Source organism: Pseudopipra pipra, chromosome Z, assembly GCF_036250125.1.
Source record: "Pseudopipra pipra isolate bDixPip1 chromosome Z, bDixPip1.hap1, whole genome shotgun sequence".
NCBI lineage: Eukaryota > Metazoa > Chordata > Aves > Passeriformes > Pipridae > Pseudopipra > Pseudopipra pipra.
In genome coordinates, this window is record NC_087581.1 from 67537100 (window position 1) to 67681278 (window position 144179).

At 43.6% G+C, this 144179-nt stretch overlaps 2 protein-coding genes and 1 long non-coding RNA gene across 6 annotated transcripts; all 3 read left to right on the forward strand.

Moving 5' to 3' along the window:
• Window positions 1-14236: 14236 nt before the first annotated feature.
• SLC49A3 (solute carrier family 49 member 3) lies at window positions 14237-39170 on the forward strand. Of its 2 annotated transcripts, XM_064641569.1 has the most exons (10): window positions 14239-14407; window positions 22926-23084; window positions 23965-24184; window positions 30000-30076; window positions 30196-30333; window positions 30880-30996; window positions 32535-32687; window positions 34513-34670; window positions 35737-35849; window positions 37211-39170. In XM_064641569.1, exons 1-10 carry the CDS (start codon window positions 14279-14281, stop codon window positions 37363-37365), a joined length of 1419 nt encoding a protein of 472 aa, XP_064497639.1. In that variant the 5' UTR covers window positions 14239-14278; the 3' UTR covers window positions 37366-39170. The 2 variants fall into 2 exon arrangements, with proteins under 2 accessions (XP_064497640.1, XP_064497639.1); XM_064641570.1 differs by lacking the exon at window positions 32535-32687 and having other exon boundaries at window positions 14237-14407.
• A 3337-nt stretch (window positions 39171-42507) lies between these two features.
• Window positions 42508-44626, forward strand: LOC135407036 (uncharacterized). Its single transcript, XR_010426653.1, has 2 exons — window positions 42508-43817; window positions 44400-44626. It is a non-coding gene; the product is annotated as an uncharacterized LOC135407036 (long non-coding RNA).
• Window positions 44627-50556: 5930 nt separating this feature from the next.
• Window positions 50557-112405, forward strand: LOC135407276 (neuronal acetylcholine receptor subunit alpha-7-like). 3 transcript variants are annotated; one of them, XM_064642177.1, is made up of 10 exons: window positions 50557-54133; window positions 73092-73231; window positions 86165-86209; window positions 87832-87941; window positions 90305-90384; window positions 91516-91683; window positions 93410-93604; window positions 94905-94991; window positions 105826-105935; window positions 111358-112405. In XM_064642177.1, the coding sequence occupies exons 1-10, from the start codon at window positions 54007-54009 to the stop codon at window positions 111877-111879; spliced, it is 1584 nt and encodes a 527-aa protein (XP_064498247.1). In that variant the 5' UTR covers window positions 50557-54006; the 3' UTR covers window positions 111880-112405. The 3 variants fall into 3 exon arrangements, with proteins under 3 accessions (XP_064498247.1, XP_064498246.1, XP_064498245.1); XM_064642175.1 differs by lacking the exon at window positions 50557-54133 and adding an exon at window positions 54606-56496; XM_064642176.1 differs by lacking the exons at window positions 50557-54133; window positions 91516-91683 and adding an exon at window positions 54604-56496.
• Window positions 112406-144179: the final 31774 nt, after the last annotated feature.

The following is a 144179-nucleotide window of genomic DNA, read 5'->3' on the forward strand; positions in this document are numbered from 1 at the left end:
CTCAGAGAAGAGTCAATCTCTTTCCTTTTTGTTTCCCCACCACAAAGACGTTGAAGACATCCAAAAGAATCCTCCTTTCCCTTCTTGTCTCCAGATTGAATAAGAGTCTTTCTCTCCCTCTCTTTCCAGAGGGGCTGTGCTCCAGCACCCTTCCTATCTCTGTTGGCACCTGCTGAATTATTTCCATGGAGTCAGTGGCTGCCCTGCTCTGGGGAGGCCAGACTGGACATAGGTCCCCAGATGCAGTCAGGCTCAGTGATGCTGATGCAAGGATAAAGACACCTAAGACTGGGATGAAGTGGTACAGAAGCAAGTTTAGGCAGCTGAGTCTATCAGGGCTATCTGAAACAGTGGCCTTGTTTCTCTCCTGAACTTGACAAGAGAATTCTTGGGTCAGAAATTAGTGTGTACAAGATAATGATTTTTCCAGGAGGAGACATCCAAGTGTGAGTGGCACAGAATAAGGTGTATAGAGTAGTTCCTTGATACTGTGCCAGCCCTGCAGGGGAACAATGTTTAAAACTGTCCTTAAGGGATATCAGAGTAGATGTGTTCCTTTCCACTGTCCTTACCTTAAGTTCTTGTACCTGATTTTCTTTGGCCTCATAAGAGGGGACAAAAATGACAGGTTTAAGGTTGTAATCTATTTTGTGCCATGAGATTACCTCAGCTGGTTAGAGCATGGTGCTAATACCACCCAGGTTGTGGGTTCAATCCCTGTATGGGCCATTCATTTAAGAGTTGCACTTTGGTCCATTCCAACTCAGAATATTCTGTGAAATAATTGAACTTACTAATTTTGGTTTTCTTTTCTGACAGATGCTGATGTGTGAAACAGTGATCCAGAGTCTTGCATAATAAAATGAAAAATGTCTCACTGCCTGTCTGCCCAGGGTAGAAGGTTTTCTTGCCCAGCAGGAAATAACTGAAAGGCTCCCTAACCTTTACCTTGGGATATCTACACACACCATACTAATACTTAAACATTGATGAAAGTGTTTTATTTCAAATTTTTGTAGGTACCTTTCCAAAACTACACCACTGTCTTTGTACAATAAGCTAAAGGCTTTTCATTTCCACTGAAACTAATTATTTTCAGGAGGAAAGAATTAATCTAAAACTGTCTTTAAAAATTTTTTTATCAAAAAGACAGAATTAATTTTAGACAGAAAAATCTATGGAAATCATTTTAAGTTCTTTTAATAAACTATTGGATTTGGAGCTTGACTCCAAAGATGATCAGTTATAATCAGTAAGTAGCTTGAGTAAGATCTAAATCTGAAAAACTAAAATCAACTACTTTAGCAGAGTAAATATTTTGGTTCAAACTCAGTCCTACTGTAACCATTTTAGATGAAAAGTACTTACAAACAATCCTAGAGGAGCAGAAAATAAGAGCATCTCTTTCTTTTGAGTGGCAAGAACTTATTGTCACAAACCTACAGCGTCAGTTTTCAGATGAAGGGGAAGTAAGAAACCACATATAATTACTGTCTGCAGTCTGAGAGCCACTAGCTGCCTTTAATTGCAGGGAGTTTGCAGACTCTGTCTAGTATAAACTCCCTCAGCAATTAAATCCAGCTCACTCTCACATCTCACCGGGGCAACCAGCTCTCAGTGACCTTGCTGGAGCAGGGGTGTTGGACCAGACCAGGACCTCCAGAGGCCCCTTCCACTCTCCACTTTTGCAGCCCTGTGATGCAGTTTTCCCCACCATGGCAATATGGAGATGCTCTCAGCTGCCACCCTAAGACAGCCCTGCAACCCAGACAAACCCCAGGTTGGGAGGTCTCAGCTCCTTACTCCTGCTCTATACCAGAGCCCAGCAAGACCCCTACCAGCTGCAATGGCAGGGTGAGAGCAAGATTTCCTGCTGGGCTGAAGTCGCTTTGTAGGAGCTCACACTGAGAAGAAAGCTGAAGAGGGGTTGAAAATGCTGAGGCACTCAACTCATCACGGAGTGCAGAGCTGCAGAGCAGAGCTGCACCACTGGAGCTGAAGCCCTGTGCCCTGACCTGGGGGATCAAAGAGACCCCAAAGCTTAGAAGCCCAGAAAGCCCAGGCTCCCACAAGAGATGTGATAGAAGTTGCTTTCAGGTGACACAGGCTGCTTCTCTGGAGGCCAGTGCTGGTGGTGAAGGTGGCTTCACATTGTTATGGAAGAAGAGAAAAATGCTTGGTGCTGAAGGCACAGTTCTTGAGGAACTCACTGTTAGCTGCCACTGCATATGGGAGGGAGCCCTTTTTAGAGACTGAGTCTTTATGTGGCCTCAGTGTAATAGCTATGATCAGTACATGGGACATATTGGTGAGACAGAGAAAATAAAACCCCACAGGCTCCCAGGCAGCATGATTCAAGGGCCAGAGCTGTACTGTGATGGTAGGGTCATTGACAGAAGACACAAGTGCAGCCAATGTGATGAACACAAAAAACCCTACCACAGACTTTGAGAGCCCTTGCTTTTGGAGTCCTGACTCGCCTCTGTAATAACATTTCCATGCTCCAAACAGCCTCCCATACCCACGCACAGCAAGCCACCAGCAGGAAAAACAGGCTGCGCATGAGAGGTAGAACATTCATTGGAATAGGAGGAGCTGACGTGAGTTCATTTACCATACCCTTTAGGACACTGTTAATGTGAACAAATACATTCCTCCTCTGAAGTTACTTTAAAAAGCAATTTTACAGATTATATGCAGAAACGACCTGAGCATGGCTGATCTAATTTATTATGCTCTTTAATGTTCTTCCAACAAAAACAATCTTGTCATTCTGCTCTCTATTCAAACCCTGTTCAAAAGGATGCTAAAAAAAAATAGCCTAACAAGTCATTCTTGCTGGACATAAATTGAACAAACATAATTCAACTGCTGACTCAGATTAACTAGAAGGAAGAAACAAAATTCCCGAAAATGGAGTGATTTAGATATGTGGGTATGGCAAGAATACATTGTCAAATTTTATGCTAAGAATGAGTCTGGGTAAAAAGACCCACAATGGAAAACATACTGGACAATGCAGAGACTGCTGCAAATAAGGGTTGGGGGTACCATACCCTATTTTAGTCCAGATCTCACTGCAATTCGATCTAGTTCTCAAGGTACATGTGACTGTATGTGAATGAAAAATTTTCACTAAAAAGACCTCTTGAAAATATAGAAGAAGAATTCTAGTCTTCTGGAAATATTGTGGAAATCAAACAGGGGATCCTAAAAGCTTGATGATCAGGAGACAACTATGAAGTTCCCCTTTTATTTCTCTTAATGAGTGATTTAACATCTGGGTAGCATTGAGGAAAATGAAGCAGAGTAGGGATTATCTTTTCTTGATAAGTGAATGTTTATGTTAGGCAGATACAGGGCTGACCACTAGGCCAAAAAATGTTCATGTTTTGCTCTTATTACTTTGTCTGATAAAGGAAATTGTAAACCACATTGCCATACCAGATGTGCTACTGTCTGAAAGTTGTTCGTTTCCCAGTTTACTCAGGACATAGCAGAGTTTTATAATAGGCATTTTTCCACTTAGGCCAGGCTTGTAAATTATCTTGTTAGAAGTCTTTTTTTATGAGGATTTGTTGGAGATAGGTATTTGGCTGTACGAAAAGATTCATTACTATGATATGTATGCTTTTGATCCTGGTTTTAAATTGCAAGCCAGACCTTGCCACATGCTCTGCAGAGGGGATGGAACAACAGATTTTTTAAGCTTTTCTACCTGTTTCTCAAGCAGCAACCCTGAAGCAGGCTAGAGACCTTGGTTACCAAGTTAGTTTCCATCCATCCATCTACACAGATAGATAGAAACCAGTTCTGCAAAGAGGCAGGCAAATTTCAATAAGAACCCTCTATGGCTTAATTAAAACCAATATGCCTGTATCAAATGTTTCCATCTTGATAATTGGGCACATTACATCAAATTTTTTTTTCAGACATTTAACATCAGCAACATATGACAAACATGCTAAAATAGTACTTCTTTTCACACTGGGACTATAGAAAACTCCTACAATTTCATGCAAACTAGTTTTATCCTAACAGTTGCCCTCCACTGTGTGTGTGGTATGTGTTTTCGTTGTGTTAGTAATAAGATTAGTTAAATTATGGTATTTCTGATGTGCCCCTGAGCTACAGGTCAGAAGGGATTTGACTGCCAGTGTGTGACTGATTCTTAATCCACAGTAGTTGAACCATATTTCTAAGGCAGGCCATTTGTGTATTTGATGCTGTGATCCAGAACAATCCACAGCAGAAGGAAGCCTTCAAAAAGAAATACAAAGCATCACCAACATCACAGAGCATGAGAAGCTTTTTGGGTTTTTTGGTGTTTGTTGGTAGTGCCACATGCACATTCTCAGCAAGAGGAAGTCAGTGCTGTTATGGTTTATCTACCTTCCCCCATCAACAGTCTTCATTATAACAGGTATCTCCATTCGCAGTTTCTTCACTATTAACTTCAAAATAGTTACTCCAGTTAAAACATTTAACATTATTAGAACACCTACTGTTCAGTGATACTATTCTACCTAGCCTTTTATTTCCCCAATTACTTAATATGCTGTCACTTGAAATGGTGCCACTCCAACAACTTAGAACCAGATTAAAGAACAGAACATGAACTATTAATATAGGACCTAAATACATGCTTGAAAAGCTTGCTGAGATATTCGGTGATTATTTTACTATGGAGTCTTTTATATAAGTGAACCTAGATGTTGAACCTAAATAAAGGTAGAAAACTCATTTGGACTTTTTACTATAGAGTTAGCATAATAGGTTTACCTTTGAAGCTGCCCACTCTTCTATAAAACAGTCAGAGGCCAGAGAAGAAAATTAGTTGTTGGAATGTATGAATTCATATGGTTTTAAGAATGATATCAGTAAGACTTATACAAAATATCTCCCCTTAGGAAAATGAAAATATGAAAGAAAGGTTATATAACTAAGTTGCAGAGAGATGGATTTTTGCTTTCTCAAAGGTATTTGAAATATTTATAACAATAGAGAGGGAAGCCTTATCTTTTAAATAAAATGCAGACTGCTATAGATATAGCAGGGGTCAGAGGAGCAAACCTGGCCTACATGTTTTAGAAATAGATCTCAGAAGCAAGGGTCTTAACCCCATCCCAGGAATCTGGGTAAATCACACCAGTGTCAGAAGTGATGAGCATATAGCTGCTGACTGCAAGGAAGGCTTATGAGCACGCTGTGGTGAAGCACGAGTGCCAGGCAGCACTCTGAGCCTCTTGTAGTTTATAGCCCATTGCAAACACCATCCCTGCCCAAGAAATAAAGGAAGTCATGGAGGAGAAATTGAATTTTAAGATGCACCCTTCTCCACTCGACCTTTTTGTTGTTGTTGTTGTTGTTGTTTCTCTTTCTAGATTTCAGCACCAAATCAAAAGTGAGTAAAAATTCCTTGTGCCTTGTTGAGTGCTCAGTAACTGGGCAGACTTAACAGTTTTACTGTTGAACTCATGCTGGCTGTACTTGGAGGCAAAGCAGAGGAGAGCAGTTTGAGTTACTGTCAGCAGGAAGTCACCTCTTCCACTGTAGGAATCTGGTGTCTGAGTAGGCAATAGGATCTTCTGCTGCAATTACAGTACTCCTGGCATGAGAAAGTTATGGGCACATTTTTTTTTCTACAGTGTTATTCATTTTCTGAGTCCATAGGTGAAAAGTAAGCAAACTCACACAAAAGAGTGTGGACACCTCTCCATTTACATTAAAATTATAAGATCTTACTGGAAACCTTTCAGTCTACAAAGGAGCCATCTAAAAAGGCAATTCAGTTCAGCACTAACCGTTCAGAGTTTTCTACAAAACCCATGCATTTTTCATTAATTTTTGTCCAGTATCCACTCTGCCACATAAATCTCTTCTTTTGGTCTCTCTCTGAGACCTACAGTGCATCCAATGACCCTGAGCTGTTTTTGGTTAAGCTGGCAGGGGGTCAAGAGGCAGTGTGTGCCTTGGCTGGCTTGGAACAGGAGACAGGGTGCCAACAACCCAGCTTAAACCTGCTTCTGAGCTTTTGAGGAGCTCGCCAGAAGAGAGGACACCTGACCTACCTCTGCCTTCCCTTAAACACAGTACTGTGTCTTCCTTCTGGTCCTCCTAGATACCAAGTTTTACAAAACTTACAAGGCATCAAAGTCATTGGGATTTCCACCCTTCCATCCAGCATGACTGAAGCTGGTCAAGAGATACAAATAGTTACTGATACTGAACATACCGTGTGTTCTGTGTGTTCTCCTGCAGAGGGATTAAGAAGTCCCCTGCTGGGGATTTCTCCAATGCAGAGAGAGAGGCAAAACAGAAGAGAGGGAAATGTCCTTGTAGACCTTTGCACTGAGTTTTCTAAAATCCTCTGTCAGCTTATATACTCACCTATATACTCTAAAATCCTCACCCAGCCTGTATATTGTAGCTGCTCTCTACAGGCTTTTGAGAACTTCTCTGTAGTTATTAACAATCACAAATGATGGCATCATCTTTGGCGTTCTAAATTATGTTTGGGAAGGGAATTCCATTCCAGGTAAATGTCCAGCTGAAAGAAGATGCAATGGAATATGCATCCAATCACACAGTAAATTGCACTGAAGAGAAATTGAAACTACCACAAAAAGGTCTTCTAATCATTAGAAATTGAACTAAGATGACCAAACATGCAGGAAAGGCACAGATAAGTCACCCAACCTTTTTTTGTTGTCTTGCAGAGAGAGGCAAAATGAAAGAGGAATGGGAGAGAGAAAAAGAGAAAGGGAGAACAGGGAGCCAATGTCCCCAGGCATCACTGCTTTCTGGAAAGATGTGTTGAGGTGTGTAATAATGATAACCAGGTGGCCCTTGCACAGTATCCTTGCAAAGCCAATTTAACTGTGTCCCTTGTATGCTCTACCTGGGTAGCTCACTTCCAGCACTGACCACCTCTTCTCATCTCCCTCTTGGCTGCAGTGCACCTGGAATTGAAGCAGTTGCTTTCTGGGACCATCTAATCTTGTTCGCAATATGTGGATCCCTACTCTATCCATTAGCTCCCATTTAACATATTTTTTTGTGCAGAGAACAAAGGATAAATTTGTTTTTGGGAAAAAGCCTGTCTTTACTTGTCTGCTGTTGGGGGACAAGGGCCAGCCACTGCTGGCCCAGTGAGCCATGTTTGTCCTGCTAAAGGAATATTAAAAAACAAAAAAAAAACCAGAGACAATGCTGCCTCAGGAAAGCTAATTGTTAAAATTTCGTTTGCTTCAAAATGTAAATTGGGCATCTACTTTGCCTGGATTTTGCATTCACTTATTTTAAATGGAGCATGAAATATGGTCACGTATAATGATTCTAAAATAGTTTCAGCTATTCATGTTTGCAAAGCCATTAAAATTATTTTGTCTTTCCATGCAGAAAATAAAACAAATAAAATAGTAAACTAAAATAAAATATTATTTCCATTTCTGTCCTTGAAAAATTCATTCTACAAGGCACTAATGAAGCAGTCATTTCATAAAGGACTGATTTTTTTATGTAGACAAACAGATAATGCTACTCACTTGTCCTACATGAGTGGGAAACTTTGATATAAACACAAATGGCAAAAACCTGGCTCAAGGATGACTAAATAACAAAATAAGAAAATACTTTAAAATATTAGGTAACGTTTTAAGTCTTGCATTGAGTGATCTTGGGCGTCAGAAAAGATCGGCAAAGCAATTCTAATGTGTGTTTTACTTCACATTCACAGAGTCCACAAACAGAACTTTCTAAGGAACATATAACTTATTTTGGCCAGAAAAGACCTGTTGTGAGGTTGGGCTCCCCCGCCTGCAGGAGTGGTTACAGCTACAAAGACAAATCTGTGCTTGGCCTTGAGATAAGGAATGAGGAGGAGTGAGCCAAAGTGTAGACAAGTCTTTAAAACTGTATCCTGCAGAAAATTATTCAGAGATGAGACTGCATAAGGGTCTTTCACTGGTGTTTAGAGGAGCAGAGGTGACTTAGCTTTATGCACCTTTGGCAGCTGCTTGCAGTTCTCTTACAGTTTTCCAGCGTTACAACTGCCGGAGATGGGAACAAGAGGATCTGCTTCACTCTGAATAGATTCAGGCACCCAACAACTGCTTTGCTACCCAGAACTGTTCAACCTGCATTTTGCTGTCTTCTATGATATTTTTTCTGATTTGACTGGTCTGTTTTGCTCTGTTTGTTGAAGCAAGCAACTAATCTATCTCTGGAGGAAAACGTCTGGTTCGGCAGTCTGCAAACATGCCAGTGCAGTGACTTCTGCTCTCCTGTTTCCTCTCCATACCTGCCTGTAATGCAGAACTTGCATATGCAATAGTCTCTTGCAGTCTGGGAGATACTTTGTGCTGGTTTGCTCCCTCCTTTTTTAAATCTTTTATTGTTGTTGTTGTTGTTGTTTTTACTGTATGGTCTTCTGCTCTATGAAGGGTCTTAGACCTGCATCATGAGACTCTTGGAAATGAAGACTTTACTGGTTTCTTCCAGTTCACCTTCCAGTGTGCACTATGGAAACAAACAGTATGCTTGCTGACCTCCAGGTTTGCAGGATGAGTCTTCAGGGCCCTCTCTGCCACAAACCACTCAAACACAAACTTTAATTAGAATTAAGAGGTCCAGAATAAACAAAAATCCAGGATTCTCTTGGAAATGTCCTCACATTTCTAAGACTAGATCTAGTAAGAAAACAGCAGTGGACAGTGGATCCATTTATGCAACAACACACTTTTCACCATATTTTTTTGTAATGCAAATGAATTAAGACTTGCTAATTCAAACATTAAAACATTAGGAAATGCCAGAATAAAAATTGCTTGAGCAATCCTCATTCCACCTCCACCCCCATACACACACTCTGCCCTTAATGAGTCTGCATGGTCTTTAATTACACTTTCAGGCACCATTTTAATGTGTGCTCCTTAGAAGGTAAGGAATGCAATAAACTAGTACATTTGCCTATTTCCTTCCCCTTCCCCCTTTTTTTTTTTTAATGTTACCAAGTTTTAATGGAAATTGACAGAGGGACAGCATTCTCAACAGCAGCAAAGTCCCTACAGTTTAATGAAAACCTGTGGCTAAAGAGAGAGAAGAACCTATTAGTACCACAGCACAGAAAACCTGCAGTGTCAGCAGCAAGCAGATGATCCATGCAGCAGGAGGATATTACTAATGCCCCAATCATGGTGGAAGGTTGCAACTTAGTGCTAATCAACCCCCACTATCTGGCTTCTTGGTTCTACAGCTCAGGACATCTTGTTCCCTGCCTCTTTCAGTGCCCAGCAGGTGAAGGAGCTGCTTTTCACTCTGTCACTGTTTCCAGCAGTGATGACATCTCTGAAGCTTCAACCAAGCGCAAGAACAGGCCATCTCAGTTTTCAGAAAAAAGGGAAACACATAAGCAAACCAGCTTGGATAAGCAGGTAATTGTGGTAGAACTCGAGTGCTAAAGAATATACAGGAGATGGAAACAGGGATGGGCTACACAAGAGGAATTTAAAAACATTGCCCAGACATGTAGGGATAGTGTCAGGAAAGCCAAAGCTCAGTTTTGACTTGCATGTCAATAGTAACAAGAAGAGCTTCAACTGCTGAATAGTGGTAAAGGACTAAACAAGGAAAATGGCAGTCAGTCACTGAGTAGGGTGGGTGATTTATTGAAAGTGGACACAGTCAAACCTGAGGAACTCAATGCCTTCTTTACACAGCAAGGGCTCCCAAGCCTGAGGGCCTGGGATTCAAGGAGAGGAAAGATGACCATTAGTGAGTGAGTTAAGAATTGCTGGAGAAACCCTGCAAACAGAAGGCCTGTGTCCAAGGATGCTGACAGAGATGGCTAATGCCAGCACAAGATCACTTTCAATCATCTCTGAGGAGCCATGGATACCCCTGCCAACTGTAGAAATGTTGCACCTATATTTAAAAAGAACTTAAAGGACAGCCCAGGCAACTGCAGGCTGTTCAGTCTCACATCAGTCTCTGGGAAGAAAACATGAAACAAGTTCTCTTGGATATTTCTGAACACATGAAGAAGAAGTAGGCAATTGAGAATATTCAGCATGGGTCTACAAAGGATAAATCATACCTGTGAACCTGCCTGACTGCATTTACCACAAGTTTAGCAACATTTTCAACTCTGTCTCCCACTGTTCTTGTATTTAAGTTAGGACATTATGGTCTCAATGGGTAGCCAGCTGATCCAACTTCGAATTTGGTCAGAGGGTTGTGCTTAATGAGTTTTACTCTATCTGAAGGCTGTATTGTGGCTCTATCCTAGGACCAATCCAGTAGTAGAATCCACTGCCCAGAAAGATTGTGCAGTCTCCACTGTCAAAGGTTTTCAAGACCAGATTGAGTCACAAGCAAACTGGTCTGACTTCAGTGTTTTAGAAGCCTAGGAGATAAGGGGGGTGTGTCTCAAACACCAGTAGCCAAATAGCCATTGATCCAACCATGGATTGTTAGTAATAACAGCCAAGGATTGTTGGTGATAACACACTGTGAAAAATAACAGGATGTGGCTGGAGAAGGGGCCGTATGGAGGGAGGGCAGCACATTTCTGGGACAAACTTCCTTGTTCTGGCTCCTGGAGATAAACACAACACAGCACAGTGTGAGAGCAGGAATGAGGCTGAGAATGGGTAGGGGCTGTAGGAGGGGATCAAGACCACCAAAGATCCCTGAAGCCCTCCAACCCATTTCCAGGAAGGTCTAGGAGAATGGACTGTACAGGATAACTAATTTGGCCAGAAAGTGAAAAACTTGTCTCCAAGTTGGGGAAATTTATCTATAAAAGGCACCTCCACAAAACCTGGATGCACAGGCACAGCCAGAATCCTGGACATCCCATCCGCTGGAGCCAGGACTGCTGATCTCTCTTTCTCACTTTCTTCCTTTCTTTCTCCCTCCCCCTCTTCGATTCATCCCTCTGTTCCCTTTCACCCTACCCCCTTATCCAAAACCCATGGCCATGTACTTATATAGTAGGTCCAGGACTAACCAATTTCTAAGCCAAGTGTGTAATTTATAAATAAAACTTTGTAAGCTTTTGTGGACTCTCTGACTTTTGTAATTTATTTCAGCCATGAGTATCTACGAATTGTGGGTGCTTCCTTCCCCTTAAGGGTGGGACACCACAATTGCTGACTCTGCTTTGAACAGGAGGTTGGACTAGAGGTTTCTTACAACCTGGATGATCCTGTAATTGCTGTCACAGGGGCTCAATACTGGAAAAGTGCTATGGACACAGAACCCTCTCCCAAAACAAAGTTGTTTCACATCCATTTTTCCAACTACTCTATTGCTGAAAACTGTCTTTCCCACACCTATAAGTTTTTATCTCCTTGAGAGAAAATAAACTTTTTTGGGGGGGAGGGGGGTGGGGCATGAGTTTTTTATTTATATTTTTTTAGCAGGGACTTTTTAGTGTACAGGTTGCATGGCTGGGTGTGTTCAGTGTATTTTACATACGCTCACACATCAGAGACCACCAATACCTCAGTACAAGTACCTACAAAACAAGGAACTTCTTAGCTGAGAACCCCTTGTGACACCTGGCTTATGCTTCCAGTTTCTGTAAACAAGATCCAGGATGAAAATAGGTTATAGGATGTGCTGAGATGTGAGAAAGAGTAGGTGATGCTGGGGAGAAAGGGATTGACAGAGACATATCAGGAAGAAGCAGAGCATCAGGAAAGAATAAGAAGGTGCAGGGCAGATAGGGCCATTCTCCTTCAATACAAATCCTACTGCTGTCCTTGGTGTGCTGCCAGTAACAGGTGATGCCCCTGTTCCTGGGAGATATGGTATAGAGCAGAGGAACGAAGGCACACAGAGCTGCTCAGTGCTCTTACCTTCCTGCAACCCCAGACTAGTCGTCGTAGGGTACATACAGCAATACAACAACATCTAGGGAATATATGAGGGAAAAAAAAGATTTAATTTAGTCCCAGCTGTAGGAGTAAATTGTTCTGCTGATTGTTCTGCTCCAAACAGCAAAGCAGTTCTCTCCTGCTGCAGCTGTCTTTTTGCCTTTCTGTGGCCCTGTTTCACACTTGCCTTCTGATATCTGCACTCAAAGTGACAGAGCTCTCACAGAGAGCAACTTCTTCACTGTCCAGATACAACTCACTCTGGGACCCTATTTCAAGTAGAAAATAGCACACCATGTTATCCTGACATAAGAAATAATGCAGAAAGAGGATGAACAGGGCAGCCTTGATTCTGATCTGTCCTACAAATACGTGCAATTTGAGCTTTTAATGTACTTTACTAAAAAAATGAAGCAGTAAGGGTCTTTCACGTGGGATCTTGATTTCTGACAGAATTATTCAGACATCTTTATTGATAACGGAGATTTTAACCCGAAAAAGGAGTGAGCACAGTGGAGATCATATGCGGACAGAGCCTCAGTGAAGTTCATTTTCATACAGGCCTTGCCTGCCATCAGGAGTGACCAGACAGAGAAGGGAACGATGGTTCTCCTGATGAGCACTGGATGCTGTGTCTTTCTGCTGTCCCATACACCTCAGCCTCTTTCTAGCACGTTGCTGCACAAGTTTCTCCTCGTGTGTCAGCACTTCTGGGTCAGGAGGGCAGTTAGCTCGTGCACACAACCCAGGCCACAGCATGTCTTTTCAGAGCAGGGCAGAAGTTTCTGTGCATCAGCCTACAGCACACAAACAGCAGTGCTCGTTTATCAGCAGCTCAGGCAAACTGGGTCAGGCACTTGTAGACAGTGGAACATGTCAATCAGTAATATTACCTTAATATTCCCAATTTCTATTACAAAATGCCAACTGCTATTGTGAAATGTCAACCCCCAATTCAAGGTGAGGGAGACTAGAAGGCACAATCCACCAGTCAGTAAATTCTTGCTCACTAGCACAAACATCCCATGCTTCTCTCTACCCTGAGACAGCAGGCTTGACATGAGGTAAAATGGTTTCTTTCTCACTCCTTCCCCTCTCTCCACTCCCTGCTGCTCCCTCCACACCTCAGAAATTCTCAGCTAAAATTGTCCATGAGAGAATACTTGCATGCAGGATAACCTTCCCTATCCACTCTTCCAAGTATGCTCAAAGCAGTTGGAATAATGTCTTTCTTACAATAAGTGACCCCAGCCTCCGACTGAGAAGGTACTGTGCTCTTAGCAGGTTGTGACAAGGAATGGCAGAAGGATTTCAAGGATTTCAAACATTTCAACATTTTGGACCCAATTCTGGAATCCATCAGCCTGTTGGCTCAGTGCTTCTGAGGCTGAGCGGTGGGGGTATGGTGGATGTGGGAAGGTGATTAGATCTCAGAGTTGGGGGAAAGACATCCAGGCACTATCAATCTTTGACCAACTTGAAGCCACAGGAAGGAGGGTTTCCTTTGCACTGTTGGCTTTTGCCCTTGGTGAGTTTCTGAGGAGATAACATCTACTGTGGGTGTCTCTGCATTGGGGAAAGAAGATACTGCTGCCTGCAACAAACCAAGTCACATAAATTCATAGCCAAACTATATATCCCGTGGCTGATAGACCCCTGTGGGTCTTAACATTCTCCCTTTATTCTCCTCTAGTCCTTTTTCTACTCCAATGAGTGATCAACCCTCGGACAGTGCTGCTCTCACAAGGCTTCTCCCTCCTACTGCCACCACCTGCACCCTCAGCCGCTGAAGCTGCCGCTCCGGTGCTGCCCGGAGGCAAGACTAGCGGTGACTCCTACGGTAACGCGGAGCCGTCAACGGGCCTTAGGATGTTGGCGATGGTGTTGTTTTAAAGACACACGGGGCAGGGAGAGGCGTCTCCTGGCCAAGGCTCCCCACTTCCCGAGCACCTCAGCAGCCCCGTTTCGGAGCTCCGGGCTCTCCCCGGCTGCCGAGCGCGGTGGGGCATACCCAGCTCCGGGGCAGGGCGGCCGGACCCCGGGGAAGGGCTGGTGCCCAGCTCGAAGCAGCCCCGGGCCGGACTGTGCTATGCTGTGCCAGGCTGGGCCGTGCTGGGCCGTGCTGGGCTGTGCCGGGCCGTGCTGTGCCATGCTGTGCTGTGCCGGGCCGTGCTGTGCCATGCTGTGCTGTGCTGTGCTGTGCTGTGTCGTGCTGTGCTGTGCTGTCCCGGGCCGTGCTGTGCCATGCTGGGCTGGGCTGGGCTGTGCTGTGCTGTGCTGTGCCGGGCCGTGCTGGGCTGGGCGGTGGCGCGGCCGGGGCCGTCCCAGGGAGGCCGGCGAGGGCGGCGGGGCGGGGCTGGACGCGGCAGTGCCGAGCCGAGCTGAGCCGAGCCGCGATGGAGGGAGGCGAGGCGGCGAGCCTGCTGGGGGAGCGCAGCCTGGGGAGGGTGGCCGAGTTCAAGACGTACCGGCGGCGGTGGTTCCTGCTGGCCGCCGTGTGCCTGCTGAACTGCTCCAACGCCATGGTGAGTGCGGCGGCGGCGGCACCGCCCGCGCCGGGACCCGCTTCCCCCGCGCCGGGAGCCGCTCCCGCGGCGCCGCTGGAGCCCCCGCGGGCGGCCGGGGCGGGAGGGCGGCGGAGCGCTCCTCCGGGGGGGAGCGGGTGGTGGGGCAGGGGCGGCCGCCGGCAGCGCCGGCGCGCCCGAGCGGAGGCGCAGCGCAGGCAGCGCGCACCTCCCGCTGCCTCCTCCTTCCCTGCCGGGCGGCCCTGCCTCCCTCCCTCCCGTCTGTGCGGGGGCTCTGCAGGGCAGCTATGGCTTCTGCTGATGCTGCGGAGGGAGGACGGGCTGATATGGCTTTCTGGAGCCAAAACCACCTCCTGTTTCTTCCTAGAAGCAGCCAGGCAATCCTCAGGGCTCTGCCCCAGTGCCCTGTCTCAGATCCACCCCCTCATCCTCGGAGCACCGGGACTCGGTTGTACGCGCACAGCTCAGAGAAGCCTCAGCCTGGCCGCACCGTAGGGACCGAATAAGTGGCTTTTCCCTTTGATCTTTGTTTCCCTGGTTGCGACCTCGGCCTGCACGCTTCCCTTTCTGACCGGTGGGATCCGGGGCACGGAGGGGTGGTGACAGGGGAAGGGCAGGATGGGGCGGGAGGATGTGTGTGATCTCCAAGAGCATAGCAGGAAGTATCGCAGCGTCAAGTCAGACTGGGATGAAGCAAGATAAGTCCTGGAGCACAGCAAAAGTTGTTGCCGAGTCCACTTCGTAGGCCGTGGGGAGGCAGAGAAAGTATTCAGCGTCTGTGAGCGTCACATGTTTCAAGCCTAAGAATAGCAGAGCAGTGTTGAAATGCCGTGGGAGAGGAGCACGAGTTAGCTCGGCCTCATTGCCGGCCTAGGACAGCAGATTTATCTGGTCACAAAAAGGAGCAACTAGGTTTCCTTTCAGGGTCTGTTGCACAGACAGAACACTATGGGAGTGATTCTTCACTAAACAGAGGATTATGTGAACTTACTGCCTACTCTTACTGTCTTATTCTGAAAGACCAGGAAGAAATGGGATGCTTGATCCCATGCCACCTGTTGAACAGATTAAAATTAAGTTCAGTAATTACTGAGATAAACTTGTAAACTTAGCAAGGCTTACTACACAAGATAGAAGCCCAGATCTTTGCTCATCAAGTCACTGAGGACATTGTTGATAATTATCAGATTGATATAGAATTATTCATGTGCTTGAGGATTACCACGCTGTGAATGCAGACTGTCTGGCAGACAAGATCAGGCACTGTAACCTGAAAACATTTAAATGCTGGAAGGACGATTAGGTATTCCATGATGCAAGAGCGCTGGAGTAGAGAAATGGAAAATCATTGTGAGAATTTGGCTCTATATGAGAAAAAAAGAAAATGCACCTTCTCAATAGAAAATCAGTGCATCCTTTAAGAGTGTACAAAAAAATGCCCTACAGAAAAGCTCAACTGCTTGCTTGTGGTTACATTGGCACAGTGGAAGAACATTATGTGGCAAAAAAATCCCCCACCCCGCTAAAAGTGGACAGTGACAGCATGGGGTGGAGGAAGCTGTACAAAGCCTTTTCAGGATGTCTTGTCAGATTCTGACTTTGCTGAAACCTTAACAGTGAAACAAACTGGGGGGTTACTTAAAATGGTCCTTTCAGTGCATGTGCAAGTGTAACTGTATCTTGAGTCATGTTGCTGAAAACTTTGTAGCCCTGAGAGATTGACCTGTTGTCTGTTTCCTTGTTCTCTCGACAACTTCCTGACTATCTGCAGTATTATTTTTCCACAGTATGAAATTAGACCGGAACTTTATCCCTTCAAAACTGGGTGCCTAATCCTGAAGTGGAAATACTGTTTCTAAGCCATTGCAAAGGTCTGGAATGGCAAGTATGCTGATGTATAAAGTTGTAACCAAACATTTACCCATGCTAAAGTTTCTCTGAAATGTTCCTGATAAAAATCACATTAAAATGGAGGGAGTGGTTGAAAGTCCATGAAATCAAAGTGTTTGTTTGCTGTTTAAAAGTTCCAGATGAAAAGATTAATTTATCAGTTCTGTGGTGTGAAAATTTGCCATGCAAGTTAAGATGTGTTCTCGATTCCTGCGCATATGTTGCATGCAGCACTTTGTTCTCTGTAGTCCTTTGTCAGGCTATCTATGAATGCATATGATAAGAACATATGAGTTTTGAATTGTCTGACTTGGACCTCGTTTTCTGGACCAAGCTTCCAGGATGATGCCTTGCATTCCCCACTCTTGCACATATACAGGCAGTTTTCTATTAGTGGCCTTGAGTGTCACTAAAAGTGACAGTCAGGAGACAGTCCTGAGAGGGGGTCTCTGTCAGTGTCAGGAAGACAAGGTAGAAGCAACTTAACTGCAGGAAGGGACACTTGGTCATGCAGGAAGGGCAGGCTGAGAAAGGAGTATTTCTTAGTTCAGTCTGGTTTAGGGTATGATTGAGCAAAACCAGGACAGACCATCTGGTGATGAAAGGGGCGCTCTTTCCTATATCCCCCTGCTCTACATCACTGTGTGTAATTCCTTCATTAACCAGAGCACAGTGGGATTAATATTATAATAGAGGCCCTTATGATAAATGTTAAATAGCCCCTTACTGGTACCTCTATTACCTGAGGTTGAAAGCCTTTGTCTCTCCTTGCTGTACAAGGCAGGTACTGCCTTAGCAGGGTTTGGTTCTCATTTCCTAAATATGGCTATTCTGTGAATTCCTTGCTGACAATGTAGTGTAAGAAACAAACCCCCACCTTATCTTAAGAAGGCCATAAACACCATAGACATCAGCATAATTCATTGCTACCTGAAGTCCTGGGCAGAGAAGATGTTCTAGCCACAGCTAAGCTTAGATGATTTATCCCCAGCTGTCTCTTGCAGCTGGTGAGGTGTGACATAACTCTGCCTGAGGTTTCTCCCTGGGTTTGTTTTGCCAAACTGATGCAGTGTTTTAAGCGTGGGTTTTTTCATCCAAAGACTTAATGTTCAAGAGTATTCATGGTGTGCTCACAGCTGCCATAGTGGTAAACTGCTGAAGCAAATGACTCATTCCTTTTTGCCTCCTTCCTGTGAAGCCAAGCAGGTTGGAAATTTATGTTTCAGGGGAGGAACTTTTTCTTATTTTCTCACACTGGGGACACAGAAAAATACAGAAGAATGAAACCATGTGTTTACTGTCCTCTTCTGTGCTTGTCAGCTGGAGCAAGCTGGGGAGGAGCAGCGGTTTGGAGCTGGCTCATGCTCGGCCAAGTGGTTCCTGACTCACCAGCTGGAGGACTTACACCACCTCTAAGTGTACTTGGGAGAGGAAGGAGAGCTGCATAAGTGGAGACTGGCATGCTCCAGGGCAGGGTGCACACGCTCCTCACCCGCACCAGTCTGCTCCAGCAGTGCCTCTGTAGATACGCATGCACACACGGCTGCTGCCGCCTGGCAGCCTCTGTCCTGACTTCCCAGGTCCTGTGTCAGCACAGGTGCCTTCGTTTGAGGACAGGGCCTGTTTGCTTCCAGGCTACGTGGCCCTTTTAACCTTGAAGATGAGGACTGTGATGTAAGGGCTTCACAGCCAGGTCTCAGAGGGTGAGGGGGCAGCCTCCGTGCCGCAGAAAGACATCCTCCATCGCCCTGTAATCGGTGTCCATGTGCATGAGAGAAAGCATGCTGGGACTGGGAGAACTGCTGTAGGCAAAGCTGGGGACTGTGGGCTGCCTTGGAATTCATGGAGGGAAACTAGGTCCTGTGGGTGAAATAGTTCCTGGAGAGTCTGTATGGGTGTGGAAACAATGAGAGCAATATGGTGGAAGAACTGAACCAGGAGAAGATGGAGGTGGAAGGGGAATGAAAGCAGGAGGAAAATGAGAGGGTTTGGGCTGATTCTGGGAGGAAAAGGGCTGAAACCATATTTGAGAATCAGTTAAGGGTTTAAGAGGGTATCAGAAAATGTAACAGAAAACCAGGAATGGAATCAGGATGAGAACAGTTGTAACTTGTTCTTGGTTACAGGAATGCCCATGAAGGCTTGCAATTGTCATAGAATCATAAAATTGTTTGGGCTGTAAGGGGCCTTAGACATCATCTTTAGGTTCCAACCTCCCTGCCATGGGCAGGGACTTTCTACTAGACCAGATTGCTCAGAACCCCATCCAGGCCTGGTCTTGAACAACTCCAGAGTCCTCAACCTCGCCAGGCAACCTGTGCCAGTGCCTCACCAACCTTACTGTAAATTTCCTAATCTCTGATCTAAATCTACCCTTATTCAGTTTAGGGCCATTCCCCTTTGTTCTACCACTACGTGCCTTGTGAAAGTTCCTCTCCATCTTTCTTGTCAGCCCCCTTTAAAGGACATTAAGCCTCAGTTAATGGAGAAGGGACCAGGCAGTCCCTGGGAGGTGCCGGAGGATTAAATGCAAAAGCTAGAAGAAGAAGCTTAAAGCAAAGGGAGAGAGAGCTGAAAGTGGAGCCAGGACCCCTCCAATATCCATACCAATCAACTGTTTTGACTGTCAGTGCCCTTGCTTTCCCTGGTTGTCCTACATTGTTAAAGAAAGTGTGGAGGGCCCCCCCTGTAATTAGGGATGTAAGTAGACTCTAGGTGGAAAACGTTTCTGTCCTTTTCTTCTGGTGATGGGGCATGGCTCCCCAGTCAGCCAGCTGTGTGCCAATGGGAGCTGCATCTGTACTCCCTTGCAAGCCAGAACAGGCTTGCAGGTCTTCAGGGGACCTTCTGTCCACTTCCTCAGCTGCTGTGCCTTTGTGCAGAGCACAAGTTTTTATAGCAAAGAATGTGTGCTGAGGTAGGACTCCAGCCCACACTAGCATGCACTGAAGCTTTTGCTGTCCCTAAACCCAGAAATCGCAGTGAGATGAATCTGATTCTAAGGCTTGAACTCAGGAGAGGAGTGTGGGAACTTCAATTCGTGTATTTGGAGAAGAGATGGTGTGTGCTATTGCAGCAGCTATTCCAACATCCTGCTGGATGCATATCTGAAAGGAGGGAAAGGTCCATACGAAATGCTGAAGGAGCAAATACTGTGGTCTACAACACGAGTGAACATTACGAATGACATTGGACTGTACTACAGGAGAAGCTTCATTTGAGAACAACTAATGCAAAATCTGTGAGGTAATGCTGGGAAATGAGTTTTGCCAAATATTAAGGGATTGGGCTCGCAGACTCATTGTAGCTGTTTGGTCTTCAAAGGGAAGAGTTCCTGTGCTTTAGTAGCTCTGCATGGGCTTCTGTGTAAATCTCTTGACCTAACATGCCATGGCCCAAAATGTGAACTGCTGCTGACCTCCATCATCATCCGCTCCAACTTTTGCCAAGTTGGGAATTTTGTCGAAGTGTGATGAAAGGTTCTGGTTAATTGTAGCCCTGGCACGGCTCTGAAGGCACATGAGCTATAGTAGGTGAGTGAAAATTGCTTGTCACCATCGCAAACAGGAACTGACATTGTGACATCTGTTGAGCTGCCTCCAGAGAAGCACATGAGGACAGGGACGAAGCAGCACAGTGCATAACAGAGGCTCCTCTTGATGCCTTCTGCACCTCACACTGAGGCTCTAGTTCTGTGTGGCCTCTCAGACAATGGAGCTGAGCGTAGCTTGACCAGACCACAAGGGTGTATTTCCACAGAGGTATCTGTCTCTCTGTTTCTTTTTCACCTATCTGTCCCAGAAGCAACCAGATATTGGGAGCTGACATCCTGTGACCTCTTATGTTCTCTCTCCTCCTGCATCTGTCCCTGTGACCTGCAGTGGATATCAAAGCTCACCTGAGCTTTGATACAGGCTATTCATTCAGGAGTTGGACTCAATGATCCTTGTGGGTCCCTTCCAGCTCAGAATATCTGTCATTCTGTGATTCTGTGGCTTTGGTGGGCCAAAGCTGAGTTAAGACAATGGCCCTTGGAGAGTGAAGGAGCGTGGAACCTCCCTCTGCCTGTATTATGCATCTTTAGATGTTACAGGACTTTGACCTCGCCAAGAAAGAACTGCATCTTCTTTACCTGTTCTGCATGAGTGGACTTGAATCAGAGCAATCTCTGTGTAAGTACCAGCATTGGCAGTGCAGAGTTTCAGAAAAACATGCAGGATAAGGGCTCCAGCTCCTAGCAGAAGAGCTTACTAATTACTGTGGATGAAATTATCACACCTGGAAAAACCAAAAGCAGGAGGTGGCATACTCACTCACTATTTCCCTGTGCTGGACAAAACTCCACAGTGCCATCTCTTTGTTGCAGGGGCATTTGGTGGCCTCTTTCACTATAGTAACACCTTGAGCTCCATTGCCTAGTTCTGAATTTCTCTGTTACAGAGCAACACATGGTAAACAACGAAACATACTTTTTTCTCTCCAGACCCTTGAAACCCACTTCCTATTTTGAGGAACAAGCTCGGGCCTCAGGCTTGGACAGGAGGCAACTTTCCAGCTTCTGTGCTCTCACACACTTATGCTAGAACAGGAGTTCTTGTTCAGGATAGGAGTACAGCGCAGCCCACGTGCTTGGTTTTCAGCAGGGAATGGTTTTACTCGGTCTAATGGAAATGCGTCAGAATACTTAATCCTGGCTTGCGTAGACACATACACTGTACACAAAATGCTGTGCTCTGGCTTGTGCCGTGACTCTCCTAATGATGTCATGCATGGGTGGGCATCTTGTGTAGAGGAACAGGAGGGATGCAAATTTACCTGAAGCTGGCTTACAAAATGTATCATCTCTTTAATTACACTGTTTCCTGGTACAGTGTTTCATCACCACCACCCCCATCTGGAAGGCAGCGAGGAACTTAGAACTGCTATTGCTGGAAATACACAGCTGGGATTTGTTTAGCAGCAGTTTAGCATCCCATAATCAAACTAATGCTCATGCCTTAGTGATGCTAGTAGCATCTAAACAGTTACATTAGCATTAAATATTTAAATTCCTATCCCAGTCTGATGAAAGTCTGGGAAGTGATCTGGAATACCCTCCGTGTTGTCTAAGAGTACAATTTCCTTCAGCACCCAGCATCTTCATCCACCTGACTGAAGAAGCTGAGCAAATACCAAATCCATCCTCTGCCAGACCTCTGACTGATGTCACGTGTGTGTCTGAGCTCAGTGTGGTGATGTGAACTTTGAGTTGAATGCAGGAGACAGTAGTATGTCAGCTCCTTCCAGAGAAGACTGATGCTAGGCATCCTTGCAAGGACACTGATAATGCATTCAAAACTTCTCTTTTACTACCATTTACTCATTGCATCCCTACTGGGGGAAAAGCCTAGCTAAACAATGCTTTGCACATGGCTGTTCTCACACAGTGACACTAGGAAGAAAAGAAGTCCATCTCCCCTTCTGCTCCTGTCTAATGTGGTAGTTTTTATGGTCCCTAGTGCGTAAGAAAAGTACTAGAACACTGGAAATAACAAGTAGAGTGTAGGGACACACCTTTCTCTGAGGTTACCTGAGCCCTTTTTCAGTTACACATTAATGCTGCAGATGATCCTGCCTGCAGGATGCAGACTGGGGAGAGGAAGCTTGTGATGGCAGGGAGGAGTACCTGGAAAGCAACAGTGGCTGGAGTTCTTCTGTAGAAAGCTATAGCTGAAGTTTTTATTCACTTTTCTGCAAACTTTATTATCTTCAGTATTCAGCAGCAGCAAAATCATCTTCTAACACTGTAGTAGCTTAACATCCACATTATTGAAACTTGTTCTCAGGTTAGGCCAATCTTTTTGAAAAGCACCAGGAGGCGTCTTTGCAAAAAATCTACAGAAACATCCTTAAATTTGGGTTTAAATTTCTTTCTTGTGTGCATGATCTCAGGACCTGATTTTAGAATCAAGTCTTGTCATTCTTATAAGAAACCAGAAGCAGACAGGAACTGTGAAACCAGTGCCTAAAACAAGGTTTAGAGAGATATGGATAGTTATTAAAGTACTACTTTTGTGTGTACCTTCCATCTTACATGTCCTGATACATTGAATAATGCAAATTTCTAGGCCCTTTTTTATCAGCTGAGTATATAGAGGAAAGCATGGAATAATGTGTCTCTCTTGACTGACACATAACAAAGTTGTTCTTGCAACATGTCCAGGAGTTACCAGTGGAACTGTAAATAGCAGTCTGAGTTTAAGAGGCTCTTAGTTGCAGAGAGGACGCAGCAGCCTCTATTTTGTTTATGCTAGTATAGAAGCATTGCTTGTGTTTTACATCAGGTAAGTGCATGCATCGGGGCCAACATGTTCAACATAGCGACAGAAAAAGGTACTGACCTCTACTTTTGGCAGCCTCCAGCGTCAGGTCCAGGGGATTGGGGATGAGGCAGTGAAATGGATGGGGTGCTCTGGGCCGAGTAAGTAACTGCAGACACTGGAGGTTTGAATTTTTATTACCAGCCTTAAAATCCAAATTTCAAGGAGAGACTAAGATAGCGAGCCTCCTCGCAACTCAGTTTGAGGAGATGCTGAATTTCTGTTCTGGAGGTTTTTGCGCTTACGCATGTTTGGTCTCTACTCTGCAGCTGTGGCTGACGTTCGCTCCTGTGGCTGATAAGACAGCTGCCTACTTCCACATTTCCCTGGAGACGGTCAACTGGCTCTCAATAGTGTACCTCCTCATCTCCATCCCGTTTGGCCTGGTGGCAACGTGGGTTCTCGACAGCGTGGGGCTCCGGTGTGCTGTGAGTTGAAGTGTTCTGTTTCCCTGAGGAGGTTTCACCTAGAGACAGCAGATGCAGAAAGCACTAACATGCATGCTTTACATGGGAGCCTTGCCAAATGCTGCAGAGGATGAGCATGTTGAAAGCTGTTTCAGTAACAGCTGTCACATCACCTCTGAGGTGAAGAACAGTGGGAAAAGTCAGAATAAGGTTGCACCCCTACTTTCCTTTAGTTTTTGTTATCTTAGCCAAATGACAGGGATAGATGCTGTGAGCTGACTCTGTGAAGACAGAGCTGTAATTGGGTAGGATTTGCTGTGGAAAAGTATTAGCATAGCTATTTTATTTGCAGGATGAGTTTAAGGAGCAGCAGGACAGGATGCAAGCAAGAGACCCCTGTCAGCTCAGAGCTTGGTCTCTGCTAAGCCAGCTTGGGATCTCTACACAGTCTTCCCAAAACTGTGTTGTGGAATGTGGCACTGAAACACTAGCATGCTAGTGGTATAGAAGAGCATTTGCAGGATCCATATGCTGGATGATTCATTGCCATGATCTTTGGATTGTCACAGCAAAATATGGGTGATGGCACAAACTTGCCAATGGGGTGTAATTAGTGAACTTTATTTCTCATCCATTCCACGCCAGTGTCTGCTCCCTTGCGTAAGCTACACTGTGGTGTAGTTCTCATGCAGGGCCCAGACAACCACATTGCTCCCTAAGGAGACAAGTTGGATGAGGAGCATCTTGCAGTGGCCCAATGGGGTGGGGATGATCTGCAGGCATGTATTAATAACACCCAGTGTCTTCTGTGGTGCATATGAGACTCTGCTCATGCTAATCTATTTTATTAAGTTCTACCCTTCACACTTCAGCACACAAGCCCTGTTTCTGCTTGCTGCAGGTGATCCTGAGTGCATGGCTGAACATGATGGGTAGCATCACCCGGATGTTCAGCGTCCTGAAGTTCCTGAGCTTGGGTTCCCGGAGTTACTGGTACCTGTTTATTGGGCAATGCCTCTGTGCACTGGCACAGCCTCTTATCATCTTTTCACCAACAAAGCTGGCAGCACTGTGGTTCCCAGACCACCAGAGAGCGACAGCAAATATGATTGCATCAATGGGTAAGTGATAGCTTCGAAGCAGTATTGCTGTCTCCCAGAACTTGCTAGCATTTTTTTGCTTTTCAGAGGCAGCAGACAGAGGAAATGTTCTGTACTGCAGCCATTTGCCCTTGCAAATGCAGCTCCACCCAAGAGTCTTGTAGCCACGTGCAACAAAACACAGGAGCAAGAAGTGGGTCTAAGCCACATCTAGGTGCTATGTTCAGAGCAAGCCACCCGGCCTTCTAACCTTCTTCCTCTCTGCCATGAAGAGATTATCATCTTTGCCTAAATATCATAGAAGTTAGGGAGAGCCCTTAATGTTACTAAGTACGAAGTCTTCAGTGGCCTTAATTTTGCAGCTTCTTAGGAAGGTGTCCAAATTGCATGTAGAGCCAATGGTCACAGTTGCCAAATTCTGTAACTGGCTAGAGGTGGGACTGCTGTGGCAGTGATGTCCACCAGTTCATCCAGTAGCAAGACTGAGCATGTATTCCTAATTGGTGTGTATGTATACACAGATAAAATACCCTCAGCTGGCCACACAAACATGTTGGGGATGCTAAATGGTGGGACTACCCACACAGAAACCACACCTGCCTTGCTAAGTGCCTGGAAGGTGGGAAACTGGAGGAGAGGCACCAGATAAGCTTGCTCTAATCTCGTTCCTCTCTTGGCTCCTTTGGGCCCAGATAAAGACAGGATACTGCACTTGACAGACCTGTTTCCTCCCTTCATGTGGCTTTTTACCCAGCAGCCAAAGAAATATCTTCCTCTTTTCTCCAAGGACCTGAGGAATGCTTCAGAAACTGGGCTGGCTTGCTGGCTCCAGCTGGGAAATCTCACAGTACCTACTTGTGTGTTGGAGCCCCATATGTCCTTCTGTCAAAACAGCCAACAGCTGCTTTCCCTCCCCATTGTGTTGGAGTTGTGAAGAAGGGATAGGCATGGGCAAAAGGGCAGTACAGAAGCACCTCTATACAGCTTTCTGCAAGCCTAGAGCATGGGCTCTCTTGTTTACCAAGAATGGATTTATGGTGTCGGAACAAATAAAATCTTTCTGTGCTGCCTTTCCTAGAATAGGGTGGACTTGATGACTCACCTTGTTTCCCAGTGCTGAGACAGACCTTCATCTTCCCTGCTGGAGAAGGAGCTCTTTTGTCAGTGTGGCACCATACAATACCACCAAGGACCACTGGGCACTGAAATAAAGTTCATAGCCCTGAAGACCCCAGACTGCAGACAACTTGCCCTTTTTAAGTAAGAGAGCAGACAGAGCAGCCAAAGAACATTTCTTTCACATAGCTCCTTAGTCTTTTCAGGACCAAACAGATCTAACTATGGTAAGAATAAAACTGAAGAGCAAGAAACCGTAGATTCCTAAGACCTGAAGCTGTTCAGTCTCTGCCATGTTGGGACATCAGAGTGTGACGGAATGGGCTGTGATTATTGTCTGCAGCAACACCTGCAGATTGCTGCACAGAGGGCTTCTATTTATAATGCCTGATTACACCCATAATGTCTGCTGTACAAAATCAGGATTTCGTTTCAAGAAAATTTAAATATTGCCTAGAACGAGGATCCACCACAGCCCCAGTCGTTTATTCCAGTGGTTAATTACATCACTGGCAAATGTCAACCTGTTACTTCTCATCTCGATGCTCCTTATCCCCCAGCTATTCAGTCTTGTTGCACCTGTTTGTCAGGTAGTTATGGACAGAATCACCTCTTCTCTCTTTTGTCTAGGAAAAAGTAACTTTACAGCCACATTTCCCTGTGCTTCTTCCCACTTGTCTCCATGTCTTCCTGTTGCTCACTTGAGCTTTATCTCTCATCTTGCTCCAAATTATCAATACCCATTTCCTGTGTAATTGCCAGAGCAGCACTCAGCACTCCAGTATGTTTGATACCAGTGCTGCACACAGAAACTGACCCTACAGCCTCTTGCTATTAGTGGGTAGTCTTCCCCAGGCTTTTGTGACAAATATGGACCTTGCACCCAGGATCCTGCTGAGCAGCTGAAATCACTATGACTCAGCTGTCAGAGTGATTAATGGCTCAGCTCTGGAGTGTTTATTGTATTCTGGTCCTACCCATCACTTCTAGAGACTTACTCACAGAGAAGCAGTGCCAGATCTCCTGTGAACACCATGAGAAATTCTCCTGTGTCAAAAGTAGACAGTCTTGTCTGATTCCACTGAAGTGACCCCTGCTTCATCCATAGGATTCTTCATTTACTGTGGTCTGCACCCTGAGGAGTTTCAGTGCATCAGTATCACTGACCACAAAACACATAGCTCCACTGCAGAGTACTGTAACCTAATCCACCAGGACTCTTGGACCAGTTGATGTACAGTTGATTAACTGCAGTGATCTCCTTTCCATTCATAGAAGGTTTAGGCTCATAAAATTTCTTTTCCCAGGAAAAGAAGGCAGCTGAAACCTTGTAATTACTCAAGTAGTCTCAGTGTTTTAAATTAAAATTTAAATTTAAAATTTAAATTAAAATTTAGCCCAGTGCTCACATTTCCAACCCTCAGCCATACCTTCTGGAACTGCTTCAACATGTCTATAGTTCATGAAAACAGCTGACTACTTTGCAGGCTACAACCTGCAAATGTTCTCAACAATGCCCAGTTGCATTTTACCCCAACAGAGAAGATTTAATCCCTCTCCTTGGAAACTGTTGTTTAATTGAGTCCATGTACTTAGAAGCAGGTAACATTTCACCAGCATCATAAGCTAGTACTTTCTCAAGTACAGAGCAGAAAGACTACAGCTATAGCACTATTAATGACACCTCAGCAGAACCGTGGAACAGATAAGGTTGGAAGGCACCTCTTGGGATCATCTCGTCCAATGCCCTGCTCAGTCAGGCCTGGCTAGACCAGGTTGCCCAGGTTTATCTCTATTCAGGGTTTTGACTGTCTGCAAGGATGAAGGTATTGCAGCTTATCTGAGCATCTTGTTTCAGTGCTAAACCACTATCACAGTAAAGAAGTTTATGTTTGGGTAGAAATTCCTGTGTTATGCTTTGTTTGAGAAAAGTCTGGTTCCATCTTTGTAATTGCTGATCAAGGTTCTTTTCTCCAGACTAAACAGTCCCAGCTGTCTCAGCCTCCTTAGGTATGAGAGATGTTCCACTCCTTTATTCATGTCTTTGGCCCTTGTCTGGACTTGCTCCATTAATTGGTATCTTGTATTGAGGAACCCAGCACTGGACTCAACCTCCTCTATGTTTCTCACCAGGTCTTAGTAGAGAGTAAAGATCTTTCAGCTACTGGAAATGCTCTTCCTAATGCAGCCCAGCATGCTGTTGGACACCTTTCTTCAAGGGTGCATTGCTGGCTTGTGGTCAACTTGCAACCCATCTGGACCCCGTGTCCTTCTCTGCAAAACTGCTTTCCAGTAGCTTCTCCAGGCTGATCAGTCCTAGCTCTCTTAATGTCTCCTCCCATGACAGAAGCTCCAATCCCTTAATCATATTTTCTGTTTTCTGGACCAGTAAGTTCCTGTCTCCCTCACACTGGGGGCCCCAGAACTGGACACAATAATCCAGATGTGGACTCACAAGTGCTGAGTAGAGGGGAGGGAGCACCTCCCACTGACAACACCCTGCCTAGTGCAGACCCCGGGCTGCTGGTGGCCTTCTTTATCAGGAGGTTGTGTTGCTGCCTCATGGTCAAGTTGATGTCCACCCATCCCTCTGGTCCTTCTCTGCAGAGCTGCTTTCCTGTGGGTGAGCCTCAAGGGGCACTGGTGGATGGGGGAGGGGGTGTCATTTATCTTCCCCAGGTGCAGCACATTACATTTCCTCTAGCGGAGCTTCACAAGATTCCCCTTTACCCATTTCTTCAGTCTGTTGCAGTGCCTCTGAATGGCAGCATGGCCACCTCTTCTGTCAGCCACTCCTCCCAGGTTCACATCATCTGCAGACTGGCTGTGGGTGCAGTCTGTCCTGTCATCCAGGTTAAACTGTATTGGCCCCAGTATCAGCCCCTGGGGTGCATCACTAGTGACTGGCATCCAGCTGGTCTTCCTGTCAGTGAAGACAATCCTCTGGGCCTGGCCATTCAATTGGCTTTCAGTTCATCTCACTGTCCACTAGTCTAGCCAGTACTTTGTCAGTTTTTTTTGCAAGATTGTTATGGGGACAGTGTCAGCTGCCCTTTACTCATCCATCCAGCCAGTCATTTCACTGTGTAAAAGCTACTGGATTAGTTAGGCATTTTTCCTTTTCACTTTATTGTCCTTCCTGTGCCTGGAAATGGTGGAGAGCATTAGTTGTTTCATGACCTTCCCAGGGATCAAAGTGAAACTGAAAGGCCTGGAAAGTTCCCTGGATTCTCCTTCTTGTCCTTCTTGAAGATGGGAGTGACATATGTTTTCTTCCAGTCTTCAGGAGCCTCTTGGAATTACCATGGCCTTTTAAAGGTAAACCAAGAATGGCCTTGCAATGCAAACAATCTGCTCCTTCAGTACTGATGCATCCCATCAGTCTCATGGATCTGTGTGTGTCTGGGCTATACAATGTTCTCTAACCTAGTCCTCCCCCATTGAGGGTAAATCTTCATTACTCCTGACTTTCCTCTGTCTCAGGGCTGAAGACCAGTCTTACCAACAACAAATGAAGTGAAGAAGGCATTGAATACCTTGGCATTTTCTGTGTGCTTTGTCACCAAGTCTCCCACCCCATCCAGCAACAGCACCACATTTTCCCTAACTTTATTTTTGCTGCTAAAGTACTTGCAGATGCCCTCGTTGCCCTTCACCAGACTCAGTTCCAAGCTGGCTTTGGCTTTCCTAACCCCATCCCTCCACACTAGTAGAAAATCAACTCTACTTTGACTACTTGCAGAATGTTGCCTTAAAGTTCAAAAATCATCTCCTGCAATTTTAGGTGTTTCCAAGCTAAGTCTCAGGAGTCCTGCTTCACATGCTGCTCAACTCCAGCCCCACAACAATGCAACACCCCCTCGCAGTACAGTGTCCGAGGTTCTCTGCTGCCATGTGATTTTTGTAGTTGATAGCAAAGATCAACTTGTTAAGCCTGTTTGGGCTTTATGGAGGAAGTATAAAGGCTTGAAAAGTGTCAGGAATGACCTAGTGTCACTTTAGAGAGCTGTCATTTGGCTTATCTGCTGTTCATGCCCTTTCGACAAAGGAAACTAATGGCATCCTTGTGACTTAAAAAGAGCATTGCCAGCAGGTTGAGGAGGTCCCCTGTCCACATCTGATTCCTTCAATGTTAGAAGGGCATGGACATATTAGTGTAAGTGCAGTTAAGAGCCACTAAGACAGTTTAGGGAATGGAGCATCTGTGATGCCAGCTGAGGCTGAGCAAGCTGCCACTGTTCACCCTCCAGAAGCCTCAGGGGGTTCTTACACACAGTAGTGTATTCCCCCTAATGACATGGGGGAACAAAGAATGGAAAACATCTCTGTTTGTAACTCCTGCCATATAACACCAGGACAGATGACACGGATTCATCCACCTTAATTTTGTCCCTTTAGCTTGACATTTACTGAGGCAGGCTTCTGAGGGTGAGTACATCATAATTCACAGATGAAAAACAGTCTAGAGGGGTTAGGAGTTGTGGGGAAATGGTTTTATAGGATGGACTTCATGGGGGTGAGAGAACAGATGTGGCAACAGTAAGACCAAACAGTCAGCTTCTCCAAATGTTCCCCTACTAGTTTCTCCCTGTATATGCCTTGTTCTGTCCTTATTACTCTGCTGCACACAGCAGCTCTGATGCTGGCAGGCAATAGGGGCAGACACATAATTCTGACTACCTGCATGAAAAAAAAATGTCTCTCTTTTATTTCCTTCCAGCCAATCCCTTAGGCATTCTTATAGCAAACTTGTTGTCACCTGCACTAGTTCCTGAAGGAAAGCACATTCCACTGATGGTAAATGAAATCTGCTTTTATTAGTTTTAGCTGGGCTAATTTGAGTCCAGCTGATTTATTTGTTTGGGGGCAGTGGACCTGGAAAGACTGGTAACTTGTCTTGTCCTTTTGTTGTGTAGCTGGGTGTTTATGCTGTCCCAGCAGTAACTGCCTGTGCCTTGGCAACACTGGGGATTCACGAGAAGGTTCCTCCCACGCCTCCTTCAGCCAGTGCCACTAACTCCAACTCACAGCCATTCTTCACGGGGCTCAAAATGGTAAGTGCTATAGCACAGACAGTGCCACGTGGAGTGAGGGATTCAGCCCTGCCAGACAGGAATATGCTGGGGAATTCGCTTACAAAGCAGACTCAGAACGCCACTTCCCCAAACCTGCATGGAAAGCCCCCTGAAGGAGATCAGGATCCCTTCCTTCCTCTGGGAGTGGAGGCTTCTCACAGCAAAGCTGCAAGAGATGCTATCTGAGCATTTAGCTGTGGGCTGGCTGTCATTCAGATACCTCAAACAGGCACACCAGAGCTCACCCAAGAGGACCACACAACTTGAGCCCTCTGAACAGATGTGGTAAGGGGTAGGACAGCACATGGCAACACGAAGGAAGAACTTGGGCATTGAAGAGATCTTTCCTCCCTACATGGTCCCCATTTTAACTTGTCCTCTCGCTGAACTGACAGGACAGAGCCCTACTTTGTCAGTAATCACAGGGTTGCCCTGTCAGCATTTTCACCTGCTCACCCTCAAGTCTACTGTCACAGCCAGGCCCTTTTACCCCCTCCACTTATTTACATTAACTTTTTTTTTTAGCTCCTGAGAAACAAGCCATACATCATCCTGGCAGTGTGCTTTGGAGGAGGAATTGGGATGTTCACCTGCTTTTCAGCCCTGCTAGAACAGATCCTTTGTGAAAAGGGGTATTCAAATGTGAGTCTTCCTCCTTTTCTCCCCATTGTCCAAATCATCTATGATACAATCAAATTGATTTTCCCTGATAAGGAATTCAGAGCAAAATGAAGACAATTGAATATGCTGCAGTCTCATATCTTATTTGTTCATATTATCTAATATAGATTAAGCAGTACATTAATCCAGAGCACAGCCAACCTCTTAGCATAATGGATAACCTGCATTTTCATTACTGCCCATGACCAGGCTCCCATTTGCAAGTGAAAATTTTTTTAGGAAAAAAGAATATTGCAGTTTTCCTAAGCCCCTCCAGAGCATTGATGTCTGTGCAGCCTTCTGTCACCTATCCCAGAGTAGAATGGAGCCCAGGAAGGCCCTAAAGTGAAGCTGAAGGCAAGCAGCTTTTCCTCTTTGCACAGACTTACACAAAGCCAGGGCAGCAGAGGAAGTCCCAGGTAGTGTGACAGCTGTTTCCCCATCCTTGCTATGACACTGCCCAGGTGCTGCTTTTATGGTTCAGCACAGTGTGTGCACAGCTGGCTCCTCCTGCTCTCTCCCTGTAATAGCAGGAGGATGTCCCAGTTCATGTATTTCCCCTCAGCAGGCTGCACTTCAGTCCTGCTGCTTGTATTGCCATGGAGGTCCTCTTAAAACACCTCTCCAGATGTTATGTATGCACATTTACATATCTGGTCTCTGTCCACCCCCTCTTCAGCTCCCAGGTCTAATATCTGGCTCAGGGCTCCATAGCCAGGTCGTGTTTGCAAACACCATTGGCTTTTCACTGGAAACCCTTTAAACTTTTCAGCCTTGATTTCTGTCCCTCATGATGGTTTTGTCTGTGTGACTGGCTTGTCCCACCCCTTTAGCCCACAGAAACCATTCCATGTACCCTTTCCTTCCAGTCTGCCCCTGAGGCTCCCAAAAATGTTTACCCAAATTTGTTAAAAGCTGCTCTGCTTTCAGCATTGCTGTCTGCATTTGAATTCTTATGGAGCTGAAGAAGTAGTGCAAACAAAGCGTAATCACTGCAGGCAACAGAGCATGTACCCTATCCTAGCTACTGCTCACTGCCTCTCTAATTAGGCTTTGACACAGCCAGGTGATGTGTCCCATCTAACACGTGTTGGGTGTGCCAGTGCAGGTCCCTGGTAAGAAAAGGGCCAGGAGGATGATTATAAACAGCAGCAGGTCCCAAGGCAGCTGGACCTGTTAGCACCAGTGTGGACAAAGCACCTGATTGCCCCTGAAAGAGCCCAGTGGCTCCAGGCTGGAATTTTTAATGCCAAAAACTGCTGTTGCTCTGCACCCAGCCTCCCTTGACAAGTGTGCAGAGACTGGTCATCCCTTGGGAGTGCTGCCACACACTGATAGAAGCACCTGGCCCCTGTTACTTGTTACTCAGCACCTTGTGAATGCCTCAACTACTGCAGTGGGGAAGGACGCTTTTCCTACCTCAGTAAGGGATCCCCTGGCATTTGGCAAATGGGTCAGCGACATTAAAATCTCTTTTCTAACTGCTCTAGTTTCTCATTACTTGTTCTTCTGCCCTCCAGAATTTTGCTGGCCTGAATGGTGCCCTGTTCACAGTGTGTGGTTTGTTGGGTGCTTTCCTACTAGGCATGTATGTTGACCGGACAAGGAAGTTCATAGAGTCCACCAAGATCTGTTTCTGTCTGAGTGCACTTGCCAGCATTGTGTTTGCAGTGGTGAGTTCTCCCTTGCATTACACCCTATCCGTGGGCTTATTTCTGTTGCCATCTGATAAATCATCAGCTTAAACCAAGGTCATTTGATGTCATAGTATTTATCAAGCCATGTGTTACGCTTTGGAATTATCTCTCTGGGCTAGGAATGTTTTAAAGAAAAACCCTTTACTGAGAATTTCACAGTCACTGTGGAGCCCGAAAGAGACTGATTCAGGATATAAATAAATTGGCATAGTTTTACTGCCCTACACTGGATCACCATGTTTGCTTCCTGACTCCCAAGGCCATTTTTTCAGAAAGGAAAAAATGCTAAATATCCATCTTACAAAAATGAACAAGAATGCCCTGTTTTCCCAACGCCTGCCTTTAACAGGGGTGGGTGTCGGGAGTGTAACATTAGCAGAAAGGACCTAGTTACGTGCCTAGTTCTTCAGTAGTTCCTTGAGGAGGACAAGACAAGAGAGGCAAAAAAGTAGAGCACTTGGATTCAGTCAGGAGAGGAATGCAGAACCTGGAGACTTTATGCCCATGGGGCTAGAGTGCAAGTACTGCACTCAAGCATAACCATTGGCAGTGGGAGCCTTCATACAGCAAGAATCTGATCATGGCACAGGGAACTGCTAGCACTGCAGAGGACCCAAAATGGTGCAGCTTTCTGCTTTCCCTGCAGGCTTATGCTGTGCATTTCTCTTGTGTGTTGAAAAAATCAAGACTTTCAGTACACTGTGATCCCACCTTCCCCTGCGCCAAGATCCCAGTGATGGTAGCTCCATTTGGAAGAGACAGACAAATGGAATGCCTTTGTCACTGTAGGCCAAGGTGCCTCAAGCAAGCCTTGCATTTCCCCCTTTAGTACTCTAGCACTTTTTGGGGATGATCTGTATACAAGTCAGATTGCCTGGACTCAGATAAAGCACTGAGTAGGAAGGAGGGAGTGTTAGGAGCAACAAGCAAACCTTTCCCTCCTCCCCTTCCTTTCTTCACCTTCATCCCATACAGATGAACTGTTAGTTCAAAGTATTAGAACAAAAATAACCCATTCAAATCTGCTTCAAACTCAGATTTCAAACAGAGTTTTTCTTGACTTTACTAGTTTAGCTGGGCCAGGCCTGCAGCTACACCAGGACAGACACCTTGTGTTCCTCTCTGGGAATTAATTACATCAGTAAGGAAGGAGGTACCAGCAGTGTGGCTGCAAAGTACTTCATCTTTACCAGCATTGGCTGGACAAGGTCATGCTCTTTCCTCCAGAGTTAGGGACAAGGCTGTTCTAGACACTAAACTAATCTCTACGTTTTGTAAATATTTTGTGGGTTTTTGTTTGCTTTTTGGGTTGTGGGGTTTTGGGGTATTTTTGTTTATGTTAAAAGCCCAGTTTTACAAACATGAGTCTGACTAATTTTCCTTATCACTGAGCTGCAGCAATCCAGTGAATTCTCACATGTTACCCAATGCAAACAGCACCTCTGAAATATTCCTTTGCACTGGGAGGAAGGTGTGTGTTTCACTTGTGACTAGAGGTATGCTGAACACATTCCTGGTAAGTTACTATATAGGATGTCAAGTTAAAGTAGTACAACCACACCAATGCTTTTCAGGTAATTCTGCTGAATCCTCCCTCCCCTTGCTTCAATTCAACAAATAACTCTCCGCTGTGTAGCCATTAGTTGACTCTAGAGACCTGGAGGTAAAAAATTGATTTCAGGAACAGGTAGGGAAGGTAGTGGTGAGACAGTGAGGCCTTGGACCTTCCTGCAGGTTATGAGTTTAGAGACTTTCTGTGCAACAGTGCTGACACTGAGAGTATTGTGTCTTTTGCCTGCAGGCTTCTCGGTTCAGACATCAGGCCATCTTGTTGGCCATCACCAGCTCACTCTTTGGTTTCTTCGGTTTTGCCATCTACCCCATTGCCATGGAGCTGGCTGTGGAGTGCTCCTACCCTGTGGGAGAGGGCACATCTACAGGCCTGATTTTTGTTGCAAGGTAAGCAGGCAGCTTAAATCCAATTAACAGCTGAGCTTGTGTTCAAACACACACATACACACACACAGGGGTGTGGGTGCAGGTAGAGAAGAGAGCATGGACATCAGTGCTTGCCACCCTGCTGAACTTCTCTCTGGTGTCTGTGAACGTGACCATGGCAAGAGGGGAGCTGGCTGGCTGAGCGATAGAGCTGAAGAGCTAAATGTTTTAAAGCAAGGAGGATTATGTGGAAGTGGTACAAGAAAAGCAAGAAGGAAGATGGTCTCCCTTGCTTGGCACGAAGCGTGATTTAACCATGTCCAGCATCTTTTGGAGCACGTGAGGGCTGTGTGCCTGAGAGACACACCCATTCCCATCACAGTACAGGCACTTGTCAGGTCTCAGTGCTCTGCTGAGAGAGATGGGGCTCATCAGTCCCAGGGCACCTGGTCACAACAGATGGGACAGTGACTGTCCTTCCTGTTATCAGTTTACCTGCCTAGGGCTTGCTCTGGAATTCAGCAGGAATGACTTGTTGGAGCTCTAATCAGTGATACAAATAACCTGGTGCCACCTTTTGTGTCAGGTGGAGCTCCAGCAGCAAGAAACATCAGTGAGTGAGGGGCATTAGACACTGCCTTTGAAGGCTATTGTCTCTCACTGGTTGTGGACTTTGTTGCTGCTGCCAGCCAGCTATGAGTAAGGAGGAGGCTGAAGTCACAGCATGACTTTTTTCCATCCTCAGTCATGGAGTGAGAGGTGTTTCCAAGTCTCTGCCCAGTGAATAAGCCTCAGCTCTTTGAGAGATGTAGTTCAACACCTGCTTGCCTTCAGAGGGAGTATATAGTGATTCTGCCACACTGGCCCTGTGTCTGGAGATGTGCAGAAAGGCTGACCTGGACACCCTGTGAGCCAGGGCCAGTTAACCAAGTGCCTGGGCCAGTGGAATCCAGCAGTAGCTTTCTCTGCTAGAAGGAACCTGCTCCAGAAAGAAGCCTCACTCCCTTCCGATTGGGGAAGCTGGGATTGTCTGCAGCACTGATAAGTCAGGCAGGTACCATAACTGCATGTTGGCTTCTCCCCACAGCCAGGTTGAAGGTGTGATTTTGATGATTCTGCTACAAGCCCTCACTGTCCGTGTTTCTGAGGATCCCTTCTCCACCTGTGCCCTTGACCAGGATGGAGCCTTGGACTGGACAAGTAAGTACGTCCTTGGGAAATGATGCTGGACATTCAGTTGCATCCTGTGTAGCTCCCACCCTCCTCCAGGTCTCACTGTGAGGGACCCTGCAATGCTGATATAGTGCAATGCTGATTCCTGCTATAGTGTATTTCCTACACACCTTTCCAAATCTGATGGTGCACTCCTTGCTACCACGGAGTTCCTGCTAAACCAAGCCTACAAGATTGAAAACAGGAAAACTCTAAGGTGCCATGAATGCCACTGGGTTAAAATTACTCTTATGGTCACCCTGCAGAGAGTGGATCTTACCAAGCTAGAAAGCAGCTATTCTAAGAGGAAGACACAGTCCATGTAGCACAACCTGTGCTGCTTTGCAGTGTGGGAGGCCAAGAATACAACTGCATTGACTGAAAGTGACCTCTTGCTTCTGCACAAACACCTGCCTGTGTTTTTAACATACTGGTACAGCTTTGTTCTGACTTAATCCAGATTTCCCTTCCTTTCCTAGCTGGTCAGAAAAAGAGACAGCAACTGAGATGAGAGCAGAAATGTGTTTTCATTGCAGGCTAAACCCTGGCCTTGATCTCTCAGCTGGTTCATATTTATGTAATATTGACCCCAAGTCCTGGGGACACTGTAAACAAAGGCTGATCATCATCTTTTAAATATATGCTGCTTGGCTGAGCAGAAACCCCCCAGAACAAGCTCCACTAGCTGTCAAAGATCAAAGCTTCATAACAGGCACCCATTCCTACTCATTTTGTGATCTGATACATGCAGGAACGTCTGTGGAGAAAGGTGTGTGTTTGAAACACTGCTGGAATGAGAACTACTTTCAGGCCTTGTTCCATAGTCTTTTAGATATACTTTTTTTTTTTCTTCAGAAAAGTTTCTTTCGACACAAATTTTTCTTAGATAAGAGTTAGTGAACTTTTTCTACACCTGCTTTCAGATGATATAACAAGAAGCATGACCTTTGAGGACCTGTTCTCTTATGAAACTCAAGTGTTTCGATTCAGTCTTTTTTGTAATGTTTTTCACCACACACACAAACGTGTACATTCACACAGAAACACGCACTCCCACAAACACACTGTGTGCACTGGTGTGAGGACTCTAACTTGTGGGGTCACGCAGGATTTGGAGTCCTAGAAACCTTCCACATTCCTCCTAAATACTCCTCCTATGCCAGTGTTAGGCAAAGCAAGGTTTGCCTGTTACCAGAGTGATATTGCCTCCTGTGGTCTGCACCCTGTGCTCAGGGGTAGCCCTTGGGAGGCAGTCAGACAGACTGTGCAGTTTCTGGGAGCTGACCTCTAGGCTTCTGCACCCACGGGGAGTTGTGGATTCACTGTCTAAAAGTGTACCTTTCCTGCAGCTCCGGTGCTGGTGCTGGCTGGCCTCTGCAGTGCTATGGCTTGTTGCTACGTCATCTTCTTCCACACGGACTACAAGCGACTCCATGCTGAGACAATCGGTGATGATTTGGTCAAGGCAGAAGATACAGCAACAGCAGATGTTCCTGAATCCTAAGCAGGCCAAAAAGGGGATGCTGAGGACCAAGGGCTCGGACCTGTGGGCATGGACCAATGCTCATCTGGCACACTGGGATATCTGGGTCCTGCTGCACAACAAGCAAGACTAGAGCAAAGGGCACCTTTGCTGTGCACCCCTCAATCTTGCATTTATTTGGGGATCTGGACTGAAAGAAATGCTTTCCTGACAGAAAGGTCAAAGTGGGACTGGACAACTATGCATGTAACTGAAATTTTTATCTGACTTGATTCAAGCTAAAGAAATGTTGCAAGGAGGGGAGCATCATATTTCAGCCATTTTTTTGTTTTCATATACTTGGATCAAGGGTGAAGGTTTCAGAGGGATGGGAGCTGTGCCTACCACAAACCCAGTGGAAAACTTCTGTTTAAGGACTGTGGTTCTTGTGCAGCATAACAACTCTTCTACTCTGAGGTTGGATCTGATCGTGTCTCTTAGCTAAAAGGCAGTAGGAGCCAGAGCATCCTTTCATTTCAGCAGGGAAGTGAAAGTATGTGATCTGTAATACAAGTCTGTTACAATAAGCCACTTTGTCTTCTCCTACAGACAGGAGAAGAAAAGCCTTGCCTGCAGTGGTGCCTGTAAAAGAAAATACCAGCAAGCAGCAGGAGTTAAATATGGCAACATTCCTCACCCATCTGGTTCCCTGCCAGGTGCTGAGACATTCAGGTTAAGCTTGTTTCACTTGGGCTTCTGTTTCTCCTCCTCTCCTGCAATTTCAGTGGTTCAAGTTTTCCACAAGAAGACGAACCTACCTGCTGGTGTAATATTAGGGTAGTGTGATGCTGTCCTATGGAGGAAAACTGAGAGGGCAGCTCACTGTTAGGGCAATGACACAGCAGGGCCTGCTGTGGTGAAAACTGGCAGAAGAACTGGCAAAGGTGACCTCTTAGAGAGTGCAGGGACTTGTCATAAGTTTCTACAGGTATAAGGGGCTCTGGAGGGAAGACCAAGTGAGAAACAACATCAACAAACACCTTCCAGTTCTCTCTGCAACTGACAAGTGTTCATCAGTGTTATAAGAGATGGGGAGTAACACAAAAGATCCCATTTGGAGTTCAGTTACGCTAGCAATTACTCTGGGTAAAACTGGATTTTTCCTCTTACAGTACTTCCACTGCAGTCTGGTGTCCTGTTTTGGTGTTCAGGTCTACGTGTACAACCTGAGAAATTTTTTCCTTATAACATTTAGGTGGTAAAAAAATTTAGATAGTTGGGATTTCATAGTGCTTCATACCATGCGCATTGCAAAGGAATATCAGTACTTGCTGATTAAGGGATCTTGATGCAAAATGGATCTGTGACTAGCTTTGTTCAGTCCAGCTAAAGGATGATCCTGATGCCAAGGATGCACTTTCCCTGAGAAGCACTGTACAAAGGAGATGTCTCAGTGCCTGAATTCTCTTCCCCATTAGAAACTGGAAAGCTCTCCCTTTGTGAAACACCCATCTGCAATCTGCATCCTCCTAGGGAGCCTGCTCGTTCCTACAGCTCCAGCCTTGATCTCACCAGTAAGCACTGATGTTTTTCAAAAGGAGAAGGAAGGAATTCTGAAACCATAGTGAAACAAAATTGTTTAAACCTCTCAGAGGAATGAGATTAGCTGTCTTTTGCAAAACTAGCTGCACTCCTGCAACTAACACACCAAACACACTAACACCAAATTTACCTGCCACTTCTGAGTTCTACTGTACTGGGAAGCAAGAAGCACTTGGTACTTTATAATTTTATATATTTACAAATGTTTATGTTTTTTAATAAAGGGTGGTTTAAGAAAAGATTAACCTTTTCTCACTATATCAATCCCTAAAAAGCATGTTATAGATGCAAGGGTGCATCAGATCTGCTATGCAGCACAAGCTAAAAGCCTCTGTATCTGCCTGATGTGCAATAACTTGCGCTCAAACTGAGGATGTGTGAGGATCTTCAAAACGACAGTGTGAAATTAGCTCCATTTTGAATGACAGGTTAAGGGAGTAAAGAAATACTGCTAGCAAATGTCTCCAAAATCTATTGCCCTGGGCAGAGAGTCTTTGCACCAGCTAAGACACTTACCTTTATGGAAGCATATAAAAGAGATTTGAAAGGAGAGATTTTTCTCTCTACTAATCAGACATCAGACATTCAGGTGTGTGAGGCTATTTCAGAATTCCTAATGTGCACTGGAGCAGCTTGCTCCTTTGCTATATGGTCTGTCATACCCTGACAGCATCCCATAAAGGCATTATGGCACTGCTAACAGTGAGACCAGGTAGCTCATGCAGATTCCTGCCTTGCACCATCAGCTGTTCCTGCTGGCCCGGCTAACTTCATATTTTATGTTTAGAACAAAAGAGGCTCAAATGTCTGGGCTAGTCTGTAATTACCATATAGCAGAAATCAACTTTATTCTGTACAGTCCTCTCTTCAAGGCTGCACAACTCATCTGTCTCTCACGCCTCAGTTTTTGGTGTGTCTTTTCCTAGAAAGCCTACGGAAAATGTGAACCCAAAATCTTAGGAGAACAGAGGGATTTTGATTTTAAGGCATGGACCAGATGTGCTGGGGGATTGGACCTGTGTCCTCTCCCTGCCAAAGAAGTGGTCTATCTGCCTTAAGCCTTCTGTGACCCCAGTAACCCCAGCAGAGGCCTCTAGAACCTGTAGGGGTCACTGGAAAAGTGCAGAAAGCCTGCTGCAAAGGTGAATTGTCCTGGATGTGGTCTGGTCTCACCAGAGCCCTTCTGTTTCTGTAAAGTCGAAGGAGAGGGACATAAAGGTCAACTAGTCCCATCACAGCAGCGGATCAAAGAGGAGCCCTCTGAAACAGGTAGGGATGAACAATCTTTTTGTGCCTGAAGGGTCTGCACCATCTTCCCTGCTTCCTCCACCTAGACAGAACTGCTGTAGGGAGAGGCAGCAAACCTGCTTGAAAAATGTGTGTCCACGTGATGCACCTCCTGCAGCAGGTGGCTGAGCTGCATGGGGTGGTGAGAAGACTGCATAACATCAGGGAGACAGAGAAGGAGTTAGATAGCTGGTTGCAACTGCAGCCTGCAGTGGCCCCATAGCTGAGGTCAAACATCCAAAAATGGGGTTACAGCATTGTTTGATGAGGGAAGAGTGACTGACATCATCTACCTGTTTGTGCAAAGCATTTGACACTGTCCCAGATGCCAGCCTTGTATCCAAACCAGAGAGACATGGATCTGATGGATGGACCACTTGATGTATAAAGAATTGGCTGGACAGTCACACTCAAAGAGCTGCAGTCGATTGCTTGATGTTCACTTAGAAACCAGTGATCAGTGGTGACCCTCAGGGTTGGTGCTGGGACTGGTGCTGTTCCACACCTCTGTCAGTGACACAGACAGTGGCATTGAGGCCACCCTCAGCAAGTTTGCTGACACACCAAGCTGTGTGGGGCAGTCGACATGCTGGAGGGAAGGGATTCCATCCAGAGGGACCTTGATAGGCCGTAGAGGTGGGCCAATGCAAACCTCATGAAGTTCAACTAGGCCAAGTTCCCAGCAATCCCAGCACACCCACGGGTTGGACAGAGAAGTGACTGAGAGCAGCCCTGCGGAGAAGAACTTGGGGTGATGGTTGATGAAAAACTCAACACGAGCCAGGAATGCGCACTGGCAGCCCAGAAAGCCAATGGAATCCTGGGCTGCACCAAAAGCAGAGTGGCCAGCAGGTCGAGGGAGGGAATTCTCCCCCTCTGCTCAGCTCTTGTGAGACTACCCCTGAAGCACTGCTTCCAGCTTTGGGTTCCCCAGCTTAAGAATGATGTGGACCTGTTGGAGGGAGTCCAGAGGAAGGCCATCAGAAGGATGGAGCACCTCTGCTATGAGGAAAGGCTGAGAGAGTTGGGGCTGTGCAGCCTGGAGAAGAGAACATTCCAGGGAGACCTTAGACCACCATCCTGTACCTGAATGGAGCCTACAAGAGAGCTGGAGAGGGACTTCTTACAAGGGTATGTAGCAACAGGACAAGAGGGAATGACTTTAAACTGTAAGAGTGCAGGTTTAGAATAGATATTGGGTAGAAATTCCTTATTGTGAGGGTGGTGAGGCACTGGAATAGGTTGCATAGAGAATCTGTGGGTGCCCTGGAAGTATTCAAAGCCAAGTTTCATGGGGCTCTGAGTAACCTGGTCCCTTTGAAGGTGTCCCTGACTATGGTAGGGGGATATGGGCAGGAGCATTGGAATTAGATGATCTTTAAGGTCTTTTCTAAACCAAACAATTCAATGATTCTTGCCATCTGGCACGCAGTGGATGCCCAGACAATACTTCCATTGGAAGAAAGGTTGTTCCTCTTGCACAGCAGCTAGTTTTGAGGCCCCTGGAGCAGCACAATCCAAGAGCTTTCTGCAGGACACTTACACCACTTGACCCTAGAGCAACTCTGCTTGATAACACAGGGGTGTTGGCTTCCTGCATCCCCTTAGAACAGCCAGCTCTCTCTGCTCTCCTTCTGTAGCCTCCCCCAGGGACTGCATGGGGCTGGCTCAAGTTCACATGAGCCTGGGGGTGAGGTACGCTGCCTTCTGAAGACCAAGCAGTTCCTGTGCACCCTGTCTGGGCAGACTTGGCTGTTGGTGCTAGGATGGCAAAAGAGGCAGGACAAGGCCTGCTGTTGTACCAGAGAAAAGCAGCCCCAAGGATGCTCTTATGGGTACATCCACCTCATTAGAGACCTGCAGAGAGACTCAGGTGAGGTCCTTTGTTCTGCAATAGGATGAGTTGTCAGTGTCCAGTACTCCTCCCATGCTGCACCTCTCATAGAGGGACAGCGGATGTGCCAGCAAATTCCACATTACTTCCATGTGGGGTAAAGTCACAGCCCCACAAATGAAGTTTGAAGGATTTGGAGTGTTGCAAAGTGTTGGGCCATTTCCCATGAGAGCAGTGGAGCTATTAGATAGTTCCCATGGACACAGCCTTGAGCTGTGTAGCTAAGTGCAGGTGCTGCATTCCTGGATGTTGTTGTAAGAATATGTTTGTGTTGTGTATGGGAAAGTAGAGGTGGGAGAACTGAATGAAAAAGCTGCCTGCTGCGCTGAGCGGGCAGACATCCCTTTGTCTCACCATCCTTTTGTGTGTTGTGTGTCTTCTTCCCCCCTTGGACCGGGACCCCTTCGACAGATATCCAGCGACACCTCCACAGCTATTTACATACCAACACAGAAAGGTCTGCTTCTACAGGATTGGATCACCCTGGCTGGAGTTAGGATGGAGGCTGTCTACACTGTAAACTACCCCAAAACCAACAAAAGTAACATTGGTGCTCTCTTTTTAAGTAAGTAGAAGCAACTAAGTGCTTTAAAACTCCCTAAGGAATTCTTATCACACGTTTAAAACAAGTGGTCCTTCTCACAGCTGCAGTATTTTTACATTTGTGCCTGCTTTGCAGGTAGTTCCCTCAATAATTTTGAGTTGAGTCAGGTGGTGGATTGGGATGGAAGAAAATACATCCTGGAACCGCATGTGCTGCAGAACCAGAACAAAACTAGCTTTCTTGTGAGGCTTCATGGAAAAGGAGTCCAGAAGGAAAAGAGGAAAAATATTAACTAGCTGAAATATCTATTATAGTACTTTCTGTCTAGATATGTTTCCCTCATGTACACCTTCTGTGATGCTACATCAGAAACTCTAGGCTTTATTAACATATGATGGATTTAGGCATTATTTAGTTTGCTACATTATGCTCTTTTAATAGAAGAGAGTAATTTAATCAAGTGTATCACCCTGGAAAGAGAGGCAATAACAAAGCATGCCTGGAGGAAGAAACTGTAGAGTCTTGGCTCTGCTTCCTCCTCTCCATTCTGCCTTATCACTTTGTTTAAAAAGTGACTCTCTCTACTTTCTGCTCCCAACAAAAATCACCTCTCCCTGCTCCCTGCTTGAAAGCTACTCTTTTGAGCAAAAAATTCCCTTTGGAACTTTTGGTGTGCTTCCTTGTAAGGAGAAATCTAGGTAGACCCACTTTCAATCAGCAAAGTTCCACTTTACTACTACTACCACCTAGTACCACCACTAATGCTCCCCACTTTTCAAGATATTTTCTCTTTCTTTTTCTTTTCTTCTTTCTTCTTCCATTTCTTACTGAATCCAGGCTGTATGAATCACTGCCAAGGAACAATGGCATTGGCAAAGGCATGGTGACAGACCTACTGCTGGGGATGGCCCTGCTGTGAGAAGGAGACTGGACTGAAAATGCCCTGTCAGAAGCACATCTGTGAGTCCACACTCAGTTGAAGAAGATAAACGTGTGGTTAACTCACTGTGAGCCTGTACCTCAAATCCCCTCTGGTAACTCAAGCACTATGGGACTCAGACTTCTAGGATCTCTCTTCACAGCTTCCAAATGATGCCATGAGGTTCCAGCGGCTGACATACCACGTGGTCTGTGGAGGATATCTGGTTGCACCTTCCCCACCATGAGGTATGAAACTTTCTAGAACATCTTTAGATTGGTTGGAGTTGAGTTTTGGGTCTATAGTTGCATCCTGCAAGAGTCCTCATGCGTCACACTGTCCATGGCATCTCGAGGTTCACAGTGTAGCACAGTTAGGGAATTGTATAACCAAAGCAAAAGTTTGAGTTACCCATGAATTATAAATGCACTGAGCAGGATGTAACTAATATCATCGTTTCTTAAACACATGTATAAGCATACTCAACTACTGTACTGCAAACAGTATCCAGTAACTTTGTAATACTGTGATGGCACAGCCAGACACTCTTTGTGGTCAAGTATGTGAACCATGTAATCTACAAAGGGGCAAAGTTAGGTGCAGGTTCAGAATAAAGGCTTTCAAGTAGCTAAATCTTGCCACAAGACGAGCAAGCAAGAGACATCCTGAATACACGACACAGTAGCAAATGTAAAACCAAGATAAACAGCGTGAGGAACAGAGGAGCCCTCCACCCAATCTGGGGAGAGAGGCAGCATAAAAAAAATCAGGCACAATAGAGGAAAATCAGAAGACTTAAGACAAGCTTATTTTAACTTCTCTTTTCAAAGAGCTTTTGGATCTCATCACCATCACCTCTATGACTGTAAGCCACTAAGGACCATAGCCAGCTAAATAAGTGACATCTGTTTCCTGGTACTGGAAATTTATCGAGCTGCATACCCCCAGGGTGGGAAATGGAGATATGATGAGTATCATGCAAGAATGAATCATTAGCAAGAACTGTGTTGTTAATCTTCAGTTCCCCAACTGATAGATAAATAAACATGTATTCAGACATCAGTCCTGGTTTGGGTTGCTCCGCTGACTCCAAGCCTGCCTTCACAGGTCTCTGTGCCACTTCCCTGTGGAGGTTGCTGCAGGTCATGTTTTCAGAAAACTTTGAGAAAGCTGACAGCCTTCACTGAGCCTTGTCTGGCATTGAGAGGAAAAGAAGCCGTGAGAGGTGCCGCTGTACCCATTGTGCAAGCTCATCTTAGCCTGCTTTTTCCTTGTCAAACAAGCTGTGAGGGGAAAAGGGGAGGTCCCACTAAGAGGCTGCTGTTTCTGGAAGCATGCACTATACAAAGGAGAGACATGGAGGGGCTGAGGAAAGGTTGCTGTCGGGCACTACCTAGTGTCAGCACTGACAAGCCAAAAGCATTCAGGCTGGGGCTGCTTAAGTTGGCTGGACCTTGAGAGAGGCAGGCCTTGATCTCCCAGTGCCATCCATGGATGGGTGGGCTGCCCAGCCCGCAGCAGGGCAGAGAGCAAAGGGGCTCTGTTTCCTAAGGAGATCTTCATTCCTGAGATGGTGGCTTCACAGTATTGCAGGAGCTTGCAGGTGTCTTGAAGGTGTTTCCAGGGACTTTGGCTTCCTGACCAGTCTCACCAGCAAGCCTGCAAGGGAGCTGAGGAGGTAACCTAAAGCTGTTCATCTGCTGATGGTCCCCAGATCTTCCAGAGCTCCCCAGACCATGCCTCCACAGTGGTCAAGGCTCCTGTGGCCCAAGCAGCAGCCTTTCTATTTGGATGGGTAGCCCTTGCATGCACACTACTTTGTCTCTCCCCTTCCTGCCTTGCCCAGCACTCTTCATCACCATGGCCCCTCCTTGCCCACAGCAAAGGAAGGCAGCATTTTCATCATGTTCTGACTTGGTGCCTACTGTTTGCACCAAGAACAGAGATTATGCACCTCTGGCACAATCCCACTGATCCTCCAGATGTGGCAGAGATGGGGCATGCTAATGCAGCTCAGGGAGCTTATCCCTTGGCCTCCCCCAAAATGAGTGCTATACCACCTTGCTTGGAGGAGAAAGAAAAGACTTAAATAAAACTGAGCAACTTACACATTGGACAATCAAACAGTTGTAGCATAAGCATCCCTTGCCTAAGCCTATCATTTTATCACTCCACAGATCCTTTGGTAGTTGCACTTCCTGTGGGCCAGACAGAGCTTCCCAAAGGCTTTTATTAAGGAAAAAGCTTTGCTGCCACAGGCAGAAAGGAGTGTTGTGCAAGGCTGTTGTTTGTTTCTGGTGTCGTGCTCAGAGAGCTCGCTTGGTGCAGGTCTCCCTGCCCAGCCCCAGAGCCACTGGAGGTTTTCCCCAGTCAGGGCACCCAGGAGTCACTCTTGCAGCAGGAGAGGTGATCTGCGTGGGGACAATTCACCCTGGGAAGCTGGGATGGTTTCTTTCATGAGGGACCTGGGCATTTCTTCCACCCCTCTCAGGGCCAGACAACAATTGTGGCTTCTCTCCCTTTCCTAGTGTGACATTCACTGCTGCAGCACCAGTGACAGAGCAGCTCAACATCCCCAGCTGCCCCCAGCCCACTGCAGCACATGGAGAGCACGGCCACAGAGCCGGACAACTGCTGTCCCACTGCCTGGACAGCAGGGAGGAGGCCAGCTCCACACTGCCAGGCCTCCACTGCTTCTGCTCAGTGTGCACCCTGCAGTGGACTGAGAGCAAATATGAGTGCCCCTTCTGGAAGAGGAGGGTGACCTCCATACTGCACTCGGTGCAGGGGTATGACAACTTTTTGGAGCATGTCATTCCATCCTGTGGGGCACCACTGGATGTGTTCGTTCCACCTGAAAGCAGGAGCTCCAGGACACCCAGCTACCCCCAGTGTCCATAGCCTTGCAGCAGCCTGGCCATCAGTGGTAGGACAGCCACCTCCAGTGGCTGAAGGTGAGTACAGCTACCTGAACTCATCTCTCTGAAGCTGTACTCACTGGTGAATGCCTTCATTTTTAAAGGAATTTTGAAAAAAAAACCCCAAATCTAAAACAAAAACAGTGGCCAAAACTACAGTCCATGTTGAGTCAGAATTACAGAACAATCTGAGTTGGAAAGGACCCAGAAGGATCATCAAGTCCAACTCCTACATGAATGGCCCATATGTGTATGAGACCCACAACACAGGTGTTATTAGCAATATGCTCTAACCCACTGAGCTAATCTCAGTGTAGTTCTACTGTGGGGACGTGATGGGAGTAGAAAAGGAGGAGAAGATGTTTTGATACAGCTGCTCCCCAGTCAGCACAACTGACTGCAGGAACACGCATTGCTGCTATGGCCCGGTGGGCTCTGCCCAAGTAGTCTCCCCTGCAGGGAGATGTGAAAATGTATCATATTTATGGAAAATTTGATATATGATCTCGTAAGCACTCAGCTGCCCCCATCTCCATTGCCCTGCAACACTATCAGATGTGTTCCATTTGAGAGTAGGAACTCCTGCTGTCCCCAGTCTCCACAGCCCTGCAATAGCCCTGCCATCAGCCTTGGGCCACTGCCCTGGAGTCCAGTGTTTTGGGTGATACGGGGAGAGGTGCTGGGACAGGTTTTGGTGACCAGTGGCAGGGTTGGACATCTCTGGAGACATTTGGGCACTGTCCGGGATCTTTGCAGGGCCTGGGATATGATTTGGATGGGTTTGAGGGAAGTCTCCAGGGGGCATTAAGCAGGGTTGGGTGTTCTGGGGTTTAGGAACAGATTTGGGAGTATTTGGTGTTTCTTGGAAAAGGTTTTCCAGTATTTAGGGGGCCTGGAGAAGGGTTTGGACCCCACTGATGACAGTTGGGCAGAGTCTAGGGACTGATAACATGGAGTGTCCTGAAGCAAGTTATTGAGGTGTTTGGTATTTGGGCAATTTGTGTGGGCCTCTTTGGGAACACTGGGGCAGACTATGTGTCAGGTTGAAGGAGGGCTTTAAAGGACCTGAAGCAGGGTCTGGAAGTACTTGGGGCACTTGGACCAGTATTGTGGGGGCTTTGGAACTCTGGTGCAAAGTCTGGGAGTCTTGGGGGTAGGCAAGCTTAGAAGCAGGGCTTGTGTTGTTGCCTTGGGAGTAGGTTTTTGAGAGTTGTGGGGGCATGCCATTGGCAGTGTCTATGGTCCAGTGTCAGGTCTGAGACAGGGTTTCAGGTATTTGATTATCCTGAAGCAGGTTTTGGTGGTGATTTGGAGCTCTTGGGCAGGAGTGTGGGACACTGGGAATATTTGGGCACTGTGTGGAGCAAATGGGGTACTTGAAGCACAGTTTGGTCAGGTTTTGGAGAAGTCTTACAGTGACCTTAAGCAGGGTGCAGGGGTGTCTGTGAGATCTTGCACAAAGTCTTGGGGGACTGGGGATGCTGGGACAGAGTTCAGGGGTGTTTGGGGGAAATCTCAGTAGCTTGTGAAACCGGGGGTTTTCTGTTTTTCAGGGGGGGTGTTATTGTACATTGGATTTTTTCCCAGCACTGGGCAGGTTTTAGGTCCTTCGGGCATTTTGGCAGGCTTTGCAGGACCCTAGAACAGGATTTGGGGGTTGGAAAACATCTCTGAAGGACCTGAAACAGGCTTTCAGGCATTTGGGAGCCATAGGGCAGGTTTGGAGGGTCTTCAGTAAACCTCCTCATGGGTTTCAGGAGGAGGAGTGTCAACTGAAAGCATTTTCAGGTTCCTGGGACACACCACAGGGGTTTTGGAGCATGAAGCAGGTTTGGAGTCTTTAGTGTCACTGGGGATGGTGTGGTACTTCCATCATTTTTAGGAGATTTTGTGGCAGGATTCGGGGTCTTAGGTTAGGATTTTGAGGAGGTTTCTGACTGTCTTGAAGTATGTCAAGGTTTGCTTGAAGGTCATGGACAAATTTTAGGTTCTTTGAATAAAATCGGGCAGGATTTGAAATCTCTTCGAGCCAGCATGAACTATGGCATATTTGGGCATATTTGGGACTTGGGGGTTGGACCTACTTGGGGTTTGGACCCTTCGGCATGGCCTGGGAGAGGTCTGAGAAAGCCTGGGAGCAGGATTTAGGTTGTTGGGGCCATTTATATGAGTCTTTGGGAGCACTTGGATTTGATTTGATTTGATATGTATGCCTGGCCCAAGAACAAGGTGTTTGGTGGAAGCCTTTGGGGACCTGGAGGCAGAGTTTGGCAACTTTGGGGGACCATAGACAAGTTTGGGGTTGTTTGGTGGCTTGTAGGAGGGATTTGTGGATGTTTTGTGGCCTACAGAAAGGTTTGTGTGGTGTTCATGGAAAATTAGAGTTTGTGGCTCTTTGGATGAGGGCTTTCAGGGATTCAGAAACAGGGGTTGGAATTTCTGTGGGCTGTGGGACAGGCTCGGGGGCTTTCGGGGGTACTTGGGTAGGGTTTGTAAGTATTCGTGGCATCTTAGTGACACTCTCAGAGGACAATTTGGAGGTATTTGAGGCCTTGAAGCAGTGTACTGTGGCAGGATTGGAGCATACTGGGGATAACACTCAGGTAGGATGTGGAGATGAATGGGTGCACCCTGGAGCAGGACTTGGAGGGTTTTGGCTGCTGGCACAGGGATGGGGCTGTTTGGGGGTAATTAAGGAGGGTGTGGGGAGGTGAGGGGAAGCTGTTGAGAAAGGTTTGGGGTGGGGCCAAAGCAGCATTGGGGGTGTTTTGGGTCCATGGGGAAATCTGGGGGGCTTTAGGTTTAGTCAGGTAGGGAGTCGTGGCCCTGAAGCTTTTGCATTCAAGGGAGGCCTACGAAGATGGTGAAGGGCCTTGAGGGGAAGCCCTGTGAGGAGCAGCTGGGGGATGTTCAGCCTGGAGGAGACTGAGGAAAGACCTCATTGCAGTTACAACCACCACATGAGGGGAGGTGGCGATGTTACTGAACGAACCTCTGAATGGTTCTTCACCCAGAGGGTGGTTCGGCAGTGGAACAGGCTCCCCAGGGCAGTGGTCACAGCACCAAGCCTCAAGAAATGTTTGGACAATGCTCTCAGGCACATGGTGTGACTCTTGGGGTGTCCTGTGCAGGGCTAAGAGTGGGACTCCACGATCCTTGTGTGTCCCTTTCCAACTCAGAATATTCTGCGATTCTGTGAAGTTGAGTCTTCGGGGGTCTCAAACAGGCACTGAGACTGGTTCGGACTTCTCTGGAGGCAGCAGGACCTCAGTTTGCGTGCTCCCAGGGATCACCAAGCACCCCGAGCTAGTGTGGGGGAACCTTTTTTAAACCGAGCACTCAGGCCCAGGGCTGGGCTGGCTCACTGCTGCCGGGACATGCCCCGGGAGTGGCTGTGCCGCTCCCCCAGCTCCCGCCGGCAGAACGCATCCCGCCACCTTCCCTCAGCCCCTCAACCCGCTCCCGCTCCCGCTCCCGCCGCGGCACGGGCGGCCCCCCGCCGCCACCTCAGGCGGGCGCACCTCCCGCGGCGGGAGGCGTCGTCTCCGCCCGGCCCCGCTCGGCCCCGCCCGGCCCTGCCCGGCCCCGGGCGCTGGCGGACGGGCAGCGGTGGAGCGAGGGCGGCGCGGAGCGGCTCCGGGCGGCGCCGGCCTCGGGAGGGGCGCGCAGAGGCGGCCGCGGCCGGGCAGTGCCGGTGCTGCCGAGGCGCGGGGAGGCGGCGGCAGAGGCGAGGGCGGCCCCACTGGGCCGGGGCGGCGGGCACGGAGCGCAGGGCTGCGGCCGCGGCTCGGTGGGCGAACGGGCGGCCGGCGGTGCCCGCAGCGCTGCGGGCTCCAGGGGGCGGCGCAGGGCGGGATAAACAGCCCCGGCGGCTGTGAGGGACGGGGAGAGGGGCGGGGGGGGACGCGGCAGCGGGGACGCTGCGGCCGGGAGGGACCGGGAGAGGAAAAGGGTGAGGCAAAACTTGGTGCAGAGGGAACGAAATAGGGAAAAGGAAGGGAGGAGGAGGTGGGGAGAGCACAAGGGAGGCGAGGGGAGAGAAAGACGTGTGGGAGCAGGAAAAGAAATGCGTTAAGAGGGTGGAAAAAAAAAGGGGGTAGAAAAGAAAGTCTGAGGGCCTGACAGAGGGAGAGAGAGGAATCGGGACGTGACCAGAACGGAGTGGCCGAGTGAGAAAACCGGGAAGTGGGACAGAAACAGAAGCAAAGGGATTGAGAGCAGGAAAGACAAAGGGACAGAGGGAGATGGACACTGAGATGGAGAAATGTAGAGATGGAGAACAGGCACAGAGATGGAGATCCCCAGTCCTCATGTCCCTCTGGAGCACATGCTTCAGGGCTCTGTCCTGGGATTCACCAGCTGTTTTGTAGTCTTTCTCTCTGGAGACATTCAAAATGCACCTGGACATGTTCCTGCTCTAGGTGACCCTCCCCTCAGCAGAGGATTTGGATTAGATGATCTCCAGAGATGCCTTCCAACCCTAACAATTCTTTTATTCTGTGATTCTCCTTCAAACTAGGGGAAGGACTCGTTTGCCTCCTCACCACCCCACACAGGCATCAGGAGAAGCTGTCTCTCCAGCTGCCCTTGGCAGGCAAGGCCAGGAGGGAGGAATGGAGTTTGGGGCCAGCATGGCCATGACACAAAGTGATGCTGCATCTCAGACAGCATGTCAGTCACCCACAGGTCAATAGAGAGCAGGGATGCTTTTTGAGCATTCTCAAGTGGTCAGGATGGCCAGGGCTGACTCCAGGAGTGCTGCACACGAGCACAGATGCACTCTTGGCTGGGCACTGCACAGACCTCTGTCCCCAGAGAACCCCTGCCAGCGGGGTGGGAGCTGGCAGTGCTCTCTCACCAGCTGAGCTTCTGCCAGACCCCAGCACTGCAGCTTCCTGCTCCATCTGCTGCTTGCTGCAGTCCACAGGGCTTGGTTGAATGAGTACCTCCAACAGTAGGGGTGCTCCCCACTGCCACACTCATTCCTCGGGCCCATGCAGATGAGCCAGAGACGGGTGAGCTCCAGTCACTGCCCTGGCCATTGCACATTGGCTGAGGAGGGGAAATCTCCCTCCCAGCTGAGCTCTGGTGTGCTGCCCTGCACCTCTTGCATCTCTTCCTCCTATGTGGGGAAAGGACAGAGCAGGGACTGAAGTGTCAGAGCCTCAGCCCTTGGATACAAAGGGGCACTGGCACTGCTGTAGCTCCTCACACCTTGCTTTTGTTGTGCAGCTCTATTCCGTGTGCCTTTGGAGTATTCAGAACTCAGATGCAGCTCCATTTCCACCTCACCCACCCATGGGGCCTCTGCTGCCTGCAGGAATGAGGAGCCATAAGATCCCCAGTTCATGCAGACCCTCCTGCCACCATCTGCCTCCCTTTGCTCCAGAGGAGACCCCTCCACAGCTCACTTCCCCAGCTTCCCCATCCCAGCACCCAGCAGCATTGGGATCACCCCAGCTAGCTCCCTGCTTAGCCAGCCAGGTGTTCACATCCTGCAGTGCCTTGTCCTCCAGCATCCCCAGCCCCACCAGGAAGGTCACTTGGCCTCTGCGTGTGTAACCTGTTGTATCAGAGGGATCTTAGCACAGCTCTGCCATCCACGTTCCTTGGAGAGGAGCTGAACCCAATGAGTGGTCTCCACAGCTTGACATGCATGGGGAAACCCTGCAGAGCATATCCACTCCAGCACTTGACACCTTTGCCTGAGACTTCTCCAGATCACTTTTGACTTATTTAAACTAATGCTGGGGCAAAGCACTTTGCAGTGCTACCTGCAGAATAAGGGCTTTCTTTATCCTCTTTTCTCCTTGCTCAGCTGTAAAGTGTGACTGTGGCCAACTGTCCTTTATCCGTGTTGGCTCCCAGCCTGAGGTTCTGGAGTTTGGCTTGAAAGTCAAGCCAGTGCTGGAAGGGCTGACTGGGCAAACTCAGCAGCAAGCTTTGGGAGAGGTGGTGGAAAGAGCAGAGGTAGCCCACCTGCAGGCACACCCAGCCATAGAGGAGGGATGCCCAGCTCCGAAATTGCGGAGTTTTAGTGCTGTGATCAACAGAAGAAGCAATCCCAAGAAGAGGAGGAACAAGTCACATAACTTCATATGGTCAGAGCACCGCCTGAACTGGTAGGTAGAGCTTTGATACAGACATTCTCTGTAAGCCTCAGCCTTCAGTAGTCCATCCCAGCTTTTCACAGTGGGAAATGGCAGGGAAAGAAAATGTCTATCTCGCAACTCTTTGGTGAATAAGCTTGGTTTCTATGTTCATGTTACCTGCTTCTGTAGGAGAGGGAGGTTGAGCAATGAACCCAGAGCTGAGGGGCAGGTATGCATCCTTCCTGCACAGTCTCAGCCAAAAGGGCCTGGTTTTATCATCTCTGTGAAAGCCTTTTGCAGTGGCAGCACTCTCAAATGAACATGAGAGAGAGAGAGGAAGTGCCACACAGACTTGCACAATGATCTTGCTCTTGCTGTTTCCTTTCTTGTCAGGCCTGTGAGCAGGGAACCACACCTGCAGGCCATGTGAGCAGTGAGCCCAGCAAGGAGCCTGGTTCCAGATCAGGAGTGCAGTAACTTACATGGTCTGCCTTGTAGTGCCAGCGCTTTCTCACGATTTCTGAGGGAGAAAACTTGTTTGTGGGGTATCCTCAGTCCCCATCACTGCTTGCAGCCCGACTCCTTGGCACTACAGCTGGACCCCAGTTTCCCTTGCTCCAAGCTTGTGATACAAAAAGCATCCGTAGGTATCTTTCCACCACTGCCTCCTAGGACCACAGTCAGAAATGGTGATTTTCCAGTATGATTTCCTAGACTCCAGGGTGTATATCTGGTAGTAAGACATGCTCATTTTTGCCACAGGACATGGTTAAATGGCTGTGGAACAAAGCAACCCAGGCAGTTCCAAGAATTCACTTGTAGTGTAATTTTGGAATATGATTAAGAGCTGAGGAGTGCAGAAAGCAGCTGGACTGCGAAACCCCTGGATTCCAGCTGTCTGCATTTGCAGGTTTAAAGTGGGAAATTATAGCACCAGATCTTGTGACTGCAGGGAGCCATAATGTAAATGCATTTGCCATTCTTGCAAGACCGATGACATTCAGCCTGAGCCCCCCTAAGTCTGTTTCCAAGTGGAACTCTCCATCTCTGGGAGAGGAAAAGTGGTTTCCAAACCTGTCATGAGGACAGCCTTGTGCACAAGGCATGATGTCCAGGCCATGCCTAGGTTTAGGCAGCCAAGGTGATACTCAGGAGATGCTCTCCTGACAGCAGAGCTGATCTGTAAGGAGAAAACTCACCCTAGGGAGCTGGGAGGGTTTTCTTCATGAGAGACTTGGGTATTCCTTCCATCCCTCCCAAGGCCAGACAACAATTGTGGCCTCACTTTTCTAGCATGACATTCACTGCTGCAGCATCACTAAGAGGGAGTGAAGAAGCTTGATATCCCCAGCTGCCCCCAGCCCACTGCAGCACATGGAGAGCAAGGCCACAGAGCTGGACAACTGCTTCCCACCTGCTGGGACAGCATGGAGGAGGCCAGCTCCACACTGCCTGGCCTCCACTGCTTCTGCTCAGTGTGCACCCTGCAGTGGGCTGAGAGCAAACATGAGTGTCCTTTCTGGAAGAGGAGGGTGATCTCCATCCTATGCAGGGGTATGACAACTTTTTGGAGCATGTCATTCCACCCTGTGGGGCACCATTGGATGTGTTCCACCTGAGAGCAGGAGCTCCTGGACACCCAGCTGCCCCCAGTCTCCACAGCCCTGCAATAGCCCTGCCATCAGCCTTGGGGCCACTGCCCTGGAGTCCAGTGAGTGTCTCCCACAAGCACATTTGAGTGTCCCTCTTCTGTATTTACGTAGCTATCCTCCATTGCCTGCTGTTGTGGCTGCATCAGGAGCTGGGGCAGCTCTCTGAGGATGCCAGGAAGCAGCAGCAGAGCAGCAACTCGTCCCACGCAGCCTGCATTACTCTGGCCTGGATGAGGGGGCTCTGTTCCAGCTGCTGCAGGACACACACGCACACAAAGAGCTTTGCCCAGCAGCTCGGTGACACCATCACACACGGGCTCAGGGCCCAACATCGGGTGGTCCTTTGGGGGGACAGCCTTTCATCTGGGGGGTGGGAGGACAGCTCTGCTACTGCCTCTAGCCCTTGTGCTTCCAAAGGGGGTCTCTCAGGCCAGCCTTTCCTTGGGCTCCCAGCAGTCCCCATTCTGCCCCTCCCTCTCCCCCCCCATCTGCGTGGAGCAAAAAGAGGCCCAGGAGAACCCAGGGGAGGCTGTGCCTGGGCCCTCCACATGGAGCTGAGGCAGCGAATGCTCACCTGGGAGGCCTCAGCCAGCCCTGAAAAGGAGGGCCAGCAGCACTGAGGACCCATCCCAGGCCCCCAGGAAGCCACCCCACCATTGGAGGGTGTATCAGGAGCCAGCTAAACCTGTGCCAGGCTGCAGCTGAGGCCCACACCAGCCCCTTGTGGTCCTAGGCCCCAGGTCTATTTAGCATTTAATAAAGGAAAAGGAGAGCATGAAAACTGCAGAAAACCTCTCAGCATTACTAACAATGCCAGTAGAGTTGCTCTGCCCAGCTGTGCTGCTTTTCTACCCTTTTTCTGGTGTTTTAGCTACCATTTCCTGGCTTGTGCCCTGGGCATTATGGCCCCTTGGATCACTTTTGGGAGAGAGGGGGGGCATCGATGCAGACCCTGGCCAGAAGAGGTGGGATGTTGATGCTGACAGATCCTTTCACAAGATAACGAGATTTGCATTTCTGCCACTGATCCCAGGGCAGATGTTTCCAGCCGGGGGTCTCCAGGGCCAGCCAGTGCCCCAGCACTCATCCCTCCAGACCTCTCCTCCTCCTCCTCAGCACACCCTGTGCCTCACATCCCAGGGCCCTTCTATCAGCCTGCACTGTCCAGTGTAGCCTCGCTACAGCAGCACCCAATCCCTCCTTCTGCCTAGAATCAGGACTTGGTGCTGCTCCCTGAAGCCCAAGGTTGTACCCTGCCGAGGCAGGAACCTCAGAAGTTCAACAAGGGAAGTGCAAATCCTGCCCCTCTGCAGGGAAAGAGAAGTGGGTGAGTGTGCAGAGCACTCAGAGTATTAAAGAAAGGCCCAAATGATTAATATCATTTATTCGAGACTTTGACTTTCCTTGCTTTTTCTTGGCTAGTGAATAAAATTGTGGGGATTGAGGAGGAAGGGGATCCAGGTTATATGGGAATTCCTACAGTGGGGAGCCAGCAGTAGTGGGCAGCTGAGGAAGAGATCACTCAGAGCAGTTCCCTGCATCTGGTGGAAGTGATTGCAGGAAGAGCTGCATCAAAAAGGACAGGAGACTGGCTGTTCTCATCTTTCCAATCTTTCGCATGATGGAATCTCCCCAGCCACCTCTGCTGGGAGAAAGGGCAGGTGTGTGGCAGAGGATCCATGCCACAGGTGCTTGCTGCCAGTTGCCCTGGCAGCTGGGAGAGAGCAGAGAGGGACACAAACTCATTTCTCTGGGAAACAGCTCTAGAGGCACTCGAGTGCAAGCACTGGAAGCACTGCAGACGTGCTGTCTCGAGTTAGGTACAATCTGTGGGGATGTGAAAAGCATCTCCGAGGCAGCACACTCCCCCTTTTCGCAGTACATACACAGCTGTGTACAGGGATCAATAGCATTTGCTCCTGACCAAGGAAAGAGCCCGTGTGTCTGTCAGTGTGAGTCCAAAGGAATGTAACCTTTTTGTTTGGATTTGGTGACCAAGCACTCAGCTGATCTGGCTCCTGGGGACTGGAGAAGCACATGAGCAAATGCACTTCTCTCCCCTGGTGGGAAGCTGGTTTGATGCCTTATTACCGTAATTGCCAAATCCGTCAGTCATTGCAGGCTGTCTTCAAGACCTCATCCTCCTTTACCCTCTGCTCAGGAAGAATAGCCAGCCTATTTTGACAATGCTCGCAGAAAAGTGCTTGGGATTTGTTTATTCTGCACTATGTCTCTGGTCATCCTTGTTCCTCTCTTTCTTTAAAGGTAAGCTCATCTCTCTGGTTGTCCAGTGTTTTACTTCTTTTTGTTGTGGTTTGTTTTGTTTGCTGTTATTGTTTTTGGTTTTTTTTTTCCTAAATGCTAATCACATCCTACCTCAACTCTTATTTTCAGAAGAATTTATATCTGCTTGTATTTTGAACTTTGTTAGAGTTCTGTGCTGGTCTAACTGAGTTTTGTAATCAGTTTGGGGAGGTTTGTGGACCTTACAGTGCTGGGCACATTTTTTGAGAAGGAGAAGGTGTGGGGTTTTGCTTTTTTTTTTTTTTTTTTTTTTTAATTTGTTTGTTTGGGTTTTTTTAAATTAAAAGTGAGTAATTTTAACTTTCAGAAATTGATTGAAATGTTTCAAAAGAAATATATTCACACTTTCTTAAAAAATTTAACATATCCATGTCTTTTTTGAGAATAGGAAATTGTAACTTCACGCTGGGCAGGATGACTGTAATAACCCTGTAGGTGTGAGAGTGAAATGGTGTTCTACAAAGAAAAATGACCAGAAGAAAATTTTTAAATGTTTACTTTCTGTGCATCATTTTGAAAGATTTATATCTCTATAAGTACATACATTTAGTATTTTGGTTTGTTTTTATTAAACACACTTTTAGTATGTTTAGTAAGAAACCTTCCACACAGTGATGGATATAAGTTGGACACATCTAACACAAATAATGGGTTTCTGTAGTCTTCTGACCAAGCTGTCTTTTGAAGTTTCATCATGGTACAAACAAAAATAAGAACTGTGTGATTATTCCAAGACGTGGAGGATTACAAGGCTAGCAATAACATGTCTTTATGTGAGAAAGTTGAAATAACCACAGTCCTGAAAGATGTTCGGTATTCTACACAAAATGTGCTTTTATTGTTCCCTTACAGCTGACATACAAGTCTGCAGCAACTGTAAGTCCTAAGACTGAGTATTCCTGGCGTGAAGGACCATGTCATGTTTCTCACAATTTATGCATAAAGCAGGATCGTCTTTTTAAAGCAGAGATAGTGGTCCACCTATTTCAGAAGTGCAGGGGCACAGGAAACTTACATATATGTGATGTCGCACTGGACTATTCGTGTCACAGAGATAATTCCTCGTTAGTTCAATCTGCAAAACATCTGTGCATTTCATTATTACAGATCCACATTTCAGCTGCCTAATGTAGCAATGGTATTGCAGAAAAATGTTGCCCCACCTTGCTGAATGAAGAACCTTGCTCTCCTTAAGACACTTCCTTGCTACTTGAGAAGCTGAACTAACAGGCAGGTGATGGCAGCTAGCTATAATCGAGAAGTTGTGTATCATGTAAATACTGCCTTGAGTAATCACTAATTCATTAGGGGGATGCTTAGTTTCTCTGAGCAGCACATGAAGGCAAACTGCTGTTATAAATAATACAGAGGATTTTTTGTTAGATGCTTTTGCCAACAGTTTACAAGTATGCAATTTTACAGACAACTGCTAAAGCAGATAAAATGAATTTCTGATTAAGCTGGTCTGTATTTGACCTCTTCTTTGTGGATTTATTTTTTTTTCAAATTAAAAAAAAGAGGAAGAAAAAGAAAAAAAGAAAAGGAAAGACCTGGGAATTGAGTGGTTGGGGCAGAAGAGAGAAAAGTCAAGATGATCTTAGCATGTTATCAGTAGCAGAGCATTTTAACACTAACTCCAAATGAACTCCTGCAGGATTTCCTAGTGCACTGACATCGAAGTCACAGCAAATACATCATCACTAACATCACTCTCACATAGTGCTGAGTTGTTTCAAGAGAGTTCATAATAATTCATCAGCTGCTGAAAACTCCTGTAGGGCTGTTCAACAGGAAATTTGTGACAAGAAGTAGGTAAATACCAAACCAAAACAGCATATGAAGAACTCAATCATTTTTTTCCAATTCTTTCTACAACTTTTCTGCTTCAACCTGACTTCAACTTGCTACACTGCAGGTAGTCACATCATTCATGTTAGGTCATTGCAGCCCTCCTTCCTGAAGAGCTAGTGGCTCTTCAGGACATGGGCTATATGAAAAACCAGGAAACAGGTTCTCAGCCTCCCTAGATCCCAGATGATATCTCTTAGAGCCAGACATCCCTTTTAGGCCAGGGGGAATCCTTGAAGGAGCGCACAGAGGGTAGAAGGACCTCGTGCATCCTAGCAGCTACATAATAACCTTGGATGGAGGGGCTTAAAAACCCTGAGGAAGATTGGAAGGGGGGGATCAGACCCATTCCTGCTCCTTTCTCTGAACATAGTGCACTCTGACAGCCAGGGTGCAGACAACCCTGCAAGGAAGTTCTCCGAGAACATGTCGCAGTGACCACAAGGGCACCTTGGCTCTTTGAGGAGTGCTACCTTCAGATCTGGGCACAGGCACCTGCTGGGTTTGAATACCTAGGGAAGTTAAACATGCACTTTGCTACTCCAGACAACCCATGCATTCTAATTACTCTGCTTTTATATACTTTCTTATTTTTTTAAATGAGACCACTACAGTGCCCATATGCCACACGGAGCATAGTCAGACCTCTTAATTTCTTTGCTCTTTACAGCTTGGCATCAGGGTCTTACTCTGGCCATATGGCTTTGGAAAGACCAACAAAGGCAAAGGCAAACTGAGGACAGAGTCCTTCCTCTGCAGTCTGGTGGGAATATAAGTGCTCAGCTGTATGGGACAAATCCACCACACCCAGGGTGCACTGCAAGTGAGCTAACCAGCTTAAAGATGTAAATGATAAAGTAACTCAGCCTGACTCCGTGTACCCAGCTGGTGCAAAGCAGCTTTTCTTTGGCTAACTCACAATACAGAGCTGAATTGCTATGCTACGCTCATTTCATGCTTTCTCACAGCTTTGCTGATTTAGATGAGCTCTAGTGATCACATCAGAACAGAACTGGTGATCTCTAAGAGCAAATCCTCACAGATTTCTTGGTTCACTTCCATGCAAGCAGGTGCCATTTCTGCAGCAACAGAAACATTGGCAAGAAAGCCTCAAAAGGCCAGATTCTGCTGCCAAGCTACAATCTCTCTAATGTGTACTAGTTAGACTGACGAGATCTGTGCAGCAGGAAGAAGCAAGGGTGTTACTTAAATACCTATATCAGGAGTCTAAACTTCAGGCCTCAGCTGTGTGGGACTGATGGAACTGCGGTGATTTGTGTTATACAAACTGGTTGACTCCAAATAGATACTGTTGAACAGCTGTGAGGATTCCTGTGCCTTCACAGAGTACAATATAATGCTGTTGATAATTTAGGTGGTTCATGCTCCAGGATCTGCTCACTCTGAATGCTGAGACCATGCTGAGGCCTCGCATGTGTGTGGGGTTAGACAGGATGGAATGCACTTGTCATGGCACAAGCATGTTTATAGGTGACGCTGCTCTGTGATCAAGAGCACTAGTGCCATTGATATATGTCAATACATTTAAGGGAGGCAGGCAGAGTCCAAGGCAGACCTGTATTTCCTGTGAATTACTGTATGCTACAGTAGCTTGCTGCACATGCTTGCCTCTTGAGGTTGACTTTTCAGTTCAATGAACCAGACTTCATGTTCAGTCACTAATTTTCTCTGTGTGTTCCCTGGCACAGCTCTAAGGGTGATCTATACTGTTGTAGGAACAGCTGCAACTGTGGAGCTGGCCCAAGCTTCTGAGAAGTCGCCAGGCTCCAGGAAAGTTGGAGGTATTTCTATGCACATTTGCTGATAGTGATCTGGGCTAAATCTTGGGGTGTTAACTTCTCTCAAATCTCACTGGAAAAAGTAGGAAGGTCCAGAAAAAGCACCTGAGCCCTGACATCCCCAGTACCTGCTATATAACAGTACCTGTTATATGCACCTATTGGTATACCACTCTGCATGTGGGGAGAGGTCTAGAAGCAGATACAGTGCATGAGAAAATAGCACCCATCTGGGCTTTGGGATGACACCAGGTAGTGCCTTGGGAATCTTCAGCCTTGCTCTAACTCAGAGGGCTTTCTGATGGTCTGAGAGCCAGAGTTTCCATTCCAGGCACAGGATTCATGGCCTGAACACACTTTTTGCTCTCTCTGGTTTATTCTCCTAAGACATGTGGAGGAGAACATGAGTTAGTGATGGTGGTAGCATGTACAATTTCATTTGTGTGCTACAAGCAAGGAGGGAGATATAAAGTCTCTCCAGCTCTAGGGTGTGATTAAAGTAGATCAAAATCCGTTTCGTCACTCTTGACGTGGTTGTTTGAGGATGCCTATTGCCTAGAGATCCTGCACAATCTAATAAATCTGACTGAGACAGGTGGAGACTGGCAGTCAGTATCACCCCAAGGAATGAAAAAGGTAGACAGGAGTTTATTGCTGTTTTAGAACACAATCCTGAGAAAATACCGCCTGAAGAAAGAGTTTTACTTATTAAGTACTTTCCACATTGAGCAAAGCAGCTGATAAGAAGGCTGAGACCAGAACCAGATGATGTGTTTGGAATAAGAGTCTTTCCACTGGGGGCTTGCAATTATGTAGGTAAATTGCAGTGGAAAGAGAACCTCTAGTCAGGCTGAATACTTATACATGTCAACAGCAAGGTGCAGGTGCCTCCGTCCTGCCTTGCTATGAATTGGTTTTGCTCTGGAGTGCTGAAGTAGATGTCTACAAACCTTATCACCATTCAGAAATGGATATTTTCAGCACTCATTGCATTCCAGAATGTTACAGGAGAAGCCACATTCCTCATTTCTGTCCTTGGTGCAACATAGATTTCAGCAGAAAAATTACTTAGAAGAAAGAGGCAGGCTTGAAGAGGTCTCATTTCACCCTGAGAACTCAAACAGCCTAAAGTCAGTTTGCAGATTGGGCTGACAAGATTGCACACTGTGTTCCCTGAAGCTCAGCTGTGGTTATGTGGAAAAGCCTTTCTGGTCACTTAGTTCTGCACCATGCCAAGAGAGAAAATTAAGTTGTAAATTGGAAAAGATGTGTCTGTGTCAGCTGAGTTGAGGGAGGGTCTTATCTATACAGATTCATGGTCTGGCAGAATAATTTGTCTGGAAGGAACCTCCAGAGGTAGCCCCCTCCAACCCTTCTTCTCAGAGCAGGGGTAGCTCTATTAGGTTATTATCTGGACAGTCAGTCTGGGAGCTGGTGTCTGCTATAGTTACTATTTGAGAGGAAAAAAAAGGCTCCCCTAGTACGGTGCCAATGCCCCATCATGCAATTTTATCTTACCAGTGCTGTCCCCATGCACCTTCCAGAAGACCCTGGCTTCCGGATCCTGGTGCCCTTTCTCATGGAAGCTGAAGGCAGCCAAGAGAACTCTGCCTTGCTTTCTCATCTCCAAGCTGACCAAAGGCATATCTCCTTGTCTCTTGTGACCATGCTGTGCTCCAGCACCCTGTTGTCTCAGTGGCCTCCACTCAACTCACTCCACAGGGTCAGTGTATGTCTTACGCTGCCCTGGAGAGGCTTTATGACACAGATCTAACTGTGTGTCATGCAGTGGGTTTCACTGATGTTCAGCATGGGCTGGCTGTTGAGGAGGATGCTGCTTAGTGTCCTCATCACCTCTGAGTCAGTAGGTTTGGGGAAATAACAAAAGTAGGAGGTCATATAATGGTGCAGAAAGTACATTTCATAGTTCTTAGCCATCCTGTGCTTTTTTTGAAGGGTCAAAAAAAGTGGCAGAGCAGGTCATGACAAATGATGGAGTGCTTTCCCTTTAATATTGTGTCATTTTAGAAAACAACTGAATCAGCAACTGAAATCCAGACTGAGCAGCTGTAGCAATGGGAAGGGGAAATCACAAATTAAATAAAAAGTTGTTAGATAGTTTGCAATTGTCACTGCTTCAAGTGGCAAATGGGAAGCAACTTTAAATTGGACTCATTCTTATTCAGGCTTCACACACAATTCATAAAAGGCAACTGGGCAGCTCCAAGAGCTTTAAGCAAAAGATTTGCCTTTCTAATATAACCAAATAGCTTTCTAATACAACCAAACAGCTATCTTGCAGCATACTCTCTGCAGTATTGTTTTGTTCAAGATTTAAGCCTTCTAATGTACTTTGCAAAGATATTAGGGTCACCAGTTTCCATTTACTTTATAATTCAAATTTATGGTATCAGTATCTCAGCCCAAGCAGTTCAGCACTCTTGACATCATCAGATCTACTTATGTGTTGCCTGATGATGTCAAAGAGAGGGCAGGAGGGTAGAGAAAGGATAGATCTAATGGAAACAGGTCTGTGGGTAAGGAGAGAACACATCCTTCTCCAGAGGAAGTCTCTGCCAAATGGGCAAATCATTTCACCTTTGGATCAAAATGGTTTAGCAGGCTCAGGAAATCTACACTGGGGAATAGAAGAGGGCAGCGCAGACAGCACATGGTCACTATCTGATTTTCAGGCTAGTTGTGGTCTCCCTCAGAACCAAGCCTCCTGCACCTGCAAACACTGCTACTGTATCACAAGATGACAGTCATGCTCTTTCTGGACTCACGGGGCACCAGCTTTGTTTTAACTTTTTTTGGTCTGCACCGACATAATGCAGGAGCATTAGACTGAAGTTACCAAAGCATTAAGTCAGCGAAGTAAAAGAAAGACAAAATCATGCTCCCCAGATCATCATTGTCTGGAAGTACCTCATTTTCACTGTAGTTAATTTCTGCTCTTAGTCAGGATGAGTGACTCAGTCAATGCAGGTTTGCCCAGCAGAGTGCAACAGGAAGAGACAAATGTTTCATGTCCCCACTGATCCCAACAAAACCAGGACCTGAGCCCTACACCCGAGGAAAAGACAATAGCATTTAGCATTCTAAAATCAGATCATGGCTAACCAGCACTCAGCTGTCATTGAGATCTTATTACTTTTAGAGTTGGGGGAAAGAAAACAACAACAACAAAACGTGTAAACTTTATGATACAGACCATGCTAAGCCACTTCATATGCACATAAGCAAATCTGGGCTGAATCAGACAAAGCATAGCACTTAAAATTTCAAGTGTCCTGTGTCAGATCTCCACAAACCTTGTTTGATTGCTCACAAGTCTAATTTACTCAGAGCCAGTCATTTACTCATCAAGACAGTATTAGAAGCAGCTTTTCTCTTAAACGTGAAATAAATTCAGACTTCCTGCCAAGAATTTTCATGCCCCTATTTACAGTTCCCTTTATCTTTGAAGGCCTCCACCACCAAAGCCTCAGACTTCCTTTCCTTTAAAAACATCTCTTGATAGGAGCCAATTCTGCTGCCAAAACCTCCAAACTATCACCAGCTGGTTGGCAGCACATCTTTGACATAAGCAGAAAGTTTAGTCTGACCTAGTGAAAGCTTATTGATGCTGCTTAAAACAGGGCTAAGTCTTGTGTCTTACTTAAGTTTTGCTTCCCAAACGAGAAAATATTTCAGATTTAGGAAAATGTGTCTCCTTATTTCCCAGTTCATGTACTAAGCACTGAACAATTTAGCAGCCATTCATGGTGCAGTCAAAATTTTCATCAGGCTAACCCTCACCCCTTTCACAGGGCTCTAACACCATGTTTCATGTCATCCAGCTTTTGAGTTTCTGCTGTTGTAAGGACAAACTTGGAACTCCCTTTGCATTCTGAGATCCACGTTCACTTTGGGCATTTGTGCTTTGCCTTTGCCTTGCGGCCAGTGAACGCTTTGTTCATGGGCAACAGCTGAGGCTTGAGTGATGAGGGGAAAAAAGGCAAGAAGAGACTTCTCTAGCCTTGTATATTGCATTCTCGGTGCCTTTGCTGCTTTGCTGTGCAAATGCAGGTGGCAGACTGGCAAGGCAAAAGTTAATTTTTCGGGAAACTAGCCATCTCTGGGGTCATAACCAGCTGATGAGCACTGCAGAGGGAAAAAGGGAAAGAATCGCTGCAACATTTTTGAGCACACCGGGAGGTTCATTTTCACGATATTACTGTCTGCATAATGCCCACTCCAGCCTGTCTTCTGCATTGCCCAGGGAAGTTAAACAGTATTACCACCATTAACATTACAGCACAGTGAGACAATGGTTCAGAGGCAAGATTCCCCCCTCACCTTCGAACTATAAAAAAAGAACAAGCTTTTTTCACCTGGTAAAGGCATGGCTTTGGCTAAGGAAAAGCTCTTGGAATCTTTGCACACTTCATGTCTTGAGGCAAAATGACTTCTCTCCCTCTTCCTGCGAAGTTAATGTATCTGAGTATATAAACTGGTGGGAACTGACCAGAAGGAGCCGATTAATGCTTGGGGACGGGCTGGGAACTGATCAGTGGGTGGTGAGCAATTCTGCTGTGCGTCACTTCTCTTTCTTGTGTTTTATTTCTCTCTCTTTTTGTTGTCTCCATTTTCATTATTAATATTTTTCATTATTGTTATTATTACAATTTTTTTCTAATTCTCCTCTCCATCCCACTGGGGAAAGGAAGGTTGTGAGCAGGCAGCTGCATGGTACTAAGTTGCAGTCTGAGGTTAAACCACAATGTCATTGCAGGCTCTATCACTGCTATTGTCTGCACTGCGTTTAGACAAAAAGGACTCTTCCTACCTGTCGTCTTCTCAACATTAGTCAGACTTGCCTACCTGTTTCCACTGAAAACATCATTGCATCTGTCAGTTCACTTATGACTTTTCCAGATCTGAGCTCTGCGTGTGTGTGGAGTGGGTTTTTGATGGGGAGGTGCAGATTGACTTAACCCTTTCGGAGCCATCTGTGAATGCTTTGCGTATTGCCATAGCTGCCTCATTGATGGCAATGAGTTGATGGAGTTTGTAGTGCTTTCTCAAGATGCTCTATGAGACAGTGGGAGCAGGGAGTCCAGAAGCCCACTCCAGTAAACTGATGACCATATCACTGGTATCTCACTTTTGTCATATGGTTCTTTCATATGTCATAATTCCTTTGGCTTCCGCTACTACACCTCTCCACAAATACCAGGATAGCTGACAAGAGTCACCTTCAGACAGCATTCTGCAAGGCAAGTCCCTCTCTTCGTCACTGCTCCAACTTCTTCCTCCTCTGTTCCCTCTTCATCTAGTGATGTAGTAATTACATTTATATTGCACAGAGTTAATGTAAACTACCATTACACTAAAACCACTTTTTTTTACTTTTCTGGCTGTAGCCAGTTATGTTTCTAACCTGAGTAATGAGGCAGTTTAGATAACTATAATACATTGGAGAGGTATACCACTGTTAATACCTTAATGTCTGTCTTTCCACCTTAGACACATATCTCAGCCTTTAAAACATCTACACCAAGCCAGTTGGACCAAAAATATAATCCCATCTTTCGTTATATAGTGGCCTATATTCTCTTTTTAATATATTGTCATGTAGCTGGAGTCGTTGAGATGAAACCTTTCCTAGCACACCTTTTTAATACCCATCACTGCTGGGAGCTCTTTATCTGCTATGAAAGAACAGAAATGACCAGTTTCAGGAATATTAGTCCTTTTTGCCTAGGAAATCATGTCATTTCTCACATTCCTCTGGGTATCTAATAAGTTTTGTGTTGAAGAGGCAGAAACAATCTGCATAGCGAGAAATAAAGATTAGAGTCAAAGATTACCCAGAAGGGAAGTAGATTAAAAAGAGGTTTTAAATGAAAGAGATATTCAAATACACAACACACAAACACACAGAGACACACACAGACACATACACACAGAGTGGAGGTAGCTGATGTGATTCCATTGTTTCTTGTGTGAGTAGTCTTCCCCAAAGGCGTGATGGCATGCATTTTAAATCAAAGGGCATTGAAAGGAATAATGCATTTGCAGCCACAGATAAAAGTAACAATGCTACACATAAGAACAAAAGCAGATGGGACTCATCTGTATCTCTGGGGATTAAATGACATGTGGCAGTGGCATGCTTTACATTCTCAAAAATCTGCAAAATATTCAAAATAAGGTGTTTTTTGTAGCTACCAAATCATTAGAACATGCCACATTTTGTAAGTGCTGTTGCCTTTGCAATTCTTTATACCAAGGAAGTTGTCTATGAAATAACCTGCTTTTTTTCTGATACTACTTCTGTTACTTCCCCCATAATTCATAAGTGCATATGGTGTGTGTGCATATGTCTTCCCATGATCATTCTATTTGGATCCTGAAAGCAATAGCTAAAAATCCCTGTAAAAGTACAGTGACAAACTAAAAAGAAAATAAATAATAGAAGAAGAGCTGTGGCAGAGAAGTCTGAAGGTTGCTAGGAAAATAATCGGAAGTTCTAGGATTTAGATCTTTGATATCCATAAGTTTTAATGGATTTTTTCTCTGTAAGTATTCCAATTATAACAGAATTATATACAATCATTACCTAACAAAATATAACAGTACCTCACAGTATAATGAGACTGTTATTTTTAAAAAAAAGGCCAGAACTTAACTCAATTTCTTTTAGGAAACCGTAAAACAAACAAATAAACCAAAACAAAGGGAAAGTTTCAAAGTAACAGTGCAGAGAGAAAAAAGTTACATAGATGCAGTGAAATACCACCAGAAGGTACAAGGGGAGTGAATAAATGCCACAACCACAGTATTACTGCAGTTTAGACCTTTTATGAAGTATTGGGGGACAAAATATTTAAAAGTAACAATGTGATGGTGTCATGGTTTGAGAGCCTCAAAATCCAATTCTCGAGTCCAAGCCCCCCTCCCACATCTCAACTCAGTGTGAGATGGGCTTTGCAGACACCACACAAGACTCAAAATGGGGGGAAAGGATTATATTACAATGACTGTACAAATAAATACACATCAATCTCTACTATTTCTACCATGATAAAGCAGTATTTACGATGGATCAAATATCTTCTTCCTCCAAATAAAAGTCTAGGAGGGAAGAAGGAAGAGATCCTTTCCACTCTCAGAGCAGCAGTCTCTCCAGGGCAGCAGTCTATCTCTCTATCTCCAGCTGTAGCTGGATCACTTTTCATTACACACGAGGGGGATTTCCAAGCCCCTCTCGGCCCTTTGACTCCAACTGAGGGTCTTTATCTTCCGTGGGCTGTGTTCACCGGGACAGAGGTCACTTCACCACGTCATATCACGAAGTGCAGGGGGCCTCGTGATGGTCCCTATCTTCATGGGATTCAAATTCCCTTACAGAGCTTCTGTGCTCTGATCTCAGACTGCTAGCTTAGCCTGGCAGCAGCGGGGAGCGAAGCCCTCCTCTGCATTCCTTTGGCCATCCTGGTCCAGCTCTGGGATGCCTTGAGCTTCTCAGCTCCTCTCTGCAGTGCTGTAGCACTCCAAGACTCTTCTCAAGTAAGAGTCCATCATCCTCCTCCTCTCTAGGAGGTCTCAGAGGAGTTTGGGGAGTTTGTTTCAGTTCTTACCCAAACTCTCTCTCTCTTCAGACAACTCTGTGTCTCTCTGATTAGCTGTGTGCTTGGTTTGCTGCTTCTTCAGTTCTTATCTCTTGGCTCTCTACCACTGTTCTCCGTACGCTGCTCCTGCTGCTGCTCACGGTGGAGAAAAACTCCCAGCTTCTCAGCTACAGATACTTAGCCCAGACTAGCACTGTTCCAAGTCCCTGTAGCCCCCCAGACAGGACTGGGGGCGGGCAGAGCCCCCACTGGGGCTCCGGGCCCCTTCCTTGTGGCTTAGAACATGGCCACCTGTCCCACAACAACTACAACAACAACTCTTCTTTTCCGGTCTGGGTGACATGTTTATATTTTGCAGAAGTGCTCATTGGCTCAACCTCAAGGGTAACCACCCCCTGGGGGGTTACCATTTTATAACTTCAGGGGGAAAACATTTTTTCCCCCACCACAGATGGACAAGGAATATGCTGTGATTGTAACTTACTATGTTCTGCAAAAGGATTGTATATGAAAATTATTCTAGAACTGTTTTTGAGAAGGGAAGAAAAAAACAGAGACAATTTCTAATTCAGAGACATGTTGGCATGCATATATATAAATATAAACTGATGCAGGAAGAATATGATATTTCACTTGAAAACCACAGGTCCTTTACGTGACAATAGTCTTATATGAATAAAATAACAACTTATGTGTAAGGCTCAGGTCTCTGCCAAAAGAGATGAGCAACATCTAGGAAACAACTAGCAGCTGTCCCCCACAAAATAGTTGGAAGATTATGAAAAGAGTACCAGGGAACAGTATGAAACAGGTGGAATGGTTGATTAAGAGAGGTACCGTTGCTCAAAATCTAATGAAAATCCATGTTATTCCACCTGTCCTCTTGTTAATATTTCATTATTTATTCTTAACTGTGCACAGCGAGCCAGAATGTGTCCAGCACCAGGGATTCTCAGTCGGGGAGCTGACCACTTTTTGATCTGGCCTGGGGAACTGGAAGGGCTGGACTCTTGCCTCATAGCTCAGGGACCTTGGCATGCAAAGGAAAGCAGGAGCATCAAACAGCTAAGACCAGGCATGACAGCAGAGCTCCTAAGAAAGGAGAGAGCATCTGTGCTTCCTGGGGATGCCATATGGGTAATCTGGCCAGAGCCTAGCTGCAGGTTCCCTTACTGTACAATTCTAAGCAATTGTGTCCTGGAAAGAAGGATGAAATGTAACTATAGCATGTATTCCCAAAAGACTGGTAACAGTTTATAGATCATGTCATTCAAACAGTGGGCTTCTTACATACTTCTTTGCACATGCAGAAGCACAGGAGGGAATTCAGAAAGGTGTTTAAAAGTTTAATGTGCTCCATGAATAACTGTTTTCCACAGAGCTCTTCACAAAACCATCGGGGACTTGGTTGCCTTGTGCCTCCCAGTTGTCTGCAAACTCCAGGAGCAGTTTAGGGAGCCATTTCAGGTTATTTAGAGAACAAATCTTGAGACACAATCCAGTCCTTTGTCTAGTAATTCCATGTCTTGTTTGTACTGATGAGCCCAGCACTGGGCCCAGGACTCCAGGTGTTTCTCCCTGGTGCTGAGTAGAGAGAAAGGATCACCTCTCTTTACTTGCTTGTGTGGATCTTCCTGTTGCAATTCAGGATGCTGATGACCTTTGCTACAAGGGAGCATTGCTGGCTTATGGTCAACTTGGTGTCTATAAGGTTCCTCAGGGCTTTTCTGCTAACCTGCTCGGTAGCCACTGAGCCCCCAGCCTATTCTGGTACCTGGGGTTACTCCTCCTCAGGTGTAGGAGTTTACACTTTATTTCATTGATATTTGTGAGATTCCTGTCAGCCATTTCTCCAGTGGCATCAAAACAATGCGCTGCATCTGAGTGGCATCAAAACAGTGTGCTGCATCAGCCACTCCTTCCAGTTTTGTGCTATCTGAAAACTAGCTGAGGGTGCACTCTGTCCCTTTATTCATAACGATGTTAAATAGCATAGGCCCCAATATCCACCCCTGGAGTACTCTACCACTGGCTGGCCTTCAGCTGAACTTTGTGCTGCTGCCTACAGCCCTTTAACCCTGACAGTTCAGCCACTTTTCTGTCCTCCTCACAGCTCACTCATTGAGCCTGTAAGGCACAGACAAACATCTATGAGGATTTTTCAGAGATGGTGTCAAAAGTCTTGCTAAACTTGAGGTAAACCTCATACACTGCTTTTGCCTCATGTTTTAATGAGATTCTATGTTTTCCTACTGCTCCAAAGGTATTTCAGAAACAGGGGCACACTGTCGGAGGCAGTGGGACATAAAGGCTCTCTGTTGCTCAAAGATCCCTTATCTAGAAAGCATCATGCCCTTTGCCAGTTACTTTTGCTTCCCAGTAACACACATAGGCAAGTAAGTCTGGCATTGGTTTTGGGAGACTAACTTGGCAACCTTGAACGTTGGCATCCATCTGCTAGCCTTAAAACAGTGCCACTGCTTATGGTTAAATTTCTGTGACTAAGGGGTAGTCAGTGGTAAAGCTTATTCTACCACTATTCCTGAGAGATTCAGACTTCCCCATCACCAGCAAACACTCCATTTAGCACACAGAGATGTTGTGTCACAATGCATTAGCACAAGCATTATAGGGGAAAAAAAGCAGAAATCTCTCTGGAGTATGAAACACTAAGTATTTGAAGATTGCAATTTAAAGAAAAAGTCTATGAACATACAAGTCAGAATAGACATCCACCTCGGTTCCTTCTCCAGAGCAGCTGTAGCACAGAGATGGCAGCTATTACACAAGCCAGGTCTTTGTGGTACCAACAGCTGCTGTGGCTATTTGCCAGGACACCCCAAGGCTCCATTGCTTCTGAATCTATGTCATTTTGTAAGCAAAACCATACAGCACACTAATATGTGGTCACCAATGCCAATTCAGCAGGCTTAGGATAGATCAGCTAAGACAATGTTAACAATTCTGCATACAAGAGATTTAGAAGTATTAGGATCACATTACAGAGGGGAGAGTTGAAGAAAGGATGGAAAACCAGATTCAGTTCTGGGCTACTTTGCCTCACCAAGTATAACAGGAAAAGGGGTGACTGAAGCACACAGTGCAAAGACAGCTTTCCAAAGCATACAGCAAAGGGTTAAGCACAGATTTCTCTCCCTTGGGAGGCTGCTTCAATGCACCATGACAGCAACAGTATCAGGGCACTCTAGCAGCCCAGTTGAGTCCAGAGACTGGTGAAGGGCACTTTTCCCTTGTAAAAGCTGAGACAGCCAGTTTAAAAGGAAGATTAAAGGCACATATTATGTAAGTACTGAAGATGAGAGCAATAGTTCAGGAAGACATTTCTTCCCTAAAGCACAGGAACATGGGTGGGTATGTGAGTGAAAGGACATCAGATTTGCTCCAAACACAGAGCCTCTTTTCCAAGAACCATGTGCAGAGATTTTCATGGGTTTCCTTTCCACAGACAGCTCTTATAGTGGAGTCCAGGCCTGCTGAGGAAAGTATTAAGGCAATAACAGAGTAATTAAGTCACTAAGTAAGGAGGGAAGCTTACTTAAGGTGCTGAAGGAGAGATACTGTGCCCAGAGCTTGTCTTTGCCATTGGTGAAAACATAGCATACAATACTGATGTGCCAGCAAGGGCTCTTGAGACAGTGCTTACAGCATCTGCTCCTCTGAATGCCCACGATCATGTAGTGAATTACAAAAGAGGAGAGAGGGCTCAGGAAGTTGATGTGTTGGTGTATCTTACCAAAGTAAACAAAAATCCTCTTCTTCCTTGTTTACTGAGCATTGCCACAAGGCTTCCTTGAGTATCAGGAAAACTGAAGAGAACACAAGTTAAACAGACTTATGAAGTGTTTTTAAATCGAATTTATTACTAGCTTTAAAAGACATGGCTGCTGTGTTGGAGGGCAGCTTGTTTCAGTCTTGCAAGGTTTGGTGAGCACAGTAAGAGTCAGGGAAAGGCAGAACTGGTCGTTATGGGGTTTTTGCGTCATCAAGAAGATAATCATCATAACCTCTGTCAGAGAAGTTATGTTCTCAATGTGCAGAGCTTTGCTCGAGAGTTAAAAAAAGTCACACACAGAGACCGGGAGCTGCAGTGGATAAAAAAATGCTTCAGTCCAAAGTAATAATGATTTAGAATGCAGATTCTCTGCCAGAGATTGAATCTGTATAGTTCAGGGAAGAAGCATTCACGCTGACAGGACTGGTTTGACTGCAGGGAACCTGCAGTCCATGACCCTCATTCTGCTATGTGCAGCTTTTAGGTAGAGCTCAGGCTGCTACTAGCCATAGCACCAACACCTACACAGTTCTGGGGGAACCAGGGTCCTGAGCAACGTGTTGCAGCAAACTGCTTGCCTTCCTAAGGGAAGACACCCAAACCTTCACCATCTACGGCCGTTGTGGAAGGAAACCTGGTCATGCAGGCTAGATGGGTGCTCTCCACATCCACTCTGGAACAAGAGTTCCAGTTGGGGAACAAGACCATCTTGGAATTTGAGCATAGACTGCAATTCTGCTAGTCTTTAACACGCTCAGGTGTTTGTATGACAGCTTCTGTGTTGAGTCTGTTCCCAGTGGAAACTGAGTTGAGCGTGTAGTACCAGAAATTCAGTGTCACTGTACACAGCCATCAAATACTCTAGCCTTCATACCCCCACCCCCTTAGGTGTTAACAAAGTGTGCTGCCATCAGAAGGAAAATAGCCAAGGGAAAGACTGATTTCCAAAGCCTGGAAAGACTGCTACACAGAACTGAAAGGTGTTTGAAGGAGGGTTGTTACTGTTTCTTGAGCATCAAAAAAGGCCTGATACATCAGCTCCAAGAAATAAGAATACTTGTTACACCTGCTGGGTAAATGCACAGTATGTCTAAGTAATATCAGTGCTGGCTTACACTGGCTTCTTATTTCTCTAGGAAATAAGAACAAACAAATAAAAGCAAAACATTATCTAGTGGTTTTGGAGCCACAATTTTACTGACCATCAGTAGGAGGGATTCCAAGGAAAGGAGACATTCACTCACTGCCCCAAATTTTTTTCAGTAGTTTCTGAATGTTAGTGACAAGTTAGAGTGTTAGTAGTTAATTTTTTTAAGAGTTCATCATTCACATATGCAGCAAAGCATATATCACATCCATGTGCAGAATTCAGGGCATATTTTTAGGAACGGCTTTCAAATTACAAGGCTATTAAGAGAGGTTTTTCAACAAAACAGACAAACCATTGTGACAGTGCGACCAGCCTGAATGACAGAAACCTTCTTTGCTTTCCTCTAGTCTCTCAGCAGGGTGAAGGCCAGAGACGCTTGTACAGAGAACTGCTGAGGAACTACAACCGCCTGGAACGACCGGTGGTGAACGACTCCCAGCCCCTGGTAGTGGAGCTCCAGCTTTCTTTGCTGCAGATAATTGACGTGGTAAGTTACCTGCTGTCCTCTTCTCTCTGGCACCCATTCAGCATAACAAATCTGATCTCTCATCTAGTAGACATGCTTTTCCTCTTAATCAGGCTATCAGAGATGAAAGCAGTCTGTCTAGGGCTAAGCATCCTCCTTACAGGAGAACATGCTTTGACACTTTGGAGGAGTGAATATCCTCCTAAAAGCACAGCCATCTCTGACACAACATGAGCTGCAAGGAGATTAATTATGTATTTTTTTCCCATTTGTTTTAAACAGAAAAAAGAATTCAATCAATTAGAAGCCATGTGTTACTACAAATTATTAATGATACATTCTTCTCAGAGCTATGTGGTTTGTGATAACTCAAGACCACGTGCAGCATTCAAAGCTACCATCACTGCACTTACAATTTTTCATTAGAAATTATAATGGCATTGGCCTTTTCTCCCATCATATTTTTACCATGCACTGCAGCTGAAAGAGTCTGCCTGAGATGAGCTTAGAAATACATAAAAGCAAAACCTGGAGGCACAGACCTCTAATTGTCTTGACTGCAACATGCTTTTATAGAATTGGAGATTTGACCCATGGAAAATTTTAACACAATAATCCAAATCCTTTTTTTCATCATGAGGAGGATTCTCTATGATAAACCATGATATATATAGACAGGATTTCTTTCATCTACATGGTAAAAACAAGCCAGGAGAAAAATTTGACCACCTTCCCCCCCGTCAACACAGCAAACAGGTAAACACACATGTGCACCTTTCTTCATCCTACCTTTTCCATAAACCATATTATGGGCTGGCTTCTGATACACTGTCACTGTCATGCAGGGAATGACAAATAGAGAGAGAGAGAGAGAGAGAGGCGGAAACATTTGTGCGGTTGCAAAGTAATTTGACAGAGACCCCAAATGCTCAAAGCTTTTAAATCTCTCACAATCTTTCTGAAAATGTGTAGTACACCAGGTGTTTTCCCTGTAGAGGTAAGCAGGATCCTGAAAGTGTGATCCCTCAGCTCATGCCATACAAGTGGCATGTCCAGTCAGTTGTGATGTTCCTGCAAGCAGGCAGCAGCCACTCAGACAGGCTAAGCAGCTTTCTGTTTTGAAATGTTACCAACCTCATTGAACTGGAAGGAGATCAATATTCTCAAAGTCCTCTACATGAACGAAAGAGCAGAGATTTCCTGCAGCTAATTTCAAATAAATTTCAGGAAGCAATTCTGGGTTTAGCTGAGGTGTCTCAGCTCCAAAGATCTTGCTTCAGCCCTTCTTTTTCTGATGGTATTTTCTTTCAGCATTTTGAAGGTTGGGGGTGATAAAGGGAACTCTCTAGCCTTATGGCTGTGACTGTACATATTCAAAGTCAGTCAGTCATGAGGAGTTATATAAAACCATTTTTCATTTGGGTTTTATTTTTACATATGAATGTGAAATTCAGGAAATTGGCATTTTTAAAGTACTTTATCTACATTATATCAATTTCCATTACAAAAAATTTAGTTCCAGTCTTCTCTTTTTCTTGTCCACAATAGAAAAGTAGTATTCTAAATGTTCATTTCTATCAGAAAAAAAGCTTTTCTTCCTTACATCTCTGCACACAGTACAGAAGCTAGATGTTAATCAGTTCAGAGAATTAATGGCCTGTCCTAGGCTCATGGTCTTGCAAACTGCACTCATGGTGTTTTAAAAAACATCCAGAGTCACCTGAAGTATTAATCTTGGATGATGTAAAAAGGTTCTTGTCTCCTCTGTGAAGACACAGAAAATCACTTGGCAGTGGAGTCCCTGTAGTAAAAAGGTGCCATCAACAAATGCCTAAACCAGCCAGCCTGAAAATGCACAAAATACTGCTCCCATGGGTTCCTACATCAGGAATCAATGCAGGAATATGCCAGCAACAAGCATTGTACTTGTGAGCCTCCGTTGCTGGCTGGACAGATTGCAGCATGTGTGTGCCCCAGCTGCTAAGGTAAATGTTCAAAAGGAGACTCGTTATAGCCACAGTGATGTAAAGAGCAGCAGGCAAGCTACAGAGGAGAGGTAATCTCTATTAGCTGTGACACCATAAAGCAAACCAAGTGGAAAACTCACTGTTCACTCAGATGGTGGGGAGGGGGTGAGTAAACTCTGTCTCCTCAGCTGCCCTGCCTGGCACCAGACAAAGCAGCTGGTGCACAGTTCTTCACTCGGGGGAACAGGAATAGGACATAGGAATGGGATAAACAGCATCACAGCCTTGGTAAAGGTGTATGCATTAACAAAGTGAAAAGCTGCACTTTCTGAGGACTTGTGTGTCTCTTAAAACAGTAGGGTGTTAGGCAAGGTCCCAGGCTGAGTGCACTTCATACACCGTGGTCACTGGGGAGCAAACAAGCACTCCACAGTCAGGGGAGTGCGGTGTGCCAAGAAATACTATAGTATTGTTAGACTCACTGAGATGCTTTGCAAGTAGTCACTGCTATGGGCATGAGACCGTGGACCCTGTTCTGGTTTCCCTGCAGGAGAAAACAATATAGAGAAGACAAAAAAAAAGTCTCCTGTTTTATTTTTGCATGGAAATAAGAAAGAGTCTGCCACTGATACTCAGAGAAACTCAGGCCTTACACATGCCAAGACCTGGCATCACGTCTAATACACTTTGATCTAGGACAGGTTCCATGACATGCCTCTATAAGTCTGTTTCCTACACATACTGTATTACAATGTAATGAATCCTAAATTCATTTTCTGCAGCCAGCCTGCTGAGGACAGCATTGGTGACAATATAATTTCACTTTGCTACACAGAGAGTAAAGACTGCTTGGAGGTTTTGACTGCTTGTCACTGAGGTTTTCCAAACAGTAGTGACAAGTGACTATTTAAAATCTCACCTCTTCTTCTTACATCCATTCAAAGAAAATTTCAAAGCATGACTACTTTGGATTAGGTTTTCTGCTTCTACCTGTGTGTATTTGCCTACACAGGATATCTGTGGTTTTTAGCAATCAAAGCCAGGCATCACACTCAAAGCTGTGAAGAACATGTTCTCTGCTTGTCATAGCTGTGGTAGACAAATGCAAATAAAGTACTGTACGGTTCAGATTTTCCCCAAAATTACATGAATTCACAGCTACAGCCACCACAGGCCTCTTACACCCAGGAAACAAATGAGCAGAAGGAGGGACAGTTGCAGCCCCTGTTTAGCAGCAGTGTTAGTTCAGTTTGTCTTGTCCTCTATGTGTGAGGACAACTTCATGCTGAGCTATCTCCTCTGTATGCAGTTTCTGAGGGTCACTCTTGCCAGGAGCTTGCCCTCCAGGCACTCCCTGTGCATCAGAAGGGCATTTGGCTGGTGATCTCTCCCACAGAGCAATGTCAGGCACTGCCAACCCCTGCCAGCCCAAGCATGGGTAGACACCCAAGAGTACTTGGAACAAGAATTCTCTTCATATTTTGTCTAAGAGCCCAGCCAGTTGGTCAGGCTAGAGCAATTAAGAAATGAGGCATGACATTTTCCACAGCAGAGGAAATGCAAGCATCTTCCTTTGGCCCCATGTGAAAGGAACCTGCTAAGTAGAAACCATTTGTCATCATGAATGATGGTTTTCATTGCTCCTGTTGGCATTTGCAGGAGACTTTATCTGAAGGGGTGTATGCATGTTGCAGCACTGTTGAGTTACTTAAAACAAACAAACAAACAAACAAAAACTAGTGCTCTGCTCCCTACATATGGTGAAGTCCTGCAGTACTTTTCTCTTCCATGTTCACCCTTCCAGCTGCCAGTGACCCAGAAAATCAACTCAGCAGATTACGGGTTGCCCAAGTACATAATGCCAAGTGATTGTTCAGGTGCTTTTCTGGAAATTTCCTCTTGTTTCAGAGGCCATAATGACTAGAAAAAGGGACTGTGAGTGACCAATGGGAAGCCATAAAAATGCAAAAAAATCACCAGCCATACATGAGTCATTTTGCACTTTCAGAAGAAAAAAAAACAAAAACAAAAACATCTTTTACTGTATTTTGGGCTGAAACCCCAAAACAAATGCTCTATCTGGAAATATTTATTATGGACTGTTCTGATTCAACTGAATAGTGTGTAAAATGATTGTACATCCTAGGCACTGCAGGTTCCTCTCAAACCTGATCACATGCTTGCAAACAATCTCACTTTTAAACTTCAGATATTGTTGCTATGGTGTGTCAAAGCTCCTGACATGTTTGCAAAGCAGGAAGATAGGTCAACAGAAGAGTTTAGTAAGATAACAAGGTACAAATATTCAATTTGGGTTTTGTTTCTGAAAACTGTGTCTGTGCCTTGCTGTGCAGGGAAAGCAAGAGAAAAAATCCTCACATACTTTCCCTGAGCACTCGGATGCATTCACTACAGCTATAAGCAGCATATATCCTCTATCTAGGTTAGCAGCACACTTGTTTTTGTCTTCTCTACCAGGAACTTATCAAAATGTTGGGTTCAAACTTAAGCTTGCACTAGTTTCACTTAAATCAGAGACTGCAGCCCTGAAGGAGCTGGGAGTTTTTTGGTTTGGGTTGGTTTGCTTTTTGATTTTTTTTTTTTGAGGATATGTTTGGTAAGAGAACAGCATTTAGTGTAAGCCGCTCTTGACATTGGAGATGCCCTCACCAGGCTGCTCAGTTCCCAGTGATCTGCTCCTCAAATAATAGGATGGTCAAATTCAGTCCACAGGAGATGTTGTGCAATGACTTCTTTGCTGGAGAATTCTTTATTTGAGTGAGAGATGCCAAAGCTGGAGGCTACCTGTCAGTATACTGTGCCATAAAGTAAAGGTGAGAAGGCAGGAGCAAGGCAATGCCTAGCCCTGTATACCTCCTGTTTGACACAGCCCTGATACAGTTGGCTTTTTCACAAAATCACTGTCAGATCTGAATGACTTTTAACATTGATCTGAATCAACTTTTAACAGTTGATTTCCTTACTCTTGAATGATTTTGTTTCATAAGCTTCCCAGGCTATGCAATTCTGCAGGTGAATTGAAAGGCCAGAAAGTTCAAGGGTTTATTTTCTAGCTCTAATTCACCTCTTTCTTCTTAAACTGACCTTAGAGCAGCTAGGTCATCCCTTCTACCTTTCATTCCAGCACAAAATGTACAAAAATCTATGCTGAGTGTTATGCAGCAAACCCGGATCAACAGACAAGTGGTTTGAGGAAACAAATAAAAACATGCAGTGCACATAAGCACCTGTTCATATGTTATTCCCAATATAGTATCAGAATTCAGTAGATTAAACCATAAGCCTTATAGTACATCCCCTACAAATCTTTTACAGACAGATAACTTCAACAATGTGAGCTTGACCGCTCAACTGACTCTTTCAGCCCTTCTAGATTAAAGTATCTTTTTTTTTCTCTCTTAATAATGCCTTTGCATTTATTTGGGAGCTTCCTGTACAGCCTTTGTGAGCCATGTTTACTCTGTTTCTCCTTAAAAGACGTATGTTTCTGGGAGGTTTCTTTTCTCTCTCATCTTGCAAGGGCCAATTCAATGAGACCAGAGCAGCGTGACCAATGTTCAACTCTGCGAAGAAAAAGTAAATACGTTGCCCTCTTCATTAGAATGGGAGGATCTTGAAAAGTGCGAAATTCAGGGCTGATTGAGCCACGTATTATTATTTTGGCTGTCTTCTATGTGCCAGGCATTATCAAAATATCAGTCTCACCAAACCAGTTAAACATGTAACATGTGAATTTGTTAGCACAATAAAGTAAAGCGCCATGGGTATTACGGCTTCCTGTCCGGTACTACTCGCACATGCTTGCATGAAACCTTATGATGGAGCCTTAATTACCTGAATTTTACTGGCAGCTATTTTTAATTTGGCTCCTACCCCACTCGGCACAAAGAGTGGTGGCAGCTCACTTAGTGAGCAGCAATTCCAAAGTTTGTTTTCTTTCAGCGTGGTTCCCTAAGCCGTATTTAGTGGCAGTGGCACCAACAAAAGAATGGCTGATTTCCTTCTGAGATTTTCTGTGGTGGTCATCCTGCTTGGGCATTTAGCAATAATTAAATGATTTTCTCTCTGCCTGGTGAAAAGTCTGCACTCTGTAGATGTAGGAATATGAATCTTGAGCCCATGTGTATCCTTAATCTTGGGTTACTAATTTGAGGCATCAAGGACTTGCAATAAAGCAGTTAAGCCAAAGCTGTTGAGGTGGCCTTGAACCTAGTGTTTCTCAGTTTCTCCGTATTGTCTGAGAGTAAGTCCTAAGAGACACTGACTTCAGCTCATCAGTAAAAACCTTTCCCCCCTTTTCTATCCCTGATCACAAGCTTTAAGAGCTCATTTGAGTTTTGGAACACTCCTACATCCCCTTATTTCTTGCTGTGACAGCAGCATGCAAATATAGGAAGAAAAACCAAAGGCAGTCTTGCAAATAGCCTGAGCATGAGTCTCTGTTAAGCACTAAGGGTTGGCCTGTTTGAGACCTTTCTCGATAATCCTCCCACTGTTTTCCTTATGATCTCAAATGCTGAAAAAAAACAATGAATAATTAATAGCTTGAAATGATGATTTGTGTCTAGTCCTGTTTATTGAAACACCTGCCAACTGTGCACAAAATCCATGGAGGGCTATTTCAGGGTAAGGTATCTACCCTGGAGAATATAAAAACCACCTACATGTTATGTGTGGATGATTAGGGATTTTAATGCAGGACTGACTGCTTTTGGATGGTGACATAACATCCTTTCCCCCAGGAACTAAGCATGTATGTCAGTTTATCCAAGCAGTCAGAGAGCAGCACTGTGCTGGAAAGCCATGTGAGAAGGCTGGAAAGCCTTCTGACCCAGATTCTGGGGTTTCCATGAGACGCATCTTTGAAACAGTGGGACAAAACGGCTCTCCCTAGGATCCTATAAAAGTGTGGGGACACAGAGTCTCTGCAATTTGCAAGTGTTTGTGGAAACAGTCTCAAGTGCTGGAGTCTACATTCTGTCACAGTTCACTGGAGTCCTCATCTTCAGGCACTAGTGCAAAAGCTACAACTTGCAAAAGCTACAACTTATGAGAGCAAAATTAGTTTCCTAAGGCAAGTACCTAGAGCCCCAGGCAATAGTTAGAAGTCATGCCACATGTGCAGGGCAAGAACAAGTCTGCCTTTTCCACCACAATGGCAGTGTAAATTGGAAAGTGTGGGGGGAAAAGGCAAGTAAGGCCTACAAATCATGTAGGCTTGGGAGACTCTCAGTCACCAGTTATGTGAGTGAGTGGGAGGGCTGCCTACTCTGATGCCGTGACTGGCAGCAGAAACTCGCCTTTTTTCCCTTATTTCTTCCTCCCACTCTCACCTTTGAGGAAATCACAGATTCAGTACTTGCTGCAGTGGCTTTTGCATCCAGGCCTTCGCATTTAACATCCATGTTAAAGCAACTGTTTGGTCTCTGACATATGGGGAGACAAGCTTTTCACGAGGAATACCTTTTTGAGGACTTTGTTGGCCATGCATTATGCAGCCTGAGAAATACAGCTGGCATCCCTGCACTTGCAGGCTGTTGTGGCACAGTCCCTCTTTGACTGCTGTGCTCCTCCCAGTCCAAGGTTCTCTTAAACTCTCCACTCTCATGGCAAGTGATTGCTCCTGACTCAGTGGTTTGCAAGGAGAGGAGTGTGATCTGACAGAGGCTAAAACCTCCAATTTATAAAGTTCCTGTCTGGAAAGCAAGTGTGCATAGGACTGCTGTAAGCAGCAGATACAGATGAAATCATATTCCCCCCAGACTGCCCTTCTGGGGACAGAAGAGTGCAGGTGGTTAAAGGCAGTGTGACCACACAGCCTACACAGGCTACTGCACTGCCTCTGTAGAAGCTGCTACACAGTGGAAAGACCAAAAGCAAATTGCACTTCTTACCCACAGTGAAAGAGCACACACCTCTCCAAGACAGGCAGGGGATCAAGAAAGGCATAACCTCAAGAAGAAGCCAGCGGCATCAGATGAAAATGTGGTTCAACCTCAGATGAAAAACACCTCAAACTATTCATAGGAGAAAAAGCTCATGCAACAAAGGTGTTCAGCTATGAGTTCTTAGCTATATCTTCTTTGGCTTGACAACACTGGCCTAGGCACATCTTCCTCCTGATGGGCAACAAAATACTCAGCATGTGTTTGTGGATGTTTGTTCAAATTTTGTTTTTCCTTTGTATTTCTGTCTCTCTCTCAGTCTTTCACCTTTACTCTGGGCCCTCCCGTCTGATTCCCATCTTCCTCCTGAGGGTGTTTTCTTAAAGGGATTGGGATGAAGTACTCAAACTTCAGGTATCTCTACAAAGTTGATGTTACCATGGCAACATTTATTCCAGCTTTTTAATGAGACCGCTGAAATATAAAGGCTGTCTAGTGATATTTACTGGAATGTTGCCAAGGCAACGTCTACGTTTCTCAGAATGACTGGATTTATGAGCCTTCAACCATTCAATGCATCTAAGATGAGTTTTGGTTAATCAGCTAAAGATTGGGGGCAGGTAGGTGGTTTATCAATGGAAAGGAGTGCCTTCTGCAATCACAGAGTGAGCATACAAGCCCTTGAAAGCCTCACCAATTCCTTTGGATGTTTTTAATAAAATCCCACACAAAGACCAATGCCTCTGCTAACTAAATTTTCCAGGTCTCACTGTCAATGTCTCCAAGTCACTTGACCATTTCCCTCTTTGTCTTCAGGTCTCCAGGCACAAAAACAGTGGGGAAAAAAGAACTTTAAAAATTAACCATAGTACCAAAGTAGTCACACATGACCTCTGAGAGTCACCTGTTCAGTCTGGGATTTTTCTGATCACTGTCTTGCAGTAAATCGATGACTGATTTGACTCTCAGCGTTGTGGCTCTGTGAGAGGGCAAGGAGATTAATGACTCCTACCAGCCACCTGGTAACAAGTGCCTTGCTACAGAGATAACACGTTGCCATATGATGTGGCTACTGAACCAGGAAAGGCTTTGCCTTTTTCTGTCCATGTGATATGATTCAGGTAATTATGTTGCTGAGGGCAGCTACATTTCATTTAGACGTTGACTTGACAAGGGGGGATCTGCTGACAGGCAGTGGTGCACAACACAGGCAGATGTACATACAATGTTTGGATTGAGAGCAGGGAAAAGAAAACCAAACTAAAATATTCACATGCTGCAGCATGTGCACTAGAACAAACCAAACTAATTCTGTCACTCTCCATGGGTCAAAGGTGGCTGTAGGAATAAGCAGATATCGAGGGCAGAGGATTAACTGGAGTCAGGCTGGAGATATAAAGGGGAGAAAGTGACCCAGATAACGACAGGAAGGATTTAGAGAACAACTGTTGCACTAGCTAGTGACCACAGCTTTTCCAGCATTTTTGAATACCAGAAGCAAAGTGATTTTTCTGAGCTGAATATTTTCAAACCAGAAGAACTGCCAGGGGAATGATGGAGAAGCACCTCTGGGGTCTAGTCATCTCCAGCCTCATCCGGGATCTTTGAAGGGCTGCTTTGGGTGCCTTGCTGCAGGGAGAGATGGGAGCTGAGAGCCTGCCCAATGCAGAGGGAAAGTCATTGCCGAGGCTGCCAGTGCCAAGTGAGACAGAAATCTTGCACAGGAAAAGCAGTATGATGGATTATGCAAGTTTTCTCCTGGGAGGGAAGGCATCCTCTCAACTAATCTTCAACCGCTCTGCACAAACTAATGACACATAACGAAGGAACCGTCTCCAGCACTCCCTAAGCTCCATAATTAGCTTTTACTTAGGCAAATCTAGGTGACCAGTGATCTCTTGAGACAGAGTAAAGTACACACACTCTCATGGTTGGTTGTAAGTATCTTTGTAACAGAAAAATAGGTCCCTCCTGTGTCAATGTATACAGAGGTCATGATAAAGACGGCAGGAGCTGTAATTCTTCTGCAGCTCTAGAAAGGCAAGGCAACCAGCCCACTCCAAAGGCCAAATGATTTCTTTAGAGGATGCAAAGATACGTGGCTCAGTAAACCACCACATCTGCACAGATGGAAAGTTCCGTAAATAGCTCTTAAATGCCTCTTGCTCTAACAGGGAATGGATTCAGACTCAAGATTCCCACAGTCCTCATTTCCTGGGCAGCCCCAGCAGGCACTTTTTCCTTGGCCAGGTGCCTCAGGGTCCTTCTCTAGAAGGGGCTTAGCAAGAGAGCTACACATGGATGAATGCCTGCCCAGTGTAAAACAAGCTTTGCTGCTTCTGCAAATGAAGCACTTCTGGCAAACTCCCATCCTTGTTTGGAAAATATTCTGTTCTGTCCTGCAACAAGAAGGACCCATCGGACTGCGTCTGTTGATCAGTGCTGAATGTTGAAACAACATTTTCTGTCTTTTGCTGTTCAGAAAGCCAAACACCATTTGAAAGCTCAGCAGCCTGAAGGCAAGGACAAGAACAGACTCTGAATGGCCATGAAAACATCCTGAAATTACTTCTTTTTTCACTCAAGCTGAGACATAAGCAGTCCAAAGCTCTGGTTAGACTTTGTGCTTTTGCAGACTGGTGCTACCAAAAACACAAGACAAGGAAGACCATGCTTAATCTGTAGATAAAGTTGTGAGAACTCTAAAAGACAAGTTTTCCTTTGACTAAAAAGCAAATCTAAGAAGGAGGACAAACATGGTGAGCGGACTAGCCCTGTGAAAAGGAGGCAAATCATGCCCAAGACAGTAAATGTAATGCTAAATAAAATACATGGCTGATGAATTGTTTGTAGTCAAATCTGATTAGCCACATCATTAATATCTGACACACAATGGTGCAACAGAGAAACAGGTAAGGGCAACAGACCATTTTGTGAAATACCGAAGTCAGCCTGAGATGTCATCCTTTGCAAGCTCCTGAGCATAAACTTACTATGCTAGGCAAAAAGGATTTCCTTGTAAATCCAGAGCCAAATATGAAAGGCTCCTGGGGGAAGGCAGCTCCACATGCTGGAAACCCATAACCTCCCAGATCTACACTGGACTTCAGTGCATCTCCCTGTGGCTTACTCAGGTAGCCAGCAAAATGAGGAAGATTCCCCTCCTCCCCTTCCCTATAGGGTTCAATGTAGATGGGGACAACACTTAATTTTGCACAGGAAAAGCATGGGCTGACTGTTGCTGACCCTCAATTTAGTCATGGTGTTCAGGCTTCTGTAGCAGTACACAGAAAGTCTTTGTAAGAAGAACATGTGCAGCTTATAAGCATAAAGAATTTATGAATTGGATAGCAACACAAAATATTGCTAGGATTTGACGTGCAATTCAGACAAGCATCATGCTTGCCATCCTTAAAAGAGACATTAGGAGTCACTGGTGGCTAGGAATGCATCAGTCAGCTGGGCTGATGGCTGGCCTCTGAGGATCCTTGGGACACACAACCTGTGTTACTTTCATTTCCCACACCAGCGGAGACAGTTAGCTCTGATGACCCTGTCAATTACCAGGTCTGTTTTTTTTTTTTTTCACTTTAGGATTTTATATTTTTCAAAGTTAGTGTTTATTCCTTTGAATGCTTCAGGATCTAAAAAATGTGTCTTAGCAAGTTTAGTCCTGTGTGTGATTTTTCTTTTCTTATTTTTCTGTGGACTGACTTACAATTGCTTCAGCCATAGCAACCCAGGGAACAAAAGGAGCAGCAGATGGACAGGGCCTCTGGAGGCAGGTTGTGGTTTGCACAGAGAGGCACACATTTTCTGTCACAATTTCGGGAGCAGCAGAGAGGAGAAAGGGAAATACATGAACAGTATAATGATGTAAAATCGCATCTGAATTTTGAGTGCCATATCACAGCAGCAGAAGCAGTTTGGGCAGGTTGCAAGGGGACTCAAGAGGAGGTAGTGTGATAGACAGTTTTGCATGGATCACTATGGCAAAGACCTGTTTCATGCTTGAAATGTACTTTTCGTGGGGACAGGAGCCTGAGTGCAGCACCTAACTGGGGCCACAGTGCCAAAACAACAGGAATCGTCCAGATCAGTGATGTCTCCCTTTCTAGGTTGTGGTGTTTCTGCAGCTTCAACAACCCAAACGAGTGAAGAGAGTAGATCATGACACAGGCAGGGTTCATGCTAAGGAATTCAGCAGTACCACTGGCCCAGTGTCCTATGTGCTGGGGAATCAATAATAAGGAGGCTTCTCTGAGCAGTTTCCTCCATGCATTAGTTTGGGAGTCTGCAATTCCTGCATGGGACACTGTGGCAGCAGCACTGCAGGGTCCTGCACCTGAAGGCTAGCTGCAGCAAGCTGGGCACCTTGTGTGTCTCAAAGCATTTGGGCTCCAACTCAGTGGTGAGGGCATCTTTGCTTCTGTTGTGAGTCACAGCTGCTTCCCCACGGCCTCTGCATTTACAGACTGCTGCTCTGTGCAGATCCCGTGAAAGCTCCCTCTCAGGCAGCACTTGTGTCCTTTTTGCCATGTGCTAGCTTCTTCCCAAGGCCAGCCCTTCCTTTCCTTTCAGCCTGAGCTAAGCTACGCAGTGCTGACACTCCAAAAGAACAGCACTTCCAGCACCATTTCACCGTCGTTTTGCAGTGACAGCAAATACAATATAAAATCTCTCCGACTACTTACTTTCGTGCTGTGTGGTACTGGAAATCATCTTGTTTTGTTAAAGTAGCTAAAAGGCAAAAGTGATGCTTTTGGTGAGGAGTTTGCTTGTCCCCAGCAAAATAAGAAAAATAATCTATTATTTTCTCTTCTGTTGGTGATTAGTTCTGATAAACACAGGAGGTCTGTAGGTTTAAAGGATAGGAAAGAATCACTATTGTCTGGACCAAATAATGCATTTCAGTGGTTTTCAACTGAGCTCACAATCTACTCCATAAAGTTTGGTTTATGTACCCCAAGAGTCTGGGTTTTCTAAAAGAGTTAGAAACTCTTCCACCTGTAATCAAACTGTACTTTGAGTATCATCCTTTTTTCTCTTCTTTTCTCTTTCCTTCCCGCTTTTGTTCAAAGGATGAGAAGAATCAGGTGTTGATCACAAATGCTTGGCTGCAGATGGTGAGTAACCTGTGTGATTTCTTAGTTGAAAAGCAAGATTGCTATCTTTTAACTTGTCTATAATGTGATAAAAGTAGGCATTTTAAGTCCTTTAAAATTTCCCTAGTGCTCCTTTCAGCTTTGAAAATTAAATTCAGGAGTCAACATAACCCTTTGGGGACACCCGTTGACCCTTGGAGAATGAAACCAACTGCATTGTTAGGCCAGTGGATGTAGGGATCTAGTGACAAAGAGCCCAGTGTTAGGGTCCCAGTATGACTAAGAAGAGTTTCTTCAAGGGTCTGAAGGCCCTCTTCATAACCAGTGATGGGGACTCGGGAAGCAGCCAGACACCTGTATGATGCAGGCTCCCTGTACTTGCTACTTCTGGGAAAATCCCCACCCCTATCTGAAAGAGAGAGCCAAGTCACAAAATTCCCATCACTTTCCTCTGATCACAGAAGTGACCCAGCCACACTGGACTACATGCAGAGTGCTCCGACCGGGTGGTGGGGTGGCCGGGGACCACAGACAGCTCCCTGCTGCACTGCTGGCAGTGCCCTGGCACATCACTGGGAACATTGCCTTCCCTGATGCTTTACAAACCTCATCCATAAACATTCCTTCTCCACATTCTGCAACCTGCTCCAGCTGAGGATTGACCTCCACAGGTCATGCAGGATAAGCAAAATGGATCTTCACTCAGGGTTTTGGGGAAGGGAGTTTCCCATCTGGTCTGCTGCCGGCTGCCTATGGTGAGGGATACAGTGTTTTTATGGTGCATAAACAGGTCTCCTTAACAGCTTGTGCTCAATAAAGTTGCAGTTCTTGAGGAAAAAACCAGTGGGAGACATGAATGATTGAACTAATTCGTTTTTGATTTCCGCAGCCAAACGCTATCTCATATTAATGTGTTCAACAGAACAGGCTGTTTCTTCCTCAGTTACCTGCTGGGATTTGCAGCAGGAATGAGTGGTTTTCCATCTCAAAAACGAACCCAGACAAACCTATCCGAGTACAGGATTGTTAGGACAGACCCCTGGGTGTCCTGTCCCTTGCAACAGTATGTCTATATCTATTTAGATATATGGATATATAGTTATAAAGATATCAGCACTGATAAGGGTTTCCCTTTCCCTTGCAGCCCCACCACTGAGGTTTGCTTTAAGTCACAAGGTTCAGCCCAAAAGTTGTTCCTTTCTTGAATTAACTGTTTGTGTTGAGGTGGAAATCAGAAACAACCCTTGGCATACAAAGTTCACTTGCCTACCTCTCATAGCAATTTGTTATTGAAAGAGTCACCCAACCATGGTCCACCTACCAGTGACAGTACCCAAATCATTTAAACCACCTCACCTCAGAACCAGTGTGCCTGCCAGCCCACCAGGAAAGGTTTGGGATGCCTGGCTTCAGGCCACAGAGTGCAGAGCTAGACACTAATGTATGGCTCACAGCTTCATTAGTCAGACTGTTATTTCCTATGTATTTATGCCAACCTTTCTTAATAATTAAAGCCTAGCATTAAACTGTTATCATACTCCTGCTATTGCTGCTGGCAAAATCCATTCTGTTCCCATAATACTCCAGACAACTTAGAAGAGTTTTACAAGCTCATATAACCTGATGTATGTGTTTGCCAACAGTCTTGGGTTGATGTTTACCTGTCTTGGGATCAATATGAATACCCAGGGGTGCAGAACTTGCGATTTCCCGCTGACCAGATTTGGGTACCAGACATTCTGCTGTATAACAGGTAAGCAAGATGTGCAATGGCTGGTGGGAGACCAGAACTGTGTGCTGAAAATCAGCTGTGCTTCACTGATATTCTGGGCCTTTTGCCATATGTGGGTTTGGTTCTTATGCTAGAAAGGGTCACAAAACCAAACAAGCACCAGCTAAGAGATTTTTCTAATATTTAAGTCTTCCTTGCTGTAGTTCTGCAGATGTCTTCTTTAACTTCTTCTCAGTGAATGCAGAGTGAAAACTACCCATACTCTCTTCATAATTACCACATCTCCCCTGGAAAATTACTATCATGTATCTATCATAGTATTCCTGATTGAAGTAAACAAATAGATTCTCACTTTACTCATCATATATTTCATAAATCTCTCCATCATTCCTCTTCCACTCTGAACACTCTCTAGTCTGTTTTTCCTCCTCCAGAGCTGAATCTAGCTCTCTAGCCAGTACCTCTGCAGTGCTGAATGGAATGGAAGCTCTCTAGACACCTGTTTCCTTAATGCTTTCCAGGAGGAGAGGGCTTTGAGTTTGCATCTTAGTTTTGGACTTATTTTTCGATGTACTGCAAACCACAGATGTTGTATCTCAGCCCTGCTGTCTCAATAGAGTTTCACTGATATGTCTCTCTCTGAGAGTTTTCAGGGTAATACTTTCTAATTATCCAGATTAAATTAATTCTGCTAGTTTCCCTGGTTCACCAAGACTCATCTTCCATTCCAAGCACTCACAGCAAAATATTCAAAGGATGCTTGGAGACACCTGGATTGTTTCAGTGTTCTTCTTTACTTCAGCTTTGGTCCTTATTGTCTCTTTATTCCTTGTCAGTCTCTAAAAAAGGAAGCATACAGCCTGGTCCATATTATTGTACTTTATAAGAACATGCTGAAGTTCAGATATATCACCTACCTCCTTTTGGTCAGTAAGAAAATTAGATTGATTTGATGCAGTTGGCTCTTCACAAATCTGTGTCAGCTGTTTTCACCTCATTTTCTTTGAAGTTAGAATGATGTGTCTATAATTTCACCTTTAAAAAAAGTCAGAATTTTCTTTGATCTTCCTAATTCACTGTGCCATTCCCTGTTCTCCACGAGTCCTCACAGATAATTGTTAATGCTTCAGAGGGTATTTCGGCCAGTCCTTTCAGTTCTCAAGAGTAAATTTCATCAGCTCTGCTGAGTAGAATCTGTCTTATCTACACTTCCTTAACCTGTTCCTTCCGTATTCTGCCATGAACTCCTGCCACTGTGCGAGAATTAATTGTAAAGAGTGAAGCTCAGAGGGTGCAGGATACTGGAACTCTCTGCATCCTGTGATTTTCTTTCCTTTCACAGCAAGTGATGAATCTATCTTTGTCTTCTCCTTGTTTGCTTGTATTCATAAAGCCCTTTCTTGTCACCTTTTATGTCTTTAATAATTACCACTCATTCCGCAGCTAACCTTTTCAGTTTTATCTGCCTTGTTTGGTTCTGGGGGCAATAATGAGGACTGAGGACTCAAGACATGGATATAGAGCAGATCAGAAGAGGAATGGAGGGTCTGAATTTTCTACACCTGGTTGAGAGATAGGGTGTGTAAGGTGGTGTAGTGATGTAATATAGACCTGCACACAGCCACCAGAGGCAAGGCTCCACAAGCCCAGGGAATCGTCTGTGGTTAATCTGTTCCCAAGAGACCTTCCGGAAGAAGCCCCCAGACCTTGCTCCTTTGGACAATTCTTGTCATGGTCTGGCTCATTACTCCCTTAATTTTCACAGAATTGCTTGGAACAGTAAGGAAATTCTGTTTTCTTGGTCCCTTTCACCTGGTTTTTGCTCTTGGAGTCTCAATGAATCTCCTCGTACAAGGCCCCTAAAACAGCTTCTCCCCAGTGCCTTCCTCCAATATTAGAAGCAAACCCTCAGCCCTCTGCATCCCAAGAGACTGCAGAATTGTTAAGTCAGGCCACCATTGCTGTTACAACAGATATCTGGGTAGCAGATAACTTGATTTATACGGCGAGCTGCCTCATTCTGACAGCTGCCCTAGAAAAGCCTCACTGTACCAACTGCCCGGTTTTTGGATACAGCTAATATGACACTTTTGATCCTTTCCCTTCTGCCTCTGCTCTGAGACATCCAATGCTCTGCCTTTCACTTCTTTGATGACATAACAGCATACCACCAACCTGCCCAGGTGCAGGCCAACAGTGACTATGAGAAACTGAGATGCAGGTCAAGGGTAGACTCTTCGCCCAGGTGTAGGAACTAATATTAGACTTTCTGTGGGTTCAATTCAGACAAAATATTATTTCCACGTTGACAGTTCCTACACCGTTCTCAAACATCAGCTTGCTCTTTTTCTGTTTTGTTATGTTTTGTTTATATTGTGTTACAGTGCAGATGAAAGGTTTGATGCGACATTTCACACGAATGTGCTGGTGAATTACTCTGGATCCTGCCAATATATTCCTCCAGGTAGGACACAGAGAACATTTGTTTGCTTTTAATCAAATTAATACAAGCAGTTTTCCTTCATGAATAAAACCAAGATGTTTTAAAGCAGTCTGTGGAACTTTTGCAAGCTGGGTAGTTATGGGACAGACCCACTGAGATAATTTACATCCATTATCAGTAGTGTATTTCCACTTCACAAATCAATAAAACATTCTTCTGAGCAGTTTGCTTAGAACTTCCAGAGTCCCACCTAAGATGTGATCCAAAGCAAGGTGGTGTGCACCATCACATACGCAGTCCAGTTAGGTCTTTGTTGAGTGGGGAGGTGTGTGACCAGAGGAGGCCCTGAGAGCAGCACTCACTCTGCATTGAAGTCCTCCTGCCAGGCTGAGGCTACAAGTCCAAGTGAAAAGACAAACTGGGATTGGTCTCAGCCTCTTTTCCATCTGTACTGCTGATTCCATGCCTGCAGGGTCCAGCAGCCAGGACCCACCAGCAAACACACAGGCTGTTTCACAGTTGCTCACTGTGGTGGACAAAAAAACACCCAAACTTTGTGTCATAGCACAGTATAGCCCCCAGGCATGTCCACAGGACCCAACAGGGACTTCCCTGATGGCTGGTCCACTGTTGTTCCCTACCTCTGAGACCCCTTAAACTGGACTAGACACATACAGAGTAAAATTCAAGGCTCAGGTTAACACAAGTCTATAAAGGCCAGCACTGAGCAAGGTTTGGCATCATAATGTGTTTTCACGGTATGGTGAGTCTAGGACAGAGCCTAACCAGGAACTCCTTTCAGAAGTAGTTCCTCACAGGAAATACAGCACATTTGTGAGTGCACATTTGTGTACTCTGTCCTGTCAGCACTGCCTGTAGTCTGCTGAGGCCACCCAGCACTGGGAGACAGGCTGGGCTGCTCCTGGGCAAACTGCCTCAAGGATGCAGTGAGAGGTGGGTCTTCACTGGCAGAAGAAGAGAGGTTATTCCACTCGTGTCAGCACCTTCCACCTGCAATACTTGTTTGGTTACCCCATGACTGTATCACATATACTTTCTGGAGAGGAAACTTGCTCACAATCAGTCAGGCAGATAAGGGTAAGACAAAATGCATCCTGCACATGCTTGATCGTGACTGATTTCTATCCACAGGCATTTTGAAGAGCACCTGTTATATTGATGTCCGCTGGTTCCCCTTTGATGTGCAGAAGTGTGATTTGAAGTTTGGCTCCTGGACTCACAGTGGCTGGTTGATTGACCTGCAGATGCTCGAGGCTGATATGTCCAACTACATCTCAAATGGAGAATGGGATTTAGTGGGTAAATTGGCCAGCCTAAAAATTTTCAGTGGCCTAATTTTCAAAGGCAACTCCCGAATATATAGAAATGATCAATCACACTGGGACATGAAATACAGATATTAAAAATTTATATGTAGGAAGAAGCAAAAAGGGAGAAAAAAAACCCAGATCAGAGGCAGCCTTTCAGCCACATTCATTGAACTGTGTCTGAAAACACTGTGTTCTGATGCAAGTGCCTGCCACTGAGTATATAAATGAAAGCTACTAGTCTTGATGCATCTGAGCAGTTTGTCAGTACCAAACTCGGATGTGCCTCATGTAGGTGCAGGGAACACTACTGTCACATTTATTCTAACACATCATCAAAACTGATTAGTGTAAAAAATACTTCAGCAAAAAATACTTCAGCAAAACTTTTACATAAATGAATCTCTCTTACCCAGAAAACGATCGAAGTGTGTACCAGTGTACAGAAGTGTTCATAATAACTGCAGATTAGTATGTCTCTCTTCTCTTCTGTGCTTTGGAAGACACCTGCATTTTCAAAATAAGAACCAGGCATTCAGTGTGAGTTTCTAGTGGGTTATTCTGAACTCATTTGTGCAGTTATAAGTCAGAAGCAATGCTACGGAAATTGATGGAACTTGACAACTCTAAGGAGAGGCTGCAAAGAAGACATTTTATCTTCCAGTCTTGATATATAGACAAGGAAATAACTGCCCTGACCAACTGCATGCATTAGTTTTACTGTTCAGGGATTCTGAAAAATTATATTCAGCTTGATGCAAAGCCAGAGGACTCCATAGTGAAGTCCTCATAAAGTGCAACTTAGTGCTTATTTCAGAGCACTCCTGACTATCTGGTGTTCCTTTTTAGTGCTTATTTCTGTCCGAGAACTTTGCATATCTGATTAAGAGTCTGTGGTTTATCTGCCTTCAACCCTGAACAGGGGAGAACAAAACAGGGACTTATCTAGCTCATACAGTAAAAACAGTAAGTAGCACCTCAGGCAAGCCACAGCCATATCCTTTGTGAAGACTTTGCTAGGCTCCTGCCAAAATATGCACATCATCACATCTTCTGTCCCGTCCACAGAAATGAAAAAAGTGAGAAATTTTTGGCATGAAAGATACAAGGTGCTGAAGTCTTTCAGCTCCCCTGACATTCTCTGTGCTGCTGCAGTCCCCATCATTCAGCATGTCAGGCAATCTACTGCAGCAGGGTCACCATGGCCAACCCTGCAGCACAGCTATATTGGAAAACTATGTCTCTTAACCTTCAGGTATCACAGGCTTTAAACTTAACATAACATCCTTTTTCGAAAATTAACCCATATCCTGTGTGTTTTTCTTGACAAAAAAAGCAAATGTGTATCAAAGAATGACAGAAAAATAAGAAGCAGTGGCACTTGTCACACAGAAAATCTGCTGTGTGTGCTAGTGAATATGACATCAGCAGTATGTCAACACTCACAGAATGTAGGAAGGCAGAATGCACATTTTTCATGTTGATGTTGGGATGCTCAGCACTGTTTTGCTCTGGCCCAGATGAGCTCTCTTGTCTAAGCTGGATTCAAGTGACTCAGAAGGCATTAAAGTAAAGCCTAGAAAACACAAAAGGTAGACTGGGAACAGCAGATGGAGGTGACACACATTGGCTCATAAACCATCAGCTCCTGGCCCAGTCCAGGGGGATAACTAGGAGCCTTGCACCTCTCCCCACTGCTCTTATCTCTCTCTCTGTAGGTGTCCCAGGAAAGAGGAACGAGATGTACTATGAATGCTGCAAAGAACCATACCCAGACGTGACGTACACGATCACCATGCGCCGACGCACCCTCTACTATGGCTTGAATCTACTCATTCCTTGTGTTCTCATATCTGGCTTGGCACTGCTCGTATTCCTTTTGCCAGCTGATTCAGGGGAGAAGATTTCTTTAGGTGAGTGCTAAAGTATTCATTTATTTCATACGCATCCTATAAAACAGAAAATAAATACCTCATGGTGATGTGGTGCTTGATGGATTAAGTTTTCACTAGGAGAGCAATAGAAGTACTTGTTTGGCTGCAGAAAAAGGGCAACAGCTTTCTGTATGGTATTCACACTTCCTGTTCTAAACAATCCTAAAATCTTTTGGACTTTAGCATGGGAGAAGGCTGAAAAATAAGCTGTTGGCACAGGCAGAAGTGATAGTATTCTGTCATGCTCGTTGTTATGTTCTTTACTACATCTCGATGCATTTCGTAGCTGATTAACTTTGTTTTTCAGACAGGACATACCAAGATACAAAGACTGAAGGGCTTTGAGCAGCAGCAGCTGGACACTGGATTTTTGCCTTTAAAGTTCAGCTCCCAAACCACCTAGACACGAATCCCCTTTGAATGCAAAGCAGTGACAGCCAAGAAAGGGATAAATTATATTTACTGCTGTGTTTGTGTTGATAAAAACAGGAAGAGTTCTTCCAAGACAAGACAGAGGAGAGCTGGAAATACAACAGATGAGACCTTAAGGGTTAATTGTGCGTGATTCTGTTTCAGGGCAGAGCCTTTTAGATCATATGAAGTATCCTTAGAGTTAGTAAGAGAAAGAAGTATCTGAGCAGCCTGTCTTACAAGAGGTAAAACACAGGCTATGGATGTTACAATTGGTATCTATGAAATACAGGATGGAGACAAAGAAAAGACTAATTTGAGCTGAAGTAGAATGTTGACACAAAAATAGGATCTAATGTTCATGGGCTGACCTTGTGATTTCTCAGTACCAGGACAGTTAGCTTTAGCAACAGCCTTTCCAGATAGAATAAAGTTCTTCTTTTAAAACAGGCTGTATCTCTTTGGGGGATGTTACATAATATGCAATAGCAAAACCTAGACTCCTGTCTGTGCAAGCCTCTTCCAGCCCTAAACAACCATCTGGCCTTTGTTTGTGCTATGTTTTGGAAAAGCAATGTAGTTCAGCAGTTCTGCAAGCTTCGTTTCTCTCAGCAGGAAAGATTTCTCCATTACTTTAAGAGGAGCAAGGGTTTGTGTGTATTAGGAAAAAGCAAAAAGACAGCACATAGAGTTGCATCCAAAAATTCTCTCACTTTGTGGAAGTTCTCATCTGCACTGACAGGCGTGAAGTCGTGGGTTTGGCTTTTCTGTAGATCAGGACAAAGCTATATTTAACAGCAAAGACCTCAGAGGAGCAGCTGCAGAGTTCATGTGCCTCATTCTTCCCCAACATGTTCATTCCCTGCAGGTATCACTGTCCTTCTTTCCTTGACTGTATTCATGCTGCTTGTAGCTGAGATCATGCCTGCAACTTCTGACTCAGTCCCACTAATAGGTAAGTTGATTTTCTCTGCTTTGTGCACAGTGTATGATGCCTCTCAAGAGCAGTTCAAAGCCAATTTGAGGACTGACTCTTTCTGTTACTCTGGTTTTGCATTCAGCAATGTCAGGACTGAATGTCAGTCTGGACTTTATCATTTCTCATGTATGAAAAGAACCTACACGAGGGACACAGAAGGGCACTGGAAATATCAGATAAGCTGCTAACTGCAAGGATTGAGAGAACACAGAAACAACTCTGGGGAAAATTCATCTTTCTTCTTCTGCACTGCCCTGCCTCCCCGCTGTTATGCAACTCTTCCCCACCTTCCCCCTTCTCCTCCTCTTCTCTCTATCTGAAGAGCAGCTCAGAATACAATAGTCAAAATTCAAATATATTGCTGGAACATTTTTAATATATACTGAAAACTATGGGACAGATCATCATCTTGGGAACATGGGCCAGATAGGCATTATTACATCCTCTGTTTTTATAGGACTATCCCTTTACCTTGATCTCGTGGGGCCTCAGTTTCTCAGCTGAGAAGAGAACTTGAGCCACCATTGCAGGGTAGAGTAAATAAACCTGTTGTATTTTACAAAATAAAGAAGAATGAACACCACAGGAAAACCTGTGAGTATAAATCATGACTCAAGTACACATTTCAGACAGCAGAAATTAACACAATACTCAACAATACATCTGGGTGCTGATGGAAGATGGGCCTCACCATTGTACAATGAAAGCCTCACAGAAGTTATATCATGAATAGTCACAGAAGTTATATCATGAATAGTATGAAAGAGCATTTACTCAGCCAAGCTCATTATCTCTCTTCAAGGATTTAAATCTAGACCTAACTTTGGGGAAGGAGGATGAGCGTGCCACAGTTAGGACAATGACACCCATAGGCAAGGGTTTCTGAAAACCTCCAAATAAATTACACATCTTAGAGAAAATCATCAGGACTCTTGACTCTGAGTCATACAGGAGCTTCCAAAAGACTAACAAACCACCATTCTGAACATATACCTATGGCACAATGGAGACAGATACAATTCTAAGAGAAACTTTGTGTGTAGTGGGGAGACACAAGGCATCTTGAACCACTGTCCATGCATTTTTGTTTTGTGTAATACCTAACAAAAACCATTTAGAATTAATAAACAAGGACACTTGCCTATGCCCAGTCCACTAGCTTTAACCAGAACAGTTTCTATTAATACAGTCTGCTATCGCAGAATGTAAGATTTAAACCAAAAAAAGCTATGAACAGTTATGTATTATTACAGACTTCGATGCTGTAATAACAGACCAATTTCTGTTTATTATAGCATTGCTAAAGTGGATGTAAATGACATCCACTGCTCTCTCATATATGCAAATATTATAATTTATTATAGAAGGCAATCATGTTGGTCAGACAAGATTTATCCTTGTTAAATGCTGGATGACTGTTCCTGAACCCCACCCTTATCTTCAAATGCCCAGAAATGTTCCTTAAGGACTTACTCCCTGATTTACCCAGGGACAGAAGTTATAAGGACAGAGCTATAGTTCTCTGGATTGTCCTTTTGGGCTTTTTGGAGATGGACGTAACATCTTTCTCCAGTTGTCAGGGAACTTACCCCATCTCCATTGTCTTGCAGTGATACTGTTAGGACTCTTGGTGACACCTGTGTGATCCTGTGGATTTGGGCATGTTCAGATCTTACAATAAATCCCTGACTCCCTCATCCACTGCACCCAAACAGCCCTTGTTCAGCCAGTGCTCAAAGCTGGGCTGCGTGGTTTTACATGATCTTGAGTTCTGAAAACCTCATCCTTACTCTAACAGGATGATATAGCATAATCTCTCCACAGTGATCTTACAGGTATTCCCAAATGGGATATTTTAGCTGCTGAACTGAATATATCAGGTCATGATCACAGTTTTCTGGTGTTATCTCTAGTCCTGTTTAAATCCCCAGAAATTAACGTGAGGAAAAGGAGTACATTTGGACAGCTCATTCAATTTTTGGAGAATCAGTATCCTTGCAGGAGGTTACAGGAATAAACAAATCTTCTAAAGCATGTGGTTAGTGAAGAATGCAGGTAATTTGATCTTGAAGTAGAAAGATTCATTGCTGGTCACCAGAAAAGTCACTGTTGCTTGTCTTCATGACTGTGGGAGCAGAGATACTTTGAAAACACACTTTAAAATTAATCTGCATTATATTCTTAGGATCTGAATTTTTAAAAATAAACAAGCATCCACACCTACCTGAACCTGCATGAACCCCTACAGCCTTTGCTATTTTAAACCCACTAATGCCTAACGGGCTGTACTTCTTATTTTCTCCTCCTTCTGACCCTAGCTTTAACTACTGAACTGTAATAGCACGGGAAATTCTCACAGCTGCTGTTTGGAGTGTCTTTGAGGGAGCAAAGGAGAACTGGTCTAATATGATACTTAAAAAAAGTACCAGCTTCTGCACTTTGGAATATTTTTACAAAGAAATGTGGAAATCACCCCTCAGTTCATCTTAGTCAAGGCCACTCTCCCCTGGCCTCAAATTACGTTAACAATAAAGGAAGCACCTCTCAGACTAGTTTAGCCACCCACTTTCTGTGCCAAGAAATGTTCCAGCTGGACAGGCTGACCCCTCACTGTCACTCAGCTTTTTGGGATTTGCATTTGCATCAGCAGGTAGCTGCTCCTTGCCCAGCAGCGTGTCTGCTCCCATCCTTCTTCAGCACATCCTCTCTTTTTGGGAAACTAGATATTTTGAAAGATGTTTTCAACAGCACATATCTATGTGAAGCAGGGCACCACAATATTTCAAAAGTCAAATCCTGCCCTTTTGCAGAGATGCCAAAGAAAGGAGAAGGCTGAACCAGAGAAAGATGCTTCTGTTTCTGTTTAAAACATTAACCATCCCATAGCACAGCAATCAGCTCAACCATTTGAATCAAAAGCACTAAGGTCCTATGAAATCTGCAAACAGAACATTTTAGTCAGAGTCCAACACAGAATTCAGAAGTCAATTTTATGAATAAGGCTTCTTTCTCTAAAGCATCCTGGAAGTCCCTCCTGGCTCTTAAAAACTCCAGAGTGTAGCTCCTAAAAGACTTTCAGAACATGGCTACATAGCAGCAGCTGTGTCCTAGACTTACCCTTCCTACTATAGCTTAATCATGCCTCACGGGAACGCACTCGTAATTTTACTCACTTCTAATTTTTCTCTTTAAAATTACCTTTACCAAGAGTCTATGTAAGTAGACAGCTGGAGTTCATTACTTGAGGAAAGTATACACAGAAATACAGAGAACTCCAGATGTGATACACACCCTAATTACTGGTCTGAGTGCACTAATCACTGGGTAAAATCATGAAATCTGTGTGACACAGCTCAGGTGTATGACAATCGTTTTTTCTGTTTCTAAAAACCTATGCAATTATGCACAACTTTTTCTTGTACTATACATACCAGTAATTTCACGGGAATTTCATGCACCTTCCCATCCCCACTATTGCACCCAGTCCAGTGCATTATGTAAGAAAGGATATCCGTGTCCCACTGTGTTGATTTCCTGGTTCAATGACCAAACCAAAATTAAACGAATACTGTTATTAACAAATAGTGTTATTTTTATTAGAGCTTTTGGGCAAACTCAGGCCCTGCCCCTTGAAACTAAAGGCTTAGGTAATTCATCTGAGAACTACATTCGAGGCATTTAGATCTGAACTGTAAGGACTATTTTATTTCTATGAAGACAATGTGATCCATGTTAGGTGAACTATTGAACTCAATGATATTAGAGGTATTTTCAAACCTAAATGATTCTATGATTCTATGATTCTATGTAAATAGCTGTGGATAATCAGATCTGGGTTTGGTAATGGTTATGTGACCATCTCTGGAGAAAGGATGAATTCCTTCCTTAGGCAAAAGACATACGCCTGAATTCCTTTAAAGTCTCCATATCCCTGATCTTTTTCATTAAACTTTGTTTTCTGTTGAAAAGCAACCTTGTAGTTATGGCAAGGAAGTCATGCATTAAGAAGTTACTAAGGAACAAATTCCCCTAAGTCAATAGAGATTCCTATCTATAACTTTTCCCATTCGTGATTATCCTTTGACGGGAGCCTGCTTAAGATTGCACAGTTGGTGATCATGTGGTCCCACATTCAGTGGCACCAAATAGAGCAGTGAACAGAATCAAATTTATCATGCACTGCTGTAGGAATGTCTTAAAAACTGTCTCAGGATAAGCTGCTAGTTTTGGGCTCATAAACTTAAAAAAATTCATCTCCTAATGTCATGTTTAGTTCCTACCAAAACCAGTTTTTCAGAAAGACAGAACAATCCACAGCCCATGTTAAAGTCAGACATGGCCAAAACCCATTGCTTTGGAATATTGAGATGAACCTAATTAGGAGCCTAACCAACACATCTTCTTTCTACCTGCTTGCGGTAGCACTTCCAGAAGGGGAAAACCTTTGGGGCCACACGGCACGGCAAAGTTTGTAGCTGTCCATACTTCCCCATCCTGCTGTGATCCTGCCTTCTTCCAGCACCAGGTGTTTTGTTTTCAAGAAAACTTTAGCCCCCACTAGTAAGCCCCACTTGTTCCATTCTGCAGTGAGATACAGGCTGTGGGGAACCTCCTTCACCCACCCATGTCCATCTTTGCTTTCACCTCTGGTTTACTGTGCTGCAGTCCCACTGCTGTGGGAACGGAGTGACACCATGTAGTCACAGACCCTAAAATGCTTGCTTTGAACATCCCACCCAGGTCTTTGCACTTGTATTGGTCCAAAACTCTGCAGACTTTGAGTTCAGGCCCCAGGCAGCACAAAGTACAGTCACACACAGAAACAGCCAGGAGCACCTACAGCAGGACTCCTTGAGCTTGAGACCAAGGCTGCCATAAGCTCCAAACTGGTTGCTCTTCATCCATCCTAGCCAGTGCTCTGAAGAGGTATCACTTTCAAAATACTTTGTCAAAGTAGATAGGGCATGCTTATGCTTTAAAGTCAAATCTTGAAATTAAATACTCAGACCTCTCAGGCCAGTCAGATGATTTGTTTCTTCCATAAACACTTTTCCCATCTGTCAATTCAAGGCATCCCCTTCCACAGGAGAATTGGTTAATAATTTCTGATTGGTTTCCACACCTAAATAACTTCAAAGTGCTGCAAATCTTTGTTTCCTACCAGCTCTTTCCAAAATAACACCACTGGTTTGGGATCAAAAATCTGTATTTTGCTTTAAGAGGAGTTTATGGCAGAAAGTGTGGAACACCTGGAAGATGGTCATGGACAGTATTTGAAAGGGGAACATGAGGCTCATGAATATGAGGAGCTGTCACTTCCTATGATTAACATCCACACGATGCTTGACGTTTTGGCAGGACATATCAAATAATGCACAATAAAATTAAAATTATCTTCATCTCCACTTAAAGAAACTGCATTTCTCTCTGTCTTATTTTGCTGAGCTCTTCTGCTTGCGTCTTTAAAAGACACAACATCTACTTGCTGCTTAGGGCTTTGTTATGATGACATTTTTCAGCTGTATCCTCTCCTTGCCATTCCTCATCATGCCTACATTATTTCAATAAGCTTGAAGGTTTTACACTGTGAATAACCAAGTTGGCAGCAGATGCTTTGGGTGATTTCTCACATTTAGTCATACAGCAAATGAGATTGCAAATTACTGAAACAGGGAAACAATGGGGTGCTTTGCCACCTCCAGGAGTCACAGATTGTTTTAAGTTACAAACATAAGGCATTAGTGGATCTAACTAGAGAGAGAAAATTAGATTAATCTCCTGTTACACTTTCTGTCATCTTCCTATATGTTCTCAGCCGATGCCATTTCACTTTACCCTGTCTCTTTTTGAGTTTTTGGAATATTTCCCCCCCCTCCCTTACATGGTTCTGCCTGGTACCTTGCTGGTGTCAGGACCCTGCTCAATCTCTTCCACAAAACACAAATTCTCATTCTCAGCAGCTCTTACAGTGTCATGTCCCATGATCAGTGGTGCTTTTCCGAAAGCCAAGAATCTTGGATGCCTTTTTAATCAGGGGGGGTGGAGGGGGGGCGGCAGGGGGGGAAGGAAAGGAAAAAAAGAAGAGTTTTACTTTTCAAATACCCAGTTCTATTCTTTGAAAACATGTGGGAGGAGAAGAGTTTGAAAACACTGTGAAAACGCTGCCTCTGTTCCCTCTACAAGTACCATAATCAACAGGCAGACACAGAGTCCAATCCTGAAATCTCTCACTCTTTTAAGACATCTCACGAGGGACCATCTAGACTGGGATGATGCTTTTCACTTTCTCCTGTCATAGGGAGCTCATGGGGCACAAGGTGTGTCTGCCACAACTAATCTCAACAACGCAGGAAATTGTTTTCCTGCCTATGTGCTCCTCTGTCATTCTTTGCTGTTTGTGTACAACAGTAACTCCACAACAGAATTTCTCCTCTATCTTTTAACTTTCTTGGTCTCTGAGTAACTCTGCCATTGCCAATTGTAGACTGCCACAGCAGCTGCCCAGCACCAGGCCTGATCCCTGCCATAGGAGCACAGAAGAGTACTTGGAAGCTCCCCATTATCCTCCACAGGCTTCAGTTCATTAACCTGGACCGTTTCCAGAAGGAAGAGCAATGAATATTTCATTCTGAGGTCACAAGAAGCAAAAAGCACTTGGAAAGGCTGAAATTACTTGACTTAGTGCAGCTCTAAACTAGTCCATCATTTCACAGGCAAAACCTGGCATTTCCTGCAAAGACAGGATGGAAACAAGAACACCAGTGGGAGGAGTCCAACTTGAGCAATGTGGATTACTGCGCACAACACTCTCCTCCTTCCCCTGCTATTTCCCAGGAACAAGACTGCAACTGGTCACAGTGGAGATGCTCTGCCTTTCCTGTGATCGACGTTCACAAGGATACAATAACTGATTTCTCAGTTAGTGTTCAGTGATAAAATCAACAAGGCAAAGCATCCATCTGGAGTCATCTTGCCCCTCCTCAAGATTCTGTTTTATTTACCTTGTTCCTAAGTAGTCCTTGAAGTTAATCCAGTTCCACTTCAGCAGTGTGTCTTCAAAAACATCAAAGAACGGTGCTGAATGCCCTTCAAGTTATAAATTGCAGGTAATTGTTATCCTTTTGATATAGGTGATGTCAGAATATGCCTGCAAGAACAAATAGCTGTTCTTGCTGACTTTTTAGAAGACCTCACTGATTATCTGTGCTTTTATTAAATCTATATTTGCTAAGACAACAGTATCATCTTATGATAGTGCTGAGACAGAGGCTGACAACTCCCAAATGTTAAACAGCTGTCCATATATTATGTTATATCATTCCTCCTTTGACAAATAAAGGGAAGAAGATCAATTGTAGAAGAGCAAATATTTCATACTGTTTTAAGGAGATGAATCAAGCATCCAAAACAGCTTTTCTGTTCACGTACAACTGCTGAAGAAAGCATCAAACACATTTTAAAACATACGAAGAGCAGCGAGAAGTGACCAGTACACACTTCAGTATCCCTGAGGAATGGTGCTGTGTAAGTCAGTGATGTCAAGGGGCTCCAAACACAGGTCTTCTGGTCCATTTTCCTGGCCTGTGGAAGCTGTCCAGGGCAGAGTGTAAATGAGCTACTTCCCCTCCAGAATGTGTCCGTCGCTTACCAGCTGTGCCTCAGAGCATCTGACTTAACAGTAGCCAGGTCCCTGGTCTTTCAAATGCACCCCAGTCCAGCATGGCTGTTCCTGACACACTTCCCAGAGTGAAATAATTTGTTAAAGACTCCAAGTTGACCCAGTAACCAGGAGTAACAAGTAGGACACAGAGACATTGTTAGTGAGAGTTGCTGACCATTTCCCCCCTGCACTTTAAATGAAACGGCTTCTTTGCAAAATCAGATTTGCATTTATCCCTACCAGCAGACACACATGGGGATAGGATTTTTTGAGAACAACTTCAAAGCCCCAAATGGATAAGTGCTATAGGACTTACGATGGACTCTAAAATACTGTCAAAAAAAGTCTGGTGACTAGGCAAGAGCTGCTGCCTGGGAGACCTAAGCACAGCTTTTCCTCTATTACTTGTCTCCCCTTGCAACATCTAACAGGAGAGCATTCTATTTCTTTGCTCAGCAACATCAGGGGAGACCCAGAAATAGAGTTCACTAATTCATGGCAGTGGGGGGCTAGGGCAGAGTGAGTGAAGAGTGCAGTCCTTTGGCTCCAAGGAGGAGTGTTATCCATGAACATTGCAGCTTGATCCTTTCAGCAGCAGAGCTTCTCTGCTCACAGGGTTGCTGGAGAAGTTTGGGTCATGGTCATATCAGAGGGGGTGCTAGAGGTGAACAGGGACAGCAGCCCTTTTATCTGTCACCAAGTGATGAGTTTGACCTTGCTGGTGTGGGGGCTAAGGACTGCCAGGAACAGAGATGCCAAGCCAGCAGAGTGGAGAAAGATTAACCCATGATTTTAGGTGCATGGAAGACAGCACAGGAGTCTTCCTCAGCAGTTCTCCTCACTGCTGCAGGAAGACCATGTTTTTGTGCTCCCAGGAAAGAAAGGATGTAGGATTAAACCCTGAAAGGAAAGATCAGAAAATGCTGAGTAGGTATGGATACCATTTCAGAGCCAGGAACATTTTGCCTGGTGGACATACCCCCTCAGTTCTGGGGCCTTTCCTTTCCTTACCAGGGAACCGCCACTGAGTCCAGACTCAGGGTCTTGATCATCCCTACCTGGCTGTATGTTCTAAGGACAGTTATGCTTTCAATCAGAGACCCATGGACACATGACTTAGCAATTCCTTTTTGACCAAAGGCGATTTGGTCTACATCCTCTTGTCACAGAAAAGAAGACAACAGCCTTCATCGTATCTCCAACCAGAGATGTGAAAGACTAACAACTCTGTCAGTCATTGCTACCTTCTTCCTACCCTTTCCCTGTTGGTTCTTCAGGGCTGGCGAAATCCAGTCTAAGAGTAGGTCTGGGCCTTTCCGGTACGTTATGATTTGTCTCTCTGAAATGAATACAGCACCTGCACTTACTTGGGGGCCATAAATCTTTCTGCTGGATTTCACAGATATCTTGTGACATTTGGTTGCCTAACAGTAACATACAGGGCTGAATTACTATGCCCTATGTCCTCCATCCTTACCTTCCAACTGAAAACTTCACTGCACCTTGAGGAGAAGCACCCCACCTCACCCCCTCAAAATGCACATGATGCACACCCAGACTTTTTCTTGATTATTACCAGGCAAAAACATAACACATCTTTCTTTATGGGTCCACAGCTCCCCTGTGGTTCCCACTCTATTCCTCAGAGAACTGTTTTCCATTTACTAGCAGGTCTACACAGCAGTTCACTGACCTCTGCTCCTAGGTTTACAGCATAAAAAAAACAAAAGGAGTGTCAATTCTTCTGCTGATCATTGGCTGGGATCTTGACTCAGATAACAACAGGTTGTTTCCAAGTTTAACCAGGTGAATAATTGTCCAAGGGCATGTGAAAAATCTTAGCCAAAGACATTTTAAATGGACCTCTTCAGGCCATTGAAGTCTGGTGGCATCAAAATGCATAGAGCATAAGGAAGTTATTTAGTGACTTATAGCAGTAATTAAACCAATGATATCAACACTACTGTGTTTCTGTTGCATGGGGCATGTAATAGCTTCCCTGAAACCTGAGTTCCTGCTCTGCTCTGCTTCTGCCTGCTTGTTGACTCTCTTCTCTCATGAATAAGTGCAACAGAGACCTTTAAATTCAACTCATCCTCGGGAGTATTCTTCTAATCTAGATACATAATTAATTTTGCCATGGAAAAGCCATGTCTTCCTCTTAAAGCAATTGCAGCATTGGTTTCAGGAAGGCCCAAGAACCTCATTATTATGAACAAGCATTTTGCTGCTGAAGCAGTGAGATCTGGTATTTAGAAATACAGACAGAACAAAACTTGCCTTGGAGCTTGTACTGAATGTTTGACTTTTCCTGCAAGCTGCAGAAGGGAGGGCTGGGAGTGGGAAGAGGCTGTAGTCTGGGGCAGTGTGACATTCTCTCCCACAATGTACCATCCTATCAGCCAACAGTAATGCTCCCTGGTATTTTGCCACTGAAACCTTCAAATGTCATTATCCCTGTGGGTAATTCTTCTTTACACTCCAGTACATCAACCTCACTCCTGGCACAACAAAGCTGTACTGCCACTTAGGAGATATGGCTTCAAGTCTCAGTTCTGGCATTCAAGATCCTGATTTCTTTCCTGCAGAGCAGATTTGAATTTAGTGCTCAAGAAAGGTGTGGTGTGCTTTCATAGGAACCAGAAGAAGTGGTCTTGAGGGCAAAGAGGATTAACAAAAAATATGCCTAACCACTTGTGAATAGTAGTGGGACAAAGGTGGAGAACTGGTGACACTTTCTGAAGGGATCCAGTGGCACCACAAGGACAGCATCTCCCTCCAGCACCTCTGCTTGTAGAATAGGAGATCCAGGACTGGGGATGCTGCTGTTCAGTAGGTGTTGTCAGCTCAAATTCTCACTGCCTCGGCAGCAGGCATGGAGCTGTCCTTACCATGGGTCTCTACATTCCTCTCTGGGGCGAAAACCAAGCAGTTTTCCCTCTTCCCTCACTGGAGAGGAGGGAGCTGAGCAGATACACTGGAAACCTCAAAGGCCTCAAATGCTCCAGTGCAGCAGTTCAGAGAAGAGGGTGGGTGTTCGGACGTGATGCAGCACTTCTCAAATGTAGATCTCAAGGCATGGCCGAGGAATGCTATTTGCTCTTTGTTTGGATTTTCCTCTCCTTAACCAGGTCCTCCTTTTCCTTGCAGCTCAGTATTTCGCTAGCATCATGGTCATCGTTGGTCTGTCTGTGGTGGTGACAGTGCTGGTTCTGCAGTTCCACCATCACGACCCCCAGGCAGGAAAGATGCCCAAATGGGTAAGCAGCTTTTGGTGGTAAATATTCAACAGGCTCCTACTGAAAGAAAAAAAAATAAAATCTAAAAGCTGTAGTAAATTTTTTATAGGTGAGGGATGGCATTTGTTCTCCACTAATATGAACAGTAAGCTATAGAAAGCATATTTGATACTTATGTTTGCTAATGGAGTTAAAGAACAAAAACATACTAAATTTACTTTTCCATTAAAAACAGTCTTTCTTATTTGGGTTTTCTGTTTACATTTACAAAGTAATTTTGCTCAGCACCCACTTTGCAAGTGCTAATCCCGTGGGCACCACCTTTGATTTCTTATCCAGCAGACACTGGATAAGAAATATCCAGTACTGACAAAATGTGACACTTCAAAGTGCTAAACAAACACCAGTCTCTACTGGGCAGTTTGTCTGCTGCCATCTGATCCACTCTCAGTGCATTAGCACGTGGACCCTCTTTTCTCTACAGACTTCTCTACAGACAGCAGCAGACTTTGTTAGCCCAGTGAGGTCTGGCACCAACACCAGCTGGCTTTCAAAAGGAATGTTTCCTTCATATTTTCAAGTTAAAGGAAAATGATGCTTTTTTTTCTCCCCTCTCCTTTTCCTAATTGATTTTAGAATAGGCAAGTTGTGCTTTGTAATTATAAAATGTAAGAGAATGAAAGCAGAAGCAGATACAATGAGTCACAATCAGCTATCTACCACCCTGGTTTCACCGAGGTCTGGTTGTACAGCATCCTCTGGTATCTCATTCACCACATTTGTCATGCCAGACAATTATCCTGACATGATGTTGAGCATCATATGGTTACCAATGTCAGTCCAAGCACAGAACAGCTTTCTAATTTAGCCTCTCTTAAAATAAACTGCTGCTTCAATGCATTTTTTTTAAAGTCCAATAACAATGAAGCATGCTCACAATTATTTCTCAAAGTGCTGTGTTATTTAAAATCCTCTTTAGTTTCAAGACATCAGAGCGTGTGAATTCTGGAAGAACCTGCATGTAAGCAAAATCTGAGGGCACAAATCTGGGCAAACATGCTTCAGATGTCTAAATGTTCAGGGTATGCAGCAGTGTAAGAGCCCCCATAGAAAATTTTATTGGTTTGTCTGCCTTTTGAAGAACGTAGACACAATGGCTCATGTGTCTCACAGGCCCTGCAAGTCAGCTACTTCTCTCTACCAGTTTCTTAGTTTCTCATCTTGAAACACAGCGTACAACAAATTCTCACTCTGGAGGAACCTTGTTCAGTGGCCTCACAGCTGAACTTTACAAAACATGCCATCAGGAAGCCAAGACTGTGGAAAGCATTACTGGGAAGCACAGATGATAGACTGTAAAAGCTGTAGACCAGACAAGTTGACAGGACTGAGGGATCTCAAGAGGAAAAGGGTGAATTCCAAGTGTATAGGGAAGAGGCTGACCCCACAACAGTAGGTATTTGTCCTCTGTGAGATACAGACAAGGCTCAGTCGTTGGGATTCGTGGCAAAGTCTCCTTTTTTTTCCTTTTTAGTTTCCCCCGTCCACCTGTGTAAGGTGTTTCTTACAGAGACACCTTGAAAGACTTTTGCCTCATAAAACCCAGGAATCTAAGATAGCCAACCTCAGAAAGAAGGAAATTTTTTACATAAAACTTGTTTTCTGCATTTTCAGTACCAGCAGCTATCTTTACCATCTACGTACTCCCCACAATATCCTCATCCTGCCAGAGCCAAACACCAGTTTATGGCAAAACTCTAACCCTGATTAATTGGATATTGTTACAAGATTGTTCTCACCTGCTGCTTAAATGGATTTAGCTGCTGGAGTAAGCTGCAAGGGAAGGCATTGGATGTTTGAGCTTATGTGGGAGAAGCTGCAGACCCAGATGATTTGACTGGACAAGTTGCCTAAGCACCTGCTTTCTAAAGTATTTACAGTTGAGCATCTTTTCCCTGCCTGCCTTTCAAGGTCTGTATGCTTGGCCTTTGCACCAGAAGAGGGAGGAGAGTGCCAGTTAGTGTTTAACCTCTCTGTAGGTGTTCACTTCTTCCCTTATTTTGCTGCTGAGAATTGTGCCTTCCTTTCCATTAATTTTTGGGGACTTACTAAAGCCAGCTTTTTCCAAGACAGGAGTTCAAATCCAAGGTGTTCAGTCAAGGCATTTGTTGGCTACTCAGCCAAGAAGTGAGAGCTGCTGGCAGATTGACACTTTTGACAATGTCTGCTGAGATAACATGGAAAAGAGCACTGAAGAAGGCCCAGCTACTGAGCAGTTTGGAAGTGAATAACATCAGCCCAACTGACCTTTCTCTACTGACAACCAAGACTGTTGCATAGGAAAGAGAGATGGAGAGACCAAGAACTGAGAGAAGAATGAGTTTTGAGGGAAAAAGCAAGAGCATTCCGGCTCTTTGCTGTGCCTAAGTCAGGTTCACTAGGGTTTGGACTTTCCTTTTGATATGCTTCAAACCTGGACATGTACAGGTTTGCTCAGGTGCTGATGCCCCTTATCAAGAGAGCTTTAATTGGAGACTGTCTCCTCTGGACCAGGCCAGGAAGGTGACTGTGATGGGAACCACCAGTGCATCTGTATTTTGGTTAGGGGAGGACTGTAGTGGAGAAGCTCACAGCCCTGTTAGGCTGCTGACCTCTGAAGGCAGCTGTATCTGTGTCCTTCCTTCATAGAAACCCAGATATGACAGTGCAGGTGAGAGTATAAATTCATATCATCATATCCAGTCTGTTCTCCAGCAACCCGTGTCCTGCAGCTGTCTCCTCAGTTAATTGGTACAACAAGAACAGATTGTGCCTAAATGTCTGTTTTCAAGGAAATAGAGCATTTGAAAATCCAAGCATATTAAAAGCTGTGTTGCTGTCTTCTGAGTATTTATTTTTCTGTGGAAAATGTGTTTGACTGTAGTTATAAATGTAATTTCCCTAAGGAGTAAAAACTCTGAAGAAAAAGCAGTATTCCTGTATCAGATGAATTCTTTTTTTCAACTCATATCTCCTTCCAGAGCTAAGGCAAGACACATTCACATTTTCTAATAACAAAGTTCTCTGACATTGTATTTTGGAATTACATAGTCCTGGAGAATTAATTTCTCTATTCCCTTTGGCACTGGCACTGCTGACATATTGCTAGCAATTAAGACCTTTACTTGTTCCATTTTGTCCCGTTTTGTTTCCATGAGTAGTCAGAGTACATTGCAATTAGGTAAGTTCAGTTAAATGCAGGATCAGATTTTTTAAGCTGCAACACTATAGGTTTCTATTTGTCAGTGGTGACTACGGAGGACATAATAAAATATTTAAAGACCTCAGTGAAAACAAAATAATATGAATAACAGGAAAACAGTCTTTCAGGACTATCGTAGTTTGAACCCAGACGGCAACTAAGTACCACGCAGCCACTTGCTCATACTTCACCTTCCCTTCCTGGTGGGGAGGAAAATCGGGAAAAAAACAACACTTCATGGGTTGAGATAAGAACAGTTTAATAATTGAAACAGAATAAGATGTAATAATATTACTGATATTACTACTACTACTACTACTACTGATAATAATAATAGTAGCAAAAACATCAAGGAAGGAAGAGAAAGAGAGGAATAAAATGCCCCATACAATTGCTCAACACTTGCTGGCTGATGCCTAGCCTGTCTCTGAGCAGCAATCAACAGCTCCCAACCAACTTCCCACAGTTCATATCCCTTTGGAATATCCCTTTGGTTGGTTCAGGTCAGCAGTCCAAGCCATTGCTCCCTCATGGCATCATGTGCATCTGCTCACTGGCAGAGCACAGGAAACTGAAAAGTCCTTGACTCAGACTAAGCACTACTCACCAACAACTAAAATATTGGTGTGTTATCAACATTATTCTCATACTGAATTCAAAACACAGCATTGTACCAGTTACTAGGAAGAAAATTAATTCTATTCCAGCCAAAACCAGGATAACGATGAAGAATAAAAGATTCATTAGAGGGAGAGAAGCAGAATGGCTCACAGGGAATGGCACAGGGCTGTGACACAGAACAGCTCGCACTGAAGAATTAAAAAAAAAAAAAAGGTGTAACTACCTTCCACTGGTCATTGGTTTTGGCTTTTGCTATTATTATTTTTCCCATTTGTGTTTGTTAATGCTTCCTCCTTTCTGAAATTATGCTTGTCATTACAGCAGCAACTGAAAGTGCTAACTGTAATTTTCCCATTCCTGTGTCTGTACTGTGAAAACGTAGGAGTCATCTTATCCTGCATGTCCAACAATTTTGGAGGCAAATTGTGGTCCCAGGTCAAATATGACCAAAGTAACTGGAGCAGGATTACACAGGGAGTCCTGGGCCAAGGCTCTGAAGTGAAACCAGAGACCACTTCTGTTCTCTCCTGGACATCAGATTATTTGACTTGCAACCAGGATGATAAAGTCATTAAAGAGGCCTGGCTGCATGGAGGGTCTTTCACAAGAACATTGCAAATGTCCATGTTGTACACATAACACCAGGAGGACTTTCTAATTACAAGATTTTACAGATTTAGTTTGTTGCTCTTCACATAAGATGTTACTGGTTCCACATCCTTTTTACTGCCTTTCACAGTTAACAGTGTTACCAACGGGAATTCTAGCAGGCTTAGATTTCAGACAAAACACCTGAAGATCATTTCACTGGGAAAAAATTCTGGATGCACTCTCCAGAGTTAGCTCGTTTGATGACCTTGACAAGAAACATATGAGGCACAATCTGCCATGTACAGGCTAGGGCAGTCTCGTGACGCACCAGCGCACAGGGAAATGACAGAAATTAACAGCAGCATTCAAATTTGGAACTGCTAAATTTAATTGATTTACTCTTACTCTTTTTTAAAAACACCTCCTGTATTAGTTGGTTGAACTCTTCAAAGGGGTATAAATGGCTTCCCCCAAAAAAACCCAAAAAACCAAAAGCCAATCAAAGCTTTTTTATTTAGAATAAACAACAGAAATGGGGGCAGGGAATGTGCTAGAATTAGTTGTTACTCTGCTGTAAAAGGATTTTTTTTCAGCAGAATCTAAATGTCGGCCCCCCAAAAATATTTAAGTGTATCTCTTTCCTTACAACCTGAGAAATGTTTCAGAACTATACAGCCAATTTGGTACTCGCTGCTCAATTGCAGAGATCTGGGATTGTTTGCTAAAGATGAGACTGCAAGAACCATTCTGTAAAGTAAGATTGTACATCTCTCTTGCTCTAATGTAATTGGGTGTTGAACACCTCTATGCTCAAAACAGATCCAGAAAAAGGCCATCCTTGGTAAGAAGCTAGACCCTCAAAAAACAACAGAAATCCATCAGTGTTTCTAAAAGACAGTACAGACTAACCATGATAGTCACAAAATGTTTCAAAAACTTCTAAAATGCTGAAGAGTCCCCTGTGTTTCTGCCCTGGTAACTCTCTTTCAGGTCCGTGTCATCCTGCTGAACTGGTGCGCTTGGTTTCTACGAATGAAAAAACCCGGGGAAAATATAAAGCCCCTCTCTTGCAAATACAGCTATTCCAAGCACAACCTGAGTGTGAACAGCATGGAGGTGAACGTCCTGCCCGGGCACCAGTCCAGCAATGGCAACTCCATCTACAGCTACCACGCCATGGACAGCCCGTGCTGCCCCCAGAAGAACGACCTGGGCAGCAAGACCGGCAAGATTTCTTGCCCCTTAGCAGAAGACATCGAGCTCATTCAAAAGAAAGCTCTAATGGATACTATCCCAGTGATCGTGAAGATCCTGGAGGAAGTTCAGTTCATAGCAACGCGATTCAGGAAACAGGACGAGGGTGAAGAGATCTGCAGTGAGTGGAAGTTTGCAGCTGCCGTGATAGACAGGTTGTGCCTGGTTGCATTTACCCTTTTCGCCATCATTTGCACATTTACAATACTCATGTCTGCTCCGAATTTTATAGAGGCTGTTTCAAAGGATTTTGCATAAGGTTTTCAAAGATGAGCGTGATAATTTGAAGGTGAATATCGCCAGTAATTTTGCTCGATGATTTAAATCAAATAGAGAAGTGTACTTATATGTGCTAAAATACACTGAAGGGGATGAAAATAATTTCAGGACATAATTATTCCTGATGTTAGTGATTGTAGTTACTGAATAGTAATCATATTGAACTCTGTTACTTATTTCATAGATTAGTGCCACATATAATTATGTCATGATCTGTGACAAGTGGTAGACAAAGATTCAAATCTACAATATATTTGTTACAAGCTAACACTCATATCAATGTGTTACTATGAATTTTTGAACTTTTAGATATTGTTAAATTAACTTAAATGTTCATTGATGACTACAGGTTTTGCAGAATTTTGTTGTTTTCAGGATATTCGTGTTTTATCATTTTTGTTTGGTGTGGTTGTGACATGCACTTATCAGATTTGAAAGACCTATGTCCACAGTCTCATGATGCTGTATATTGTACATGAAAATAAACCATCATCATATTAGCTCATCCTAGCAGAGTGACTGGAATGTTTTCCTGGTAAAAACATTAGCAGAATGTATCTTTCCCAAAAAAATAACATTTTTTTTTTTTTAATTAGGGAATACTGATTGTGACATTGGAAAGAAAATTTGTTCTCCATGCTGACAATAATTTATATCATTAACAGTGCCTTTTTAGCTGTCTCACTGCTGAATTGTTTCTGTCACCTTGAAACTCTACTTAATTTAAAATATCTCTGATCTCTTGGAAGAGAGTTGGCAACCTAATATTGACTACCTATACACAATTAGGGCAGAATCTTGGGGCTGCACAATATGTAGGAAACTGTCTGCTGATTTAATTGGGCTCAGATTTCATATCGAGTCTACACTACCAAAGTAGTATTTTCTGAAAATTCTATTAGTACAGTATCCTTTCCAATTTGGTTGGTAGACACTGTTAAAAGGAGTGTATAAAAGACTGATTTTATTTTCCTAAACTTCAATGTATCAATTTTTATTAACTATTTGCTGTCCCTGGGTAGTGTCTAATAATAATACATATATCAATAAAACATAATTGAATCATGCCACTTCCTGGAATATAAGGGGGAAAAAAGGCACTATTCTCAGCAGCAGCTTCTTTCCGCTCACTACCGTGGTTGGGAATGACACCTCTGTTGGTGTGATTTTGTTTTCCCTACTGACCACAGCAGAGCTGCACAAGTACATGATCTGATGCAGACACCTTTCCTCTTGGGGTAACACAGCACTTCTCTGAATGTTCACTAGAAGAAAATAACAACCTGTTGTCTTCTCTGTCTGCCTTTCAACTTCCTATTCTCCCCGTGTTACAGTAAAGAACTAACCTTTCCCCTCTCTGCGTGATGATGGGATCCTTCCCACCATCAGAGTCAGAGGGAAAGAAGAAGATCATGATGCTATTAGTCAACAGAGAGTGCTTCCATCTAAAAGGTGGTGGTGAAGCTGGTAGTTCTACAGATTAAAGCAATATGCTACTATTTCTTTAAGAATAAGGTACCTGAACTTTTCCTCTGTGGCCTTCATTAGGTGGAGACAGCTCACTTGGAACAGAGACTTCACTGTAATGATTGTTACCTCTGTAACTGTAAGATTAGATCACCACACCAGTGAATTTGTTGCACTGCTTGGAGTTATGTTCAGAAAAGCCCCTAAGGAGGTTTACCTGAGAAGGTCCTGACTACGGTGACCTGTTTTATATTTCACTTAACTTTTATGGTTCAATTTCCGGTGCAGGTCCAAGTGGTAAAAATGGCCTGTGGTAAAAATGGCTTATGCTAAAAGTCTCTACTGAAAATTCTGTCCAGGTTTCAGAGAGATCTTTTTCTTCATAGGGGCATCAGCGCTCCAAGTAGCTCTTTCCAGGCCTGCAGGAGAAAACTCTCATGATATATGATTGTTTCTCCTGCCTATTTTGTTGCTTCTGCTTACAAAATTGTCCTTGCTGAGGTACCAAATGTAATTCAAGGGGGCTTTGCCTAATAGAAATATCTCAATGAACAGCAGAATTAGTCTGGGCGTTAGCTGTACCTGGCTTCTCTCTTGGACAACAGCTGAAATGCTCATTTCATTTATTCCTTTAGTTATGTGGACAACCAATCAATAAAAAGCCTAAATATCCAATTACTTCTGCAACTTGTGTTGCAGGGTGGTTAATGAACTTTAGAGCACTTGTTCAAGGATCACTAATATTTTTGCTTGAAAAGCATTTTTGAAAATAATCTCCAGTGACAGGATAAAAAGGTAAAAGCTAATGTTAAAGAACACAGTCACAATAACTTAGCCTCCTAATGCAAAGCATGCTTCCTTGCATGAAAAAAGAAGTTCTTGTATAAGAATATTTTTAACTGAATTCATACATCTTAGGGTCAGATGGAGGATGGAAACTATTTGAAAATGACAGTGGAAAATCAATTGAAATCACTTTTTTAATTCATAAAAGCTGATGTAAATAAAAAAAAAAATCCATGTATAGATTACTACCTCATAGTGTTAGATTGCCAAGGCTGGATTTTCTCTAGTAGAAATGTCCTAAAACTCAAATTGTATGAGTGGTATGCATTTTACAGCTCTTTACACTGGACTGAAACTGCTCGCTGATTACTTTTGCAGATCACACATAAGTCAGATACTTTTGATATCCACTTGTCACTTGGCCTTTTGAAAGATAATAAACCACAAAATTTGTAGAATGACCTAGTGTAAAATAGCACAGAAAAATGGTTACTGTACATAGAGAACATTGCAGAATAAAGTGTGAATGAATGTTACATTTTCCTGAGAGATGCAGCGCACTTGAAAATATTGGTACATCCTGATTCACAGCTCTTCATGGCATCACCAGTTGGTGTCACGGTGTACTTAATTCCAAAAGAAGGAAAAACTCCCAAACTTATTGCAAAGATTAAATGGCAGCAAGAAACTAATCCATAATATCCTTCACAAAATCCAAGATCTTACGGAAACATTACACAAGGAGTGTTGATCTTACTGTCCACTGGCAACAGAGGAACAGGATAGTAAAGGTCCTTTTTCACTTTTTCTTGCTGAGGAGAGCCTTTTTCCCAGAAGGCTCGGTAGACTTCTGCTATGAAGTTATTCAGCATAAGAAGATGAGAATCTACCCTTGTTCATTCATCAAACATAAAGAACTGTTAGATATAATCAAACATAATCTTAACTTTTACTCATGAGTTACCTTAACTTTGGTATCTGGATATTCCCAAGACAATGTGGATTCTTTGTTTTTGTTAGAACATTTTTGTCTTGAGCGTTTGCTATTTTGTCTGCCACCCTGAGAGATACAGCTGTATAACTTCTAACAGTGAACATAAAATATTGGCATATTTTGTGAAGCTACATAGTTCTTTCATTCAATGTTAACTTTTCAGTATTGACTATAACAAAGAAGTAAAGGATCGTGATCTAAACCCATTATTCTAAATTACCATGTGCCTAGGAAAAGAGGGTGGTATAAATCAGAAGAATGTTAATGAAGAACAGGACTAATCTGGGATTTTTAGACAATAAGAGTGTCAAATACTGTGAAATTCCCAAATACTGTGAAATGCCCACAGAAATAAATAGAGGCAAAATCAGCTGAAATCCCTTTCCTTTTGTGAGGCTCCTCTTGGCAGTATTTGGAAGAAAAATTTGAAACTCTGTAAAACTCTTGGTGAGGTTACCTCTGGGTTAAGGGATTGGGCTGAGCGATGATCACTCGGCTGAAAGACTTCCTCCTTCCTCTTCCCAGAATTATACATCCAGTTTGAAATTATATGCAAAACAATGGTTTCTTGCCCTTTTTTTTTTTCTTTGTGACAATCAGACTAAGGGAGAAAGGACATGAAGCATAGGAAACTCCAAGTTTTGATGTAGGTAAAGAAAACGTGCTCAGAAAGCTGGATCCTTTTTCTTCCCTTTTGAATAAGCTAGAATGTACTTAGGGCCTACTTATACAAGCTTTACACAGGTGAGAGTAGAAGTGCATCTTGGGTTTATATTTGATACCACAGCTGTTAAAACTAGACCCTTCATCACAACTGTTCTCTGCCACCATTTCAGATGGTCTTCAGATCTCCAACTCCTTGTCAAGTCTGCTGGATCATGCAAATAATTCACATCATTTTCCTCCTGTCCCAGTATGGGAGCAAGAGCAGTCAGTTGTGTCTCAAGTGCTTTCAGCAGGTGTTTCATCTTAACATCCATTAACAGAGAATTCAGTTTTGCTAGTATTGACGTATTTATCACTGCTTGTTAATTTCTAGCACGTAAATGAATCTAGTAGACTCATCACTTACAAAAGACACCTTTTGAAGCAAAATGTCAGGATTGTTAGCTGATTCAGTATCACACAAAACCAAACCAAACCAAACCAACCAACAACAACAAACCAAACCAAACCAACAAACAAAAAAACCCAAAGCCAAAAAGCCAAAATACAAACCACAACAACCAAGAAACCCCAAATCCACTCAGCATAAAGTACTGAAGTTCATGAACGAAAAGATAAAGTCAAAGTCACAGGAGTTCTTAAAGATAGATTTACCAAAATTATTCTGAATTTCCTTTTAGTTAGAAACAATTCTGGTGAAAAACTGTCACTAGTTTTTGTGAGCAATTAAGAAGGCTTATGAACTGTAGTTAAAAATTCATTTTTAATTGAGTTCCACTGTCAGTTTCATTGTATTAAGAAAAATTACTGCTTGATAACTCTGCTAACAAGTGCAAAAAGTACCTCCAAAACCTGCAGATGCCTATTTTTCCTGAGAAAAAGCTCCTCTAATTTCCATCCAAAAGCCAAGATTTTTCATTTTATAATCAATACAAGAGTGGTGCATAAGAATCTTTACCTCTCTGGAGGGTCAGGCCATGAGGACTATCCAAAACTGCAGATAGCTAGCTCCTTTTTTTCGCTCTTATCTAGGGGCAATGAAAAGGAGACATCTTGACAGAAGGGCAACAATCATCCATGACTCAGAATTCTGTGGCAAAACAATGTATTTCCACGTAGAGCTTTGGTATTCTGTTTGTAGGTTGGTTTAGTTTGGTTTGGTTGTTGTTGTTGGGGGGGGTGGTGTTTTTTGCTTATTTTTGTTTTGAGTTGTTGCTGTCGTCGGGTTTTTTTACCTGTCAAAAATCCTCGTGGAAAACAAAATCCACAGAACAGAAAGACTTTGGAAAACATTTTTTTTTGACCAGAACACTACAAACCCTGAGTATTTTAGTTAGTGTTATTCGCAAAGTTCAGCACTGGATACTTAGATTGTACTTGCTAAACTTAGAACTCCATGGCTAAGTTCAGCCCATCTGAAGCACGTTTAAAATATCCACAGTGTGGTGATGACAGATCCTTCTATCTCAGTATCCAGCTTCTAAGAGGACCAACAATTTCTATGATCTGACTACACCTTCCTTAGCTTGACAGTTGTTTCTACATCTTTGCAGCTAACAACACTCAATAAATTAACAGGCCACATGGTATGTGTTGAGAAGAACTGAGAATATAACACATGTTTATCATTAATGTGAACGTCTCTGCCTATGACCAGAGTATTTTAGTAATGCACTTTCTCAGCACTGTGAATCATAAGATACTTCGACTTCACAAGGAATTCGAAGCACCAAGTTTTTTGCCAGTTCTGAAAGTTTCCAATTTTATAATTACGTGCAACCAAATGTCAAACTCCCATTGCAAAAGTGTGTGAATCTTACACAGCACAGGCCATGAATGAGCAGAAGGAGGTGAAAGACAAAAGGGAAGTTTCTGCATTAGTCATTGGGTGGATAAGACTCTGAACAGGAGAAGCCGAAGATTTAGGACTGTTTAGCATACACAATCTCAAGCACCAGCCCCAGCTCCAAACACAACATTTGACATGCCCTGTTTGTTAAAGTCCCTTGGGTGTTCTTTGAAGAAGTGTCCACTGCATGCTACCAGTCTAGCAAATCTCTCCACTAAACTCCTGCTGCTGCTGAATTTAAAATGAATATGCCCTGAGATTAAGTGACCCAGCACACTCCCCCACAAACAGACCTAACATCAGCAGAAAAGACTGCCAGAGTTTCAGGATGTGGGCAGGGGATTTTTGAAAGGCAAGCAGTGTTTGTGGTAATGAGGAGGACACCTAGAGACTTAGTTTTCTCTAATTATCTTAAAATGTCCTCAGTGTAAATTGAATACAGCTGCCAGAAACCTTCTAGACCACACACCCGGGAAAGTGGCCTTAAACACATGATATTCAAAGTGAAATGGGAAGCAATAGCTCCAGAGAGATCAGACAGATGAATGGAATGACCCTATCTCAGAGATTGATGCAGTGCAATGACCTGGAAAGCTCAAGCTGTGGAGGTGCTGACTACCACAAGATCCATAAGGGCTGTGCTTCAGCACATTCTTCCCTCTTCCCAGAAGTCTTTGTCTTGAAGAAATGCTGCAGATTGCAATCAAGTGTCCAGAAACAGACTCGACTAACAGACTTTTCAATCAACCATGTGAGTTTTAGATTTTAAGTCCAAATTACCTTTGGAGAAAGGGCTACACAGCAAATTTGGGCCAGCCTCTTATTTCATGTGCACTCTGCACAGGTCTCAGAGCTGAGAAAGGTCAAGTTCATCATGACATTCCTATACCATCTATAATGGCTACCTTGAGGACAAGATCTTGCACGAAGCTTCCTAAGGGCTTCGGAGAATTTGCTGCACCGGCCTACAGAGCAGGAACCTGATTGTTTAGAAATCTACTGTAGATGTTCTCCACTTCTTCTGACATACTCAAAAAACCAGCAATAGCTTTTTTGAGGGTTTCCACAGAGCTCTAAAAAAAACAACTTAAAAGCACTGTCAAAAAATCACAATTGAATCACTTGCCCCTTGTTCACAGCTGTGTTTTTGTAATGGTTGCCTCCATAGCGTAAGAATAATGCGCTTTTTATTAAAAAGAACCAACTGAGCTTTTGATATTTTTGTACTTGTGAGAGCTTGTCAATATCAAAAAGCAGTCAAAAAGGGCTTTTGGAAAACTAAGGGCTGATGATAAGCATCTGCAAAGCACTGAAGATTCCCATGAACTTGCAATTCAATAGTGAGAGTGTGGGAGACTTGTTCGTAAGGAGAAATGCCTTTTTGACAGTTCCTGGGGATGCACATCAGACATAAAGTCTAACAGATCTTCCAAAATTGGTTAAGACAAAAAATCATCCGTACACTTGTCCATGTTTTTCTTCAGTTGTTGTTAGAAAATGGGAACAGAGGCACTGTTGATAATTAGACAGCAATAACTTTGTCAGTTTAGAGAGGTTTTGATGTAAAAATACTTTTGTCATTACTCTTGATGTATGATGGACATATAAGTTGCTAAGATAATTATTTCTAATGACTACAAGCAGCAGAAAGATTTGTGTAAGGGCAGAGTAACACAAAAGTAACTTCCATTTTCTGTTTTGCTTTTCAGCTATTTCAGAGCTATTGTGAAGGTAAAAGATGTCCTAAATGTTCAGAGACTTCTCTTAAAGGAAAAAAATATAATATACTTGAGGACAATTCAGGTTTTGGCTATAATCTAGTAAACATTTCTAAAATAAGAATTTAATGAAAATTATGAACTGTGTGATCAAGGGTAGCTGGGAATAATCCAATCTAATAATCATTATTTGCAATTCAAACCCAGAATTTACAGATTTAACTCCAGGGTATGACACCTATAGCAGCTGTCACCCAGTGCAGAATAATCTACTTGGTTGCCATACTTTTAACAGTTCATGTAGATTGGTGACTGTATCCACCTCGTGCCCAAGCACAGTGGCTGGCAGCTCACAGGACCCTCCTTTCCATCCCACAAGGAGAACAGCTGATGGAACACCAAGCTGTCCACCTCCCAGCCTGGCTCTGCCTCTGAACGTCTGCTCAGTATCTGTGTGCAGAACCCCAGCATGCAGCAGGGACATGTTTCTGATGTGGTTGTCAAAAGCTATCTTGTTGCAGGGATGAACAATCTCTGCTGAGAGATATTGATCTCCCTCACATCATGTGGGTAAGACAAAAAAACCCCACTCAAACTAGATCTCTCATGCTATATCCAACCAAACAGAAACTCATGGTGTCATACAAATTTATTTATATTCACTCTTGAATTGCATATAACACTTCACAAGTTACACAGTGAAGAGAGAACAGGCTTTAAAAATTTATTCTCTAAATAACAGATAAGCCTGAAGGAGGTTTCCTCAAGGTTTTCTAAAAGCAATGCTTTTCATCATGTCCTGAGCAGAGAACACTGAAGTGTTTAGATTACATTCTTTCAAACATATTACAAAACAGAAATGAATTAAATGCCTTCAAAACTGTGGTAAAGTCAATAGTATTCTTACAGGCAAACAGGGGCAAGTGTTCTTGAGAAAAACATAACATGAGAATGACTGTATCAGTTTTCCTTATGTATCAACTGCAAAATATTGACTGCAATGCCTGTCTGGGAACATAAACAGTATTTCTAAATGGATTTGGAAGTCTTAAGTGATTAGAAAAATCATCTCTATTGCTCAAATAAATTTTCATGATGAGGTATCGTAGCAGCAATATGAAACTTTTGTTCCGCTAGAGAAAATATCACTTTTCTGGCAAACAGCTTGTATTGCACATTCCTTAGAGGTTATTGTAATTCATTTCCTAAAAGAAAATTTTAACACTCACGTCACCAAAAATGAATAAATCTCACACTATGTGATCTATGTGATCACTCACAAAAGAAAAACTGTGCTGGTGAAATGTTTTGCTTGCTTTGATTTACACTGACATGTAGAAAAGGCTTGGTGTTTACCAGCATCCAGTCTCACAGAATTTGGTGAGAATTGTTCCACTGGCTTGCCTCAATCCAGGAGTGAGATTTTCACTATTTCATCATAAAGTGTCCAGTGCTTAACTCTGGCCCCAGGAATGTGTTCTCCCTTCCTCTTTCCATACAGTTGATGGGCCCATCAAAGAGCAGCTAATGGAAAACAGAAGAGATGGAAAGAGCGCAGCTCAAGAAGGCATTGAACCCAAGTTAATCTCATTTTTTCCCACACTTCATTTTCCTAAGAAACATTTTCTCAAATGCAAGAATTTTTTTTCTGATTAGGGAAACTGAGGAAATCCTAAAAGCAGGTGCTTGACAAACCGAATTTACCATGCACTGAAATCCTCTCCTGCTGCGTTTTTGAGTTGTGGCCATGGCATTCCCTGTTGTGCCTGCAAGGGCAGCAGGAGCCAATGCAATGGTTTATCCCACCCACATATTTTGACCACTAGCCAGATACACTGTTTGCAGCACTGGCCAGCATGGGGCACCTTGAAAGAGGTTGTAAACACTATAATTGTCCCAGTAGTATGTTTTTAAGCATCATTCTTAACGATGATTACTGCTTAGGAGTCTTACATTAAGTATTTGAGTTATTACTCCCAAAAGTTTGTGCCGTGTAGCACTTAAAAAGAAAAAAAAAAGTGTTTTGATTAATCTTAGATGTTTTATATTCACTGGTCAAAATGCCTTTGTGAAGATGTTCAAAGTACAAGTGAGAATTTGATGTTCAATAATACTTTATAGAACAACTTCCCTGGGTTAACCACGAATCATGATCAGGGTTTTTCTCCCCCTTTTTAACATTCGAAGTACAAAAAAAAAAATTCATGAGTATTAGAAGCTTTGGCTTTTTATGTTGTATGTATACTTACTATTTCATTAGGTAGGACTGAGACTGGATTCACCACAAGCGCAGTTTTATTAGAAGTGAGTTTTTTAGAGAGAGAACAAATTTTCACTCTTTTTAACCAAGAATCTTCACAATATAGAACAGCAGCACCAAGAAGGATGAAAGTGATGGATGCCACACCAGGAAGTTTGGACAAGGTGATGCTATGAACAATTTCATCCCTGTGTTTTCCTGATCCTTGTGTTGTTGTTCACAGCTGCAACTTCAAGGATTAATATAATTATGGTATTTATCTCTTTACACCGTATAGAGGGGAGAAAATGAAAAATATGCATCCTTCAGAGTACTTTTCATAAACCTCATCCTGTATTTCTTCTTTTTTTCTTTGTTCACTGGAAATACTTCCACGGAATATTTGGGATTATCATCTTATTTATGTGGCTCAATCCAAAATCTAGTTCTCCTATTCTGCACCAACTTTCTAGTTGCTCTGGACTACTCAGTAAAAGAATAACCACACAGGAAAAATATATTTCCTAAATTTCATTCCCAGGAATATACAGTATATTTTTTTAATTCTGTGTTGTAGCTATTCCACTGAATTGCAGACTATGAATACTATTTAAATTCAAAATAGATGCTTAAAATCAGATTAAAGTGTTTATTAATATTTCATGCTGATCGTTCTAAAGACAATTTTCACTGATTTCTACATAAAGAAGCTTATTCTTCTTAGTGTGTTTCTAAATTTGCCATTAAACTCCTTATGTTTATTGCTGAATGAGACCTTAAAAATGAGGAAATGAGTCAAAATTTTAATGATTTTACTTCACTACCTTAGTACTAGATGTTATTAAATCCCTTTTGCAAGCCCAGAGGACCAAAGTTTATTAAATATTGTGTTATTTATCCTCCCTATTTTCTCCGGGAAGGGATCACCTTTATTTTGCTAGTACTTCAGCTTATTGCTGTAGCTTAATGCTAGCTTTTATAATTAATATTGTTATGGACATGCACTGGGACGCGCTTTTTTCCCCAGATAGAGGGCTATGAGACCAGTAAACTGATTTGGTTCAAAAACTCCTTCTAAAAGCTGAGGTTGACACCATCTTTGCAAAAAGCCTGGTGTGTGTTTGGCTGCACAATGGATTTAGAATAGAAATTTAAACAATTAGAAATCTTGTAGAAACCAGCAGATACATGGTAGAACTATGATTTGCAGGTCAGGTTACTCTGAATGACACAGGGATAATGAAATAGTGTTTCTAAACTCAGGGGTGGTCATTATCAAGACACAGATGCACTCCAAGAAAACAGTCAAAATTAGTTTCTTATGTGCTTGACTGTCTATCATCAATCTGAAGAGCTTTCAAACTAAATACAACAGGTATAGGAAGAAAGTATATCTCATCATCTATTCTTATTAGCAAAGGGAAAGATAAAAAGATATGGAAAGACATAATCAGGGGATCTGTGGTACAATCAAGAACTGCACAAAATCACTGCAGTTCTACCCAAAAACCTTAAGCATAAACTAACATTTTTTTCCTTCTTGTTTATGCATCCTTTAGTTTGTATATAAAGTCTCAAAATTCTTATCCTGAGCGTTTCTAAGCATATAATATTACTTTGATTCAGCTGCTATAAATGTCCTGCTTAAGCAGATTTTAGAGGATTACTAGGGTCCCCGTAGGAAAAATGAATAAGATTTAGCAAATATAATATTGAGAATTTGGATCTGGACAGCTTCTTAGTATTCCATTAAAGTGTTCCTTTTTAAAATCAAAAAGTATAAAACCACTAGCACATGAAAAGTGATTGATTTGTGCAAAGTCATAGATAACATATATGTTAGTATAGAACATTAAATGTATAAATAACAAGAAACAATTTATTACAATTTGAGTTGATAGGAAATGGGCTGAAGAGAATATCCAATAATCCTCTGTTATGTAAGAGAAACGAGATCTAACAAGTAGTACAGCCATTCCTCCTTATTATTTCTGCTTAACAAACTGTGATGGTTAAATCAAATTTGCTCTTTAATCTACAAAATATAATTCATTTAACATAAGTAGTTTAAAAATGTATTTAAGAAAAACCTACAAACCCGAAACATTAAATTGGCCTTCCTATGTATTCTAAGGAATTCTGCATCAACAGTCAGGAGGTTTCAATGCATTGCTTAAAGTCTTGGAAACTGCCATCCACATGAGCAAAATACACTCTTGTTGTAGAAATACAAGCTTACATAAATATATATATATATATATGATACATACATAATAAAATATTTTCTTGTGATTTAAATAGGTAAAATTAAGTGTCAGGTTACACATATCACATATTATCAACATAAACCAAGGATTGTCTTTCAAGTATCTGAAGATATATATAATTCACCATAAGAAAGTATCTGTAGCAAGGAACTTGCAACTGCACATGGATGGCAAATATTTTCATAGGCAGAGATAGATCAATATCAGCTTTTGACTTCCTCAAGCTAATATAAGAACTATTTTAAAAAATATTCTAAAAAGTTTAACATTCACATGTGGTATGTTTACAAGTATTATGATTTAAGGAAAAAGATCCTAAACCAGAACATTTTCTACCTAAATTTTCACTTTGGAACAGAACACCAAATTGTTCCTTCATGGAACATTGTAGAAATAATAGCTGTGAGCAAGATATGAAAAGAAATCAAACACAAAATAAAAAACAATACAGCTTTCCAATGTCTGGTTAGGCCAAAAGCCTGACAGAAAATAAAACAGCTTATATACCTTGATCATTCATCTGCTTTGCCTTCGGATCAGCTAAATACAGCAGGTATGGGATGGATAGGGAAGTTTCTGAGGGATGGATATGGAAGTGTAGGAGACCTGTCTAAATACTGGAAGATCTAAAACTGTTCCATCTCAGACATCCTGGATAACTTCGTGAGCTCAGAAGATATGATATTTAGCAGTCTGCCAGATAAAGGAGTTCCCTCCTTGGCCATCTGCCATTGCTTATTTTCTCCTTTTTCCTCTGTCCTCCAGTAGCACAGGCTGCTGTCCTATCTGTTGTGTCAGAACTGTATGCATTATACTTATAGACTGTGCACAAAGAGACACTATTTTGTATATTCAAATATTCTGAATATTCTGCTTTGTTGAATCAAGGAGAGATTTTTTTTTATGTCATGGACACGGAAGTGGAAGTGCTTTTATATCATAATCAGTTTCAGTTGTTAAAGTGTAAATCAGTACTAGTAGTACTAGACAAATATCTATGTCAAGCAATAAAAATGATGTAAATATTGAAAATTTGACATCATACAGAAGAAATTGCATACCTGATTTGAATATGGTCATTGCTGCAGTTGGATATGTATGCTTTATAACTTTTTTTGTCTCATTACCCACGTGAACAAACAACTAATTTTGGTAATCTAGTTGTATATGTGCCCAATTTTCTATATAAACAGGATCAGTGCATGTGCAAAACAAACACTTGTTTTCACTTTTTTCACCTGCACCTTCAAATTATGGTCTTTAATGTGATCATCAACATTCTTGAACTACTTATGTCTTAACTTCAGGTAATGATTGCAAAGGTTTCAAATTCTAAATGGAAATACTAGTTTCTCAATAAGAGATAAATAAAACTTCCTAGATGAGCAAACCTTCTAAAACTAGTTTATATCAGCACTGTTTAATTGCATATGTGTACACAAAGAGTCTCCCTCAAAGATACCAGAAAGTATTTTCATTTAGCTTGTCAAATTAAAAGTGAGAACAAGGGACCATGGAAAATGAAAAAAGGTTTTATTATGTGCTTTGACTTTCATCTCATGGGGAAAACACCTCTGATACAGTAAACAAGAAGTAAAGTTTAATAAAGAAGTGAATATGAGAAGCCAAAAGAAATATTTTATCTCCTAAATTTGATAGAATTAAACTGTTTTCAAGACGAGTGCTAGAAGCAGAAAGAAAATAGGAATCTTTATATATGGTTTGTAGTGAATGAACACACAGATGCTTTGCAGAGTTTGTCTCAAGGGCTGATACATCTGCTTCTAAGAATTTAATTCTGCGTTACCTGTTTTTTTTACTTTTCCACATTTTCTTTTTCCCCCCATCATTTTCCATTTTTAAGGGTCTGGCGGTTAATGAAAAACCAGATTAACAGAGTTGATATTCTCATGGATGCCCTTTTTCTTTAAAATCCTTGGGTAAAACCTAGGAATAAAATCTGTCTTTTTTCTCTAAGCTAGCTTAGGAGTCAGTACTACAGAATACCAAAATAATCCTCTTGGATTGTCATATTTCAAAAGGGAAAGGAACAAAATAAAAGGAAACAAAACAAAACAAAAAAAACCCCAACAATATTTTAGGATTTGAACCAAGGAGACCATTTTATTCTTCTAATTATATTTTTTGAGCAGGGTGAATCATCATGTACATGCTCTCTGTAACATAATAAAAATATTTTCAAAGACAATGTGGCCTTTAGGAAGGGATGTCATCCAGAGGAACCTGAACAGGCTTGAGAGGTGGGTCTGTGCAAACCTCATGAAGTTCAACAAATCCAAGTGCAAGGTCCTACACCTGCATTGGGACAATCCCAAGCACAAAATCAGGCTGGATGGAGAATGCATTGAAAGCAACCGTGAGGAGAAGGATTTGGGAGTTTTGATGGACGAGGAGCTTGATGTGACCTGTCAATGTGCACTTGCAACCCAGAAAGCCAAGTGCATCCTGGGCTGCATCCAAAGAAGTGTAGCCAGCAGGTCGAGGGAAGTCATTCTGCCCCTCTGCTTGGCTCTTGTGAGACCTTACCTGGAGAGTTGTGTCCAGCTCTGGGGCCCCCAGCAGAGGAAGGATGTGGACCTGCTGGAGCAAATCCACAGGAGATCTACTAAGATGATCATAGGGTTGGAGCACCTCTCCTGTAGTGTTCCAGGCTGAGATAGAAGGCTCTGGAAAGACCTTAGAGCATCTTTCACTACCTAGAGGGGGCCTACAAGACATGCAGTGACATGCAGTGATGGCTTTGAACTGAAAGAGGGTCAGTTTAGACTAGAAATTAGGAAGAGATCCTTGTTGTGATGGTGGCAAAGCACTGGCACAGGTTTTCCCGGTAAGCTGTGGATGCCCCACCCCTGCAAGCATTTAAGGCCAGGTTGGATGGTGCTCTGAGCAACCTGGTCTAGTAAAAGGTGTCCTTGACCAGTGCTGGGGGAGTTGGAAACAGATGATCTTTATAGTCCCTTCCAACCCAAACCTCTCCATGATTATAAGATTGTAGTGTTGATGTCCAAACAAAATCAGTCATCTGTAAATGAATATTTACTATCTGGTGTCTAAGAACAAACCTTTTGCAACTCATATTTGGTTACAGTTGGCAGATCAAAAAGGATCATGCTTAGAAGGGATGTTTGAAAATGCCTACTCTCATTTCAACAGATATGTGAGGGTCTTTATCTTCAGGTTTGCAAAAGAGTTCAGAACAGTATGCCTGGTTTTGGTTTGTATGTCTTAGTATATGAGGAAGGTAACTATATAAAATATGTAAGACTGGACAGAAATAGAAATTTAAGTGTCATATTTAGGTATCTATCTTTTCAAGCTGTTTGAAAAAAGCTATTTTGGTGCAAGGGAAATACAGACAAGTCACAGACTTCTGATAAATATGAGATTATATAAAAATAGGTATAAACCACAACAAAGTAGTTCTAGACTAAGCACTTTCATATCTAACAGAAATAGAGGAGACATTCAAACAGAAACTGTGCCTTACTTTTGCAGCCTTTTTTATCTGTTATAGTACACACAGTTATCTTGGTTCCCTAACCACAGAAGCTACGAACTCAGTCGAATTTTGAGCAGTAACGACGCAGTCTTGAGCACCCTGAATTTAGCATCAGTGGTGACAGGCATGAACACTGTGATTATTGCTGTGAGTAATACAACACCAATTCTAGAGCAGAATGTAAGAGAGGTGTTTGTAAGAGTCAAAAACTAAAACAACCTTGCAGAAGTGACTGCAGTACTGTCAGTGCCTTCTTCAGTAACTTGTGCCGCCAGAAATAAATTTTCTAAATCTGTTCATTGACCCCCTCAATATGTGGAACAGAGGCTTGGTCAGACACAGGAATACAAATAATCAGACAATATTTCTTTGCAAACGCAGTGAAGGTATGGAGTCGAGCAATTGTGGGTTGCTCCAGCTGCAGAGGGTGAGAGTATACGGCTGCTGTCTGCTCTGCAAGGACAAGAAGTTTCTCCATATGGTGGCTCTTTCTGTGAAAGCAATGAGGAGATAATCAGCTGGGTAATGGGTAACACACTCAATAGACAAGATAATGGCAGAGTTCAAAGAGGACAGCAGTATGGACTATGGCTGTGAAAGCTCCTTACTGTGAGGAAGAAAAGACATTGCATTTTGTGTTAGAAGATAAAAACTGGAAATTTGTTTTTCATCTTGGAAAAGGGATGTATGGAATAAAATACGAAGAAATGCTCTCTGCTAATATCAGAAGTTTGATTTTTTTATATACTTATTTTTGGATAGGAGACTTCAAGAAGATTACCTGTGAGTTGATAAGCAGAATGTAAGACTCTTTAACTGCTCTGTGTACGGGGCCTATATGTCTACACTCAGTGGAGTTTTTAGCTTAGAAAGTTCTTCATCTTTCTGAGAAAAAGAGGTTTAAAAAATCAAAAACCTTCAGCGATATTAAGAGTATTTTAAGAGGCACCCAATCTTTACTCAATAATCCATGAGATCACTAGTGGTCACAGACCCTCGACTTCACTTACTACATCCTTTGTTTCACTGAGGGCTTCAGTTTTAGGGTGTGTGTGGAATCCAGCTTATCTAATTTTAGCCTTCAGAAAGTATGGTGTCTTTCTGTTAGCCTACCATCTTGAATCTTCCCCTGTCAATGGAGTGAAAAGGGCACTTCACCAAGGTCATAATAAAACAGGAAGAATATCTAAACCAGATGGAATAAACATGTTAAACAGATGGAATATACCGTGCCTACACAATGCCTTTCTTTCCCCCTTCACATCCCTCTCCTTGCTTTTATCATAGATACTAGAGGCACAGCTCAGAGAATAGGTCTCTCAGCTTTCCCCCACACTTAAGTGAGGTACTCCTGCCTGTCAGGAACTAACATTTAGACTGCCATGACAAGCCACATTCAGAAGACAAAAAAAAAAAATCTTTGGCTTCTGCAACTGGCTTTACAGCTTCAGCTGGCAGCCAGTTGGTCATGCAGATTCTGGGTCACGTTACATAACTTGCCTTCTGCAGAGCTCTTCTTCTTTTCCGAGAAATGCCAGGAGCAGACAGCCAGGACACCGCAGTGCAAGTGCTGTGCTTGTTATCTAAGTGAGGGCATCCCGTGGCATCTTCCCGCCCCCGACAACTGAGGTTGGGGTGAAGTGTCACCATCGTTAGATTCACACCAGATGTTCCAAACAAGAGATGCAAATGTTTTCCTCTCGTTCCACGGTTCGAAGTAAAATGCATTAAGTCATTCTGGGGAATAGTTTTCACGCAGCTCTAAAAACGTGTAATGGCCAAAGTGTCACACCTCTTCCCCTAAGGCAGAAAGAGGTGTATCTGATCATCTCTTCATGTGCTTTGGCTGAAAACATCAGTGTTCAGAAAAACTCCTTTGAATTGCAACCGCATTTATTCTTGAAAAAGCTGAAGCTATCAGTTCAGCACTAGAAAATTGGCTTAAATGGCCCATGGAACTCTGGAACCCCTCAGTCCTTACTGGAATACTGAGCACTTGGATGGCATCCGGAAATAAGTTTTTCAGGAGTTTTAATTTTTTTTTTCTCACGATTTCTAATTGTCTTTGCTGAAAATTTTCTTTACACATATATAATATTTTAAAAAAATATAGAGATTCTTCAAGATTTTTTTTTTCCTGGGTGGGGTGAATGAAAATGATCATGCAAGCATTCATAACACTACAGCAGCAACTTTCTCCAGAAAATACTTTAAAAATCCAAAAAGAAAGCAGGTTTTTGCTCACAGCTTCTGAAACCTTTAGTGTACAGTGAAATAAGCAATGGGAAATTTTTAGAAATCAGGATATAAGCTGAAACCAAGGACTTTTTAGTATCTATTTGCTGTCTTAAAACACATAGTTTGGCAAGTTTTCATTGCATCACTGAAAAAATATGATTTTGTAACTGTGAGAATTAATAAGAGAGAAAATCCTTTTAGGGATGAAGTTAATAAAATTACACTGTATATTTTAAGAGTAAATTCATGCTGGTTTTAGTGGAAAATGTTAAAAATAGTGACTTTCTGCAAAATCAGTAAAGGAACATTATAGTATTCTTATTTAAAAACACTTTCATAGGGATAAAAAGAGACTAACTATGAAAGCAAATGTATCCATATTTCTACTCACAATCTGTGATCTTATAATTCAAATATGTGGTTATTAATTGACCTGCTTGGAAACACAGACATGACTTGTTCTTTAAGTGTTTTCTTCCTTCATGTTGTATTTTTATAAGTTAGCTTCAAGTAGTAACAAGCTTTGTGTGGACCTTTCTGTTCAATCAAAATGAATACAATTGATAAGAGGCTTCATTGCAGCAAAATAAATACTGTACTGATTCTTTTAAACTAGTCACTATATAAAATCTGCAGAAAATGCTATTACAATTGTAAAACACTCCTTAAAAATATTCTAAATATGTAAAACAGGCGGAATAACTTTTTTAGTGACTGCCTCTTCCTATGTGCTTCAGTCCTTTCAGACATACCTGGCTAACAGCATGAAAAAAAACCCAAATGCCAAAAATTATTTTTCTCTATGTTTCACCAAAGACATTTTCTTAAAAAAATGTAGCTGTCATTTCTGTGAATGCTGATGCATGAAGTCCTTTTGCAGGTTCATTGGCTATCTGAATTAAAAGAAAAAGCACTAACTATGTTTTTAAACTTTCTTTCTGTTTTTTACAGCGGTGCTGTGAAGTTAACAGAGGGGCTCTAGCAATATCAAAACTGAACTCCCATTTTCTGAATGGAATAGATTTATCTACAATAGGTTTTAGTTTTAGTTGGATGAACCTGCTTCTTATATAACAAGTGGGACTATAATTTTGGGAAATTTAAACACGGAAGAGATTTAGAGCAGAAAAAGATGTAAAATAAATGGTCTTGCAGAAATGGGTATAACCATGCAATAAATTAGCTGAAAGTTGAGTGAGTACATACTATTCCAATTTAATGTTTTTGCTTAACCATCATATTATCCCACTTTCAAGCAGCAGTTGCCTCTCCTACCCGGCAGAAAGAATGGCCAGGCAGGAGAGCCAGCATCTTGATTCAAAACACGAGGATTGCAAAGGTAAGCAAGTTCAGTAAGTATGAAGAGAGAGCATACAATCAGAGAGATCACATAATGTTTGTTCCTCATAACCTCCCCTAGGTACCCTTGATTTTTGGTGCATGTTTTCATAAGTTAGGGTTGTTTTCTTTATTTTTAGTTTAGTTATAAATGGACATTTTTCTCTGGAAATATGCCCAATGGCTTTTCGAAACCATGTAAGCTTTCAGCCTTTGCTGTAAGTTTTCAGCTAGAGTACCACTGAACTTTTTTGTTTTTTCAATGGCTTAATTTGATGCTCTCTATACAGAGGCATGGTATAAATATCTATTCCTCGCCGTGATTTTCCATTGTCTTCTTTTCCATTTCCTGGCTGGTGCTCTTAGGTCTTCACAGAACTGTGTGCCACAAGTTCTCAGGTTGCTCTATAGGCAGAGCTAGGATTTTTCCCACATGCATTAAGTTTTTCTGTACATCTGCCACTTTATTGGCGATTTTACTGCATGAGATTCTTCAACAGCTTTTCAGTTTGCTTTTGTTTTTACTTCTCTGTGTGTGTTCAATGATGCCACCTTGCTGATCACCCCCTTTTGTGGGGCAGCTGCAAACATAATGAACAGAAGTGATCTCAGCAGAGGGATTCATGGAATTTTGCCAACTACTTGCATCCCTATTAATAATATTTATTTCTGTCCTTGATTTCCATTTTTTAACCAATTACAGACAGTCCTTCTTATTCAGTGGTAGATTATTTGCTTTACCACTCTTTCCTTGGAGGTGTTGCTGAATATTTTGAATGACAAGGGTCCTAGAATCCAACTGGTTTGTACCTTTAACTCTTTCGAAGACCTGCAATTGATTTATGAGGCCTGACTTCACTTTACAAAAGGGAATTCCTGTACACCACGCACAAATCACAGGATGTCCTCAAGCCGTGGCACATCCAGTTTAACAGAGGCATTGCTCTTGAGTAGAGAGAATAGTCAGTGAAATATAATAAAGGAAATAGCAAAGAAAAAGTTTGGAAGTGTATGACTTTCAATAGGCAAAATACAAGTCTATAAAACAAAGAACATTATGAACAACATTCTATATCCAAAAGGGATTTAAATACATTCTCAAATTAACTGCAAAACTGAAGATACCATTTAAGTATGTCTAGAAATATGTTCTTAGGTTCCACTCACATGCTGAAGTACTAATCTGAGCATAGTTTCCCGGACTCAGGTCAGCAAATGGCAAGTAGCTTAAAATCATGTACGGCTTAGAGGATACCTTATCTTGGAAAAATATTAGTTGCGGTCCAACATATCAATATTTTTAAGGCTAAACTCTTGAAAACTATCTTTCTCCCTTGCTTAAAAATGCCACTGTAAACCTCAGATGCCTACACTCCAACAGTTGTCTTTAACCCAAGCCTGTTGCAGGGTATCCTAACCCAAGTCAGCAGGCCCCTGGAGGCAAAATTCCATTCTGTCAGAGACTGAAATGGTTAATGATTTATGCTTTCTAGGATTGCCAGGAGACTTTTGCAGGCTTCAGTGCTGCTGAAGGTGTCAAAGCCCATTCCCCTGCCAATCCTGAAAGGAGGGAAAAACCCTCTTACCAGGCCCCTCACAGGAACTCCGCGCAGGCCCAGGAGACCCTGGAGGCTCGTGGCATGGCCCGGGACACTATCCGTGGATATAATAACTCATAACTTCTTCGAGTGTGTGGATTTCCCTCCTTCATCCCCAGCAGATCGAGGCCATCATTTCAACTGGCAGACATGGAAGCTGCAACTACCAAGTTTCATCATTGGACTCCATGGGCAGTGACTGTACATATTTTTCCACTCTCATCTTTTCTTTCTCTTACTCTCCCTTGCCCTCATCCTGTTTTTCCTTTCTCTCCCTTATGCATTTTCCCTAAAGGTTATCTTTATGCCATGTTACTATAGATGATAGATATAGATGACAACACCCAAAATGCTAACGTGCCCGTTTACCTTTGAAACAAAATTGTTCTAAAATAAACCCTACACATATATGTTTTTGAACACCGATTATTCAGTGTCATTTCACTCTAATCCACCCCAAGGGATTTATTAATAAGAACCTGGGTTACCCCCTCCTTTCTGACGCAGGTCGTAACCTGTTCCCATGCATCTAACTTCTTCTGTTTGCTGTAGGGTTTTAAGGTACAGCACAAAGCTAGACAGGACTTTGTCAGAAGCTCAGAAGACCTCAAGAAACACTGATGCAAGTTCTGTGGAGAGTCTGACTAAGCTGTTTTAAAAGAAGCTGTTCCAGATTATTGGGTTTTTCTCAAAGGGCTTAGCAGTTTTACTAAATAGTTGAAAGAAGAACAGATTAGTTTTAGATAACTTGAGTTATCTAAGTTATCTAACTTAATTATAGCCAGATCCTAGAGTCATTCACTAGACTATCTGAAACCATTCTTCTTACTTGATTTCATGTGCTAGATCACAGTTTAAACTAAAGATGTCATAGGTTCTCAGTTCTCAGTAGTGAATCCATTACTTTTTCCCTAGAAGATGCTAAACTCATACAAGCTCACTAGAGAGGCAAGATAAGAAAATAAGCTTGTTTTAAAATGGGGACGGCTGGAAGTTTACATGTTCTTATTTGTGTTTTGATGGTGAGAAATCACTACCCCATCTGAGAAGAAAAAAAGTGAAATATTGAGGAAAACAGGAGCAGAAGAATCTGATCCTTTCTGGATAGTTCTTATGTGACCTTGAAGAAAGTTGCTTTAGTCAAACATTGCTTGATACTTAGCTTAAGTTCATCCACCTGACAGTAAAAATGACCTGATTTCAAAAGTTGATGAATAATAATCAGGCACGACAAGAGATGGCATGAGGAACTTGGAGAATTTCTGTCAGTGAAGTTTGCTAATAACAGCTTAAGTAAATGCCTGTAGGGAGAGATCTAGGCATATCATGCTCAGCTTTGGAACAGGAAGGGATGGGCACTCAAGGTCCAAGAGCATTTTCTAAGATTACTTTGAGCATCTTGACCTTGAAAAGTAGTTTGCAGATAGATGGATAGATAAATATGCTTTGAAAAGAAAGGAATTTCTATCTGTCACCTAAAGTGAGACTCAATACAGATTCTGCACTTGGAATAAAGAATGAACGTTTTTATAACTTAGATGGGTTTATTAGTTTCTCGTGATATACTGACAAATAGAATGAATGCTCACATGAGATATAGAACAAAGAAGCTTGGCCTACATTTTAGTGTAAATTCCTAAGATCCATACCAATCCCATTTTTCGGGAAATACTTTTAACTATTTTTCTGCAAATATTCTGTTTTGCAAGTGTGTAAATTTTAGTGCAATTTACTAAGACACTATTTTAGGGCATTTTAAATATTCTATATTCTTATAAGATGCATTAAAATGACCTGCTAAAAACACTTCAAAGGAAAACTGATACCATAGTGTCTCTGGTAGACTTCCAATTACAAAACACATGACAGATCCTTGAACAGTGACAACCCAATATTTCTCATGAGCAGCACTTATTTTCTGTTACATTCCTTTTACCTCTTGCGGTCCTGCAGTAATGGCCCCTGGTGTACTGCAGAAGAAGTACATTTTTTCACAGTATTTTTGCAGTTTTCTTTGTAACTAGGAACCAAATACTGGAGAAAAATTTTTCCTCTTGATGTTGGTCACAGGGACAGCTCGTCAGAGCATACCTGATCTGTAAATGTTAACTCATGCTGAAGGACACCTCACTCCACCTAAAATTCTCTCTCCCTTCTCTGTTCACAGGCAGAAGCTCAAGGTGAAGGGATATTCATGGTGGACTTGGGCATGGTGGACCTCTATTACAAAATAACAAAGTAAACTTAAACCCAAAAAGACTCTGTAGAATTTTGTGGCTTCAGAGCTGCAGGAGCTAATACCAAGAAAAGGGCATAGTTAGTATTTATTCCACGGGTGCTGTGCCAGCAGATCACAAAAACTGACTTTCTGATCAAAAATTCTGATGAGAAGACAAAAGAATATGTATTCAGAAGGTTTTAAAAGTAATCAGTTGATCACACTTACTCAAGCAAAGTAACTTCTCAGCTCTGTTTTCTCAGTGGTGTGAAGATCTCCAAGTTCTTTTTAACTGTGGAGGGACAGCCTAAATTCTCAAAATGGCCGTTATATTGTGCCAGATCACAGAAGCTGAGAAATGCCTTCTATGGAGAAATCTACACTAAACCAGGTGCAAGTGTAAGCTATTTTCTGAGAAAGAGAAACATTCCTTAAGGCACCCTTATTTATAGGATCATAGAATGGCCTGGGTTATAAGGGACTGTTAGATCATCTATTTCCAATCATCTGCCATGGCCAGGAATACCTTCCACTAGACCAGGCTGATCAAAGCCCCATCCAATCTGGCCTTGGGAGGGCAACTTCCAGGGATGGGACATCCAGAGTTTCTCCAGGCAGCCTGTGTCAGTGCCTCACCACCCTCACAGTAAAGAGTTTCTTCCTAGTATCTAAGCTAAATCCACTCTCTTTCAGTTTAAAGTCATCACTCCTTGTCCTGTTGCAACATGGCCTTGTAAAAAGTCCCTCTCCAGCTCTCCTGTAGGCTTCATTCAGGTATTGGAAGGTGCCCTAAGATCTCCCCGGAGCCTTCTCTTCTCCAGACTGAACAAACTCAGCCCTTGCAGCCTGTCCCCATAAGAGAGGTGCTGCAGCCCTCTGATCATCTTCATGGCCTCGCTCCAGCAGGTTCACATCCTTCTTATTTTGGGGGCAGATCTGGATGCAGAACTCCAGATGGGGTCTCACAAGAGCCAAGCAGAGGGGCAGACTGACTTCCCTCGACCTGCTGGCTACACTTCTTTGGATGCAGCCCAGGATGCACTTGGCTTTCTGGGTTGCAAGTGCACATTGACAGGTCACATCAAGCTCCTCGTCCACCAAAACTCCCAAGTCCTTCTCCTCACAGTTGCTTTCAATGTATTCTCCATCCAGCCTGATTGGATTGTCCCAGTTGTCCAATCCCTGCTTGGGATTGTCCCAATTCAGGTGCAGGACCTTGCACTTGGATTTGTTGAACTTCATGAGGTTTGCACAGGCCCACCTTTTGAGCCTGTCAGGGTCCCTCTGGATGGCATCTCCTCCCTCCAGCACATCAACTGCACCACACAGCTCGGTGTTGTCAGTGGACTTGGTGAGGGTGCCCTCAGTCCCACTGCCCATGTCCCTGACAGAGATGATGAACAGCACTGGTCCCAGTACCAACTCTGAGGAATGCCACTTGTCACTAGTCTTCACTTGGACTGTCGATAACAGTTCTTTGAATGTGACCATCCAGCCAATTCTTTATCCACCGAGCAGTCTGCCTGTCAAATCCATGTCTCTTCAGTTTAGGACAAGGATGTCGTGTGGGACAGTGTCAAATGCTTTGCACAAAGCCGGGTAGATGACGTCAGTCACTCTTCCCTCATCAAATAATGCTGTAACCCCATTGTAGAAGGCCACCAATTTTGTCCACCTTCAGTAAAGCCACTTTGGCCATCACCAATCACGTCATTGTGCATTTCCATAGTTTCCAGGAGCATCTGATCCATGATCTACCCAGAAACAGAGGTGAGACTGCCTGGCCTGAGTTCCCCATTTCTTCCTTATGTACCTTTTCTAAAATGGGGATTATATTTTCCCTTTTCCAGTCCACTGGAGCATCACCAGACTGACACAGCTTCTCAAATATGCTGGATAGTGGCTTAGTTATTTCCCCTGCCAGTTCCTTCAGGAACCATGGATGTAACTCCTCATGTCTCCTGGACTTGTACACCTTCATGTATCTTAGATTAAAACTGATCTTCTTCTACAGCAGGTGACTCTCCATTCTCCCAGTCCATGCCTTTGCCTTCTGCAATTTCTTCAACTCGGGCAGTGTGGCTGGAGCACTCCATGGTGAAGACTGGGGAAAAAAAGGCACTGAGTACCTCAGCCTTCTCCATGTTCCTGGTAATCAGGTGTCCTGTTTCCTTCCAGGGAGGGCCCATATTTTCCCAAGTCTTCCTTTAATCACCAATGTGCCTATAGAAGATTTTCTTGTTGCCTTTCATGCCCTTGGACAGAATTAATTATATCAGGGCTTTGGCTTTCCTAACTTGGAGCTGGCTGCTCGGACAGTATCTTTGTATGCCTCCCAGGTTACCTGTCATTGCTTCCACTCTGTGTGCATCCTTACTGTGTTTGAGTTTTTCCAGGGGTTCCTTGTTCATCCATGAAGGCCTCCCGGCATTTTTGCCTGACTTCCTCTTTGCTAGGATGTATCACTTCTGAGTTTGGAGAAGGTGATCTTTGAGTATCAACCATCTTCCTCTGGCCCTCTTCCCTGCAGAGATTTATCCCATGGTACTAAAACAAGCAGGTCTGGTCTCCTGAAGCCGAGGGTAGTGAGCTTGCTGTGCACCTTCCTCACTCCCCTAAGGGTCTAGAACTGCACCATTTCATGGTCACTGCAGCCCAGGCTGCCCTTGGGCTCCAGCCTTTCCTTGTTGGTGAGAATGAGATCCTTTATAGCACCTGTCCTTGTTGGCTTCTTTATCACTTGGAGAAGGAAATTATCATAAATGTATTCCAGGAACCTCTGGGTGCTTATGCCCTGCTGTGTTGTCCCTCCAACAGCTATCAGGGTGGTTGGAGCCTCTCATGAGGACCAGGACTTGGGAACGTGAGGCTGCTCCTGTCTGTTTGTAAACAGAATCATCTCTTTGGTCTTCCTGGTCAGGCAGACTGTAGCAGACCTCCACTGTAATTGTCACGTGTCCCTGCCCTCCCTTTATTCTGGATCCATAAGCTCTCAATTGGTTCCTCATCCATCCCTGGGCAGAGCTCCATCCACTCCAGCAGGTCCATGGAACAGAAAAGAGGGCAACACTTCCTCCGTATAAATAATCCTACCCAGGAGAAACATTAAATCAAATATCAGCACATCAGTCATTTATTCTGATTTCTGTCCAGGAACTGCAAGCATGTCTCCTGCGCCTGATTGCTGCAGTGGATTGATGAGTTCTTCATTGCCCAGAGTGTTTCTCCAAGAATCTTTCTGAGAATTTTGTCTTCAATGGCTTTGATTTTTGTCCTTTTTTTTTTTTTTTTGTCAGCATTGGTGCACACAATTTCAATTCTTTGATCTTCAGGCTCTGGTTTCTAGAGATGCACAACATCATTAGGGAAGATTTGTATTTCTGTTGGCTGCTCTGACACTTGTGATCCTTGCTTCCCTTTTCTTCAGTTCAGAGCTCCAGCAATTCTCAGTTTTCCCCAATGAAACTAAAACAAATTCTTTTCTCTTTTTGCACCTCTTAAGTGTCTTAAAGGTATCACAGCAGGGAGTTTCGCACCTCTGTAACTTGCTGCTTCATCCTGGGGCTGCTGCAGGATTCAAGCTCAGCCCAGTGAGAGGTTTCGTTTGACAGAGCTGTCAACCCTTGACAGCTACAAAAGCACTGCACCTACTTGCTATGACCAATTCTACAGATGGAGCAGAAGCCATCCCCCTGATGCCTGAACTCATAAACATCCAAACCTTGCCATAATGGGAATGTCTGTCTTCCAAACCTGTAAGTACAGACTACCTGCACTGCATTCACTGTGTTTTTAGGTTCAAGTTCTTGAAGCCAGAGTCTTGGAGAAGACCTATTCAACCTCTTTTCCATCATCTCTGCTGCTGCACAGTCTTCCCATCGCTTCTTTATTTGGCAACACCATTTTTCAACACAGGCACACTTCCTGCAGCACAGGAAGCCTTTCCACACTACCCCAGTCCCAGCAAAAGGCCTCTCCTGGAAGGCAGCATCCACCCTCCAGAGCTCTGACTGGATGGCAGCTCAGATGCTGCAGGGAGAGTTGGTCCAGCAGCTCTTGAGGGCCTTGGTGTGTGGTGCAGTGGCACCATTGCTAAGGACACGTGTGCTTTTCTAAGCCAAGTTGCTGACCCCTGTTTTGAACAGCCTACTGTGCAAAGTTCCATGTTTGCTGGCTGCCTCTCAGCTCTTTCTCTGTTAGCTGGCCTCTCTTACCACCATTTGTATAAAGTATCTCAACTAAACAATGGCCTGGCAAGCAGCACTTCTGTGAACTACATCCTCCACATGCATACAAAATTTATGTCAGTTTTACTAAAAATGACACAGCATTAGCAGTAAAATTAAAAAGTTATTATAATTCCACTGAGAATCATTTATAGCAATGGTATATGAGCAACCAATGTGCAACATTTCTCAGGGTTAGAAAATAACAGGTGATTTATGGACAATGGTTAGACATAAATGGGCTGTAAAATCTTCACACAGAAAGAACTTCAAAGAGTTCTTAAGACCTTAAGACAGAAACTGCTTTCCAGTAGGTTTTAATTTTCTGAGTAAAAGAAATTTAATGGAGTAAATAGGGAATCATGATACTTATGTACTGAAATTACCTAATGAAACATCAATAGCCTGGTTGACTTAGAACTTTCTGACATGTTTCCAAAGGAACAGAAATTATTCTTTTGAAATTTTATTATTTTCAACAAACTCATTTACTTTTTTTTTGCTGAACCAGTTTTCTCCCCTGCAGTAGTGGATCAAGGGTTGGACTTGATGATCTCGAAGGTCCCTTCCAACCCAGCTGATTCTATGATTCTATGATTAGATATATAGATAATTTAAAGTAGTTGGTTAATCTGCACTGGGACATAATTCCACTCTAGTTTCTGAAACGGCAAATGCACACATTGTTACAAACTGCATGTCTTCATTAAAAAGTTAGTAATTACCAAAGAGAAATTCCTCTGAGTATACAAATTATTTCCTGCTGATTTAAAATTTGTCAGTTCACAGGGCAATTACAGGAAAAGGACAAAAACTGTGTGGCCATTTGTTACGAGTGAAGAGCAGGTGCAGACCCCTCAGGGATGAAGCAAGATTGAGGGATCTGCACCGAGCAAGTGACAGCTTTGGCTTTCATGAAAGCCAAATGTCACCACAGTGCAAGTCCTGGGACACCAGTGCTGATCAAATGAGGAGCTGGTGGGGAGGGAAACTGGGGGGAAAGCACAGCAGGAGTGGATGATAAAACTTGTGCTGGTTCACATATGATGTGTATGCAGTGTCCTGTTTTACTCACTATGGAACTGGCTGACGTAGTGCAGGTGCTGCTGTCCGGGTTCCCAGATCCACAGCTGGCCTCCATCACGTGTACAAAAGTACGTGCAGATAGGGGGGTGAACTTTCCTGGTTTACCAAGGCGACGAGACAAAACATGCTTGGGACTCCACAAACTCACACTGGAGATGCGAAGAAATGAACTGTCCCAGGCTACCGTAACAACAAGAAAACAAGTGCTTGGGACTCTACTTGGACAGGAAAGATGAATTATCCTGGGTAATCCTAACAAAGTCTTCTCGCACCCTACACCATTTATGATGCATTTGAAGTCTCTGGGGAATACTCTACGTTTTTGACACCAACAATGTTTTAGGAGGAAGTGCTTTTCTGCTATACCACTACGTCTTCATCAGTTCAAGTTACTCGGTTAGAATGCTCATTTATACAATGTCAGTCTTAGTCCAGAGAGCATTTTTTTCTGTTTTTCTTCTTGGTGACTGCTGTGGTATACAGGGCGATGTCACACAGTAGACAGTCAAAAGGTTCAGTTACAAGACAGTTTTCATCTCTGCCCGGGCGAGTAGGTGAAGACAAAGAACAGAAGAAGCAGTTTCTTAGTTACGGTTTAGAAAAAGAAATCAGAAATCGAAAAGAAAGGAGGATGCGATTTGTGTCTACCCGATGCCACCTGCTGGGCAGGCAAGGAAAGAGCATGAATTTTCCTGCAGCCTGTCCAATAAACAACACCAGGCAAGGGGGACCATCGTATGCTGTTTCTCACCAAATACAGTCAGTTCACTTGCTGCTTCTTCCAAAAGCTTTTCTTTCTTTGTCTCTCATACCTTTAGCTTCTGTAGTTTCTCTTTCTCTGCCTCTTTGTCCTTCTCAGAATGTTTCAAGAGTCTTTATCAACTTTTTCTCTCACCCTAGTCTTGCCTCTGTTGGTTCCCATCAGTAATTAAAATCATACTTCACTGCTGTGTTGTCTTAAAACTAATCTCCTTCCACCAAGACAGTTTCTGGAATCACAATTCTAAGCTCTCATGATTACCTCATTATATGTTTGATAAAGTAGCAGTCTTTGGACTTTCTTTCCCAGTACCCCTCCCCGCTGCTTATTTCGTTGCTTCAGGTGGCAGCTACCTCCATGTTGATAAGGCCCTTAATCTGTATTTTCCCTTCAGTATTGGACCTTTCTGTAGATGCTTGTCTTATAAATCATGTGCAAGTCTTTCAGATTCTTTATTTCTAAAATAAAGCATTTTCCGCAACTCGCAATTTTATGTCCAGAAAATCAAGAAATATATTCTGGATTAATAAAGGGAACACTCCCTTTATGTTTATTAGACAGAGATAATTTTCCTGAGTTCCTCGTTTCACATTATCTCACCAGCTGGGAGCTGTTCTGTGTGAAAAGCAGTTATCAGTTTTTGGTTTTTTTTCTCTCCGACTTTTTTACATAGCATCTCTGGTCATTCAGTGATGACTAAAGCACATCGAAATCGTCTGTTACACAATGTGTGACTAGTATAGTTTGTTCTCAGAGTGCCACTGAGAAAAGCTTGAAAGTCCCTGAACTTCACATTTGGTTAAGCTGTTGAGAGTAGCCAGCATTTTTTAAGAATTTAGAGCATTTTAAGGATGAGACCTATGCTGTTCTCTCGCAAGATTAGGCCCTGGAGAAGAATCATCTAAAAAGTAAAACACTGGCTATAGTGCATTAGGGATCAAGATCATGACTTTCTAGTTTCAGTATTCTTTCTGTTTTGAATGACACATTGCTCACCTAAACAGCAGCTTATTTTGTCTGCACGTTCTTAATTTGCCTACATTTATATACACATGCACTCACATGTATACACATACACACACATATATAAAAATGTACACACAGATATATAAAAACGTATCTTGATTTTAAGGGCACTCCTTAGATTTTTTTGTCTTTATCTTTATTTTTCATTTTGTCCCTTTGTGAATTGCCGTGTGAAGAGGTGCATACTTGGACCTTACTGTTCCTTTTTCTTCTTTAGAAGAACCAGTACACTGGTTTTTACAAGGTAGAGTAAGTTAAACAGGCTGTACCATTAAATTTCAGACTTTCCAACTGACTAGCCATCATTCCTTTGATGATGCCAGAAAATAATTCAATTTTGACCATAAACCTAGGTGACCTTCATGAAATACTACTTATTTACCTGCTGAACTCTCACTAAAAGCAGGATATAAATATTTTGTTCAGACCTGACAGATCACCCTGTTCATCAAAAATCCTAGACAGTGATCTTTTTGGTTATAGAGCAAAAATAATATCCTCCTCTGTCCAAATAAGATAAATAAAAGATTAATAAAAGCAAAATTATTAGAATTTTGCCCTTCCTTCCTTCAAAATAAGTATCTTGATTTCCGTGCAAAATCCTATCTGCTAAAATCCAAATGGGAATTTCTATTTCTCTTTCTTTACAGCTGCCCATCTAAGTCATCCTTTTCAAATATATCAGGAAATTTCGCAGAATGAAGAGTATTTATATCTTTCAAGAACTCTTCTATTGCTATCCACAGTCAAGATTGTAAATACATTTGATTACCACTTGCAACAATTGAAACTGACAGTGGTCACAAAAATTAGTATTAATGGCATAAATACTCACAATATAAAACCTATGGAAGATAAATTAAAAAAATATTTTGAAAGGCATTTTGTACTATTAAAAGGGATTAAAAAACCCCAAACATCACCCATCCAAAGCCACAAAAAAAACCCCAAACCCATTCTTCACAGTTTTGTTTTCATGTCCATAAATCACAAAGTCAGAAAGACTTATAATGTAGCTTTCATATTAAGAGAGTATTGTTCATTAATCACCTCCAGCATGCAAAAGTGCTGACAGAAGCCAAAGACAGAAAGATGCGGGAGCTTTAAAATGTTCTTCAAAGGAAAATTAGACTGAAAGTGAAAATAAATTCCAAAAGACTCGAATAGAAGGATGGTCACTAAAACATTGTTGATCGTACAAAAGAGTAGAGAAGCTGAAAAAAACCTACTGACTTTGATACAAATAATCACCACAGATAACTGAATGGCATAAAAATAATTGTATGGGTAAGTTTGACGTTGTTGTTTTGGTTTTGGGGTTTTTTTAACAAAGCAGAGCTCCTAGGAAGGATGTGTGCTCTGTATTGCAAGCCGTGGATACACAGCTACGGATCATCCACACTTAGGCTGCAGTTGCATCCACGTCAAGCTGTCCAGTGGCTGTCTGTAGAGCTGCTTCAGCTCTTGATCCCAAAGCTCAGTGTGGGATGTTACTGTTTCCAGCAAAGTACAGCAGTCTCCTTCAATTTTAGGTTACCACAGGTTATCTTCAGTGTCAGGACTAGCATCATTTGTTTGTTTCCGTGTCAGCCAGATCTTCATAAAGTCTACCAGCTTTTTCTGTTCCAAACTGAGTGTAAATTGCCTGAATAAAATAAAACAAAACTGTGAAAAAAACTATATAAAGAAGCACAGTGCTGAAACATTCCACAGTTTATCGGTTCACATTTTCGAAACTGGAAATACAGCAACACACTTATAAATATGATTATTTTTTTTGTGCCAAAACCTCATGATTAAAATACATGCTTATTTTTTCCAGTGTGTTTATACCATTATCTCCAGATCTTTCAATATAGGCTAAAATAAGAAATCAACTCACTCCAATTGCAATTAAATTGTGTTTCATACCTCTTTTTCAGTCAAATCACTCTCACAATACAGCTGAAATATTTCAGCTATTGTGCCTCTTAGCTCGTACCTATACATCCTTACTTGCATGCCAAATTAATTCTTCCTAACTGACTACCTCTATAATGAGGTATTTTCTGGGACTAGGTAGAAAGGAATTCCTAAAAAGTCTTGAGTTTCCACTTACAGCAGTCAAACAAAGCAAAATAAAACCTTCACCTCTGCAGAGAAAAGAAAACTGTAGAAACACTTATTTTTGTGAAAGGTTGTCTCTGAAACGTCCTCTGATAAAGAGTTACGTGACCTTATCTAGTAATGACAATTATCTATCTTAAATTCCTTTTTATTCCTTAAATTCTTTTTCAGCATAAT

Coding starts and splice junctions, on each gene's coding strand:
- SLC49A3 (XM_064641569.1), top strand. CDS start 14,279: ATGGAGGGAGGCGAGGCGGCGAGCCTGCTGGGGGAGCGCAGCCTGGGG. Junction 32,688..34,512: donor CCAGCATTGTGTTTGCAGTG/GTGAGTTCTCCC, acceptor TTTTGCCTGCAG/GCTTCTCGGTTCAGACATCA. Junction 34,671..35,736: donor GGCCTGATTTTTGTTGCAAG/GTAAGCAGGCAG, acceptor TTCTCCCCACAG/CCAGGTTGAAGGTGTGATTT.
- LOC135407276 (XM_064642177.1), top strand. CDS start 54,007: ATGGAGGAGGCCAGCTCCACACTGCCTGGCCTCCACTGCTTCTGCTCA. Junction 54,134..73,091: donor GATCTCCATCCTATGCAGGG/GTATGACAACTT, acceptor GCTTTCCTCTAG/TCTCTCAGCAGGGTGAAGGC. Junction 93,605..94,904: donor AGGGGAGAAGATTTCTTTAG/GTGAGTGCTAAA, acceptor CATTCCCTGCAG/GTATCACTGTCCTTCTTTCC.